This window comes from Nothobranchius furzeri, chromosome 2 (assembly GCF_043380555.1).
Source record: "Nothobranchius furzeri strain GRZ-AD chromosome 2, NfurGRZ-RIMD1, whole genome shotgun sequence".
Taxonomy (NCBI): domain Eukaryota; kingdom Metazoa; phylum Chordata; class Actinopteri; order Cyprinodontiformes; family Nothobranchiidae; genus Nothobranchius; species Nothobranchius furzeri.
This window is the reverse complement of record NC_091742.1, coordinates 82378321-82480926: the sequence shown is the minus strand read 5'-3', so window position 1 is coordinate 82480926 and position 102606 is coordinate 82378321. Positions and strand designations below refer to the sequence as shown.

General features: G+C 43.4%; 2 protein-coding genes across 3 annotated transcripts; one reads left to right on the top strand and one right to left on the bottom strand.

Moving 5' to 3' along the window:
- The first annotated feature begins 22590 nt into the window (after positions 1-22590).
- On the top strand, positions 22591-43863 carry si:dkey-183c6.8 (protein O-GlcNAcase). Of its 2 annotated transcripts, none has more exons than XM_015946287.3 (17): positions 22591-22776; positions 25938-25989; positions 30271-30368; positions 31863-31993; positions 32094-32265; positions 32345-32443; positions 34944-35213; positions 36059-36145; positions 37093-37571; positions 37644-37818; positions 38218-38274; positions 38481-38566; positions 38809-38913; positions 39545-39636; positions 39716-39905; positions 43228-43387; positions 43588-43863. In XM_015946287.3, exons 1-17 carry the CDS (start codon positions 22737-22739, stop codon positions 43722-43724), a joined length of 2430 nt encoding a protein of 809 aa, XP_015801773.1. In that variant the 5' UTR covers positions 22591-22736; the 3' UTR covers positions 43725-43863. The 2 variants fall into 2 exon arrangements, with proteins under 2 accessions (XP_015801773.1, XP_015801772.1); XM_015946286.3 differs by having other exon boundaries at positions 43225-43387.
- Positions 43864-47493: 3630 nt separating this feature from the next.
- si:dkey-183c6.7 (urea transporter 1) lies at positions 47494-77738 on the bottom strand. The gene is made up of 8 exons (XM_015946288.3): positions 77375-77738; positions 76807-76996; positions 69234-69362; positions 68749-68935; positions 57807-57954; positions 49649-49783; positions 48201-48250; positions 47494-47888 (listed from the first exon to the last, which is right to left on the bottom strand). The coding sequence occupies exons 1-8, from the start codon at positions 77490-77492 to the stop codon at positions 47706-47708; spliced, it is 1140 nt and encodes a 379-aa protein (XP_015801774.3). The 5' UTR covers positions 77493-77738; the 3' UTR covers positions 47494-47705.
- Positions 77739-102606: the final 24868 nt, after the last annotated feature.

Here is a 102606-nt window from a genome sequence, read left to right as displayed (position 1 = left end):
CCTCGATATCCTCCCCCGGAGGAACCCACACTCATTCAGCCCGGTCAAACTCCACTACCCAGCATTCCCAGCGCCAGCCTTCCGGCTCACGTCACCCGCCACGTCTACATAAGGAAGTGCAGTGCAACACCAGATCACTCAGTCATTGATCCTAACCAGACTATGTTCCGAGTCCTTACCGAATCCTATCGGATTACTTTAACCAGTTCTGACCAGACCAGCCCAAGCTACTCACCCTGCCGACTCATAGTAAGTCAGCTTGTTTCCTTTCGGAGCCGCCGTGCTCATTAGCCTTGTACCGTTTGGCTCCTGAGCAAATGCATGTCTATCTGCCCGGCGTCAGTCACTCCGTGCTTGGGTCATAAATACACGCTACAATCCAAACTCTCGCTCCGGTCCCGGTCAGCTCGAGTCAGGCCTAACAGGATGACTGAGTCCAACATTGACCCAGCGGAGTTTGAGGCCCTGCGATCGCAGGTGGCCCAGATGGGAGCTACTCTGGGACGCCTAGCTGATAAAGTGGAGTCCATCGCCACAGTGGTTCTCCAGCTTTCCGCTGTGCAGCAGCGAACCTCCAGTGAACTGGAGAAACCGATGCTTAGCCTCCCGGAGAAGTGGGACGGATCGCACGGCTCCCCTGAAGGCATGTTAGCCACACTCGCCATGATCTTTGAGTGCCAGCCCCACTGCTATGCCACAGCCCGCTCCCACGTAGCGCTGCTCACCTCCCTCCTCACCGGCCGAGCTCAGGAGTGGGCCGCAGCCCTGTATAATAAGAAGTCGGAGGCCTGCAACGAATATGAAGTTTTTGTGGCCGAACTAAGGAAGGCTTTTGTTCCCCCCAGCGGCGAGTTGTCAGCGGAGGCCCAGCTCCTTCAGCTTCAACAAGGAAATCAGACTGTGGCCCAGTACACGTCTCGGTTCCGTACCACGGCTGCCAAACTGAGATGGGGTAAGGATGCGTTGAAGGCGGTCTACCTGGAGGGGCTCTCTCCGCGGATTCAAGACGGCATGATTGGAAGAGAGACCCCGGAGACCCTAGAAGAGGCGGCCGACCTCACTCTTCAGATGGACCTGCGTCTCTTTACCCGTCGATCCGTTGAACCGCCAGTGGCAACGACTTTAACGCCAGCTCGTCCTCGCCCAACCAGTGTGTCCACTGATAAACCCATGCAGCTGGGACACATGAACCCAGAGGAGTGAGAGAGACGCTACAGAGAGGGGTTGTGCGCCTATTGCGGTCCTCCTGGCCATCGACGTGCTACCTGTCCTCTGCGGCCGGGAAACGCAGACCCCAAGTAGGCTGTAGCAGAGGGGTCCTACTTGGAGTCACCGGCGCCCCCTCAACCCGCACCCTGCTCCCAGTCACCCTTCATCTTTCCCAGGGACCCGTCCAGCTGAAGGCGCTCCTGGATTCCGGAGCAGCAGACTGCTTCATGGACAAAGACCTCGCCTCTCGACTTCGGGTTCCCCTGTCATCCCTCCGCCAGACCATTCCCGTTACCTCCGTGGATGGAACCCCTATCAGACCCTATCCAATCCGTCAGGAGACGGTTGGTCTCCGCATGGACATTAACTCCCACTACGAGACCCTCCAGTTCCTGATCGTGACGGCTCCTTTGTCCCCCCTGATTCTGGGTCACTCCTGGTTCCTGCGCCATAATCCCCAGATCTCCTGGTTGTCTGGCCAAGTGCTTATATGGGGTGCTGTCTGCCAGTCTCATCGACCTCCTCAGCCCGATTCAGAGCCTGGCCACCCAGTTCCTGAGGATGTCGACAAGTCACAGTTCCCCTCCTGTTATCATGACCTGGCTCAGGTTTTCTCAAAGAACCCCACCACTGTCTTGCCTCCTCGCCGCCCTTACGACCTGGAGATAAAACTCCTGCCCGGTTTTGTTCCACCTCGGGGCAGCTTGTACTCCCTGTCCCCAGCAGAAACCCAGGCCATGGACGCCTATATTACTGACGCCCTTCAACATGTGTTCATCTGCCCTTCCACCTCGCCAGGTGACGCGGGTTTCTTCTTTGTAAAAAAGAAGGAGGGGGTCTTCGCCCATGCATCGACTTCCAGGGTTTAAACAAGATCACGGTCCGCGATCGCCACCCCTTGCCTCTAATGACAACCGCCCTGGATGTAGTGTCCCAGTCCACCATTTTCACCAAGTTGGACCTACGCAGTGCGTACAATCTGGTCAGGATAAAGCAAGGTGACGAGTGGAAGACCGCCTTTATCACCCCGACAGGCCACTGGGAGTAGCTTGTGATGCCTTTTGGCTTGTGCAACAGCCCCGGCGTTTTCCAACGCCTCATCACGGACGTCCTGAGAGACATGTTGGGCAGATGGGTTTTCGTTTACCTCGATGACATCTTGATTTATTCCCGAACCCTGGAGGAACATGTCACACACGTCCGAGCAGTTCTCTCCTGGCTGTTGGAGAACCGGCTCTACTGCAAGCTGGAGAAGTGTGCTTTTCACCAGGAAACCATTTCCTTCCTGGGGTTCATCGTCTCATCCCAGGGTTTCTCAATGGACCCCCAGAAAGTCCAGGCTGTGGCCCAATGGCCGATACCCACTTCCCTGAAGCAGCTGCAGAGCTTCCTGGGCTTTTCGAATTTCTAACGACGCTTCATACGCGGTTTCAGCTCCATCACAGCCCCTCTCACTGCCCTAACCAAAACATCCAACCAGACCCGCCCATTCCATCTAACTCCTGAGGCCACACAGGCTTTCCACACCCTGGTCCATCACTTCACCACTGCCCCCATCCTCGTGCACCCGGACCCAACAAAGACTTTTGTGGTGGAAGTGGACGCTTCTGAAGTGGGAGCAGGGGCGGTCCTGTCCCAACACGGTCCAGATTCCAAACTGCATCCCTGTGCTTACTTCTCCCGTAAGTTCACATCAACCCAGAGCAATTACGGGGTAGGTGACAGGGAACTCCTGGCTATTAAATGGGCCTTGGGGGAATGGCGGCAGTGGTTGCTGGGCACAACGGACCCTTTTACCATCTGGACGGACCACCAAAACCTCATCCACATCCAGAATGCCTGGCAATTTAACCCCCGTCAGGCCCGCTGGGCGCTTTTCTTTGAGCCATATCACTTCCACCTGGCCTATCGTCCTGGTTCAAAGAATCTCAAGGCTGATGCCCTCTCCCGCCACTACACCCAGTCTGCACCCACCAGGGAACCACCTCCTATTCTCCCAGCCCAGAAGATCATTGCTGCTCTCCACTGGCCGGTAAAGGACGCCATCCGAGCCGCCTTGCCCTCCAAACCCGCACCTGCCGATACGCCTTCCGACAGGCTTTATGTGCCTTCCTCCTGCCGCTCTGAAGCCCTGATCTGGGGGCATGCATCCCGTCTGGCTGGGCACCAAGGGGAGACCCGAACCCTCCAGTTCCTGCAATGTGCGCTATGGTGGCCCTCCATGGCCAAGGACGTAAAGGAATACATGGCCGCCTTTCCCACTTGCGCCCGTTCCAAGACACCAAACCAACCCCCGACCGGAGATCTACAACCTCTCCCAATACCGCACTGACCATGGTCCCACATCGGCCTGGACTTTGTGACCGGGCTACCTCCTGTCAACCAGCTCGAGACCATCCTAACCATTGTGGACAGGTTCTCGAAGGCGGTCCACCTGATGGTGCTTCCTGGTCTGCCCACAGTCAAGCAAACGGCTGAGATCCTCCTGGAGCAGGTGGTGCGCCTCCATGGTTTCCCCCAGGACATTGTTTCAGATCGGGACCCCACACAACCCCACCTCAACAATCACAATGAACACTGGTGTACCACAAGGCTGTGTGATGAGCCCTTTCCTCTACTCCCTTTTCACCCACGACTGCAGACCTGCTGATGGTTCCAACACCATCATTAAGTTTGCAGATGACACTACGGAGATTGGCCTCATCAGTGACAACGATGAGACCATCTACAGGGAGGAGGTGGACCGTCTGACTCAGTGGTGCAACACAAACAACCTGCTGCTCAACACTGAGAAGACTAAGGAGCTCATCGTGGACTACAGGAGGAATGCTGACCCACATCCACCCATCCACATTAAGGGGACGGCAGTGGAGCGTGTGAGCAGCTTCATGTTCCTGGGAGTCCACATCTCCGAGGATCTCACCTGGACTACCAACTGTTCCAAGCTGGTCAAGAAGGCTCACCAGCGCCTCTTCTTCTTGAGGACTCTGAGGAAGGACAAATTGTCCTCAGACATCCTAGTGAACTTCTATCGCTGCACCATCGAGAGCATCCTGACAACTGTATAACAGTCTGGTATGGGAACTGCTCCGCCTCGGACCGGAAGGCGTTGCAGAGGGTCGGGAAAACTGCCCAGCGCATCGCCGGAGCACCACTTCCTGCCATAAAGGACATCTACAGGAAGCGGTGTCTGAAAAGGGCAGGGAAAATCATCAGAGACCACAGTCACCCATCACATGCACTGATCACCCTGCTGCCCTCTGGGAGGCGCTACAGGAGCCTCCGGGTTTAAGACCACCAGGTACCGGAACAGTTTCTTCCCCACAACTGTCAGACTCCTGAACTCTGCCTCCTGACATATGACCCACGTTAAACTCATGGACTGCTTGTATTAACTACAGCCTGTACATACTTATAGTCATAGAATATTCATAACATACATCATACCGTGTACATTATAGCATATGTAACGGATCCATTTCTGTAATATACTTACACATCTATATTATTGCTAATATATATTGTAATACATCTATTTCACGGCTAAAGCACTTCTGGATGGATGCAAACAGCATTTCGTTGCCCTGTACCTGTACATGTGCAATGACAATAAAGTTGAATTCTATTCTATTCTATTCTATTCTAGTTCATGTCCAGATTCTGCAAAGCCTTCTGTCGGCTGGTTGGTGCCAGTAGCATTCTCTCCTCTGGTTACCACCCACAAACCAATGGGCAGACCGAACGTACCAATCAGCAACTTGGTCGGTACCTCCGCTGCTTTGCCTCGTCTCAGCCAACCACTTGGCCCAAATACCTCCTGTGGGCGGAGATGTCCCACAATCTCCACGTTTCCTCGGCCACTGGTCTTTCCTCGTTCGAGCTCTGCTACGGGTACCAGACTCCTCTCTTCCACCACCAGGAACCAGAGACTGAGGTCCCCGCTGCCCAGACCCTGGTCCGGCGTTGCCGCCTCGCCTGGATCCATGCTCGGGCAGCCATCAAGCGAGCCAACACGGAGAACGCTCATCAGCACAGACGCCGCCACTGGACGGGGCTGGTATTCCAACCTGGCGACAGGGTCTGGGTGTCTACCCGGAACATGCGCCTGCTCGCTGGCTCCCAGAAACTCGCGGCATGGTTTGTGGGACCCTACCCGGTGGAGAGGGTCATTAACCCGGTGGCTTACCGCATCCGCCTGCCCAGACCTCTCAGAGTCCATCCCGTCTTCCATGTGTCCCAGTTGAGGCCTGTACGGACTTCTCCCCTCGCTCCTCCTCCGGATCCCGAGCCTCTGCCTCAAGGGGTTGGCGAGGATGGGATTTTCGTCTTGCGGCGCCTGCTGGACGCCCGTTGCCGTGGCAGAGGCTGGCAATACCTGGTGGATTGGGCGGGTTACAGTCCTGAGGAATTCTCCTGGGAGCCGACAAGAGCGATCATGGACCCCTCGCTCATCTCTGATTTCTGGGCCAGTCACCCTGGGACTTCTGGGGCCGTCCTTTGGGTGGGGGGTCCTGTCACTCTGCCTTCCTCTCAGCCCTCGACATCCTCCCCCGGAGGAACCCACACTCATTCAGCCCGGTCAAACTCCACTACCCAGCATTCCCAGCACCAGCCTTCCGGCTCACGTCACCCACCACGTCTACATAAGGAAGTGCAGCGCAACACCAGATCACTCCGTCATCGATCCTAACCAGACTATGTTCCGAGTCCTTACCGAATCCTACCGGATTACTCTAACCAGTTCTGGCCAGACCAGCCCAAGCTACTCACCCTGCCGACTCATAGTAAGTCAGCTTGTTTCCTTTCGGAGCCGCCGTGCTCACTAGCCTTGTACAGTTTGGCTCCTAGAGCAAACGCGTGTCTATCTGCCCGGCGTCAGTCACTCCGTGCTTGGGTCATAAATACATGCTACAATCCAAACTCTCGCTCCGGTCCGGCTCAGCTCGAGTCAGGCCTAACACCTCCCTACATTACTTGTGCTAGGCGTGATTCTTAGTGGTGAGAACGTCCTTGTCCTGACCCTGGTTCCAATCCCTGTTACTTTAATTTTCTTACAAAAAAATGTCTAGGCAACTTCTCATATAAATACACGATTATCTATTATAAAATGTAACTTTTATGAGCAAAGAAAAAAAACATGAAAATGGTTCCAGGAATCAGGAAGAAATGCTGTTTCTGTTTTTACATTTTTCACTTCAGTTTAACCTATTTAGAAAATTTTGTTTGCATTGCATTTTATTTAAATTTTTTTTAGTTTTAGTCATTTTATGAGAATGTTTGTCTTGCATTGTTTGGAAAAATAAGCATAATGTAATGTCCAGAAATGGTCAATTTTCACCTACATATTGAACTAGATGCCACTGGTCATCTGCAGACCTAATTCTATCCCCTAAAGTGGATTTTACACACAATCTCCCTACAAGCCAGGAGGATACTGCAACCTTGTTGACATTTCAAGGGGGGGGGGGGGGGGGGGGGGGATGTTGTCAGCCTGTGTTCCCAAACAAAGCCTTCTTTGATGACACAGCAGGAGTGCCAACTCTCCATAATAGGAGGACTGCTTCAGCTTATATGAGTTGATCATTCATGAAATGAAATCAACAAATATTATATGGATAATAATAATGTTTCAGTAATCTGTGCTTGAATTATTGAAATAAAATGAAGTATTACATTGATTTATATATATATATATATATATATATATATATATATATATATATATATATGTATATGTGGTAATCAGTACAGTTTGATATGACAAGGCAATTGTCACCCGCACCCAGACGCAAGGACAAATTAAAGTTAAGTTAAACTCATGACACATAGATATTTCTGTACCCCAGATCAGAGCATCCGGTATTTCAAGAAGGCGTGTTTTCTGAGGTCTTCTTGGTAATATCCCTTAACATGGCACGCTCCGATTGGCCAAGTAAATCATAATATGAGAATATTAAAACAGAATCACTTACGGTGATTCAGCAGTCATAGTCGGAGTCGCATTCCAGCTTTCCATCATTCAGCTTTTAAGTTCTAGAGAGCTCTTCGGAACTGCCGTCCGGAGCGACACCTCTTTCACCCTGAGCATTTTTGGCAAGCTGCCAAAACCCTGCTAAAAGCTTCCTACCGCTGACACAGCAAATGGTTCCTGCAGAACAAAGCTGATAATGTTCCAACTCCTTAAGAGTCCTCCGAGACGGAAACAGTTCCATCCATCTGTTGTGACCCGGGACATCTCTGGACTGGAGAGTCGGTGCTATGGGTATTCTACGGCCTTCGGTGCCAGAGGTCATCCGACCTCTCTGACCTTCGGATCCACGACGAGGGTCTCCAAGAAAGGGTGAAGTAGAGACACACAGATAGCATCTGATGATTTTTGATAAGAATCAACTTCATAGCTTAACACAAACCAAATTCTTTCCCTTTTACACCCAGAACTCAGTTCTTCTAGATACGAAAATTCTGATAACATCACATTCACACATAGGCACCATACATCACATTCCATCCACCTAGATCCATCCATCACAGTAAATATTAGTTAAATTGTCATGTTTTAATTGTTTGGAAAATAAATTCTTACTTTTATAAACCTGACTCTTTTCTTGAATCAAGACAAAGTGGTCTACAATCACTGTATAAACAAAGAATCCTAGAATCTCCTACAAGAACATAGACATTATTTGAAAGGTTTAGAAGGTTACACACCTGCTTAGACTCTATCAAAACCTGGATGGCTGGGAGCTTTCTTCAGCTGAATGAAGGTAAGACTGAGATCCTCATCTGTGCCCCAGATAAGCTGGTTCCCAAAGTCAGAGACTCTCTTGGTCAGCTTGCTTCCCACACCAAACCCTCTGTCAGGAATCTTGGCATGACCTTTGACCCAGCTCTCACCCTGGATTCTCATGTCAGTTCTCTTGTTTGCTCTTCCTTCTTCCATCTCAGGAACATTGCTAAGCTGAGTCCCATTCTGTCTCGCTCTGAACTTGAGACAATTCTCCACACCTTCATCTCCTCACGCTTAGACTACTGTAACTCTCTTTTCACGTGTCTGAGCAGAACCTCTCTGAACCGTCTACAGGTGGTTCAGAATGCCTGTGCTCGACTTCTGACCAAGTCCTCCAAACACACCCACATCACCCCGCTTCTCCTCCAGCTTCACTGGCTGCCAGTCAGCCTCAGGGTTCATTTCAAGATCCTGGTTCTGGTCTATGGGGCCTTACATGGACAAGCACCATCTTACATTGGTGATCTTCTTAGTCCCTACACCCCCAGCAGGTCCCTGAGGTCCAGTGATCAAAGCCTACTGGTTGTGCAGCGCACCAGGCTAAAGACCAAAGGTGACAGATCATTTGCTGCTGTGGCCCCCAGACTCTGGAACTCTCTCCCCCTGAGCCTGAGATCAGTGGACTCAGTGGTCTCCTTTAAAAAGCAGCTGAAGACTCACTTGTTCAAGCTGGCTTTTGTATGACCTTCTTCAACCCCTCTCTCTTTGTTCTGCTCTCCCCACCTATTCCACCTTCCTCAGGATCCACTGATTTCCCTCGTTCCTATTCACTCTCTCTTTCTTAACATTTTTTCTTTTAAATCGCAATTGCCTATTTTAGCTCATTTTTAACATATTTTTAAACATTTTCTGAATGCTTTTTTTATTTTTATTATTTTTTTATTTTTTTGTTTTTATATTTTTATATTTTTTGTTTTTGGTTTTTGTGAAGCGCCTCGTGATTTTTATCTTGAGAGGCGCTATAGAAATGATATTTTCTTCTTCTTCTTCTTCTTCTTCTTCTCCTTCTTTTTCTTCTTCTTCTAAATGCAATTTAAAGAACATTAAACCTTCTTTTAATTCCATTCTGTACTATTTAGAAGTCTTTTATGACTAAACTGCTTAGCACTATGAAAAACTGACAAGCCCCCCCATTGCTCTTAAGGCAGCACAAGATGATGCAAAAAGTCAGATGTGCATATGCCCACTTCAAGGGAACATCAGGGACTTTGAATGGAAAACAACACAATCACAAATGACAGCTTTAATAGTTAATACTGGTCATTTATTCATGAAAACTAAATGAGAAGACACCTTTGTTTGTCATCACTTTGACAGAAGTTTTAAAACATTTTTGAAAAGCCTTGACACAAATCTTCATGGGATTCCACAGAATTAAAAACATTTTATATTAGTGAGATTGTTTCTCTTAGAAAAAACATTTCAATTATTGAAAAATGGAACGCTGACTAAAATGCACACAGGAGAATTCCTAATTGTTCCAGTGGATTGGTTTACCTATTTAGAGGGAAAACCACTTAAATCAGATGAGCTGCAGCTGCGAAGCCTGCAGTTTTAGCTATATAAACCTCAGGTGTGGCAGCTGAGCTAAGTTGGAGGCAAGAATCATGGGAGACGTTTGGATTTTGCTTGTTTGTTTGGTGACGTTGTGGCTCAACAAAGGTTTGTTTAAAAGTTTCTCAAAAGTGTTAGTTGACTGAAAAGTAATGGGATGGGGACAATTAAATGCATGGCTATGGTTTGCGCTATCTTCAAGTTTCTTGTTTATTAAAGTTTAAGGTTTAGAAACACTTGAGACAAAATGTTTTCTTTGTAGGATTTTGTCTACCTGTTGATGAGCCAGATGTCAGAGCTGACCAACAGAATAAGCAGAATGGTGAGAATTAAATGAAAGTTTTACAAACTTCCGACAGCTATTACTAACAGTGTCTCCTTTGTTAAGCTGTGTCGCCAAATGACCTTGCGGTCAAGGATGTTGTTGCATTTCTCCAGTCAGTGGATTCCTCTTTGGCTCTACTTTCAGTGAAAGGTAAGACTTGAAACTCATGACATTTTGGAGGAATGCTGTTTCTTAAATGAAATATGAGTCAAACCTGACTGAATATTATCTGAAATCTTAAAATTTCATTTCATTTAAGAACACATGGGAACCAATGAAGTGGAGCTTGTGCACGACGGCAACAGCAGCCTGGGCTCCGGCCACGACGGCAACAGCAGCCTGGGCTCCGGCCACGACGGCAACAGCAGCCTGGGCTCCGGCCACGACGGCAACAGCAGCCTGGGCTCCGGCCACGACGGCAACAGCAGCCTGGGCTCCGGCCACGACGGCAACAGCAGCCTGGGCTCCGGCCACGACGGCAACAGCAGCCTGGGCTCCGGCCACGACGGCAACAGCAGCCTGGGCTCCGGCCACGACGGCAACAGCAGCCTGGGCTCCGGCCACGACGGCAACAGCAGCCTGGGCTCCGGCCACGACGGCAACAGCAGCCTGGGCTCCGGCCACGACGGCAACAGCAGCCTGGGCTCCGGCCACGACGGCAACAGCAGCCTGGGCTCCGGCCACGACGGCAACAGCAGCCTGGGCTCCGGCCACGACGGCAACAGCAGCCTGGGCTCCGGCCACGACGGCAACAGCAGCCTGGGCTCCGGCCACGACGGCAACAGCAGCCTGGGCTCCGGCCACGACGGCAACAGCAGCCTGGGCTCCGGCCACGACGGCAACAGCAGCCTGGGCTCCGGCCACGACGGCAACAGCAGCCTGGGCTCCGGCCACGACGGCAACAGCAGCCTGGGCTCCGGCCACGACGGCAACAGCAGCCTGGGCTCCGGCCACGACGGCAACAGCAGCCTGGGCTCCGGCCACGACGGCAACAGCAGCCTGGGCTCCGGCCACGACGGCAACAGCAGCCTGGGCTCCGGCCACGACGGCAACAGCAGCCTGGGCTCCGGCCACGACGGCAACAGCAGCCTGGGCTCCGGCCACGACGGCAACAGCAGCCTGGGCTCCGGCCACGACGGCAACAGCAGCCTGGGCTCCGGCCACGACGGCAACAGCAGCCTGGGCTCCGGCCACGACGGCAACAGCAGCCTGGGCTCCGGCCACGACGGCAACAGCAGCCTGGGCTCCGGCCACGACGGCAACAGCAGCCTGGGCTCCGGCCACGACGGCAACAGCAGCCTGGGCTCCGGCCACGACGGCAACAGCAGCCTGGGCTCCGGCCACGACGGCAACAGCAGCCTGGGCTCCGGCCACGACGGCAACAGCAGCCTGGGCTCCGGCCACGACGGCAACAGCAGCCTGGGCTCCGGCCACGACGGCAACAGCAGCCTGGGCTCCGGCCACGACGGCAACAGCAGCCTGGGCTCCGGCCACGACGGCAACAGCAGCCTGGGCTCCGGCCACGACGGCAACAGCAGCCTGGGCTCCGGCCACGACGGCAACAGCAGCCTGGGCTCCGGCCACGACGGCAACAGCAGCCTGGGCTCCGGCCACGACGGCAACAGCAGCCTGGGCTCCGGCCACGACGGCAACAGCAGCCTGGGCTCCGGCCACGACGGCAACAGCAGCCTGGGCTCCGGCCACGACGGCAACAGCAGCCTGGGCTCCGGCCACGACGGCAACAGCAGCCTGGGCTCCGGCCACGACGGCAACAGCAGCCTGGGCTCCGGCCACGACGGCAACAGCAGCCTGGGCTCCGGCCACGACGGCAACAGCAGCCTGGGCTCCGGCCACGACGGCAACAGCAGCCTGGGCTCCGGCCACGACGGCAACAGCAGCCTGGGCTCCGGCCACGACGGCAACAGCAGCCTGGGCTCCGGCCACGACGGCAACAGCAGCCTGGGCTCCGGCCACGACGGCAACAGCAGCCTGGGCTCCGGCCACGACGGCAACAGCAGCCTGGGCTCCGGCCACGACGGCAACAGCAGCCTGGGCTCCGGCCACGACGGCAACAGCAGCCTGGGCTCCGGCCACGACGGCAACAGCAGCCTGGGCTCCGGCCACGACGGCAACAGCAGCCTGGGCTCCGGCCACGACGGCAACAGCAGCCTGGGCTCCGGCCACGACGGCAACAGCAGCCTGGGCTCCGGCCACGACGGCAACAGCAGCCTGGGCTCCGGCCACGACGGCAACAGCAGCCTGGGCTCCGGCCACGACGGCAACAGCAGCCTGGGCTCCGGCCACGACGGCAACAGCAGCCTGGGCTCCGGCCACGACGGCAACAGCAGCCTGGGCTCCGGCCACGACGGCAACAGCAGCCTGGGCTCCGGCCACGACGGCAACAGCAGCCTGGGCTCCGGCCACGACGGCAACAGCAGCCTGGGCTCCGGCCACGACGGCAACAGCAGCCTGGGCTCCGGCCACGACGGCAACAGCAGCCTGGGCTCCGGCCACGACGGCAACAGCAGCCTGGGCTCCGGCCACGACGGCAACAGCAGCCTGGGCTCCGGCCACGACGGCAAATAAACATGGTCATTTTTAACATGATACTGTAGTGCGTCGTTTGGTGTGTAGTTCAAAAGTGCCTGATTTTTTTTTTAACTAGGTAGGTTATGTATGCCAGGGAGTTGCCAGAGTTTCCACTTGAAGGAGGCAAAAACCTAGCTTACAAAAATCACACTATTACGATGCAGAACAAACATATTTGATCATAGATATGTTTAAAACTATCCTGATGCCAGGTGTGTACGTATCTGAGGCTTCTCAGTGATCCTGTTTTAGCCTCAAAGTCTCAGCATGTGAGCAGTTTACTTCTAGATGTCAAAGGCCATATTCTTAATCTGAATCAGCTGGTCAGATCCTCAAGGTCTGCTGGTCAGACATTTCATGTCTGAAAAGAAACTGAGGATTTGCAACTTCGAAAAGGATCAGACCCTAAAGGGATCGTTAATATGCTTAAATACCAAGTTTGGCCAAACTTAAGCTTCCTAGAACTAAATTTTAAGAGTAAGTGTTCAACTGTTAAATCCAATTTTAACAAGTGTTAAATGGGCGTTTACCTAGGGACCTCAGACAACACTCAAATATTTAAAGGCCTTTTCTACTTAATGTGAAGTAATGAACCCAGCTTCACAGCTGGGTGCAGTCATCACCAGGTTATTTCAGCTTCTTTTGAACTTTAGTCAGAAGGAATCCTGCACCATTCCAGTTCCTAAAATGGCAAATCCAAAGGACCCTAATGTAGCGACATGGATGTTCTGTTTTTGACCAAAGGCTCTACTGCGTCTATTCGAGTGGAGACATGTCTCTGACAAAAGCTTCATTCATTCCAACTTTATTTCAGACAAGGGATATGTCCATAACAAGAATGAAATAAAAGTAAAAACACATTCTAATTACAAACCATATAGGCAGTTGTTCCAATGTTTAAAAAGGATTGAGGAGTACCTCGTGTCACTAAGTTAAAGATGACAGTGCTCTAACAGTGTTAGCTGACAAACTCAGTCGGCAGATGAATTTACACATGAAGAGCCTCAGAAGCGCATGAAAAGTAGGGATGTTACTCACAACAAACATGACATGCAGAGGTCCATCTAGGGCAGAGGTGTCAAACTCATTTTAGCTCAGGGGCTACATTGAGGGAAATTAAGTCCCACGTGGGCCGGACCGGTAAATTAAAAACAAATTCAGATTGTTTTCTTTGTTTTAATACGATCAATATCAAACAAAGCTGGAGCCTGAGGACAGCGTATCCAAAATAGTAAAACACCTGAAGTGTACTTGAAAATTTGAAAAAAAATCACAAAATCAATAAATAATAAAAACATTCCTTAGTGATTCAGAGCTTACAGATCACATGGCTAGATCAGTTTCATGCAGCACTTAAAGTATATTTGACTCATTTTACTTTACATCTTTTAGCTTCACCAGAACATCAATATCAGAAGTTACATCCTCAGTGGCGGCCAACTTCAGGAAGTGATTCAAGTTCTTGTGTGAGCCTTGAGTGCAGCTTTGTTTTATTTATACTCATTACAGAGAAAACTTGCTCGCAATGATACGTTTATTTTCACTCTACATTGTAAAGTATGAAAATAAAGTTTACACAACCATCTCGCGGGCCGGATTTAACCTGCTTGCGGGCCGGATCCGGCCCGCGGGCCGCATGTTTGACACCCCTGATCTAGGGAGTTTCATGAGGATTCTAAAAGCATCCTGATAAGCCACTTGAAGCATCTTCATTACTACCTTACCATAGTTGCACCACAAGTCGTCTGTATAGAGGCGAGTACAAAAGGAACGAAAGAGGGACACTTTAACAGGATCTGAGCGCATGCCAAAGTTACGTTCCAGAGTGTTAGACTGCATGTACAACTTACCGCATTGCCTCTTAATATCCTCGTCATCACAGAGGTCACTTCTTAAACTGTGCCCCAAATATTTTACTTTGCTTACCACTTCGAGGACCTGATTTGTTAAGTTAAAAGATGGAAAATTAAGCTCCAGGTCCCCTTTAGTAGCAGCAATCATAACCACACTCTTTTTAGGGTTAAACAGGATGTCAAATTGCTCCCCATACTTAGCACATGCCCTGAGCAGCTGCTGCAGGCCTGTGCTATAGGGAGACGTGAGGACTAGGTCATCTGCATATATTAAATGATTTACAAGGCGGTCACCCACCAAGCATCCAGTCTTACTCTAATTCAGAGTAACAGACAACTCGTCAAGGTACAGGTTAAAAAGGACAGGAGACAGAATCCCGCCTTGTCTGACTCCATTCGATACAGAGAAAGGTTCAGACACTTCTGTCCCCCACTTTACCTGCATCAATTGATGAGAGTACCAGAAGTGCAAAATCCTAACTAGGTATGAAGGGACCCCTCTGTTTTGTAGCTTGATGAATAATTTCTGATGATTGACTCTGTCAAAGGCCTTAGAGGCATCTAAAAACACATAAAAACAGAATTATTATAACTCATGTATTTGCTTACAGTTTCTTTTAAAGCATAGATACACAAGTCAGTACTAAGTTTACCTTTAAAACCAAACTGATTCTCTGTTGTAGTTATAAAATGTTGCAGTCTTTCCCGCAAAATATGCTCAAGCACTTTGGACAACACACTTGCCATAGCAATAGGCCTGTATTTATCAATGCAGGCAATTTCCCCAGTTTTCTCTTTGACTATAGGGACTAAGAGAACAGATAACATATGGTCAGGCAAGATTCCATGCTTCATAAAACCGGTAAAGCACAATGAACGTAACACCTGAGCTCTACAGCTAGCGTACTTCATGTGCCCTGCTGATAGTTGATCAGGGCCGCAGGCTTTGTTTAATGACCTTTTCTCTATAGCAAGACGGACTTCATCAGCTCTGACAATCATACCATGATTGTAGTCAATGTTGCCAAGATTGAAACCTGGATTTTTTGGAGCTGAATGATAAAGCAGGAAGTAGAACAGTATAATATTTAATTATCCTGTGGAAAATGTTATGTTATTAAACTGTTTGAGCTGCGGTCAAGAGCGATGAACAAGTGGACAAACGGTGGCTTAGGGGTTGAGAGGTCACCCTGTACATGGTGGGCTGCTCGTTCACAACCAGGCTCTTTCCATGTCAGTCGTTGTGTCCTTGGACTACTGGTGGTAGTTAGAGGGATTGGTGTGCACTAGGGCAGCTGTAGCTAAAATGCAGCTCATCATCATCAGTGTGTAAATGTATGACTGACTTAAAGAGCAGAACAAAACAAAGCTTCTAAAGTTTGTATTGGATAAGATTTACGTCCTGAGGCGGTTTCCACCAAAAACAAAAACACTCGTCACCTTCCATTCCTGTCAACATTGTTAAAATGTCTTAACCAGTTTCAGTTGTAAGTTCCACTCCAGAGCTTCTGATGTTCTCAAACACAGAGAACAGAGTGAAAGTGTATTTAGGTCCAGCAGTATATCTTATATCTACACAAAAATGTTTTTACTGCTATCTTCCACATCACCATTCTCTGTACATAAGCAACACATTCCTACCCCCTACTCCTATGATTGCATCATACCTCGGTCCACAGCTATTTAAGACCGTCAGGATGCAGCTATGAGCTATTAGATCATGCTTGCTCTAGCACAATGTTATTATGTCATGAGGTCGTAGCCTAGCCACGAGGCTTGCATGACCCCTGAAAGATTGACTGAAGTGTAAAGTGCTTCAGAGACTTCTGACTCAGAAAGGTGTATTACAAGTGAAGGTCATTAATCATTTAGAAATGGACAGACTGAGTGGGTGTTGGGTGAATTCCTCCAACCCCCTTTTAAAGGCGGGAGATGAAAACAGGATCAGATGAAATGAACAGACATGGCAACTGAGCCAATTATGAAAGACATTGCTGATAGAAACTTTTAATGTAATTCTTGTTTCTTCTTTTGTTCTGGACAGTTCTGGATGGTGTGGTGGCCTGCCCTCACTGTGTGTGGTTGTAACAGCTATGCAGAAAGATAAACTCTTTGATAACTGGCACGTCGATGTCTACTTTATTGACGTTGCCTCCAATTACCAAGAGTGAAACTACAAAAAATGTAAATATATATTCTCTACATTTAGATTGCAAAATATATCCACTCATTAAATTATACACATATAAAAGATAAAGGTGCTTGGCATCATGAAAAAAATCAAGTATCATTAGCACTGTAAATTGTTTTCTTCACAAAAAAAGAGTAATATTTTCTTTTAACTACTTCTTTAAATCTTCACAAACAACACGCTTAGTGAACAAGAGTGGAAGGATGAAGATTAAACTGTCACAGATGAACTTCTGCTTTTGTCAGCCATTACTCAACACATGCTGACTGACTTCAGCCCAATCCCAATACCCTCACTTGCACCCTTATGCCCTTCAATTGCACATTCCCGGTCAGGGGTGCGAGTGCGTAGGGTATCCCGATTCTCAAGTGTGGAAGTTGACCACGCCCTCATTGCACCATTATTCTACACCTCACCCAAGTCTGCAGCGATGTGGACCTCGGGCAAGGGTATTACCCATAAGTCATTGCTGTGGGGGAAAAGGCTCAAGTTCTTTTTCTGAAAATATGTATTTTCTAATGGAATTAGTGTATTTTAGGATGATTAGTTGATGCTCTTAAATGTTCAAACAAAGCAGCAATAAATGTAAATTTATTTCAAATAACTGTTTGGCTGTTTGTTTAAAAATTGTTAATAAAGGTTTTTGAAAAAAAGTACCACAGCGGCCAGCATCCTGGCATGTATTGCGATCGATGACAATGCTCCCTGTCTCAATCCTGCAATTATTTGCACACTTGTGTACTACACACCTGAAGCCTTACGGCGCATTTTCTCCAAGTGCACTTTGCTCAAGTCCACAGGGCGCTGTGTGAGTATTTAGATTGGGCCTACCTTTACACCTTAAGAATAAACTTAAAGTAACAGCACAACACCCTCTGCTGGAGGGAGGGAAGATCAAATCCAACCCATGTCATGTGATTCTAAGCTTCTCTTTATGAATTAACTTCTATATCTCACAGCTTTATTAAATGTTTTATATTGGATGAAGTTTAACACCGACTCTTTCTCCCCAAAAAATGAAACACTTGGCACATTTCATTAGTGTAGAAGTGATAAAATGATCTCACCAGTAGCAGCTGTAAACACAGAGAACAGAGTAAATGTGTATTTAGATCCTGCAGTCAGAGATGAGACTGTCTGAGTTACTGGTCCATCTCCATCTGGTGCACTGATGTTGTTCTCTGTTCCATTAAACTGGAGAACAAAACTGACACTGTAGTTTATTTTATTCCACTGCAGAGTGATGCTGGTCTCATTTTGGGCTGATGGTTTCAAGCCATTTGGATTTTGTGGTGCTGGGAAAGTAAATCAAAGCCATGAATAACTTTATAAACTTGAAATTTAAAGTAGTTTGAACACTATTTCCTCTTTATCTCTTACCAATTTTTAATCTCTTGAGCTGAGCACATGAACGTCTTATTTCTAGTTTTGCCTGCAATCAGTGTGAATGGGGACCACATACAGACTGTCAGGTTAAACACGGGACTGAATCGAGTGAACGGTAGTTGAGCTGTAGCATGTAGTAGAAGCGCTGGGAGAAATAAACAAGCAGATTTGATTTAGGAAGGCCTGGACGTATCCCGAACGGAAACAGGATCATATAGACATTCCAGAAAACTGATTTACTGGTCAGGTGAGTGTTGGAAGGATCCATGTCTCGGAACTCAAGGCGTAGATCGATGACTGAGTAGACGGTTGGAATTGGTGTCCTGTTATATTAGTATAATGACATGGAGGTCTTAAGGTTGGAGGAATTCTGGGAAGTGGAGTCCTGAGTGTCAAGTCTTGGTGTGGAAGGGCGATGAGATGTGGAAACCGTGACAGGACCCCTCAGGTCCTGTGTAAGAGGGTTGGTTGGACTGACACAAAACAGCAGAGATAGTGACCCCGCTGTTTATTTGCTCTTTCTTCACCTACAACACCAGTAGCTCTCACCTCCAGAAGGCCACTGTCGGCTCTATGTCTGAGGGGTATGACCAGGAGTACAGGTCAATCTTATGGCCAATGTGGACTGGTGTGAGGGTAACCGCCTTCGTTTGAACACCAGTAAAAAAAAGAAAGGATGATTGACTTCCAGAGAAACACTCAGCAGTAAACATCCAGGGGGCATACAGTGAGGTGGTGGATATGTACCTGGGTGTTCACCTCAACAGCAAACTGAACTGGTCCAACAATACAGATGCTCTGTATAATAAGGGCCAAAGCCACCTCCACCTCCAGAGGAGACTGAGGTCCTTCTGAGTTAATTTGCGTTTGCTAAAATTCTTTTATCACTCTGTTGTTGGCTCTGTCATTCACTCTGCTGTGGTCTGTTGGGGTGCAGGCAGCTCTGACCAAGACAAGAAGAGACTGAACAAGATAGTTGACAAAGCTAGCTCGGTTCTGGGCTGCCCACTGGATTCAGTTGAGGAGACGTGTGAAAGCAGGATGTTGAGGAAGATGTCCTCCATCTAAAATCCCCTCCCACTCACTGCATTCTACTGTGGAGACCATGGACAGCTCCTTCAGAGGTAGACACACATGCCAGATGTAAAACAGAACCCTTCCGTAGATCTTTCATCCCCTCTGCAGTAAGAGTGTATTACTCCTCAGTTTAACTGGTACTGGCATTATCCTGGTACACAATAACATCAATGCAATACTCAGTAAGTGTTCAGTACTTGTGCAATTCTAGTATGTCTATGTCTCTCGCAGTATGCAGCATAATTCTGGAACCCAAGTTTAATTTTTATTCGTGGTTTAGTGGTTGAAGGTGTTATTATTTTTCTTCTAATTATTCTCTTAAGTGTTGGTGCTGCTGTAACAAGCGAATTTCTCCACTTGGAATCAATAAAGTCTTTAAAGTCTATTTTTGGTAAACATCCATCCATCCATCTGTAGCATCATCAAGGTTCTCTAATTTGCCTGTGTGCTTGCCGCTGATATCTCCCGGGACTCTGCCGGCTGCTGGTTGTGGCCCCCCGGGGCGATCCTCTGTGCCTCTCGAGGGGGGCAGTGGCCTTTCTGGTTGCAGTCTCCTTGGGGTTCCTGTGTTCTGGGGCAACGCCTGGATCTCTAGGACTTGGAGCTCCCCCCGTCTCCTACACATCTTTGGGGATAGAGAAACCTTACATAAACAAGTGCGTGTACACACACAGGTGCTCACATGGTGCTCTCAAATGTATGGGCTTGGGCACATTCAACACATGTCTTAAGGCTATGGTTGGCACTAAATGCACTATGATTTATTATCGTGTAATTGTTCAGTTAAACAATGTTGATTTTATCTTTCATCATCAGGTTGACGCAGTGGTAGCTTGCACTTGATGTATTGTTGTGTGTCCCATTTTTTTCTGTTCTTTCTCTTTCTGCAGATCTAGAAGCAGACTCTTGTTCATTATTGTTTATTTTTGTGGAACCCCCCACCCCCTTCCCCCCTCTCTCCCCACCTTTTGTCTTTTCCTTTCTCTTTCACCTCCGACTCCGTGTGTGGTCGGAATTACAAAGCATTCAAAAACAATAACAATAAAGTTTTAAGTATCAGGCGTGACATTAAAAGCAGACGCTTTGATGCTCCACCTGAGAGTAAATCTGTAAGGCTTGTCACCAGCATTCAGACATCAATTCTGTTTGCTTCACAGCCAGACAGGACACGGTAAAAAAAAAAAAAAAAAAGGTTCTCCAATTTGTGGCAAAGGTCACATTTACCCAGCTGGGTCAAGCTGGGTCAGACAGTTACTTTTAAGTCCACAGATTAACCAAGGAGTCATGATGTCGGAAGAATATATCTGATTATCTGCTGCTGTTCCATCCCACAAGAAGGACACTTCAAGTTCACAATAATAATTAAATAATAATATTAACAAACTCTTTGACTTTATTACCGTTTATTATAATCATCATAAATAATCATTTGGTTAAGTATAAATGTATTTTAATTGCATGAAATTAATTATTATGCTTTGGGTATAATAATGATTACTATGGTTGATGACAGGAATGTGTGTTCAGCAAATCAGAAGGCCAGCTTCCACCTTATCCATCTAACACAGAGTTTATCCAGAGTAAACAATAACTGCCAACACATGTTTTTGACGCATGACCAAAGCTTTCTGGCTGAGAGGGGGTGTGTTCTGAGGTCTTTGTAAACTAACCTCCATCAGCTTCACGTCAGTTCTTGAACCAACACCGTCCTGAGGAGACGGGTCGGCCGCCCGGATCCTCTGCCAAGCTGTTCTGTCACACCGATAAGAATAGCTAATAAATGTAAACTGTAACCAGCTGACGAAAAACTCTTTCCAGAGTTATTGATTTCTTAGTTAAGTTGAGATGCAAAAACTCCTTCAGAGTTACAGACTTTGAGATGCCGATAGTTCATCAGCCGTGTGACCCACGGAGACAATCCAGGACTGATTTGGTCGCATCGAGGTCCTTCTACCATAGGTAAGGGTAGGAACGTAGATCGACCGGTAAATCGAGAGCTTCGCCTTCTGACTCAGCTCTCTCTTCACCACGACAGACCAGTACATGCCCGCATCACTGCAGATGCAGCACCAATCCGCCTATTGATCTCACGCTGCAGTTTTCCCTCACTTGTGAACAAGACCCAGAGATACTTACTTACTTCCTGCTCTTGCTCACCAGACAAACCTCCACCTTCATCTCTGACTGGCTGCATTTTGGAACCCCTATCCTCTGGAACTTCAACCTGCCTGTCTCTCAGCCTCTCCCTGGCCAGAACCACCTCCAGCTGCCCACCTAAGCTCCATGGATCTCCACAAACTCAGCTCCCTCCACATCTCACCTTCTGGATCTCAGTCCCAGGAAAATTCCTCTCAGCCCAGCTCAGCCCAGACCAGACCACTCCGCTATTTCCCCCCTCTCCAGACTGTAAGTCCTCCGCACAATTCAGATTCCCTGTTCCCTCCTCGAGTTGGATCTAACTCCCATCTGTCCACAGATTTCCTGCACCGGCTCCCGTTGTGAAGAACTTGGCTACGTTTATGCTGCTTCCTTGGTTTCCCTTTTAATAAATTCTTATTTAAACACTTTACCCTTGTCTCTAAGCTGATTCTGTATGTTGTGGGTCAGATATCTACACCACAACATGACACTGTTCTGGTGACGTGTAGCTGAGAAACACGTAGGATCAGTTATCAGGATTATCATTTCACAGATTTTAAGCAGCTACGTTAGGGGAGAGGAGATTATGTGGTGATGTCACATGCGGCGTGCCGATTTCTAGTTTGTAGTCATGCTAATTACGAACTTTAACAAGCTGATGAATCTGAAAGTACGTGACTGGCGTGGTCGAAACACCCATCATTACATTTCATTTGAATTGCAGTTCCACATGTGTGTGATCCAAGGCCTAAGGCAAAGCGGATTAGAAAATAGCATTTTTAGCCCTGTTGACTTGCATTCATTTTTTCGTTCTTACGGGGACCCAGGAGCAGACCAGAAAGGGAGGAGACTCAGGAGGCCCCCATTAGGAGACCTAATCCTGTCACAATTAAAGTCACGTATCCGGTCCATGGTAGGAGGCTCCCTATCATGGACCGGATACGTGACTGTAATGGTGACAGGATACTTCAGAATAGTGCTCCACCCTCTGTTGTTCTGGTGGGGAACTGTTTTCAATCACTCCCCAGGAAAGCAAAATGTCTCCTGTCACTGCGTGTGTGTCTCTCCCTCGCGGAGCTCACGAAGAAGTATAAATTAGGCTTTAAGCTCAATGCATGTGAGTTAGCAGCCCAGCAGTGTGACGTAGATCTGTCAGGCTTTTCTAACCCTACATTTTCACCATCTATTTTCTATCAGAAGCTAATGCAGCAGATAGGTGGAGACTATTCATGCTCAGACTGCATGAAAAACTCATCTAATTATTAATTTTATTTTCAGTGAACCACACCTTTAAACTGTACCTGTTTTAATGTCGTAAGTGGGCCATAACGACTTTTTACAACAGCGGAAACTTTACTTGTATTTAGATTTTGTTGTCTGATTGCATACCAGCAACAAGCCGCTTTTTCCGGAGAGCGCGTGAACGCAGCACAAGAGAATCAGCGATGTAGTGACCGGTGGTGAGGAGGAGGTGGATGAGAGGGAGACGAGGAAGCATGTCAATGAGAAGAATGAAGAACATGAAAATCCCCGGACACTGAGCTGGCGGACGGAGAAAGCGTGTTCCGTAGCTCGTTAGTGGCTGACCGGGAGCGGAGGGAGGCAGCGGAGCCGAGCAGGAGCAGAATGGAGGAGGAGAGGCAGTTCCTTTGTGGGGTGGTGGAAGGTGAGAGCGGCCGACTTCATTTATGAATGACCTCCCTTCCTCATCATATGTTTTTATTTTTCATTTTTTTATTGTTCTCAGTTATTTTAATTTATCATGCATTTGAAGACAAACGCTGTGTGAACGCTGTAAATGGGCGTGGAGGTGTTGATGAATATATTTATGAAGGCAGGAGAAGGATGGAGGTCTGTGGGAAAGGATGTAGGAATCAGCCAAGCCTGAAGTGGAGATGAGATGGGCTGCTGTCTGTAGCATGGTGCTCGGGTTTATTATGTTTATGTATTTAGCAGACGCTTTTGTCCAAAGCGACTTACAAGAGTTATGTGTTAGAAATAAGCAAGGTGAGGATGATGCTGGAGCACTACAATAGGAAAAGTGATGCTGACGGAGATCTGGGAACACTGACAGCCTGCTTATAATGATGAGGATGACAAAAGAAAGCCAGCATTCTCAAGCTGAGAAAAACAGATGTGAATAAAGAGAGCCACGACAATGCCTTTACAGGTCACATTTATTACTGGAATAATGAGGTTTTGATAATAGATTGTTGTCTAGATACAAATTCATTTTCTACCATATCTTATTGCTTTTATATACAACATGAAACATATCTACCAATACTGGAAAAATAACAAATAAGATTAATTGAAAGTTATTTTAAATCAGATGTTTCATCTAGGATTGTTTTAATATTTGTTAAGTTGACAGAATGATAGTAAAACACACCGGCAGCAAATAACACACATCTAAAATACAAATCTTGTTCATAGTTTTGACCCTGTGATGTTCCACAGTTACATATTTTAATATGTTTTTCTGTAGGTTTAATTTGCAATTGTTGATGCATCAGGGAAGAACAAAATGAAAGACAAACACATTTTATCAACATTAAAACCCATGCTGAGATGTCTTCTTCAAATGGTTAACAGATTGTTTATGCATGTTATAAACTAAGAGTTGCAGACATATTTATTTTATCGGTCTGTCTGAAGAAGCCTAAGCAGAAGTAAAGTCATGTTTTTAGTCATTTTGTGCAGATTTGCAACTGTATAGCTTCTTTATTTTCATTGGACTTTCTCGTTCTATTAAATCTCACTAAAATAGATCTCATTCTTTACTGGCAATTCTTTTTTTCTCCTGTCTCAGCCTCACACATGCACCCTAAAGCAATAAAAAAACAACCCCATGGGCATGCAGACAAAAGTGCTTAGATTGTATTTTATTTACTTCTCAGTCTGACCCATTTACACACACACACACACACACACACACACACACACACACACACACACACACACACACACACACACACACACACACACACACACACACACTTTTGCTCTCTAGACTTATTCAAAACACAAAGGGACACTGGAGATGTTCTCATTTCTAAAAATAGAAAACATGGCGGAGACTCTGTCTGCAGATAAATGAGGACACATGCAGCGAGAGGTGGCCGAGTAGGAGCTGAAAGATCTCAGCTCATTTTGTGTGGTTTGCAAACACCACACTGGAACTTCTACCCAGGCTATCTGTGATCCAAAACTAATTGTTCCTTTATGACCAAAAACAGCATTCTCTTTTTTATTTCTAAAAATGGTGAAGTAACCATCTTCTTATCGTTCTATTACAAAATAAAAAAACTTTTCTTTACCCTTTGTTTGATGTGGTAAAAAAAAGGCTGTATCCGGGGGAATCCTAAGGTGTTCCCTGGCCAGCTGAGAGACTTATGGGCCATTCCCATCTGTACCGGGTCGGCCCGGGTAGCGTAGGTTGTTTACATATCTGGGTGGCCTGGTATTTTTCCGGGCCAACCAAGGCTCATTCTTAGCCCTCTTCTCGAGGGGGTCTGCTTCAGGCCGACCAGGGCCAACACACCCACTGCTGACAGCAAATTCACACCTTCCATTAGAGCAAGCCTCTGACTGGTGGGTAGAATCAGCCCACATGGGCTTCAGACAAGGATGTGTGGAATCAACCGGGCCAGGCTGGGGCCGACTGGGGCTACCCGGCCCGGGCCGACCCGGTACAGATGGGAATGGTCCAGTAGTCCCTCCAACGTGTCCTGAATCTTCCCTGGGTCTCCTCCCAGTTGGATGTGCCCAAAAACCTCACCAGGGAGGCGTCCAGGAGACATCCTGACCAGAAGCTCGAGCCACCTCAACTGGCTCCTTTCAATGTGGCGGAGCAGCGGGTCTACTCTGAGTCCCTCCTGGATGACCGAGCTTCTCACCCTATCAAGGGAGAGCCCAGCCACCCTGTGGAGAAAACATTTTTGCCGCTTGTATCCGCGATCTCGTTCTTTCGGTCACTACCCATGGTGGGCGACGGTGGCACTGGAACTAAGTGCTCACCCCGTTATCGGAAGGTTGCAGGTTCGAGCCCCGCTCAGTCTGTCGCTGTCGTTGTGTCCTTGGGCAAGACACTTAATCCCCCTTGCCTGCTGGTGGTGGTTGGAGGGACCATTAGCGCCAGTGCTCGGGAGCCTCACCTCTGTCAATACGCCCCAGGGCAGCTGTGGCTACATCGTAGCTCATCCCCACCAGTGTGTGAATGTGTGTGTGAATGGGTGAATGACTGATTGTGATGTAAAGCGCCTTGGGGGGTTCCAGGACTCTAGAAGGCGCTATATCAAATACAGGCCATTTACCATTTACCATTTACCCAAAGCTCATGACCATAGGTGAGGGTAGGAACGTAGATCTACTGGTAAATTGGAAGCTTTGCCTTCCAGCTTAGCTTTCTCTTCACCACGACAGATCAGTACAACGCCCGCATCATTGCAGACACGGCAGCTCCAATCCGCCTATTGATCTCACGCTTCATCTTTCCCTCACTCGTGAACAAGACCCGAAGATATTTAAACTCCTCCACTTGAGGCAGAACCTCATCCCTGACCTGGAGAAGGCATTCTACCCAATCATGGACCCAATCATGTTTTCATTATATGAGTAACCATTAGGCTCCATCTCTTGCCACTCTTTATCCTATAAAATGTAAGCTTATCAGCACACATCTTGATATAAATAAGACTGAGTCATATTGTGCTGACTGGATGTTGATCAAGAGCACAAGTCAACAGGAATATTTTAAATGTGACATTCCAAAGCTGTTAGTAGTCCGGTCTTGTTTTTTCTCATTTAATATTTGTTTCCCTCCAGGTTTCTACGGTCGCCCCTGGTCTATGGATCAGAGGAAAGTTCTTTTTCAATGGTAAGCCTCCTGTCAATCATTTTCTTGCTGAATAATAATAATAATAATTTGTTTTCTGGCAACATTTAACCATCAATCTCTGCTCGTAGATCTTGTTTCAGCACATTTTTTAAATTTGCTTAAACGTTCAGTGATTTTTAATAGAACGTATCAGAAAATAATAGCTAATGAAATCACACGAGGTCAATGAGGTATTAGGTTAGGGAAGCTTCCATTCTAGAGAAAACAAAAAAAGTACTGCACAAGGTGAAGTCAGCTGCTAAAACAGTAAAATTTCGTTCAATTCCTCCTGTGTGATGTACGCTGCTCAACTCTGATTGGCTCGGTTAGAATTATCAGGGGGTGGGGTTATCTGAATAGGAGAGTTCCCAGCCGCATGGGGCTGGCTGATCAGGCTAGGCCTCCGGGGGCTGGAAAACCGGACCAAATCAGAATTGCAGCAGTAGTGAAAACCTTTCATTTTACAACATAGTTAGCAGTCTCACACCCCCTGACGGAGCTCTCCTTCACTACTGGTTAGCCAGAGGTTGCACACTTCCATGTCCATGTGGTCCCCACCCTCACACACACTTTCCTCTCTTGTTTAAACACTGTCAATGCCCAGTAATGAAGAGCATGCACAATTGTGCTAAGGGTAACAATTGTTTTTAGGTGTCTTTATTAGTTTTCACTTAACTAAATATGTAAAGTGAGCTGCCTGAACCCTTCTATAGGCTGCCAGGATGTTCATCCTCACAAAAACACCACTAGAACAACGAACGCTGATTATTGCCAAAGCAGCATCATGAAAACAATAAATTAACCAGATGCACCACTCCTTGCGTTCGGTTAGGGTCTAATACTCCACTGCTCTCCTGCCCCTGTTGCCACTGTAACCTTTAAAACCAGGAGAGACCCTGGATGTGTACACACCAAGCAAAGACTTTTCAGACGGTCACATTTACCGGCCGCTTGTTCTAACAGCGGCTGGATCTAGATTCTGATTGGTTGTTTTCTCGTCTAGTCCAGTTGGTTCTATTTTTCTGTTTGCTTATGTTTTCCATTTTCTGATTGGATTTTTGTTAATGCCAGTTACCATTGTCGCCTTTTATTCATTGACAGAAAGAATCTGTGAAACAGCAAAGCTGCGAAGGGTAAACCATGTTATAGCGAGGGACTGTTGTACTTTCTCTCTGAACAGGCAGCAGGCTGAATTTTTGTTCACATACTTGCTGCTGCACGGCATGTAGTAGTGGAGGATTCTGCTAGGGTCACAGTAAACTACTCAAACTGGAAAACGAGACGGGTTTGGGGGCTAAAACAAACATAGCATCGATGGAAGAGGTCAGTAACTGGGTAATTTTTAGATCACAGCAGAAAAAAAAAAGACAGCGGTCGTACACCTCTAAACCAGAGATGGAGTTACCACGGTGAGTTTGTCTCGCTCGTTTCATCAACTCCACCTATTAGTTACTCGGATATTGCAGCGTTCGGGTACATTGCATTAATTTCGGGGGGGGGGGGGGGGGGCACGCACAAATGATGCTTCGTTAAACAGCAAGAATATCAGAAATGCGCCACTGCACATCATAGCTTCACGTCTACATTTCATCCAAAACAGACAAAGCATCTGAAGGAGGGACTAAATGATCAACAATCCGAGTCACAGCTAAAAGTAACTCCATACTCAAAAAAAAGACATTAACGTTTCCTCAAAAAGACAAGCTCTTAATGTATGACTCAGCTCCCATCAACATCAACAGCAAAGTGACATCCAAACAAAGCGTCCCTTTTTCTTTTTATTTCAACAAAAAACGTGAATCAGCGAGGGGGTAAGTGTCACGAACATGCTGTTAATGCCTTCACCGTCGAAGAATGCAGCATTCTGTTTTCATGCTTACTCATTCTGCTCATGTGTTTTTGCAGCTGAAAGGAAACCAATTAATTTTTAATGTCGCACGAAGTGTATCTACAAAAATAAAACCCTTAAACCCCTTTTCAAAGCTGGAACACAGGTTTATAGTTTAGTAATTAATAATAAATGAGAGTCTGCTTTCTTTCCATAATAAAATCAGTGTAAATATAGGCTCTGGTCAAAGGTTTTAAATTATGCTAAACAGAGCGTCGCTGTGACGTGTGAATTAGCACACTGGGCACCGGTGTATGAAGACAAGATCTGATCTGCGTCAGAACCTCGTCAGCAGATGAGTGTGTGGGCTCCAGATTTATTCATAGAAAGGTTTTTGGGGAGTCTAGTGGAGCTGGAAGCGTAATTTACTTACTGCTGCTCAGGTTTGACAGAGTATTGCTGTAGATCTGAATACAGGATCCAAGTTTGTGTGTGTGTGACTGTGGGTTTTAGGCGTGTAGGTAAACTTGGCATTTTGTGGAGACAGCTCACATACCATCTGTCCAGGAAGTGACACGCAGAGTGAGAACAGCGCCGTCCTGCTGAAGACAAGAAAAGGGCCCAAAGACAGGAACATTAATGCTTGTTGGTGTGTGTGAATGGCCTTTCAGGTGCAGGTATTGTTTTGCTCTGAGCATGGACGTAATTTTTGGGGGGGACAGGGGGGACATGTCCCCCCCACTTTTTCCAAAGTCAAGTTTTGACCCCTGCACTTTTTACCATCCAAAAACAATATTAAGCTATATTAAATTGACACTGGTTGAGCTCTAGGACCAAGTGGAAAACAACCGTTTGTGTTGAAGCCTGTTTCCCATTAGAGCATACTGTAAAGATACCCCCCCCCCCCATGCCCCCCCCCCCCACTTCTAAAGTAAAAATTACGTCCATGGCTCTGAGTACTAGTTTGTATTTATAGTTCAGAAGCTTGTTTCCTGTAACTGATGCAGCCTTGAAGCCTCAACATCAATATGCAGTGAATCTGTTTTCTTCTGGTTTGTTTGTGCTGTCCTCCCGTTCTCGGACGGAGCCTTAACATTCCAACACAGATGCACTTCCTTAAGTGTCTCATTCACTTATTTTATCAATAAATGTGCAGCGGCCTCGGCTATGACTGAATGCCTTGTGAGTAGTTTTCTGTGGAATGAAAGCACACGCCCTCTTGTTTCAGGAGGTGAAGAAGTTTGTCTGAGAGATGGTGGTGGGAGAAACGGCAGGATTAGGAGTCTTACACATTAATATTTATGATATTCAAACATCTAATAGCACCACAACTCTTCCGCTGTCTCTGTTTGCTCTGTAACGTTTATGATCACTCAGGCCCAAGCATGTTCTGCCATGTTGTGAAGTTGCTAACGCTAATGGTTAGCTTCTACAAGGTGAGGCGTGCTTTATCTCCCCTGGAACGTTAAATCAATATAACATTCTGCAGTTGCATGTCAAGGTGGGCAAGGCCATGAATCCCTGTAACATGGAAGCGACTTACTTTTTCTGATCCAGTCGATTTTCTGTCTGTGGCTAATGCAGGCGACGGGGGTGGAAGAAAATGTTCAGGAGCTCATATTGACCAATGGCATTTCAAAAGAAGCAAGTTTTACAAAGTTTATTGATAAACAAGACCTTTGAAGAAACCACGAAAATAAATCTGGATTTTTTTCATTTGTAATACAAGCTTCGTATAAAAGTACGTTTTGATGAGTGACCTTAATTGTAACGAGAACCAAGATCAAAATAAATGTGGGTGCTTTTTCAAAGGTGCTTATTAAGGTCACCATGGTAACCACATGCCAGCATCTTTATCACCCTGATGGGGTGCTTCAGAAGACAAATCAGCAGAGAGGACAACCACTGTGTGATCTTTTGGAACAGTGTGGTTGTCAGTCTAGTAAATTTTTAAGTATCTGAAGTAAACGGCTTGTATTTGAAGTGTTTTATTTTAGAGAGATGAGAAAGTAAAAATAAAAACCATTAATTTCCATTTATCTAATTGTTTTTTATTTTTTATTTTATTATGATTGCCATCTTGGGTGGTTTGTCCATCGATATTTTCCCGTAGATTTTCATGAATTTAGAATCTCATTGCTTATAATCCAAAGCTACAAAGTGTGCAATTGAAGGTTTTTAATGTAAATATTCTCATAAATAAGGATGGGAAACAAGTAAAGTACATTTTACACATGATACTGCATCAAGAAGTCCCATTAAACATGTTCTCTTTTGAGCACAGTTCTGTTACATGGTTCTCTGTGTGGTTTCTGCCTTACTGAGGGTGGATCCTTATGCACTGAAGCACTGTGTATGGAAAGAACAGTTGAGAAGTAGATATTCTGATTATGTAGTCCTTTAGCTTCTTTTTCATAAGTTAAAACTCTCTAAAATGTTGCCACACCTTTTAGGATGCAGCTCTGGGGGCTGAACACCTACCTGTATGGTCCAAAAGACGACCTGAAGCACAGACTGTTATGGAGGGAAGTGTATTCTCCAGAGGAGGAAGGTAAAAGCCTCCTATTTATCCGTCCACCATGCTCTTTACTCATCCGTGCATCTTGACTTACTTTGGTGAAGCGGAGCAGCAGTTGGATAAAAGTCTAACTGACAAGCTGCCATAAAATGAATCAACTCTGAGAAAGTGCTTGGTGACTTTAAAAGCAATGAGTGAAATGGCTTTTTTGATGTTGTAGTGCACTACTATTTTATTACAACCATAGAAGAATCTGCAATTTTTACGCAGTCCAGTCTCTCATGTTTATATCATAATCGTAAGGAAGAGGAATTATGTTAGTTCATGCAAGTTTATGCTATGTGGATTAGATGCTTAAAACCTGCTGAAACTGAAGAAATACAAAGATGTCGTACAATTGTTTTCTAAAAAAGTCAATGGAAATAAAAAAGGCAGAATGAAGGCAAAACAGACAGGCAGCATATGACACATGACAACACATATATTTAGAATATCATATTTATGCTCTGTGACAGATGTTATATCTGACAGATGTTTTGTCATACTCTCAGGTTTTGTCATATTTTCCAGACTGTGATACTTCTGAAACTCAAATTTTGTTCCTACTTACTCCATTTGAACATTTTTGGCAGCTCTTTTCTGCTTTTATGGCAGTTCTATCTATTTTTGTGGCTGATTGGTCAAGAAAAACCTTCGACTTAATTAGTTGGTGTATGTTTAAAGCTAACATTTGTAACATTATGTTGATTTTAGCATGCTAACCATAATATATAACCATGAAACAGCACAACTATGCCCCCTGCTGACCAGAATCTGTATTTGAAGTCTTCTTAAAGTGTGAGCTGTGGTTTGTGTTTCCCAACTCGGTGTATAACTGGTAATGACAGTTTCAGTATTGTCCATAATTACGGTGCCCGTCTGGTGACATTGAGGAAAAAAATAACTTGTGGCCACGTATTAATATCTCGTGGGAATGCATTAATAGGTCGTGGCCACAAGTTACTTTTTTTCCCCTCATTGTCACCAGATGGGCGCCGAACATAATAATTACAGTTTTGATTTGTTTATTCTGTAATCAAATATGACCGAACAAAATAAATTATCTTTGGCAAAAACATTTGAATTACTACATAAATTTTAGCAAATTTTGAATATTTAACAGGATCAGATTTAGGATTAACAGAAGGTTTCCTGGCTGATCTTGCTCTGAGCCAGCACATAGAAAAGAAACTCTTGACTTCTAGCAGCTATAAAACCAAAGATAATCGTGATGCAGACCATCTTCAAATCCCCAGCAAGCTTTAAAAGACAGCTCGCTGAATGATTATTTAAAAAACAACAGGCAGTAAGACCACACCACTCTTCTGGCTGACCAATGATGCATCTAGTCAGAGGAGCTGTCATGCTGTTGCCATCCAAACTAAAATCCTCTTCTGTGCTTTATTCACCAGTTTGGTCAGTATGTGTGGTGTAGTCTCTCTTCTTCTTTATGATTCATTTCCTTCTCTACCTCCGTTTCTCTCTCAGCTCAGTTGCGTACTCTTATAGCAGAGGCTCAGTCCAGAGGGCTGAGATTTGTTTACGCTCTCTCTCCTGGTCAGGATATTGTCTTCTCTTCCTCCTGTGACCTCACGCTGCTCAAACGCAAGCTGAAACAGGTTTCTCATAACAGCAATACAACAGATTTCACAACCAAGCATGTTTATTCAGTCTCTTATAATAAAACCTCCTCTCTCTCTCTCTCCCTCCCTCCGTCAGGTCTCAGACTTGGGCTGCCAGGCATTTGCCATTCTCTTTGATGATATCGATCACTCCATGTGTCAGGCCGACAGCGAGGCCTTCACTTCATTTGCTCACGCTCAGGTCACAGTAACCAATGAGATTTATCGGTTCTTGGGGGAACCAGACGTCTTCCTTTTCTGCCCTACAGGTAGAACTCAAATCATGCAGACGTGACCAGATGGAGTCTACAGCATAAAACGTGTTTCTACCCCGTCTCTTTCCTGTAGAGTACTGTGGGTCTCTGTGCTCTCCGAGTGCCTCCAAGTCTCCCTACCTACAGACTGTTGGAGAGGACCTGCTGCCTGATATAACAGTCATATGGACAGGTGAAAATGACCCATTTGGTGTATCATTTCTAGTTAATTATTAGACTCACCATGCACACATGCAAAGACACGAGTGTGCAAATTTGTCACAACCTCCTCCACAACAAGTAGATGATGTAGGTGCACAATCACCCACATGCAAAAACACACCCGCTCGGGATCGCCCACACACTCTTTCAGTTTGTTTTATCAGTTCCATTTGCTTTTTTCTCTATTTCTACATCTGAAGCGACAGTTGGAGCTATTTGACCGTCTTAATGTTGTACAGTTGTTTTAAACAATCCAGAAACAGACACCAAAGAGTTGTCAAAAGAAAAAATGGGAATTGCTTTTAATAGTAAATGTGACATTCTGACAGGAAATCATGACAAAACACAAGGACCAATCAAGCTGGAGTTGAAGGACTGTGCAGACCATAAACCTAGGGAGTGGATGTACAGGAAATAAATGATTACTGAGTGGCGACAGCTGGCAAAGACACAAAGTGTAACACTAATGGGCTCGACACACGGGAGGCGACATCGCCTCTCCATTCATTTTCAATGAGACATGCGCGACAAAGCGATAATCGCGGGTCCCCCTCCTACTAAGCGAAACGCGAAAAACGTGCGTGTGAAATTTTGCACTCGTGCACGTGTCGTGCACGGATGACCCAGCGACGCGATCCCAGAAAGTTGAAACATTTTTAACTTTTCATCGCTGTCGCTCAGACGAGGACCAATCAACGGAGGGTTCATTCACTGACCAATGAGCGGACAGGATGCTCCGCACATCTCCGAGTAAACATGGAGGAGAAGTTGATTATTATTATGTTTTATAGTAAAATCAGAAGTAAGATTTCACATAACTCTAGCAGCACCTTGTGAAACATCATATCTACCACTTTATTAACTCTGAACCGCTTAAATAACCTTAATTCCCTCCAACCTGACACAGCCAAACAAAACAGCGGAAGTTTCGATTTCACCATGGAACAGAACGCGTAGACGGCTTTGCCGCTGGCCGCTGCCGCGGATCGCCTCCCGTGTGACAGGTAATAAAAGCGACAGCGACAAATTTCGCTGATCGCCGTCGTTTGTCGCCTCCCGTGTGTCGAGCCCATAACACTACTAGTCAGAAATTCGGATTCAGATAGGACGTCATTATTCCCTTGGGAAGGTTCCTCTGGGAAGTTCGTGTGTGGTGCCATTCTTCTGTGACAGAAAAGAGAATCAGTTTCAACATGAAACAAACACAGAAAAGGAAAACACAACATTAAAACGAGTAAAAATCAATTTGATGAGAAATATGAAAAATAGTGAACAGTCAGTCAGTCACTTATTCACACACATTCACACGCTAATGGTGATGAGCTGAAACGTTGAGTTATGACCAATCAGCAGGAGTTAAGCACAAGTCCCGCCCAGCGACCCTATCGGGCCGATACCGAGTACATTCATGAAACCCTAACCCTGGACAGTGGTCCTTTCAGAAGGCCTGGTCAAATGTAGACACACACACACATACTATGAAGTGCGGTAAAGTTATCCTGACAGTCCAAGTGTCCCAAGTGTTGACATCAACTGTTCAAGTCAACACAGTCTGTCAATTAGGAAAGTATCTTATGAACCACTGGATAGCTCAAGAGGTTGAGCGAGTTGTCCAGTAATGTTAGAAGGTTGCAGGTTCAACTCTGGCTCTGGACAGAGAATTCAGGTGTTATGTCCTTGGGCAAGACACTGAACCCCCCCTTGCTTGGTGGTGGTGGTCGGTGGTGCCTGTGTTTGCCTCGCCTCTGTCAGTGCGCTCCAGGGCAGCTGCGGCTACATTGTAGCTCATCACTACCAGTGTGTGAATGGATCAATGATACAAAGTAGTGTAAAGCACTTTGGAGTCCTCTGACTCTGAAAGGCGCTATACAAGTGTGGGTGATTAATCATTTATCATAAACTATCAGACAGTAAATTTAGGACTTATATCTATAACCTTTGGAGTCAAAATGGCCGCCACGGCCAACTGACCCTAGAAAGCAGAAAAGTGGCTAGAACTCAGTTTTACGTGCACTGAGCAGCATTTGTTCCTCTGTATCTTTGACCAGCTGAACACTAACTTTCCACAAGTGCACAGTGGTGGATTGTCGAATGCCCCTGTGTTGTAAAAGAGGAGGTCCTCCTGAGCAAAGGCGCCCAGCTGACAACTCCAACTTATGCAGCAGAACTACAGGAAGTATGCAAGGTTGCTGTCCTGTAAACAGTCGTCCTGTTTTTTCTGCCTCGTCAGAAAAAACCCTCCACTACCTCAACACATCAGTTTACTAATGTTTCACTGACGCAGCGCCTCAAACTCTCAAAGTATGACTTAATATTTAAATGATTGGTTTCTGTGGGAAAAAAACTTGATTTTTCAGATACTCGACTGTTTTGAAAGAGCATCATTAACTGGCAGGGATGTTAGGTGGACAGATTCCCTCGTCAGACCTTCAGCATTCTTGTCAATCTGTCCATCCTTCACTGTCTCACAGGCAGCAAGGTCATCTCCAGGAAACTGTCTTTAGACAGCCTTGCGGAGGTGGAGTCTGTCCTTCAACGACCTCCGCTAATCTGGGACAACCTGCACGCCAACGACTACGATTCCAGGCGTCTCTTCCTGGGGCCTTTTAAGGGCCGAGACCCTCAGATTAGGAGCCACCTGAGGGGCCTGCTACTCAATCCCAACTGCGAGTTTGAAGCTAATTACATCCCACTGCACACACTGGGAGACTGGCATCGAACTGGAAAGGAGGATGTGAACGGTGAGGGGACGGAAGGAGGAACAGGCTGGAGATGTCCTCCGTTTATAAGCTAATAATACCTCCACCAGACCACCTCATGGCGCCGCTACTCCATTTGCTTGTTGGAGAAATGTCTAATGAGCTCATGTTGCTTAGCAACTAGCACCATTCTTAGCCATTGGGCAGTAATTAAGACCCAAATTACTTCATAACAATCTTACAGTAATTGATCAAAGCTCCGTCTGTTAGCCTCAACAACACACTCATCATGCTGATGGCTAATAACCAGAAAAGCACCAGTACTTCATGTTTTTAGCCACTTGCAATTCAAAGGCGTGTTTTAGACATTAAATGTACACGTTTCCAAAGAGTATAAAAGACTTTACAGCATTGTTGTAAACATGTTACAGCTGTGTGTTACCATTTTTACTGCATTCCATGTGCTTTAACAGTTAAATGAATGGAACAGAGGTGTGTGTGTGTGTGTGTGTGGGGGGGGGGGGGTTGAACAGAAAAGCGCTGTGGCGTGTGATTTCCTAATGAATGGGATGCAGTAGAGGTGGTGATGGGGAAGTAATTGTGTGGTGGGATGAGGAAATGAAATATAGGAGAGGAAAGTCATTTTGTTAGGACGAAATAGGATGGAGGACAGGAATGATTATAAAATAAATGAGTGCTCTTTTTAGCCTGAAGTGTGAATGGTGATGAGGAAGTTTTTCTTAATACATGAAAGTTTGACTCCAAGCTTCATATTTACCCTGAACTGCATCAGAGTCTAATTATTCAGACTGCCTGAAATGATTTTCTCACATGAAGACAGATGATCCTGGGTGGTGGTGAATGAAACTGTGTTTTCTGTGTTCTAGATGAAGTGTGTGAGTATTGTCCTGAGAGAGCTCTGACTGCTGCACTCACCGACTGGATGGAGGAACTCAACCAGCCTCTACAAGCAGGTAAATATTAATTATGATGTTTTTCTGTCCTTCTTTAACCACAGCTTGTCCAACTTAGACATTTAGGCCAAGCTCTTGGTAGAGCACCTTAACGACTGTTAAAAGTAACATCCATTCTGCTAGCCTAATCTAATGTTGCATAGGTGATTCAGACATCAATCCATCCATCCAACCATTTTCTTCCGTTTATCCGGAGTCGGGTCATGGGGGCAGCAGCCTAAGCGAGGCCCAGACTTCCTTCTCCCCAGCCACTTGGGCCAGCTCCTCCAGGGAATCCTAAGATGTTCCCTAGCCAGCAGACATATATCTCTCCAGTATGTCCTGGGTCTTACGTTGGGTCTCCTCCTGGTTGGATGTGCCTGGAAAACCTTACCAGGGAGGCGTCCAGGAGGCATCCTGACCAGATGCCCGAGCCACCTCAACTGGCTCCTCTTGATGTGGAGGAGCAGCGGGTCTACTTTGAGCCCTTTCCCAGATGACGGAGCTTCTCGTCCTATCTCTAAATGAGAGCCCAGCCACCCTGCAGAGAAAACTCATGGGAAGATGTGCCGATGGGATTGAGGCTCCACCCACCCATCCTAGTCACCACTAGGCGATCACCTCTGTGATCAGTGTTGGTAGCCCACTGCTTTCCCCTCCTGAGATTTAGGTCTTAGTGTTTAATAAAACAACATATTTCCTGAGGGCAAGAATAACTGCTGGTTTCATGTTTACTTTGAACTTTGGAATCAGCTGAATCAGTTACCATGGCAACCACAGAACATTAAAACTAATGCTTAGCATTCCAAAGCCTTCTCTAGGCTCCATTAGTGGAACATTTTCCCTTTTCTGTTGTAGATTTGTTTGTATTTGATGAGACTAGATTGATTTAAATAAATATGAACTTTGAAGGTTTTTTAGCTGAACTTCTTGTTTACGCCAAAATTATGTTCGATGCATTTTTGTAGGTCGGCAGACTGCGAGAACAGATCATCGTGCCTCTCTTGCATCATCGCGCTCCAAAGCTCCTGACAGATCCGACTGTGTCTCTACCTTCAGAGCCAACGCTGCTGTGGCCAAACTCCCAGTCTTCCCACTGAACTCCAGCTCCCCTCCATCCTCTCCCCCCCTGGGAAAAGTGGAGAGGGAGGCACGAGAGGGGGAGAAAATGAGGTCACACCAGCAGCCCCATCAGCCCGGTCAGCCGCTTCCTGGATCCAGGTCTGGAGCACTTACAGGTGGAGGTCGGACACAGAAGCTCCCGGGTCGGGGTGTATGTGGTGGGAAGGGCATGCTGAGTGAGGCCCAGGTGCGGCTGCTGGTTGGTCTTCATTATCTCCCCCATGAGCACGGTCCATCAGCCCAGAAGCTGCTGCAGGATCTGACGTGGCTGAAAACAAACTGCCACCTGGTCGGCGCTAACGGCAAGAAGACACAACCCCAGAAGGTCAGTCAGGAGGTCACTTAGGTTCCTGTGATGAAACACGGATAGATTCAGACAAGTCCATTATGTCCTCAGGTTGATGAGTGGCGTGGACGAGCGTCCAGGTTCCTGTCTCTGTGTGAAGACATAGCACAGCTCCACTGCAGCGTGGTGGGCGGAGCCAACAGGGCAGTGCTGTATGACCTTTATCCTTATGTGTGGGACCTGAGGAACACCGCTCTGGTGGCAAAGGCCTTCATATGCTGGTTGGGTAAGGACACATGTAGGGTATTCACCAGCCTTGTTCAGATGAATGGGCTTGATGGTGGTTATGGTAGTACACGTGTCTCACACAGTACACAAGTAATGCCTAGTAATTCTAATAAAACTACTAATACTGCCCATTGAGTATTCTATACTAGTATGTTTGATCTGAACTCTAAACCTAATAAAGTCAATGAAACGTTGGAATTGGCAGTATACTTGGATACTCTATAGTACTTGTGTGCACCTCACCAGTGTGCTGCTTTCCTTTTATTGTATTTTTAAGAATCCAAGTAATGTCATTCACCATTAAGGAAATGTGTGTGATTGAAGGGTCTGAACAGGTTCTATTATCAGAGCGGAGTCGTGATCATATCTGAGTGACTCGTGTCTTTATGTCCATCAGATGGGCGGGTGATGAGTGACAGCTCCAGCCTCGGCTCCTGGAGGGACTGCTTTCACTGTGAGTCAGCCGGAGCTTTCCTCTATCTCTCCTTCTCTAAAAGTCAGAGTAAATCAGTTTTCTATACCTCTTCTATGGAGAAGGGAATATTATGGGGTGAACCAGGCATGAAACTGAAAAATGTTAACTTCAACCAAAATCGCACATATTGTTGTTGGTATATTTCAGTTGTGTTGCTCCTGGGTCCATTCTGCTCTTGTGATTAGGGTGTGGGAAGGCTACAGGAGAGGACCTGTCAGGTGTGGACTCAGAGCCATGGGCGTTCAAAGGGGGCGTGTCTGGGGAAGTGCAGGTAGAGTCTGAGAAATGCTGGTTGTGGCATATTTACGCACTCATATTTTAGATTTCCTCATTTCTGAGTAAACTTTGTCAAACCCAGCCCTAAAACCTGTCTGGTGTGTGTGTGTGTGTGTGTGTGTGTGTGTGTGCGTGCGTGCGTGCGTGCGTGCGTGCGTGTGTGTGTGTGTGTGTGTGTGTGTGTGTGTGTGTGCGTGCGTGCGTGCGTGTGTGTGTGTGTGGTTATGTTTTGCATAGATGCTCCTCCCAATAGGCAGCAGCAGTGAACTCTTCACCCATCCTCCTCCTCTCTTCCCTACCTCTCGCCTCTACAACATCAGGCCCTACCACAGCAAAGACAAGGTAGATGAAACCATGACAATCCCATCTCTACAGGGAGAAAGGTGTGTGATGGTGTATTGTCCCGAGAGTGAAACGTGTAATAGCTGAAGCCAGTCCAGTTCCAGATGGCTGTGACATAATTGGACCCATGAGGCCGTTTCTCCTTTGGGGACAGACGAGCTTTTCCACCAGGGGTTGGGGGTGTCAGCAGTGCGTGATCAGTCATTGGCTATGCAATCGGGAGAAGGGTGGTCCTCGTCAGAGAATGTGAAACGGAAAATATTGCTGTCAGTTTTTCACTCTCACTAACATTGTGTTTCTGACTTGGTTTAAAGCTTGTCATCCTCCTGAGGGTCCCTAGTGGCCTGGGGTCCCCGAGCAATTACCTGCAGTACGTTGGAGCCTCTGAGCATAATGTGTTTCCTGAAGGAAATTTTATTTTATTGTTTCTAAATATCAAGTATCATAAAAGTAAGAACTTAAGTTAGAGAATAGTTTAAGTTCTGTAAATCTCCTGGCTGCTGCCATAAAACAAATTAGCAAACAGGACCATGTAGGGCTCAGGCTAGCACCCTCCACAATAAAAGAGTCAGAGCAACCCGGTTAGTCAAAAGTCAGTAATAGGTAGTGTGTGCTGCTGCTGTGTTTGTAGGTGGAGCTGTATCGGATGGTTCGCCAGCTTCACCTGAGGACTCAGGGTGGTCAGGAGTCCAGCACGGCTCACCCAGATGTCATTGGAGACAGGTTAGTCAGCACAAAAGAACAACTTTCTGGTGTTTTCTCACTGAACTTGTTAATGTTGGCACCTCCTTTTATCCTCTAGGTGTCTGGGCCCATGTCTGGCGCTGAGCCCCGAGTACAGCTTCATCCTGGAGGATGAGCTGGGTGTTTGTGGCTGTGTGCTAGGTATCTCGGACGTCCGCTCCTTCGCCAAACGGTGCCAGGCCAGCTGGATTCCTGCCATGAGAGACAAATACCCACCAAAAGGCACCAACACACACACCTACACACAGGTGAGGCACAGAGCATGGTGCGGCACAATGAACTCATTAAATGAATTACATGCACGTGCGTACCGGTACCGATGTTTGAAGCAGAACTGCTGCGTCATTTTTAAAGGAGCAGAACGAGGCATCAGGAAGATTCGTGCTCACAAATGCTTAGACATATCTGCACCAGCTGGGCTTCTCTGTCATCATTAATTAGTCAGCGGGCAGATGGTCCACATAAGAACTCAAAACAAGCATCTTAGATGGTTTAAAGCTATTACCGGAAATCCTCTAATACAGGCCCGGGCCTGTATTTGACTCAAGCTCCAGGTCTTTATTGGAAGGAGGGCCAGAATTAGAGGCATGCCTCTATTTCTATTTGAGCAAAATGAACTAATGGTTCGCTGGAGTTTTTGACAATTAAAATTGCGCCCACATTTTCAAAGTTAAACACATTTCTTTTAACAACGGTAGTTTCTGCTTCAGCCCTCTCCCCCCTCCCCCTGCGCAGCGGCCACAAACTCACTGATGCGCCTGCAGCCTCTCAGTGTTCCTGCTGCTCTAAACATTAAAATAATTATTTCATTTTCTGTTCCTCACTTTGGTTAAATAAATCACACACACACACACACACACACACTCCTCTGTTTGGTCTCCTATCTTATTACAGCCCACCACTTCCAGTCTGGGTTGTAACAATCTGCAGACAGATTTCTGAGTATCTCCTCCTTTACACAGATCCTCACTGAGCCATGTACTGTGAACAAATAGTTTCTCCATGATATTATCCAGCAAGGTCCCGTTTTTGTCAAAACAAGGGTGAGGTAATGAAAAAATAGAAATATTTCATTAAATTAACATTTAAATTATTTATATGCATCATTAAAATAAAAAACATGTTTTGAAATATATAAAGTGCACCAAACTTGACTCAGTCCATTCAACAATTCTAAATGGACAATTATGTAACTCATCAATTAATTATTTGAAAGGATAATTTGTCAATTAAATGCTGAAAAAAAATAAACAATACATTAATGAGGCAAGAACGTTTTAAACTTGAACATACCTACACCCACAAGTCTATTTTTACCTGGAGTCTCCTCTCAAGAGTGGCTGAAGTAATATTACAACTTTGACAGAATACAAATTCTCTCTCTCTCTCTCTCTCTCTCTCTCTCTCTCTGGAAGCCCCACTCTAAGGGCCTTTGCAGTGTAATAGTGACTCATATATTGTACAACCACAGTCATAAAGTTTTCAATCAGTAGTTTTATTTCATTATGTATTTTTCTAGTATCACAAAAAATATAATTTTATATGGTTAAAACCATCTAGCTCATGTGCACTTTTTAAAACACTGCCCAGCCAACATTCGGACGTTTAATTACATTTGAACGGTCACAACTGTAAAATAATATCACAGGAATTAGGAAAAAATAATATGACATCTACTCTAATGTCCTTGCCTGGACTCGAACCTGGATCCTCCAGGGGGAGAGTCACCCGCTCTCCCAGCTGAGCTATGACAACAACTACTGAATATCAGATTTTTTATATAAATATAGCTCCCATCATTTTGGTCCGACAGGAAGTCAATGGGCCAATGAGGTAGAGGGTAAAGTGCGGGGTAAACTAACAAATCAGAGGACAGAGAAGATCTGCCACAGGCCACGCCTGCAGAGTCCCAAAACCCCTTCACAGCCGAGCGAGCGGAGTCAGAAATCGAGCGGAGAGAGGCTGCCGCGCGCGCACGTTTTCCTCTGCCGTGTGCTCGTTGGCAACGCGCGCACACAGGTTTGTCACTTGTGCACATCCTTGTGCGCTCACAGACACAGTTTGCTCCCTCTCAGTGCACAAATGACCTCTCGCCATGTATATTTTCACTCGCGAGTCCCGTTCACATGCGCAATGTGGACCCAATCCGCGTGCACGGGTTGTGGCACTGGTCTGACGCCATAGACCTTCCACTAGTGTACCTACCGTAACCACAAAATGGTTGATTGCAGTTTCTGGTCAGCAGAGGGCGTCAGAGTTTCTGCCTCAAGAACCACTGAAATCAGTTTGAAAGCAATAGATTAAAGTGTAAGCAAACTCTTCAGTACTGCTGGATGCTGCTGGACGGATCGTAGTAAATGTTTCTGAAAAAAATCTATGGATGTTCATCCACTGATTTCCTTCTGGAGTTATTCCAATTTAAGATGGCCACCACAGCCAATCAAATTTAGTAAACTGACTAAAAGGGAAACTTGCTGAAGCAGAAGCTAAGAGCAACTCATAACACACAATATAAAAGCTAACAGTAGGTGTGTTTCCATTGTTGGAACCTCAGGGTAACTCTGGGAGGGGGAAATAGATCGGGCGATACGATGAATTCCGCCCGTTCAGGAATTTACATCAGCCTATTGCATCATCTTTGGCAGTGAGGGATGTCATCGATCAGCACCAAACATAATCCACAGCAGTAACATAACATTAAAAGGTTTTTTCCATCGAAATCCAGCATAATTTAATCCATTTGAAGGATGAGAGCAGTTGTCTGATGTGAAATGTGGTATTCAATGACTGATAGAAGCTCAGTTGTTTTATGGCGCTCGGTGACAACAAAGCCTTGCTGTTGTGGGGGAATCGGCTGCGTTTTTCTGTGTTGGGAGTTCAGTGACGGCCATTTTAAAGCAGCGCAGTTCTTCATGAGCAACTCTTCTACTGTAGCTTTACAAATGCCAATTGTTTTGGACGACGTCTGCTGATGCCCGTTCCTGCTGAGTTACATCCAATCGGTGTGAGTTAACCAAAAGTTCTGCCAAGCTACTCCACCAAACATCTCCTCTTGTTCAGTTACTCCAAAAGTTCTTGAAAAACAGCTGTTAGATGGCCCGGTGAAGTGGAGACACGTACATGCTGGGAAGTTCCTGTAGTGGAAACACGCCAGTGTGTGAGGCCATTTGAGGTCTCAAGAAGGCAGCAGCAGCTGTGAGCAATGTGCTGTATATGTGTAAACACACTTGTGCTGCTGACTTTAAAGTCCCATTAGTTGTCACACACACAGGTGTGTGTGCGAAATTTGTTCTCCGCATTTGACCCATCCCCTGGGGGAGCGGTGAGCTGCAGACACAGCCGCGCTCAGGAACCATTTGGTGGTTTAACCCCCTAATCCAACCCCTTAATGCTGAGTGTCAAGCAGGGAGGCATTGGGTCCCATTTTTTCAAAGTCTTTGGTATGACCCGACCAGGAATCGAACCCTGATCTCCCAGTCTCAGGGCGGACACTCTACCACTAGGCCACTTAATAAGGTATCTCTTCTGTCATCACATTCTCAGAATACCTGTCTGCTTCTTTTTAAGCAGGACCTGATCCGGCTAATGGAGGAGGATCAGGGGGAATACCCGGACTCGCTCCTCTATCACTTCCCCTCCCAGCTCAGATTGGACGCCCTGCCTGAACTTGTGGACGTCAGTGTCAGCCGAACCCTTCTCACCGCCCTCCTCACTGCTCTCAAGGCCAACGGTATGCTCAGCACTTTTTCATGTTTGACAAACGAGGAAATAAAATCCTGTCTGGGCTGGTGAGAAAATCATTACAGGGTTTAAAATCTGCATTGGTGCAACTATGTGTCACACCGATGTAACAGGTCAGAGCTAAAAATACGTTCAACAATGATCAGAGGACGAACGGCTCACATATGTGTTATATGTTTCTATGTGCAGGTTCTCAGGGTGTGTTCTGCGAGGTACAGCCTACGGACCATCAGAGGCTGGAGTTCTTAACCAAGCTGGGCTTCCTGGAGATCCTCAGGGGAGAAGCGAGGAGCAGGGAGGGGGTGGTGCTGGGGAGGCTGCTCTGAACATATTTAAGATAAAAAAAAAATACATCATATCTTCACAATGTGGTCACAGACTGGAGCTCCTTCCAGACATGAGACGCTTTATCCAACAATCTGATTAAACATTCAGCCATTGAAGACCTGATGTTTCAGTAGAAATGTTGAAGTGATGATTTTCAACTAAGAACTTCTTCTGTCGTTAGAAAGTGAAGCCATGATATTCTGATACCACTAGCGTGGAGGAGGTGGTCTAGAACATAATGGGGTTGGATTCTAATGCATGCGGTTAACTATGGTCTGCATTTACATAGACATCATGTTTTAGTCCTTAAACATTATTTAGTGAATAACGGTTTTTGAAATGCGTCGTGTTCTCACGTAGACAACCGTAACACCACACTAACAGTGATGGCTGCTAACAGTTTTTACTTGGCAAGCAAACTCCACGTGCACGTTTCACTAGCCAGCTCCTGTTTATGGCATATCTGGTTATAGTGCTACAGTGCCACCTACAGGCCTGGCATAGACGCTACAACATTTGTTCATAATGTCATAAAATTTACATTCTATTATCACAGGCTTTGGGCAGTCTCTCTCTGTTGCTTCTTCATGAGATGTTGACTAATCACAATAATAGCCGTCAGTTAAAAATTTGTTTTCACTCAACCTGATTGAAGAAATGAGCCTAGATGATTTACTAAACAACTAAGGGGGTAAAACGCTGAAACTTTGGTAACGTCATGTGGTACAAACTATTTTCCAACGTAAAACCTGCTGTTGTTAAACAGATTAAACGGGAAGTGAAGCACGTCTGAAAGGAGCTACAAACACTAACATTTTACACAACTGTTGCACTCAGATATAAATACCTAAATATCACCCAAACACACAGAACGATGCTCTGGACACCGTGTGGAGTGTGACAGAGACCACTGAGCTTTAAATAAGACTCATGAGACCTTTTTTATTTTCTGAGGGACAAATTCAGATTCCTTAGAGTGAAAAATCAAGATGAACCCTAGGATTTCTGAGCAGTTTACAACATGAACTGATGTTTTATTCTTTTCAAAGAGCCAACTTCAGCTCTGTTTATTTCTCATGTTTTAGATGGGTTACGGTTAGGGTTGACTGAAGTTTTAGACGGGAGCAGAGCACTTGATCCCAGGAGAAAAACCATGTCTGAAGATTGTCAACCATTTGTGTTTTAAAGTGAGCACATGCTAATTTTAAGAGTTTGCAGACATTATTTAGGCTCTGAGAGCACAAAAAGCAGAAAGAGACTGTTTAAACAGGACCTGACTCCTGAGGTGAATTAAAATGTAACAACTCTGTATGACAGATTCAGACACCGTGAGTTTACTAAATCCCGTTTTTGCCAGTTCACATGTGAAACAGGTTGTGTTGCACATTTGTAATACCCACTTGTAAAATGTGCTATGCTAATCTGCTTGTAGCACAATTTCCCCATCTTTGTATCAAAATACAGTTTCTAACTGGTCTAATCAGTTCTCTGATGGATCTTGTGCTCCAATTCCTCAGATTTGATCGTAAAAACTCACTTTTTTATTTTGTTAAAGCAGAAATCTGGAGTTTTTTCTCAGAGAGCACCATCTAGAGGTGGTAGAACGCACTGCACCCCAAGCCACTCCCGTACTTTTGTGATTACAGCTGAAAGCATGGCCACTCATTCCTGAATAGCTGACCAACTATTATTCTCGTATTATGTTGTTTGACTTTTCCATAACACATGTCACTGGGTCTGCATCAGTCCTGGTGTGACTGCAAGCGCTCGCACCTGTTCTGTGGCCAACGCCTGCACGTTAGTGAATGTCCGACGCTATTGGCTAATGCTGAGCAGCGCTCAGTTACAACTGCATGTGGCTCTACCGGACGGGGGGCAGGCTTAGTCCAAATAAAATTGTCTAAAATTGCATCACTCTTCAGGGTCAGACTATCACTTTTACTATTTGTAAAAAGGGGAGAAACTCCAGATCACTGCTTTAATATAGAGATCTGTTGGTTAGATGATCCTAAAACACCAAACCCAGCTTTGACCATTTACTATTGTGTTAAATGAATGTTTACATGCATGGACATCACACAGCTTTATTTCGGAGCAGGGTTACGTGTAAATAAACATGAGCAAATCGAATTTTAATTGCATGCACTCATCTGGAAGCTGTTTATTTTTAGATGTAAAACGCGTAGGGACAGGTGAGAAAGTCACAAAACTTATGCATGGAGAAAAAAAAAAGATGAACACCAGTATCCCACTGGGATGAGACTGTTAGCAATAAACTGATGCTTGATTTAAAAAAAAATCTTAAATTATGTTCTTATTTTATTTCTGAGGGTTCTTAATTTGTTTAATTGAGTAGTGTCTTGCTTTCATGTCGCTGGAATTTTGAACATGACTTCTACTGTTGCGTCAACATGGATCCATTTCAGTTTAGTTTTCAGGAGTTAGTACGTATAAAAACATAACCTTATGGCAAATGGAGACTCTCTGTGACTAAAATTGCCACAAGAAGTGTATTTTTTGCAAAACACAATTTGCCCTCACTTGACCCTGCTGCATATAAAACCTGTTGCAAATATGTTTCATTTAGTTTGGCTAAATTGTATTATTCACTAACTAGTCACAGCCCAGTGAGATACTGACTTATGCAACCCAAAAATGTAACACACACATACACACACACACTTCCTGTAACAATGTTTACACCTGGTTAAGCTGGTTTTAGTGGGGACCGCTGCCTTGTTTCACAAAAATGACACAGCTGTCTGACGCTCACTGCGAGTGTGATAAAAACACAAACAGTTGCGTCATTCTGCCTTTATTAAAGCTTAACACACACACACACACACACACACACACACAGAAGCACAACAGCACTCACCATCAAACCTTTTAACTGAAAGTATATAGGACCATGAATGTTTCATTTTGGTCTAAAGACAGTTTGTGCATCTGTTTGTATTCAAACTGTTTTTGCTTTTTATTACAAATATCCTCAACCATTGGAGTGAAAAGCACTTTTTATAATTAAGTATCATTAACATTTTCTTTGAGGTTCTTTTTAATAACAATGTAGAAAAATAAAAACAATAACAAACAGAAATGCATGATGTAGAACAAAACGATGATGAAATGTGTTGTCACTGCATCTTTTAAGGAAAATGGTTTGAAAGTTGTTTTTCTTCATTGTGATAAATGACAAATGTGTGTACATTTATGTGTGTCAATCGTGGCACGATTATTAATAATAGTATTAATAATTTTAACTGGAGACCCATGCAGCTGCTTAATGGTTTCAGCTTCCACCTGCACGGAGCTTCTCTTCTACTTTGGGTTTACAACGGTGCAAAGCAGCACGTCTATGCAGGGTGATGAAAACAATAAAACAGGAGGTGATGCTGAAGACTTTTGGTTTTATTGATGCTATCAGTAAAAAATAATTTTAAAACAATGTTTTTAGATCAACTTGTTGATTTTAATGCTTAATAAAATAACTTCTTTTCCTCTTTAAGTCTGAATCTTTGTCTCTAGTGAACGAGTCGGTGTGTTTAAAACGGGACTTAAACATGTACGTACAAAGGTTTTACTTCTCTATAAATACCAGAAATCTGAGGTTACACTGCATTCCTTTTTTTAATTTTTATTGAAAGAGAAACAACATTACCTGCAGTTACCAAAATACAATTAACCTTTCTTCATTTTTCTAGATAAATAACAACAAGACAGCTAGACACAAAAATATACCAACCAACCCCCCCCCCCCCCCCCAGATCAACACACCCAACAAACATTACTACTTGAATATAACAATAACAGAGTACATTTACTACTACTACACTGCATTCCTGTGGACAAACTATGAAAGGACAGTTTTTCATAGTTTTTTTTATTTATTTTACTTTTTTTCACTTTTTGTGGTTTACAATAAAAATACATTGAAAATGGTTCATGACACAAAACATGATGTAAGAACCATCTTGTCTCTACACGTCAGTGCTCTTCCTCTCTTCCGTTTTTCCGGCTTGCCATTGGCTGCGAGTACGCAGGTTGAGTTCAGGAGCCTTGACTTGACCAGTGGGGATGCGGTATGTCTCCAAACTGCCACTGAGCAGCAGCATGAGCGTGCTTACTGAAGTAGCCCCCCAACTGCATGCTGGGAGACCCACCTAAACAGGGTGAGAGGACATTAAACAATGAATAGGGGTTGGACCCATGATTCTTAAAGGCACATCACCAAATAAAGCATTCTTTAAACAAGTATGACTTCATTTGGGGCTTTTTAAAAGATGTGTCTCAATCCGCAAAGCAGTACATGGTTAGCTGGAGGACTGGTTGTGTGATCCCAAGTGTAATGACCATAAATGAGTGAGCCTGGATCCTTTTACACTGTAACACCATCACTGCCATTTTACAAAGCACTGAAAAAGAAACTAAATATGTTTAAAAAAAGGAGTAAAGAAATAAAAGTTTGCTCTTACGGTTCCCAGCCAGTTTTTCAGGGCGATGTCAGCGTACGCAGAGAGGAAAGCTGCAATTAGATGAGAAAAAAACAACTCTAATTACAGAAAATCCTCCATAAACTCAGCAACTGGCTGTTTTTTTTCCCTGACAGCATTTGAAGCACCAATTAGGGTCAATTTCCATAATGGGAGCAAATTAGCATCATGTCAAACTGGTCGGTGCTAATGTCCATGACGCTCCGGCTCTAATTTGGCCCCGTCTAAGCAGAAAAAGAGCAGGGGTGGAATGATAAGCATGGAGAACATTCCCAGATTAATAATCTCCTAAAGGCCTTGGATTAAATAACTGGCAAATGTGTTATATTGTTTAATAAATTAGATAAAAGAGGAAACAGAAAACAAAATAAGAAAGTTGTTTGGGATTAAATAAATTAAATTAATTGAAGGAATAGACTCTGAGTTTTTACGTCTATGCATAAATATTTGAACCAAAGCAGCTTCCTTCTGTGACCATAAATGTCTACATCCCCACACTGGTTAATAAGAGGCCATTTGTCACTTTAAGCGGTTTTGATTCAGCGGACGAAGAAGTTCATGATTCACCGAGGTGAGGCGGGACGAGGCAAGTGACATTTTAATAACCCAGACAAACAGGAAGCCTTTCATATAAAGCAGGAGGACAGCGGGCTTGTAAACTGTCTGGTCTCCTGCTTTTAAAAGAGGAACATTTTGTTGTTAGACCCCGGAGCAACTCCGACATTAACAACCTCGTAGTGGAGGAGCTCTGTCCCTATACAGAGAGTGAAAAAGAAAGTAAAACCGACTGAAATCTAATTTGTACTCTGGATTTTATTTCTAATAAAGCCACAAGTTACAAATTGAGAGGAGTCGAGCAAAACTGCAGGAAAAGAAATGAGTTTGAACAACTTTCCAAACTGATGATAGAATCAGCACCATGGACAGTGGCAGGGATAATACTGTTTGTTTTTTTGTTTTTGTTTTTTCAACTGCTTGACATTTTTAGCTACACTTAAAGTCACACTTGGCAGTTTTGGCTTGCTTTTACCACCTCCTAGTGTCTATTTAGTAGAACCAAATCTCATCACTGTGCAATTGTCTTTTTAACACCTTTACCTAACAGCTGAAATGTCTTCTTTAGTGTCTACAGGAATGATTCGTCACAAAATTAAACAAATCAGCTATATTCGTGATCTAAAACATGCAGGACACATGCTGACACTCTGAAGTTGCAAGTGCAACATTCTGGCCACAGTGGGGGTCTGATGGACATTTCATTAACCCTGTAATGGGTCATTTTAGCACATCCTGGCTCAAGAAAATTATTTAAAAGTATGAAAGAGTTCCATAGCATGGCTTTAAATTTGATTGTGCCTGTCTTGTTTTACGTCACGGTACACCTCAGAAAAAAAACAGCAAATCTAAAAATTTTTGTGTATTTTGGTTACCGCTAGCAATAGCAAAGAGAAGAGTCCTCCAGCTGAAGGTGAAGAAGAGTCCTCCAACCAGCATGCAGCCCAGAGCTCCGTTAAACCCCGACAGACCCGAGTACAGTGACTCATGATGCACCGCCACTGATAACCCTGCAACACATAACCAACAGGAGGTGGAAAACAGAAACAGAGTTCCTGTTAAAAACGCAGTGCTACATTTGACCACATGGTGGTGATAGATCCTAAGTTTGATGAACTGCTCTGAGTGCAACACTTAATATGTGTGTAACCTAATAAGGACATGTTTGAGTTTCACGTCACAGACAGAACAGGGACAAATGGTTCAGCTACTGGGTGAAAACCTTCATCTGGCCCTCATCAGGGAGGATTCACATCATAGCAAACATGAAGATGGAAGTAGAAAGATGCTCCCTAAAGGTGACTTAAACAAATATAATTGAACCAAACATACCAGTAAACATACAGAACAGCAAAGGTGTACTCAGACCTGAAGTCAGGTCTTCAGTACAATTTAAAACTGGCATGTCCAAAGTGTGGCTTGTGGGCCATTTGTGGCCCTCTGAGTGATTTAGTGGGACTCGCTATTGCTTTTCTTGGGATGACGGTGGCACAGGAGTTAGGTGCTCACCTCATAATCGGAAGATTGCAGGTTCAAACCCCACTCAGTCTGTCACTACCATTGTGTCCCTGGGCAAGACACTTAACCCACCTTACCTACTGGTGGTGTTCGGAGGGACCGGTGGTGCCAGTACTCGGCAGCCTCATCGTAGTCAGTGCGCCCCAGGGCAGCTGTAGCTACATCGTAGCTCAACCCCACCAGCGTGTGAATGTGTGAATGGCTGATTGTGTTGTAAAGCACCTTGGGGGATTCCAGGACTCTAGAAGGCGCTATATCAAATACAGACCATTTTTCTACAAAAAGGCAACTTTAGTCGTCCAGCAGGCCTTTAATGTAGATCCACACGTATCCTTTTATGATCCGATTCTACTAATTGCAGGCCTATTTCTGAGAAGTACAAATACAATATATAAAGTAAAAGTTTGTATAAAGTATGTAATTAATAAGTTTTAATAGGAACATATGCTAACCTCACCTTTTGTTGCCACGTGAGTCTCTGCTGCTTCTATAAACACCCAGAACATGAAAAAAAATGTCCATCTGTTCTCTGTCAGTGTTTGGTTTCATGAATTATCTGCCTAAAAAGCATAATTAACATGGAGCCACCTCTCACATGCAAGAGAGAGCTGCTGATGGAGGAGCAGCAGTTCTACTCCTAGCCCCACCCAACATCAGAGCTTCTCAGCTTATAGCAGCCTGAGTAGGGTTGACGTGGGTTTGGCCAGCTCTAGCTTGTTTCCTTAAAGCGACAGAACCCTAAAAACACTCATTCTCGAGGGTACTGAAAATGTCAAGAATAAAACATCTGAAATCGTTTTATATGAGAAGGATTTTGTGCCAAGAACTTTTTAAACATGTTTGGTATCAATCGTAAAACTAATGTAACAGGAAAAAAGTGTAAATATGTCTCTTTTAATGTGTGTATGTGCTTAGAAGTTGGGGTTAGGGGTTCTGGCTTGTGTTGGAACCAGACAAGGGTTGGAAATAATTGTTTTAAACAATGCTAGCACATGAAAATTACCTCATGTTGCACATTTGTGTTGATTAAACAACTGCATAGAAACTTGAGTTTCTGAACATGAAACATACATTTTATATTATACGTCATATCGTTAAAAACAGCAGTAAACGATGTTGACTGTAATATTGCACGAGCTGGTGAGATTTGATCTTCACCAGCACATGTATTACTTATTGCTGCTGGGAAAGAGAAACACTCCAAAAACAATTTATTTATTAAAGATTTAACATTTTCTGTGGCAACAAAATCATTAAGGATGTTATGCATTTATAAGGAAGCAACTGTTAACTAGATAAACTATCTGTATTTAGCTAAATAACAAAACTAAAAACTAATTTATGGAAAAAAATGTGGAAAAGCCTCGGTAAACATTACATGTCAGCATCGTTTAACCTCTCTGTGGTGCTCCTGCGGATTGTTGACGATGCAGATAAACATCATGACAGTTCTCTAGCTCTGACTCACAGCCCGTAGCAGAAAAACACCATAAACAGAAAACACGAGGGTCATTCAGACCCAGGTAGATCTCGGCTCGGTCAGGTGAGCTGACATTTTCTCTCATGGCCTCCAGCGTGTCTCTCAACCCACACACGACGGAGGAAAACAATAAAAATCACTAAGCTGTCGGAAGGAGTCCGCCAGAGTAGTTCAAGCCTGCAAAGGCCAATGCTTTTCAACACATTTCACATGGAAATTAGGCATCATGGTGATTCATTGCTGCACCGCTTGCTCGGAATTCTAAATCCCGGCTCATGAGCATTTGCTCATTAATTAGAATTTTGCATGAACGAAAATGTTCAGGCTGCAAACTAATCAGACACAGAGAGGGTTATTTATGTTGGTGCAACGCAATTCTCGTCTGATGTATGTGAAAAAGTTCCAATTACTGGCGATCTCTGCCATTACCATCCATTCCTGTTAGCATCCACAAGCAAATAATAAGCCAGGCCATGAGTCACTGGCAGATGTTAGAAAAAGCTTGGACTGTCTGGAGTAAACAGCATATTTTTAACCTCTGAGCAACATCAGCATCGTTAAAAATGAATGCTGTTTCTGAGAGGGACAGCTACCTACGTGCTCTTTCTGGGTTTATTTTACACATCTATGCATCATCAGCTGTTTTAGTGTTGATGGGAAAGAGCTTTAGAACGTCTGATGATGCACTCTGATCAAATCCAAAAAAACCCACCCAGGACTCCTCGACATCCTTACGGTGTGAAAACCACAGAGATGTCAGAGAGGTTCAGTAGCTCTAGCCTGCAGGCAGTGCAGTGATGGATTTACTCATTACCGGGTAATAGGAGCTGCAGATTGGCCGGCTGACTCTGGAGTGACCGCGCCCCGGTGCTCCCTCCTCCTGGCATGAATCTCTGCCCTCCACTGTCCTCATCTGAACTGCCTCTCCTCTTTTAAAGCTGCACCTTCTCTGGAAACATCCTGTGCATCACACAGTGGCTCCCACCCGTTTTCCTACAGCGTTCACACAAACAGGGAACAACTAATGGCACGGTGGGAGGAAATTTCCACAGGATGCTAACGTCTTCATTAAGTTTTCTTTAGGTGCTTTATATTTTGCGGATGTGTTTGCGTAGAGATGTTTGTTCTCTAATAGAATGCGTCAGAAAGCTTTAATCAGATAAAACAAAAAGTTTTCTGTTCTCTCCTCTTCTCTATCCTTCCATCCACTCCTCAGACAGAAGTAAATTTCTGTTTCACCTCCACATATGTCCTCATTATGCAGAGTTGGTGAAGGGAGCCTTGGTTCTACATCCTATACAGCGACATTCATCAGACGTAACTAAATTTAACGTGGAAACAATATAAAACTCTGCAAATGGGAATTTAATCAATGCTTGGTTTAATAATCGAGGTAAACCCGGGTCTATTGTCAGCAACGTTTGTCTATTTAGAGAAATTTGAAATTATAGTTTAAATAAATGAACTAAATTTGCATCATCACCTGTGCAGCAAATTCAACGGAAATAAAAGAATCTCATTAAAAAATGAAAAAGTGAAAAATAAATGAGTAAAGATCTAACTAGTGTCTGTTACATGGATTCAAGATGAAGAATCTATAAATGTATGTTTCTGCCAGATGAAGGAAGCAGGTGGTGGAGAGGCTTTGGCCTACATTCAGCCCCTGATCGTCTCCTCTGGAAACCCCTGATGGGGATGAGTGACAGCTCTAAAATTGGCCTCCTGCTCTGCTGGTTCCTGCTGAGCTTCACGTGTCTCTGCTGTTGCAGCTGGACCGAGACTAGCTCTTCTTTCCCTTTTTGGACTCTTTATGCATTTTATTCATAGATAATAATACCCGATTAATGGTGACAGAAAACCTTCCCACTTTGTTCTCACACCTCATTTCTTACCTGTTAATGCTAAAACAAGACAAAATGACCAACCATGGTCGTTTAATTGTCAGTTCATGCCATGAATATTTAGATTTCAGTTTTTATTAGTTGATAAATAATCTTTGTCACTGGTCAGTGGCTTTTAAAGCTCTTAACCCTCCCACTGTCCTAATGGGTGACCCTGCGAGGAAAGTTGACCATTGAGCAGGATTGATGGTTTATCCCTTGACGGGTGGCAGGGGTGAGGTGGTGCTCACTCCTCACCCCTGCCACATGGACCCAAGGGATAAACCATCAACCCTGCTCAATGGTCAACTTTCCTCACAGGGTAACCCATAAGACAGTGGGAGGGTTGATGGTTTGGCTCCAGCATATTAGGCTGACATGCTGCTGTTGTTGGACGTTCCCTCTCGGGTACTTCTTCAGTGGCGGCTCCAAAACTCTGGAATGAGCTTCCATTACAAATTCAGCACTCCTCTTCTGTAGCAGTTTGTCCTAAATCTAAACTGAAGACCCATTTTTACGAAATGGTTTTGAAGTCTGTGGGGTGATAAATAGTGCTGCTATTTTATTTTCATTTTATGGCTTTACTTGCTTTTGTAGTTCTATTGTACATTCTGTGTGTGTTTGCCTGTGTATGTGAAGCACTTTGGTGGCATGTTTTTGTCTGTAAAGCACTAAATAAATAAAGTTTGAGTCGGGTCGAGTCATCGCTCCCTAAAACATGCCCAGTTGCTCCTTTTCTCTCCAAATAAAAGGTACCAGATCAATAAAGGAACCTGCTGCTGTTTCACCAGCACGTTGCCCAGAAGACCTCCGTGTTATTTTAGGATTTTCACAAAAGAAAGTATTGTTTCTTGCTCTTCAGAGCAAAAGCATCAGAGGCAGGACCCAGAATTAGGTCTTCAAGGCTCAGACTGAAAAACTGACAAAGCCGTCAAGCTCAACTTTGAGGCTGCTCAGTTTGAAATCAAGCGTTATAACTAAGACCAAACAAAATGATATCAAAATAGAATGCTATTTTTGTTCAAGCCTGTGCTGTGGAACTAAAATTAAAGAAAAGAGGATGCATGTGACTTCTCCGTGCCAGTCTTGGTGCTTTTGTTAAGATTTAACAAAAGCACAGATCTAAGTGTGAACTTCAGCCGGCCAGGCAGTCAATGGTGGGTGTGTTGGGTTGATTTAGTACAAGACAGACTTGCGGGAGAGCAGGGCCAATAAAAAGGTTGGTTCCGCGTAGCATGCCGGCACGGCGATGCTTAAATGTTGCGGCTTTCGTTCCGTCTTGGGTATTTGCGCAACAGAGGAAGTGTCATGATCATGTGGGGAGTTACTGCCAAGCCTGGTTGGCAACTACATTGAAAATGAAAAGAAAAACGGGATGTAAGTTTCACTTTTGTTAACAGAACCAGCTGAGATGACAAACTGGAGCAATGCAACGCTCCAGGAGATTCTCTCCATTAGAGCTGGAGCTCAGACCACCAGAGACTGCTAGGGGGCTGTGGAGGACGGAAACCTTTAGGAGCAGCCTGTGAAAAACACCTAATGAGCGTGGCTTTGATCACAATAAAATACAAGTTATGTCCAAGATAAGTCCATGCACAGAGAACGCCCCATACCCCTTTTATATTCTTTAGTTAACAAAAGACACAATTGCGCCAAATTACTGCCACGAACTAACCACTTACAAATGACCTAAGACTCTCTGATGCCGCTTCAGTGTTGCAGCAAATGACCCTAATAGGACTAGAACATGCTGACCAAGTCCTCTGTACCACAACTCTGTAGGAACATGTTAGCGTGCAGCTAAATGCTAAAAGGCCGTGCAATGTAAGCTCAAAAATGCTGGAGTCATAACCCAGGGTGGTGGCCAGCAGTGTCTTTCCTGCCCTTAAGTCTTGACAATCAGACCACAGTAGCACTTATGACGCGACAGTGCTCATACAAAAAAATAATGACCACACGTTGACCTAGCTTGTTTTACCACATATAAAGGGGACTCCCCTGCATTCATGATGTACCTGAAGACTAGTCAAGATTGCAAAGACCATCAATGTTCAGGCAAATTTATTTTTGTTGTAGTGGAGTTATTACACTATATTGATGTGATGAGATTATTGGGAAACAAACACCTTCAGATATACAGCACTGCACCGGTATTTGCTAATGTTCTAGCAAAATGAGCATCTGCTCAGCATTTAATCATTTTTCATGACTAATCCTGTTCCCTTCTAAAACATTCTAAGAAACAAACATCCTTGAGACAGAAAACAGGAAGGTAACGTTTTACATTTAGTGAGAAACGGTAGCCATAAAGAGAAAAAAAGGCTGACTTTTTGCACATCAGTGAAGGATAATTACATAATTACTTGTTTTTAAACATAAGCCAGAGAAATTGGCTCTAGGTGGGGAAAAACAAGACTAGATGGGAAAACTGGAAGGAAGTCAGAAGTGATGAAGCACAGACAAAAGACTGTAGCAACAGAGACTGTGACATTTAGCGCTCATGCATTTAGCCGCCATGCTCTGGCAGGCTGCTTCGTCTTTGTTCAATCTCATTAGAGTCACATTGCTTTGATCAGAGCCGTGTCCAGGACTTTTAAAATGGGGTGGCCCATATGGGGCACTTGTTTATGCATGGGTGGCACCAATTGTTATGCTTATTTATGTATTTACATAAATCGTTTATTTATTTATTTTACTTTCTTTTAAATTTTTGAGTTTCACATTGCACAATCACCATTTTTTCTCTTCATCTTCTAGTTTTGTGGTGGTTAGCAAGTCACTTCTTGTTGCATTACTGCCACCATCTGGAGTTGAGTGGGACTCTAAATACCATTTTTGTGAATATGAAAAATAAATAATAATACTACAGAAATGTTCTGTAGGCCTGGGCCAGAAAACAATGTGAAAGGAGCATGCAACCACACACCATTTTGGAGTTTATAACCCAAGCCTTTTGTCGACAATGTAAGGCCACCCCAGGTGCCACCCCACTAAGTTCCAGTTCAAATTGACCCAATCAAATTCTAAGGGTGGTGTGTGCTACCCCAGGCCACTCCCTGGACACGCCCCTGGCTTTGATTACTTTCATGTCGTACTGTTTCTCATTTCAGCACAGCAGGCTCATATACACCTAACACTATTAGCACTTTCCAGGTTACTGTACAAGCTAACTCCCACTCATTAGCTTTTTATGGCATGACTCATCTTAGCACACGGAGTCATTTACAAGTGTTTTAGGACCCTAGAGTAACATTTTTCATGTATGTTTTCTAAATATTCAAGGTGAAACAGATGTAGGAGACACAGATAAACAGACACCTGTCTTTGTGAATAACAGGTTTAGTAACCCTAATGCTAACACTGTTAGATTCATGATTCTGTTGCTGATTTGACCACAAGTTTAATGATGTGTTTGTTGTTAAAATTGGATTTAATGGCTTAAAGTTTTCATTAATTTGTTGACATTTGCCTTCCAGACAACTGAGAAAACAATCGGAGGCTTTAAGTCAGCTGAAACTAAAGTTTGTGATGATTCATAAGTTGATTGTACTGATGAGAATCTACAATGGTAACAGTTTTTTTTCTTTTGTTATCAAATGCTACATTTTCATTCTGGTAATGCTGTGAAGACAATTGCAATGAATTTTTGGTGCAAATAACAAAATGCAGCTGAGAATTATCGTTTTGCAAATGTTCTCATTCATTCCACAGTCATAGACTTACGGGCTGCTTAAAAAAGGACTTCCTGCACCACCTATTAAATAGCTTATATTTACGAGGAAATTTACTTAAGAACATGTGTATTTTTTTTCTTTTGATTATAAAATTAAGCAAAAATAATGACAAAAATTAGATCTGGAATGTACATGGCGATTCCTCCTGACTTTGTTCTTCATCCTTTAAGGCCTGCAGATCCCACTGAGAAAACATTTTCTATTTATCCTCTTTCTCGTGAGTTTGTGTGGTTCAGTCAGATGCTAAATGAGTGCTAACTGCTCCAACCTGCTGCTTGTCATGATCATGCTTGCACAAACATATAATTAGGTTTTTTGCACCATGAATTTGATGCTCAGAAGAAGCAGATAGCAGGAGTAATAAAGGCACAACTAGCACCTGTGCAGTGTTAGGGAATTCACCTGAAAGTTTGAGACTGACCAGCTAATATTCCGATTGCCGATCCCAGCAGAGCGTGGACAGCCAGCAGTGGGGAGTAAAGAACCACGGCCCCCAGGATGAGTAGTGATGGGCCAAGATCTCCACATGCATAAATCTGACCCACACCAAGAGGGATGCCTTGGATCACCTGGAAAAATGCAGGGAATAGAGAAACATTTAAATGCAATGATTAAATTCCAAAAGAATGGGGGAAAAGCAGCAGCTTTCATTTCTCATCCTACTTTAACTCAAATAGACAAAAGCCACCGTCTTTCTGACAGTCAGTCATGGGAGCGTTTCCATGGTGACATGATGGGTGCACCTGCTTGATGCTGGCATTTACAAGTCATAGCTGCTTTTTAATTACACGGCCGCCTGACTACTCTTTACACCCCAGTGTGCACGTGCTTGTGCACGTCTGTGAGAGATTGAATATGAAGTTCAGAACAGCTCGAGCTCCATCCAGAGCCGAGAGAATGAAGCCGAGGACATTAAATATAAATAGGGCACACGTCACCCCTGTTTCAGGAGAAAACCAGAGGAGTGATGGAAGGGAGAAGCATAGATGTGGGGGAAAGAGGGTGAATACGTTTTCTGATCCTCTTATTAACAAAAAAAAAGGTATTAAAGAGATGGAAGTGGCATCTTTTAAAAACTAAATATGAGACAGAATTGACCAATAGTCATGAACAATGGAGCAACTTACAGAAAGTGATTTAGAGCGAGGAACAGTGTGTGCCACAGGGAAAGACACTTGTTAGTGAGATCACACGTAAATCCTGACTCCGTATTCAGGACACCTAATGGCCCTCAGAGGGTTCGTATGTGTAGCTCTTCTAACGTCATGATCAATTAATCCATTCATAGACCTGTCTTTAAAGATTAATTTATCCATCATTTCACTCATTCTTTTGAGAATTTTAAGGCCTTTATGAATTATGATTCATGATTAATGTCTTCTCTGTAATACATTAACAACAGGGGTATCTTTAGACAGACGCTAGACTGACCAGAAATACATAATGTTACCTATACATTAGTGATTTGTCACCTGGGTAAAAACAAAGCTAATACAAAAAGAAAATTGATTATTGATGTAATAAAACAGAAAAATGTCCACAGATGTTCATTTACATTTACACTTTTTTTTAACATTAAATTTTAAAATTGTAAGAACAAATCAAAAATTTTGCGGAGTCCCAGTGTTACGGATCCTGGGCTCCCGCACCTTGAATGGCCCAGTCTTGCTCCCTCCCTGCTGTTCAGGACCTTGGACAGGTCCGTTGTCAGGCTGGCCTCCACCTCTGCCCGCCTTCACTGTCCCGGCTGCATACCATCAACTAATGAGGACAGATGGTTTAAAAGACTGCAGCTTCAGTTTCTCAGAGGGAGATTCACAGCTTAACACCCTGTCTTTCTCTCCTCGGTTTTGATCTTAGTGACAAACGACTTAGATTTGGTGAAATTCGATAAAGAACTTGAATGAGTGTGATAATTAAGATAGATTGTTCCTTTTGTGTCACCATCGAGTAATTATTAGTCGTTTTCGTTTAGTGATCCCGTTTTGTCTGCCCTAGCGCTTGCATTTAAGTTTGTTTTCCACTTTAGAGCTCGCTTTAAGTTTTGTTTGTAAGAATATTTAGAATAGAGATAGCCGTCGAGATTTGTTTTAGTTAGTTAGTTCTGGCATTTTTCTTTTGTTTGTTAGTACCGATATTCTCGTGTTTTCTTCCCTGAGACCATTTGTCTCAGGTGTTTTGAGTTTTTCTCCGTCGCCTTCGTTAGTTATATCCGTTTTGTATTTTCCAGTCAAGGACTGAGTGATTGTGTTTGCCTTTTATTAATAAAATACTTTTTATTTACACTCCCCTCTTTTTCCGCACCAGTTTTTATGTTACCCCTCTACCACAACGCCTAAACAGCTTCAGGGTTTGTAACACCCAGACTGCACAGGAAGTGCTACAGCTACTGGTAACCTTTCGTTTTTGAAAATAACATAAAGCCAAGGGATTGGTGACAAAAAGGTAATTTGTTTGCACAAACCAACATGAACTCATTAAGTCCATCCTCGCCTTCTCAATAACCGTGTGGTATGGTGGAGCCACCACCAAGGACAAGAAGAAGCTGCAACATGTTGTGCGCTCTGCTGAGAAGGTCATTGGCTGCAAACTTCCCTCCATACAGGACCTGAACACCTCCAGGACATTGAGGATTACAGCTGACCTGTCTCACCCTGAACACAGTCTTTCTGTTTCACTCCCATCTGGCAGGAGGCTCAGATTCATTCAAACCAGAACCTCTCACCATATGAACAGTTTCTTCTCCTCTGCGGTCAGACTCATGAATGACAATCCTAGGACTACCCACCCCAGTCGCTTGGTCCCAGTCACATGACCCTGTGTTGTGTAAATTGCACTTGAACTGATCCTCTCTGATCAGCACCTACACTGCCTTCTATATAGTAGCTGTTCCTCTATTGCCACTTATTATTTATCATGATTATATTCTTAATTCCTATATTTGTGATCGCGCAGCATTGTTCTCCATCTCTGGAATATCTTTTCACAAACTTTAAACCATTTTACTCTCTGCGGGAGTTCGCCTCATTCATTCTAGGCACTGTTTACATCCCACCTGATGCGGACGTGCACGAGGCTCAGCGTGCGCTCGCGGAAGAGATACTGTGCATGGAGCGGACGTACGCGGACTCCCTCCTCATTGTACTTGGAGACTTTAACATACAGGAGTTAAGTGCTCGCCCCGTAATCGGAAGGTTGCAGGTTCGAGCCCCGCTCAGTCTGTCGCTGTCGTTGTGTCCTTGGGCAAGACACTTAACCCACGCTGCCTGCTGGTGGTGGTCGGAGGGACCGGTGGCGCCAGTGCTCGGCAGCCTCGCCTCTGTCAGTGTGCCCCAGGGCAGCTGTGGCTACATCGTAGCTCATCCCCACCAGTGTGTGAATGTGTGTGTGAATGGGTGAATGACTGATTTTGTTGTAAAGCGCCTTGGGGGGTTTCAAGAACTCTAGAAGGCGCTATATCAAATACAGGCCATTTACCATTCAAAGCAAATCTGAGCCAGGAGCTTCCCAAATATAAACAGTATATCAAATGTCCAACCAGAGAGGAGAAAACCCTGGACCACTGTTACAATTGTTGGTCCTAAAAAACGACCAAGACAGGTTCGGAGCGATTGGAGGAAAAGATGTTTGCTTCTGAGTTGATGTTGGAGTCAAAAAACCAGTCAAGACAAGATTCACCGCTGCTGAGGGAGAACACGACAGCTCTCATGCAAGGTCAACCGACTTGCTTCAGCTGCTGTCTGGGGTGTTCTAATTCTCGGCTTTATCACGGCTGTATTTATTCGTTCAAGCAGGGATGGGTCACAAGTCGGTACATTTTCGATTTGAGCAATCTTATTTGAATATGTGCTTTTCTATCAGATTTGAACAAGAAGCGGCTACTGGTTCGGCACAAAACAGGAACTTTGCGCAGGAAAACATTGCCCAAAGGGAGGGGTGAGTATCAGCAACGGGAACTTCAGGTTTCATCAGGTCATGGCAAAACTTCAGGTCAGGACAGGTCATTGTAGACATTTGTATTATTGTTAACACAGCACAGTAACAGGAGCCTATCATGCAGTGGCGCGCGCTGCGCTTGGACTCTCTGACCACGTGACCATCCATCTGATCCCAACTTGCAAACAAAGGCTAAAACTCTCCAAGCCTGTTGTGAAGTCAACAAGACAGTGGAACACAGATGCCGCAGATGAGCTTTGCGCAGACAGTTTAGATGAGTTCACAGATACCGTCACCTCCTACATCCACTTCTGTCAGGACAGCATTGTACCATCACACATCAGGGTGAGTTATAACAATGACAAAGCCTGGTTTACCCCTAAACTCAAACAGCTGTGGTTAGAAAAGAGAGATGCATTTAAAAGGGGGGACAAGGACTCCTACAGAGACACTAAATACAGGTTCAGCAAAGAATTGGTCAAAGCAAAACACCAGCAGAATTGGTCAAAGCAAAACACCAGCATCATGACAAAATGCAGCAGCAAATCTCTGAAAATGACCCAACCTCTGTGTGGAAAAGTTTCAGGAACATCACCAACTACAAACCCAGAACCCCCGCCTCCACTGATAATCTGCTCTTGGCAAACAACCTAAATAATTTCTATTGTCGGTTTGATGAGCCATCAGGCAGGCCTCACTCCTCGTCCAGCCCCAACAATAGAGACATTGGTCAGCCACTCCCCACTACAGAGCCATCACCATCACTGTGGAATTTACCTTCATCACCCTCCCCCTCACTCCCCACTCATGAGGTGTTCACATCACACACCTCCACCACAAACCTACACATTCATGAAGCAGATGTAAAGAAGCAGTTCAGGTCTCTCAACACACTAAAAGCCCCGGGCCCTGATGGCGTGGCTCCTGCCACTCTAAAGCACTGTGCTGAAGAGCTGGCCCCAGTGTTTACGAGCATCTTCAACTCCTCACTGGAGGAATCTCATGTGCCTGCCTGCTTCAAGATCTCCACCATAGTCCCTGTCCCCAAGAAACCAAGAATCACTGGACTAAATGACTACAGACCTGTGGCTCTGACATCTGTGGTCATGAAGTCATTTGAGCACCTAGTTCTCCCTCACCTCAAGACCTTCACAGCCCCCCCCCCCCTCCTGGACCCCCTGCAGTTTGTCTACAGAGAAAACAGGTCGGTAGATGATGCAATCAACATGGCTCTACAATTCATCCTGCAGCATCTGGACTCCCCAGGTACCTATGCCAGGTTATTGTTTGTGGACTTCAGCTCTGCATTCAACACAATCCTGCCAGACCTCCTCCAAGACAAAATGTCCCAGATGAACGTGCCTGACCCCATCTGCAGGTGAATCACTGACTTCCTGAGAGACAGGAAACAACAAGTCAGGCTGGGGAAGAATGTCTTGGACCAATGGACCATCAGCACCGGCTCACCACAGGGCTGTGTTCTTTCCCCTCTGCTCTTCTCCCTGTACACCAACAGCTGCACCTCCAAGCATAAGTCTGTCAAACTAATTAAGTTTGCTGATGACACCACCATCATCGGACTCATCTCTAATGGGGATGAGTCCGCTTACAGAATGGAGGCTGAACGGCTGGTGTCCTGGTGCAGCCACAACAACCTGGTGCTAAACACCCAGAAGACAGCGGAGGTTGTTGTGGACTTTAGGCAACCCCCCACCCCCCAACCTGTCTGACACTCCCATCACGATGATGGACTCATGTCGCTTCCTGGGCACCACCATCACCCAGGACCTCAAATGGGAGCCCACCATCACCACCATCAGAAAAAAGGCCCAGCAGAGGATGTACTTCCTGAGGCAGTTGAAGAAATTCAACCTTTCACCACAGTCAGTGAAGCATTTCTACCCCGCTATCATCGAGTCCATCCTCACCTCATCCATCACCGTGTGGTATGCTGGAGCTACCACCAGGGACAAGAGGAGGCTGCAGCGTGTCGTACGCTCTGCAGAGAAGGTCATTGGCTGCAAACTCCCCTCCATTCTAGATCTGTACACCTCTAGGACATTGAGGCATGCAGGTCGGATAATAGCTGACTCATCTCACCCTGGACACAGTGTCTTCGGCTCGCTCCCATCTGGCAGAAGGCTCAGATCCATTCGGACCAGAACCTCTCGCCACAAAAACAGTTTCTTCCCCTCTGCAGTTGGACTTTGGAATGAAAATCCTAGGGCAGCCCACTCAAGTTGATTGGTCCCAGTCACGTGACCCGATGCTGTGCTTGAAACATTCAGCAAACACTCAGATTAATACCTACACGGGGTAGATAGCTGCTTCTCTAATTCCTGCCACTTTTTACATTAATAATTTTATCATGAGTGTTTTATTAGTTCTTATATTTGCTTATCTCTTAATTATTTTTTTTCTATCTTACCTTCTGCACCAAAATACCGCAGCAATTTCCTAATGTGACTTGGCACACATATGGCAATGAAAACTTCTGATACTGATTCTGATTTGCTTATCTCTTGTTTTTGTCTTTCTTTTGCACCAAGCACTGCAGCAATTTCCTAATGTTGGGATTTCTTGCACATGTGGCAAATAAATGCCTTCTGGTTATAAACCCTTCCGATTGTGATTTTTTCTAATTCTCTGAACATGAAGAGTTCTGATCTGTTTCATGTTTGCAGAAAATCAAACTCAGATTAGCTGTTAGCTCATCAGTCCAAACCGAACAAACACAAACTTAGGGGTCTTATTCATTTATTTGATCTAAAGCAGGTGAGAAATTATGTGATGGCTTGACATGAAACATTGCTTCAACATTTATTCCCTCCTGAAACATCCAAGCAACAGCTGGTTTGTGAGTTTAATACCCGAGGACAGCAGATGGTGAGAACCTGAGCTGCCTTCTGAGAGCAGCAGCTCAGGTTAATCAGTGTTAGTAGAAATATGTTTATTTGATAAAACAACATGAGTGTTTTTATGTGTTCATTACACTTTTCAGGATCTGTCTCTATATTTTATAAATGGTGTGTGTGTGTGTGTGTGTGTGTGTGTGTGTGTGTGTGTGTGTGTGTGTGTGTGTGTGTGTGTGTGTGTGTGTGTGTGTGTGTGTGTGTGTGTGTGTGTGGTTATGTTTTGCATAGATGCTCCTCCCAATAGGCAGCAGCAGTGAACTCTTCACCCATCCTCCTCCTCTCTTCCCTACCTCTCGCCTCTACAACATCAGGCCCTACCACAGCAAAGACAAGGTAGATGAAGCCATGACAATCCCATCTCTACAGGGAGAAAGGTGTGTGATGGTGTATTGTCCCGAGTGGGAAACGTGTAATAGCTGAAGCCAGTCCAGTTCCAGATGGCTGTGACAGCTAGTCACCATAAGGAAACGGTGAGAGCTGAGTCAGTTTTACTGATGTTCAGATCAAGATTAGGGTGATAGTAGTCAAAGTATATGTAGAGCTTTGTTTCAGACTTCAGTTTAGCCCCTCCATTAGGTAAATACCTAACACACCACTAGCTAGATTTTAATGACACTCCTATAACATTTTTATTGGATAAACATCTACAACTAAATAACATTTGGAGCCAACCCAATTAAAGATGGCTACCAAAGCCAACTGACGTTTGAAAGCAAAGAACACTTTAAAGTCATTTTTACAAAAATCAAGCTATATGTTTGCTTTATTGGTTTAGAGTCTTTCATAACATGCACAGTTCCACAGGATTGCACATAATTGGACCCATGAGGCCGTTTCTCCTTTGGGGACAGACGAGCTTTTCCACCAGGGGTTGGGGATGTCAGCAGTGTGTGATCAGTCATTGGCTGAGCAATCGGGAGAAGGGTGGTCCTCGTCAGAGAATGTGAGACGGCAAATATTGCGGTCAGTTTTTCACTCTCACTAACATTGTGTTTCTGACTTGGTTTAAAGCTTGTCATCCTCCTGAGGGTCCCTAGTGGCCTGGGGTCCCCGAGCAATTACCTGCAGTACGTTGGAGCCTCTGAGCATAATGTGTTTCCTGAAGGAAATTTTATTTTATTGTTTCTAAATATCAAGTATCATAAAAGTAAGAACTTAAGTTAGAGAATAGTTTAAGTTCTGTAAAACTCTGGGCTGCTGCCATAAAACAAATTAGCAAACAGGATCATGTAGAGCTCAGGCTAGCACCCGCCACAATAAAAGAGTCAGAGCAACCCGGTTAGTTTTTTAGTCATTACGTTTTTCAGGATCTGTCTCTCAATATTATAAATGTTGTGTGTGTGTGTGTGTGTGTGTATGTGTGTGTGTGTGTGTGTGTGTGTGTGTGTGTGTGTGTGTGTGTGTGTGTGTGTGTGTGTGTGTGTGTGTGAAGTTTTAGTTACGGGAGAGGAATGTTCAATTTGGGAAGTTACTGGAGTTGACTTCGTGTGATTTTGTCCTGTACGAATAAACTGGATTGAAAATTGAGGAAAGCCTCAATAAAAAGCACAAATATCTTTGTTCATTCAACAAGTTGTAATTTCTACCATTTCTGAAAAAAGCAATTCAAACAAGAACTCCATCTGAGACTGTTGCTTAGCAACACGTGAGTCAAATGTGACAGCATTACATTTTAAAGTGAGTTCTTTGTTAGTTTTTTAATTATTTTTAATGATTCTTGAGTTTTATCTTTTTTGGGTTTATTTATGTTTCCTTTCCTCTCTGGTGAGTTTTATTCGGAGTTCATGGATTTTCTTATCATATCTTTTTCAAAATTTCTTATTTGGTTCAAGTCATTATTGTTATTTTATCGACTTGTCAGACCTTTGTCCTTCTTGCACCATTCTTTAATCTGCCAACAATTTCTAGTCTTTTTTCATTTTTGGATTCTTTATTCTCACTTTGTTGAACTTCCTGCCTCCACATTAAAGCTGATTTATAGGTTATTCTAACCTGAATATTTAAATGTTCCCATGCATGCTTTTGTATTTGCATTAAAAGCAATAGAAGCTCATACACATAGTGGTGTTAAAATACCAGTACAGCAACATTACGTTGCTTATGTAAAAGCACATTAAGGGTTAATCTAGATCCTGTAAAGTCAGGTAATAAGATCAGTCTCACACCAGTGGGCTCCAGGATTGAGTTAAAATGGCTCAAAATGTATTTATTTCCTGGTATATGTCGTCTTATAGCAGGAAATTAGATTCTACTTTATGGATTTTTTAGAAAAATGACACCAAAGAATGAATGGAGTGATGGATAGCAAGTGTGCAAAAGAATGAGACTTTATAATTCTTCTGCATATTATTCACTCCTCTGGCTTTTCCTGGAGGAGGGTTAAAACTCTGAAGATTTTTACACATTTAAATAGGAGAGGAGATGCTGATGAGGTATATTTATTAGCCCCGATGTGCAGAAATACGGCCTCCCAATAACTTATTTCAGTATGTGACAGAAGAATGTCCCTATTTAAACATTAAACACAACCAGATGAAGATTTGATATCATAAGTTTCACTCAGGATTCAAACTGCAGACACATTCGTTGATAAATTTTTATCAGAACTGGGTAACCTACAGTACTGATGTAGGATGAAACGTATTCATAGTAAGGACCTCCACAGATCAATATTTGCAATAAAACTTCTCTGAATAACGTGCAGAAAGGCTCTTTTTTTTCACGTTATGATTTGGGGCATTTCTGAAAAATTCTGTAAAAATATGTAATTTCTGTGTAATTTATTGGTTTATTTGTATATTTTTTCTCAAGGTGATACATGTTCTTCTTGGAAACATTCTCCTTTTTCCTGAAAGGTCAGACTCATTCTAGCAGTAACCTTCTCAGCTGGCAGGAGCTTTCAACCTGAAACAACAAGACTAATTACCTTCTGCTGGTTTTTGTTCAACACGTCAAAGCTCCAGCAGTGGAGACGTTTCTGCATTTACCCTGAAGAAAGACTTGAGAACAACTCCTGAGAAAACCTTGTCTGTTTATGATCATCTGCAACTGACGTGACACTAAAATCTGCAGGATGGATGAGCTTTAAACGGAGCCAATGGGTTTCAGTACTAACTTTTTTAAATAAAGAAAAAAATATTCTTTACTTTCCAAAAAAATCTTATTGGTGTATATTAAACTATCAACAAACTACATGCATTCATATGAAAAAAATGTCTCATAATTTCCTTTTTTAGCAACAAACACCAACTTGTCATCCTTCACAGAAGGTTTGACGATCAACTTCATGATAAAAATTGGTGTTTAGAGGTCAGATGGGACCAGGATTACCTTACAACCCTAAAGTTTTACTTTGGATTTGATTTTATGTCAGTGTTGTTTTCATTGACAAAATATTTTCGGGTGGGGGGGGGGGGGGGGTGTGTGCCCAATTAATTTTCGTGGACTAAAACGAAACACAAGCGAAAACACACACACACCAATAAATATTAAATTATGATGAATCTTGACCGACATTGTCGTTGACGAAAAAGAGACGACAATGAAAATTGTCAAAAACAAAAGTCCAATCAGAAAACACGAAAGATGGGAGACCGGGTAAAAGAATCAATCAGCAAATGGAAAAGGCGGGACTCCACTCGAAAAGAACCAATCAGAGTTCAGAGCCGGACGCTGTTTGAACTAGCTGGCGCTAACCAGACATGTTTAGGCTGGTAAAGGTTATGTCCGGGGCTGGGAGTTAAAGCAGTAGATGTGACAATCTGAAAAGTATTTACTTAGTGAGTACACATCCAGGGTTACCCTGGGTACAAAAGTGTTACGGTGTAGTTAGCGGGGGTGGGAGAGTGGTGCTGGATCTCAGAGAACCGAACTACGAAGCGATGCTCATCTTGTTGTCTTGTCGTTTTTATTTTCGTAATAGGTGCTTTTCCTCTAAAAGAGTTCCAGGACATTGTTGTTAGGGGCAGGGTGATAGAGAACATAAACTAGCTTGATGCTCTCAGCTGTTGCAAAATTGCCTGTTTAAGGACTTGTTTGGCTTTTTTGACATTTGGAGTTTAGAAAAAGTTCTTTCAAAGCAGCTTCAGTGAAGCCGGTTTTCTTTTACTTTAATTCTTCGTTGACAGCAACTCTTCCAGTTTTACAAATGGCAGTTATTTGTGATGGCAGCTGATAACACACTGATTTACAACCAATCAGCATGAGTTATCTACAAGTCCCTCCACCGGGCCTTTCTGAGAACACACCTTAAGGCCTTAAGGTACTCTGTGGTTCCTGAAATGGCCAAGAAAGTGATCTTTACTGGCCCGCCCACTGAAACGGAGACGCACACATACCTAGTTTAGTAAAACTAGTCACAAAAGTGGAAATGGTCCTTCCAAAGGAACAAAGAGTTTTCAGAAGACACGAGAAATAAAAATTCAGTTCAGTAGAAATCACAGGAAGTCAGAAACACTCCCAGAGAGTTTTTAGATGATCCCAGGTTTCTCGTTTGGTTTTGGTGGTCCTCACCTGTAGAGCAACAAGCTCTGTGTTGTTGAGGCCTGTTGCTCCTGGTACAGCTGGGTGGTGGGGGAAGTAGGGGTTATTTGATCCAGTACACAGCAGGTAGAGGAGGATGACGGTGTTAAAGGGAAACACAGATGCAGGCAGGTCCCAGCGGTCCAGGAAGGAGGAGAGTCCACTGGACAGGAAGACACTGGGGAAGGAGACGGGCTATCTAAGTATATAAACCTGATTCTGGTTCTACTGGAGGTTCTATCTACACACTGTCACCAGTGCTAGCTCAGGATGCAGTAAAAAGTAGAGGAAATCTGCTGTTTCCCAACATAACCAACGTTTTAATAATTAGGTTTAATAATCTAGTAAATCTTAGAGTAAAAATTATGTTATTTAGACCAACCCTGAGCTGCAAAATGAGTAGTCTGTACAAGTGTGTGTGTGTGTGTGTGTGTGTGTGTGTGTGTGTGTGTGTGTGTGTGTGTGTGGAGGCTCACCATGTGGCTGACCCCAGACAGACGGGCAGCAGCAGCCACCAGTACCAGTCTCCAGCTGAGCTGAACACACCCATCAGCAGAGACACCAACATGCCATTGAAACCATGAAGTCCTCCTGAGACATCGGACCTGCACACAAAGTTAGTGATCTCTATGTGTTTCTTTTATCTGTTACAACAACATAAAGGCACCAGACCGTACCTGGACTACCTGAAATCACATCCAGATCAAAATGCTCATTAGTCTAGCTCTTTATGAGTCTTCAGTAAACAAAACGTTTCCTCTTCATGACCCGTAACTCCAAATCTGAGTTCCTGATAAGCTGCGGGCATTTTTAAACCCTCAGAAGGTTACACATTAGCATACGCCTCAGTGGGTGGAATACATATTCTAAAAGAAGAATTGCAAATTTGGTTTCAGTATTATCAGTGATGAAGCAGCGTTGATGTTAGGTAGGTCATGGACTTGTTTGGAGCTTGTGAGGGATCAAGCCAAATGAGTGGAGGAACACAGGCAATTTGCAAAAATAGAGACTCTTTAATTTCCTTTTTGTTTTAAAATATCCTCACAAAAACAGCTCGAGCTCATAAAAGAGGTCAAACAAACAAACTCAGGCCCTGTCCACACGTAGCCGGGGATCTGCCAAAACGTAGATATTTTTCTACGTTTTGGCCTGTCATCCACACGAAAATGGAGTTTTTTCACACGTAAAGAGATCTTTTTAAAAACTCCGGCCAAAGTGAAGATCTGCGTTTTCTCCGTTTTGGGTGTCTGCGTGTGGACAGACAAAACCAGAGTTTAAAGGTCCGCATCGTCACTTTCCGCGACAAAAAAATGCTGACATCACGTGTGCGACCTGTGTTTACACTAGCCGACAGCATGGATGCCCTCAGAGCTGCACTCGCTTTATCAATTGTCCAAGCGCTTTTTGCTTGTTTGTTTTTGCAAGCGGAATTACTGCTCCTTGCGGAAGACCGCAGACGAAGGACGAGGTTAAGAACGGGGGAAGTACTGCCGCCTACAGGTCTGGCATGTCCTTAACAACGTATTTATCTGGGTACGTGTGGACAGAGTTTGTTTTTAAAACGAGGTGGTGTGGATGCAAGTTTTTGGAGGGGCGGATATTCGGGTTTTTTTTTAAAATCTCGGCTACGTGTGGCCTGAAACTCAATAAACGTCTAACTTAACATACTGACTGACTGAAACCATAACCGACCTCCCAAACAAAGACACACAAGGGTATATATACACACTGGCTGATCAGACCATATGAACAATAGGGATTACTAGACAAACATTTACTAACTAAAACTAAAACCACAAATCAGTACAGTCAGATTGTTAACAAACCTAAACACCCTAACCCATGAACCTAACTATTTAACTTGAAACTTAAATTAATTAACAAATGACAAAATAATAAACTAAAGGAAATTCTTCAGTCCCCTCTTCAGGGAGCTATTGGTTTGGCCCCATCAGCTCCTCCTGTATTTAGCTGACAGAACCCCTTCGACCCTGTTTGCCTGTCCCATCTCAGGAAGCAGGAAGTGGAGAACCTCTCAGCACCGGTAAGAGAAAACTAATCAACTTAAATTGAACAAATGAAAGGCATAAAATACAGCAGTTAACTAAATATGCGTGCTTACAATTAGAACTAATGTATTTAAGCCATCTAAACAATAAATCCCAAGAAATATATACAAACTGCAATCATAAAAGTGCAAGAGTGTACTAACGTTCACCGTTGTGTGGACATGGATGTGGCCATCACAGAGCTTAATAATACCTCAAAAGGTTTTTGTAATTGAGAAAGAACTTTTGTACAGTATACAAGTATTATTGTTGTATTGTGTTATTCATATTAAAAATTAACTGTGGACATGACAAAAGAGGATGAAAATAGGTCAAAGGTGAGGTTAGAGTTAAGTTTGTTCAATTTTCATGGATTTTGCAGAAAAACAAATTAATTTGTTCACATTGTCTGTTGAAAAGACCGATTTGCTGTCAGTTACGATGTCTCTGGCTGTAGAAACTATCCTCTCACTGGGAACAAACGAAGCTTGAGTTTAAATGTTACATAGCAACAAGACCTGCGGTAAGATCGTCCAGTTTTGAGTCGTTAACTCCTAGTTTTCCCAGTCAACAAAGGACCTGGTGGTCTGGTACGACACGTTAACCGCGTAGGCTGAGTCGAAGGATTGCAGGTGCTAAATTAGCACACAGCTGCTTTTGTTGCTAAGTAATGGATAATTAGATTAGATTACATATTCTTGTGGGACTCGGTAAGCGTCTGTGCTGTTTCGATAAAACCCAAATAAAGAATGCATCAGGAGCAATCCCCCTGAACAACATAATCAACGGTTTAACAAAATCATTCACAAGGGCTTTTAATTTCTGGCATTGTGAAAAGGTAAGAAGTGTGTTTGGCAACCAAGCTGCAAATAAAATAAGTGTAAACTGCACCAAGCAGGATTTTAGGAGGTTATTAACTCCCTAATGATGATTTTAGGTAAGTTTGATAACGTTTAGAATGGCCTGCATGATGCCTTTATGCCTCTGTATCTCTTTGATGTTTTGGATGGCATACATTTATTAATTTGTTTGACCTCCAAGGGCCCAGTGTGCACATATGTGGATACTGGGCCTGTTAACATTTTATTCTTTTTATTTTATTTCACCCCCCATATGTAATGGTGTGAAATATTAATTTAAGATGCTTAAATTAATAGCAAAGGTTATTTATTAAACAGAAGATTCAGTAAGATTCTTTTCATTCGATAAACTGGAAATGCAACCCTTTTCTGTGTTTCGTTTCAATAATGAGGCAAGTTTAAAAATGAAGAAATTTATTTACTAACAATTTTAAACTGAAAGATTTGAAACGACAATCATAAAATGACAATTCATAAATGGCTATTTTAATGACAATCCTTAACAGCTTTGATATTACTTGTTTAAAAGCAAACCTGTGTTGGATGGAGCCAATTTGAGAATGATGAGTTTTGAATGCGTGAATGCAGTTCTCAGAAGGTTTCTTTCAGAGGGAATGGAAGGTGTTCCGGATTAAATAATGTTTTGCGGATAACTGAGTTATTTTTAGAGAAAACAGCATCAAACGTCATCTGTCGTGTTCTACCTCACCCAAAACAGGACCCCTTTGTGGATCCGGACGTCAGGAGGATGGGTTCATCCAAGGTGGCACGTCGGCTGGCAGAGTAGACGCAAGTGTCCGATCGTCCGGTCCAGAGATGTCCTGGGTACACGGCTGTACGAAGCGTTTGGCAGATGCACGTTATCACCTTAACTTAACTTCAGAAATCAAATGACTCTGGGAGAGTCTTTTGTTAGCTCGTTAGTTTCGTTTGTTCTTTAGCCATTCTTGTCGGCATGACAGAACAGCTTGCAGAGGGTCAAGGAGACGCCGTTCTCCATTCCTCGTGGTGTTGGTTGAAGAACTGGATGTGAAATCTGTGATGGTTAGTTGTTACCAAACTCTCTCAGAACACTCCCCCTCTCTCTCCGGAAGAAAGCTTGGTCATGCGTCAAAACATGTGCTGCATATTGTTTATCTGAACTCTGTGTTAGCTGACAGGGTGAAGGTCTTCTTTGCTGAACACATCTTTAATGTGTGTGTCATGCTTACACACACACAAACAACCTAAGACTTACAAAAATGCACTCCAGACACCCACTCATGCTCCCCATACACACCCTATTCACTCTGGTCCCGGTACTGCTGCACATGGGGTACAACCATCACCGGTTACCAGAGTTCAACCCTTTCTGCTGGGGTGCTGATGAGCAGGCTCCCCCACCCAACGCTGATCAAAGCAACCCACCAGCCCAGACCCCAGCCAGATGGTCAGATCCCTCTCCCAGCCTCCAACCCCACAAAGCCAAGCGACAACAGAGGTGTGCTAAGACCCCTAGTCTCCCTCCGCCTGCTCCACTACTGTGTTGGTGTGTTTTGATGAGGTGTATTAGGGGCTGTGGTGAGCGGGCAGTGCAGGCATAGTCTGGCCGACGCCAGCTGATGCCACCACACTACCCCTCTTCTCCCCACAGCCCTCTGTGTCTAAGTGCAGTTTAAAATTGGAAGTGGGCACCGGCACTTGGGATGAGGCTGGAAGATTCCCTTGTGTGTGTTTGTGTGGAATGTCGTCGGTGGAAGTGTTTAATGTGCAAGTAAAATTGGGGGCTGTCTGGCACAGGAATGCGGAAATGGGGTCCATAACCACACCCGCTGACATTTCTACCCCCCAAGGTCCTATGTGCATGTTTGTGTGATGATGTGTGGTAGCAGGAGGAGAAAAATGTGTGGGGATGGGGAGGAATGGCTGGTTGGCCTAAGCCCTTCAGGGAGCCAGCTCCCCCACTGGCCCCAATAGGCACCTCCGTTGCCAAAATGCCACCCAGGGCATGGAGACCCCAGCCCATCTCGCCAGGGCCCAAAGCAGCAGCATCGCAGAGCTCCACGGAGTCCGAAGGAACCAATACAGCCCCACCCCAGCAGAATATCTACTCCCATCCCTGCATTTGCACAGCTTCCAGAATATTATATTATATATAATACATAGAACATCCAGGTAAGGTTGGGTCCTCTCCCTCCTGGACATCCCCCTCCCCGTGATGGACAGCAGAGGAGCCAAGGTCTACCCGAGGCCCCTGAGCCTGGGTAAGGCACTGCCACATGTTCCCGCCTTCTTTCTGGCAGCATACATGTCAGGACCTGACCCCCCCCCCCCCCCCCCCCCCCAACCCACACACACACACACACCCCGAGCCCCCAGGTCCCCACCCATACCTACTCGGGGGGCAATGCAGTCACTAGGCAAAAACCCATGGCACCACCAAGACCCCCAAGGGGCACCACGCACAGCCGCCAGCAGTCCACCCCCCGAGGCAACCCAAGCACCTCCAGAGGGGGGCAGCAGCCCCCCGGCCCCAGACACACCCAGTGAACCTACCCTCAGGGAACGTCCGGATACTCCAAACTCAGACCCTCCACCCCATCACCCACATCATCACGCAGGACAATATCAATGACCCCCATCATCGCTATCTGATGGAACCGATCAAAGGAGCCCAAAGAGATTGACTTGAAGTGGAAGCAGAGGCTGTATCAAGTGCAATATGATCTAACAAAATATTTCTATACTGGTTAATGCAAAGAGTATCTCTATTTTTCCAATTCATGAGGATAGTTTCTTAGCGATGCATATGGCAGTCAGAACCACATGAACCAAAGATGTTTCAATCGGGACATCGTCCAGGTTTCCCAGTAAACAAAGAGAGGGGGAAGATGGGATATGACATTTCAGACACTGACAGGTCTTCATATTCTCTACCCCAAAATTCCTGGACAGGTGGACAGGACCACAGTGCGTGGGTGTAATTGTCAGGAATGTTGTTTGTGCAGTGTGTACAGGTGTCAGACGACACAAACCCCATCTTGAACATCCGATGACCTGTATAGTGTACTCTGTGTAGAATTTTGTACTGAATTAATTGTAAATTGGGGTAACATTTTATTCTCTTCTACTTAGACCTTTTTATTATTTATAGATACTTGATATTGACTTTACTTTAAAACTTTAATTTTTGTCTTTCCTTTTTTAGGGTACATGTGTAGCGTTAGACTTCATAGTGTAACGACTGCATATTTAATTATGACCAATAAGATGTGACGATTCCATATAAATATGAAATATCAACCTGATTGATCTTTGAATGTTTAACCAGAAGAATTTAGGATTCTTCACTTATTCAGTGACCATAAACACACTTCTTATTAATTCAGACAGAGTAAAGCATATAATTAAAAATAAACTTTATTTTCTAGACTAATTATAATACATGACAAGCTATGAATAATCATATGTGATGGAGTGTATGTGTGGTGATGTGATGTGTGAGGTGATGTATATCAGAAACTTTGTATCTGGAAGATTCTGTGAGTTCTGGGTGTAAAATAATTTGTTGCATACTTTAATATAGAGAGTTGATTATTAATAAAACAACATCAGACACAATCTGATGTGTCTACGAACCCTGATCGGAGACCCCATCAGATCCAGAATGTCAGGAAGTCATGCAGACTTCAAGGCACTGAAGATCGTAGATTAACCGCGTTGCGACGAGTCCAGTCCAGGGATGTCTCCGGGTCACAACAGGCATGAAGGTTGTTGCGTCTAAGACGGATGGACTCTTAAGGAGTTGTGAGGCTGTGTCAGCTTGAAGCGTGCAAACTGGTTTTGACTGGATGTCAAAGAGATGTTTCAAAAGAGGCTGGTTCCGAATGGGCCACTTTGGTGTTTCAGCTGGAAACTGAATAACTCGTGAAGTAATCCTAGTTTTATTAATCTTGACTTTATCATTTCTGCAAATCAGAATTTGACATTTTGTAGGCTTTTACCAAACATCCCTACTTTCCAGATACAAGATGTTCTAATTCTGCGGATAAAGAATCTTTAAACTTTTGTGAGGTTACCTTAACCGTAATTTGCATCTAATGAACATTGTGTGTGAGTTAAGATAATGATTAACTTGTGAAATCACAGTACTAATCATAATAAATAAATGTATCATTGTAATAACAACATTCATTTCAACTTCACTGAATCAGGCACAGATTATTCAAACATTATTATTATTATTCATGTAACATCTGGTTCATTCAACCATATGATTATTTAACTTATGAGTTATAAAAGTTCACTTTTTATTCAGAGTGGAATCCAGCAGAATCCTGAGATAAGAAGAAAGCATTGTTCGGAGACCAAGGTTGACAATCTTGTTACCTTGTGTAACAGGCACAGCAGTAACTTCTGGGTTGTAGAAGATAGGATAGAAAATCCACCTAGATGATGGAATTAGTTCTGTAGATGGCCGGTCGCTATGCAGGTCAACATATAGGTGAAAAGTGACCCTTAACCCTTTAACATAATTAGAAATTTAAATTTTATTGTATTTCAATGATTGTAATATTGTTTCTGTTAATCACAGTTGACTTATCAGCAACAGCTTGATACGTTTTTTTCTTCTTCTTTTAAATCACACCAAATACAAGTTTGGGTCCCAGGGGGCTACATCTGGATAATGAAGACACCTTTTGACTAATCTGCAACAATAAAAAGCGTTATGGTCGTACGATTGTGTCATTTTATTTGCAATTAATCCATTTGTCTCATGCCAGCTATATAAAAACATCATACAGAACTTTTCTCAGTATAGTGCGATTGCCACTAAACATTTCCCCTTTGTTAACCCCCAGAAACCCAAATTTAGAAAACAACTGCAAAATCTTTTTTTAACCTTTCACGTGTTGTTCTAGGAGGCCAGATAAACGGGCCTATTTACACATTTTAACAGCCAATAGTGTTGCAGAACTGAACAATAGGACCTATTAGCAATGTAAACGTGGTTTTAAAAAGAAAAAAAACGGGGAAGGTTTATTTTTGTAGACTTAAATCTGATGTTGTGTCTCCAGTCAGACACAGCATGAGTCAGGGGAAAAGCAAAATAAGAAAGGGCACAATGTTCATGGTCCACGGCTGGACTGACATTTCCTCACCTGTCCTGTCCCATGATGACAGCTGTAAGAGTTGAGGCCAGTACACCCAGAGTTCCCAGCAGGCCCTGCCAGGGGGAAGCCCAGTACAGAGCAGCCAGGATGACAGCCCCGCTCAGCGGGTTGTTGGCCAGAATCACCCTGCTCACCCCCCTCAGCACCCACACAGGCAGCCGCAGCACAAACCCCCTGTCTGGGATGAAGAAGAGACAACGAAAAGCCGCATTTTTAAAAAGTTTCTAGAAACAACACCCTCTCTTGGATATTTTTTCTGCAAATGTGAGGTTTTGCCAAAGGATGAAAATGAGATTTTAATGATGGTTGTGTTTTCTGTTGTGGGGGGGGGGGGGGGGGGGGGTGCAGCGCTGTGGGAGTTGTGTTATGATTACATCTCCATGTTTTAACAGTAAGCTAAGCATTTATGGGTTATTTATTGATGGCAATGCTAATATGGCACAGGTTTTATCATTAATCATAACAAGAAAACACCTAAAATGTGCTTTCAGGAACACTTTTCCTACTTTCACCCGAATATTGTTGTTTTCATGAATGAATTCCACATTTTTCCTACCCTGCATGAACTTATCCAAGCGCTCCATGTCTCCAGTGATCAGACCGTCCAACACACGCCGACTGGATCCGACATGACTCCCGCTGACTTCCACTTCCAGTTTGGTTTCCATCCACATACCAGCAGCTGCTGGGTGTCTCCAATATAGTTATCTTGTTCTAATCCAGGAAAGTTTGTTTCCTTCCTCACTGGGTTTGTTCCGTTGCCGATTCCCCCTTGTGCATCATCCCTTCTCCTCGTCTTCCCTCTCTGCTGAAGTGTAAACCGGTGGGTAATGTATTCACTCCTCCTGTGCCAGAGAAGAACAAAGTTCAACAACATCAGCTGTGGTTGGAGGGAGCAAGATCAGTCTTGTTGTTTTCTCTATGTGCACATTTCACAACTACCTCCTGTCCTCCGTCAGCCACCCTGACTTAACCCTCTGGGGTCCAGGGTATGATTTGCCGTTTTTGACTATAGAGTTTTCCTTTGTATTTCCAAAATAAAAATCATAACCACTGCCATATGTGGTATCAGTCTTTTCAGCACAACCTGGACGTTATGAATTTATACTTATTTATTATATTTGGACATAAAGGGGTTGCATATTAGACCTTAAATCACTCAAAAACATAAAATCCGAATTGAAAAAAAGTTGTATTTTACTGTGAAACCAACAAACATTTATGACGGATGTTTTTTATAACTTAGAATGGTAATCTAGACTGTACATTTATAAAAAATATGACGAAATATAGCAAATAACAAATTTTTAAAAATAATTATTAGCCCTCTCACCGTTTTTGACTCATTTTGGTTTTTCTTTTGTATTTTCTAATAAAATATTGCCTTATGGGGTATCATTTTTTTTTTCAGGACAACCTGGACTGTATGAATTTATACTTATTTTTTTAATTTGGCAATAATGTACATGCATTTGGAGTGCGGCTGGCTTGACCGCGGCTCACAAATGACGGCTCACTTGACCGCGGTCTCTTGTTGGATCTCCGAGGAGCTGCATATCTGCCTTCATCCTCTACCTCATCATGACCCAACTCTTCTATGAGGAAGGATGGATCTGCCACATCGTCATCAACATCCTCGCTATTTGCCTCAGACTCCAGCTGTGAGTTTCTGCCCACTTCCTCTGCTTCCAGTTCAAATAACAGCCGTACTGTAGAGAAAGAAAGAAAGAAAGAAAGAAAGAAAACAATCTTTTCTCTATCGCCTCTCAAGATAAAAATCACAAGGCGCTTCACAAAAACAAAAAATTTAAAATACAAAAAAGATTAAAAAAATTATTAAAAGAAACCTAGCATCTAATATGGCGTTACCCAGAGACTTAGACCTGCTCGCATGTATTTTAGACTCAATTGTTATGGTTGTATGTTACAAAAGCGCAAGCATTTTTCCACAACTGGGCATTGTTTAATTAATTTTCAACAACCTTTCAAAGGATATTTCCGGAGATCAACAGTAAAAACCACACATTGTCTTGTTAAAGCTCAAATCTAGTTTTTGTTTCTTCAACCTAGAGGTAGAAAATGTTATTGTTACTGAAGCCCCATCTCCCTACTTCCATAATTACAACTGGAAGCAACACCTCTCATTAGGGAACACGGACCTTTAGCCAAAACACATTATTTTACAGTAAATATTCTCATGTTATGCTGTTAAGCCATATCTATTTTAAAGACTTGCTTGTCCCTAAGGTATGACACCAACTCTGCATCAGTCTAGGTACATCCGCCCTGTGACTGACATTATTGGCTAATGCTGAGCAAACTTCAATTCAAATTGCATGGGTGTTATAGAAATTTTATGTTTTATTAACTAAACTTTCAGAAAGTACTGATTGTGCCTTTTTACCTGATCATATGTTGAAAGAACTGGTTCGCTCCCTAGAGCAGATTCTTAAACATTATCCATTACAGGTTTCTAGGTACCATGTCAGTATCATTGTCCAAAGGGAGTCTACATCATCAGATACTGACACAAATAAATTAGATGTATGTTCTGGGTGTGATAAACCTCACTTCACTCTTGTTGAGTAAATCAGATCTCACTTTCTTATCTCCTTCTTTCTTCAACAAAAAGAACGACCCTCACTCTTGACTCATTGTTGTGTTTTTATTTGCATGACGAGCATTGTAAGAAGGCAAATGTTCTACCTTAGATGTGTTCAGTAGCATGCATTTTACATTATGGTCTAGCAGATATCCTTTAATGGTCACATGGAGGGATTTTCAGATCTTTAAGCATTTCTGCTTGTGCCATCTTGACAAGCTAGGCTTGGCTGAGTGAGGCTGAGAGCAAACTATGTATCTGGTATCTAAAAACGTCCTCAGTCATTGTGATTTTCAGCACAATGAAAGTGTTAGACGTACTTGAGTTTAACTTTCAACATTAAATCATTAAAAAATAAAATAGCTGTGATGCTTCTGTTCTGAGATGCAGAAGTTAGCTGGTGCAGAGGTGGGTTAAACACAGCAGGATTGCTCATTATTATTAATGATATGCAAACACCTCACAAACACCTGATTGGCTAAAGCCGGGCGTACACTGTGCGACTTTTTCACTTTTTTGAGCCGATTTTCCAGTCGTGCGCGAATCCATGACATCGGCGCGAGTTTTGCGCTGAGCGTCGTGTAGTGTACAGGCAGAGCCGGATTAAATAAATGGACTACACTAGGCAGGCTGCATTTTTAGGGCCCCCCACGTCTAAAGAAATGTTCCTTGGTTAAGCTTCAGTCTATGTCTCCAGATTTCCTCTGTGATGCAGAAGAATATAAAATATTTTGAGAGGGATGGTTTAGTGCAAAGTACTCATCAGTTTGGTACCACTTTGCAGGATCAGATGGGTAGCTAGTTGTTAACACCCTTTCTGGGTCTAGAGGCTCCTGTAAGACTAGATTGGGCTCACTTCTGGCTGGCTGCTGTTCTTCCAGTTTGTCCTTCTGTGAAGGCGCTGATGTTGACGGCGTTGGCGCTACAGCATCTTCCGCCACATCTTCCACCGCGTCTTCGGGTTGTGTCTCCTCCGGGTCTGACTTGGGCCCGGCCTCTGGCTCTGCTGACTCGAGCAGGTTCACAGCTGTCGGACGGCTGCCCGAGCAGCCCGACAGAAACTTCTGTAAAGCCCCCCCCACTGTCTCTTCTTTAGTTCCTCTTCATTTAAATATTTTTCTTTTTTACGTTTTGCCGCACCCGAAAGCATCGTGAAAGTTAGCCTACTCAAAAACACCTGCTAGCTTTGTTGCGTCCCGCTCTGACTCTGACCGCTTCTCTTTTTTTTTTTTTAACATTATGTTTATTGAAGTTTATAATACAGAACACTCAAGAATAATAGTACACTTAACATGGGATTTATATTAAAGAACATAGTCCTCAAAATAAACAACTATATATAAAAAAAAAAAAAAACAAACAAAAAAAAAAACCAACAGTAATAAACAACAAAAAAAAGAAAAGGGGAAAAGAAATATATATATATATATATATATATATATATATATATATAATCAGCACCAAGTATCACTTTCCAGATTAATTCACTTCATAATGTCTCAGAAACTCGATTAGAGGTAACCATATTTCTTCAAAATATGCCCCCTTTCCCCTGACAATATAAGTAAGTCGTTCCAATGTAATACATGATGCCATCTCCTTGACCCACATATGGCTTGAGGGTACATCCATTTTCTTCCAATACAAAGATATTAAGCGCCTCGCTTGCAGGAGTCCAAAATCAATTAACTTTATCTGTCTGATGCTAAAGTCACAGCTCTTTGGATATATACCCAACACACACAATTTTGCTTCAACAGGTATACTTGCTCCAACAATCTTCGATAAAGTTTGCGTGATTGATACCCAGTACTGTTGTAATTTTGGACAGCTCCATACACAGTGAAGCAGAGTGCCCTTCCCATCTAAACATTTACTGCAGCTATCTGGAATGACAGGTGACCAGCGATTCAGTTTGACTGGGGTTATGTAAGTTCTCATCAACCACTTATATTGTAGAAGTTTCATCCTCGTATTAATTGATTGTCTTTGGGCTTTTAAACATGCAGTTTCCCAGTCCACCTCCTGTATCTCCTCTTGGATGTCAGCTCTCCATGCGTCCAACTTGTCAATGGCAGATTCCTTATCATGTGTTAATAGAGCTGTATAAACTGAGGAGATATGACCTCTACCCGCTGGCATTTGAAGTATAACATTCTCCAAGTGTGATAATGGTGGCTCAGAAACAATCTGTTTATATTTTGACATAATGAAATGTTTAACTTGTAAATATTTAAAAAAATGTTTTTTGGGGATGCCGTATATTCGGCATAGCTGATCAAATGTAAGAAAACTGCCATCCTTATAAAGATCTGCCACCTTCTGTACACCTTTATCTGCCCAGATTTTGAAACCCCCATCCGCTCTTCCTGCTTTAAAACATATGTTACCCCAAATAGGTGTGAAACGAGAGATAGAAGACTTATCTCCCATATACTGATGGGCCTTATACCAAATATCTATTGTGTTTTTTAAAAAGGGGTTATTTGTCATTTTTTTTAAATTGTTTAAGCTTGCAGAATATAAATACAAATTCAACTGAAGATTTGTTACTGATGTTTGCTCAATTTGTAACCAGGCCGGGGGTGTCTCAGTGGAAAAGTAAAACATGGCTGACCGCAGTTGTGCAGCCCAGTAATACAGTCTAAGATTAGGGAGTTGTAATCCCCCTCTGTCATACGGCAGGTACAACAAGCGAAGTCTTAGTCTAGGTTTTTTGTTATTCCAAATAAATCTATTAAAGATACCATTTAGCTTATCAAAGAATTCTTTTGGAAGAGGCAGAGGAAGTGACTGGAAGAGATATAAAAATTTTGGCAATATATTCATTTTAATCATGTTAATACGGCCAATCACTGATATGGGCATTGTCATCCATTTATTTAAAGATTCCTCTACTTCACTTATCAGTGGATCATAGTTTGTTGCTACAATGGCATCAATGTTTGGGGTGATTTTAACTCCAAGATACACAAATCCTTCTTTTGCATTAATAAACGGGGTCTGCATAATAGGATTTAGCCTTTCGTCCTTATTCAGAAATAGAATTGAGGATTTTGAATCATTTATGTTATAGCCAGAGAATTGTCCGAATACCTCCATTTGTTGAATTAATTTGGGTATACTAATGGACAGCCTAGTCATAAACACTATCAAGTCATCAGCATACAGAGCCAATCTATGCTCCTGATCTCCTAACTGGACACCAAATATATCAGTTCTCATTCTAATTGTCATCGCCAGGGGTTCTATAGCTAAGATAAATAGCATTGGAGATAATGGGCACCCCTGGCGAGTGGAACGCTCCAGTGTGATGGGGTTAGAAACTATGTTATTTGTTAAAACATTAGCTTTAGGATTTGTATACAAAAGTTTAACCCATTTGAGAAAATTGTTTCCTAATCCATATCTTGGGAGAACAGTAAATAAATATGACCACTCTATTCTATCAAAAGCTTGACGAGCGTCAAGTGATAATAATGCTGTATCTTTAGCATCAAATTTCTCGTGAATTATATTTAGAACCCTTCTTATATTGTGAAACCCTTGACGTTTTGGCACAAAGCCATTTTGATCGTTATGAACCAAATATGATATATAGGGGTCTAATCTTCTTGCTAAAACTTTACAAAGTATTTTAGTATCAACACTCATCAAACTTATTGGTCTATATGATGAACGCTCTGCAGGGGGTTTACCAGGTTTCAGTATCAAAGTAATCATTGCCTGCCTCAGAGTGGGTGGGAGAGTCCCATTTTGATACGCTTCTTCATACATGTTAAAAAGTGGAATTAATAATTTGTCTTGGAAAGTTTTATAAAATTCAATCGGGAAGCCATCTGGCCCAGGCGTTTTACCACTGTTAATGCTTTTGATAGCTTGAGATATTTCCTCAATAGTTAGACGTCTGTCTAATTCCTGCTTTGTGTTTTCTGTTAGCGTCTGAAACTGAAGTTGATCTAAGAATATGTCCTGTTCTTCTGAGGTTTGAGCGCATTCTGATTTATACAATTTTTCATAAAATTCTCTAAAGCTGTCATTAATTTCCAATGGATCTACCGTTACATTCCCTGAGGAGGTCTTTATACTATTAATTGCTCTTTCACTCTGCATTTTCTTAATTCTCCATGCCAAAAGTCTACCTGCTTTCTCTCCTTGGTCATAGTAAGATTGCTTCAGCCACATTAGACTTTTTGCTGCTGCATCAGATGATAATTTATTATATTCAGTTCTCAAACTTAACAACTCACTTTGTTTTGTTGAGTCATCGCTAACGTTTAATTCTAATTCCAAAGATTTAATCCGTTTATCCAGGGTTTCCATTCGCTTTCTTTGCTGTTTATTCTTTGTACTCGTAAAGCTAAGAATTTCACCTCTAATATATGCTTTGAATCCTTCCCATCTCACCGAGGCAGAGGTTTGATCTGTGTTTAACTCAAAGTAGTTTTCTATATTCACCTCTATAAATTTAACAAATTCCGGATTTTGCAGCCATTTTGTCTGAAGACGCCAGTGGGGGGGGGTTATGAATAAACTTTCCTAGATGGATACTCAATGAGACAGCCGCATGATCACTGATCACTATGCTATCATACTGACACTGTTTGATCCTTGATAAAAGTTCCCTTGAGACAAGAAAGTAATCTATACGCGAGCGGGATTTATGTATACTTGAATGACAGGAGAATTCTATTTTATCAGGATTTAATTCCCTCCACACTTCTACCAAATTGATATCTAATATAAATTGATTTATTAGTCGTCTGGTTTGCGCTTTATATGCATCTGACCCTGTTGAGCGATCTATACTCGGATTAAGAGTACAGTTAAAGTCTCCACCAATTATATACAGTCCTTGCAAAGCAGATATAGTAAGAAACAGATCTTCAAAAAATTTGGGCTTATTTTCATTTGGGCCATAGAGACTCACCAAGTTTAAAGTAATAGAAAGGATGGTACCCTGAGTGATTATATATCTACCAGCAGGGTCTTTTATTATTTTCATCAGTTGGAATGGTATGCTTCTATGAATCAAAATAATTACACCTCTCGCATAATTATTATATGATGCATGGATCACCTGACCAGGCCATCTGTTCCTCACAGACTTTAATTCACAGTCTGTCAAATGTGTTTCTTGAAGAAAAACTATTTTTGATTTCAATTGCTTGATCCTGCTTAGAGTCTGCTTCAGTTTGATTAATTTCCTGAGACCCCTGACATTCCAACTAGTAACTTTTATATCAGAGAGATTACAGGTATATGGTTGGTCCATACTTGGAAGTTTTGTTCTGTAATATTAAGATAACACGTGATGCTGGTGTCGAGTAAACGAAAATAACAAGTGAACTTTGAACAAAATAAAATAGAGAAGAGAAAATAAAAAAAAATAAAAAATAAATAAATAAATAAATAAAAAAAAAAAACTCTGACCGCTTCTCTGACGTCCGGTGGCGCCTTAACCCTCTGGGGTCCAGGGTGTAATTTGCAGTGAGTTTTCCTTTGTATTTCCAAAATAAAAACCATAACCACTGCCTTATGTGGTATCAATCTTTTCAGCACAACCTGGACTTTATGAATCTATACTTATTTTGTATATTTGGACATAAAGGGGTTGCGTATTAGACCTTAAATCACTCAAAAACATAAAATCTGAATAGGAAAAAAGTTGTTCATTTTACTGTGAAACCAACAAACATTTATGACGAATGTTTTTTATCATTTAGACTGGTAATCTAGACTGTACATTTATAAAAAATATGACTAAATATAGCAAATAACTAATTTAAAAAAGTTATTAGCTCTCTGGGATCCAGAGTGTAAATCACCGTTTTTGACTCATTTTGGTTTTTCTTTTGTATTTTCTAATAAAAACAATAAATATTGCCTTATGGGGTATCATTAATTTCAGGACAACCTGGACTATCTGAATTTATACTTATTTTATTAATTTGGCAATAATATACATGGATTTTGGAGAGAGAAGAGTGGCTCCGTCTCACGCCGAGATCTGACAGCTGCGCGGCGCCGCCCACTCCTCTTGTTGGATCTCCGAGGAGCTACATTTCTGCCTTCATCCTCTACCTCATCATGACCCAACTCTTCTATGAGGAAGGATGGATCTGCCACATCGTCATCAACACCCCCGGACTTTCGCATGGGCTCACCTGGGCTACAGCCCTGGGCCCCTGCGTGCTGGAGGGCCCCGCCCTCGGTCCAAAACGCATTTTTATTTTTGTATGTAATTCGCTAACAAGATGTTACCATTTAGCTAAGAAGCACTGGGATTTGTTTTGGCAAACATCTATCATGAGTCATGACTGCTTATAATTGGTCCAAGTTTTTTCACTCTTTACGTCATGGTGGGTGTTTGCAGCCTGACACACCCCAGTGTGCGGCGGCGTGAACAGTGAGTGCTTCGTAATGGCGGACAAACCCAGAAAATACAACAGTGGAGCGCTGAAAAGAAAGAAGAAGAAGGAAAAGGGGGAACGCGACAAAGAGGTGCTTCAGAAAATACCAAAGCTAACAGGTTTTTTTAAACCACTGAGCGAAGATGGAGCTGCAGGATCTTCCTTGCGTTCTGTAAACATTAGCTTTGCTAGCAGCATCGCAGTTCGGCCAGCTGATGTTCTAGCAGTTGCAGAGGAAACAAAGACGCCAGACTTGGGGGAACCTGCTGAGACCATGTCCACCATGGATTATCTTTTCCCGCTGGAGAATGATTGTGGAAGATTGGCGGCAGAATCCGAGGCTGCAGAGAAGGCTAAGACGACGAACCCGGGGGGACCTACTGAGGCCACGTCCACCATGGATTATCTTTTCCCGCCGGAGAGAGAATATGGAAGTTTGGCGGTTGAATCTGCGGCGGCAGAGGAAAAAAAGACGCCGGACCCGACGGCACCTGCTGAGACCACCAACAACACGAATGATCTTTTCCTGTCAGTGAGTGATTGTGGAAAGTTGGCGGCTGAATCCGCGGCTGATGTTCCGGCAGCAGAGACGCTCGACCTGGAGGCATCGGAGACCACCACGTCCTCCATGGATTATCTTTTCCCATCGGAGAGTGATTGTGGAAAATTGACGACCGCAAGTGCGTCTGGGCCACGGATTGAAACTTTGGATGAACCTTACAGTACGGATCCAGCTTGCTGGGGAAAATGTGATGCATCTGTGCGTGCCTACTGGGCTGAGCGAGGACCGCAGAGCTGCCAACACATGGACGTAAATTTTAAAGCGTCCGAACGTGTGTACAAACAGCAGAAGCGGTTCTTCTCCAGACTGCACTTTAAACGCAGACTCGCCAATGGTGAGTATGTCCAAAGACAGTGGCTGCTTTACTCTCCATCTACCGGAGCTGTGTTTTGTTTTGCATGCTGCATTTTCAGTGATGCTAAAAGCAAATCGTGCTTTGAAACTGGTTTCAGTGACTGGAAACATGCCACAAACAGGATGAAAGAGCATGAAAACAGTGAACATCACAGAAAATCTATGCTGACTTATATCACACTTGGGTCAGCTGCTGGGAGGATAGATTCAGAGCTGGAAAAACAATTTGAATCTGAGAGTGCATATTGGACTGAAGTTTTGAGAAGAATTGTGTCTGTTGTGAAGTTTTTGGCAGAGAGGACTTGCTCTTAGAGGATCTAGTCATGTTTTTGGCAGGACTGATAATGGTAATTACCTGGGCCTTCTGGAGTTAATCAGCGAGTTTGATCCCTTTTTGAAGTCTCACATAGAGAAATATGGAAATGCAGGTGCAGGGACACCTTCATATCTGTCTTCTAAAATATGTGAAGAGTTTATTCAACTGATGGGTGATCGTGTTCTGTCTGAAATAGTCGGTGAAGTAAACATGGCCAAATACTACTCGATCTCTGTTGACTCCACACCAGATGTTTCCCACCTTGATCAGTTAACATTTATTCTGAGATATGTGTCACCTGAAGGGCACTCCCAGGAACGCTTTCTTAAATTTCTTCCCATAGAGAGCCATACTGGGGAAGCTTTATGTGAGCTTGTACTCAAGGTTTTGGGAGAAATGAACATTGACATTGCAAACTGCAGGGGACAGTGCTATGATAATGCTGCCAACATGTCAGGAGTGTATAAAGGACTACAGGCACGTATAAAAGAAGTAAATGCCCTTGTTGAATGGGTTCCATGTGCAGCACACACCCTGAATTTGGTTGGGGTCAACAGTGTTAACTGTTGTTTTGAGACAGCTGATTTTTTCCAGTTTGTGCAAAACCTTTTTAACTTCTGCTCCAAGTCAACAGCAAGGTGGAACATAGTGACAGCTGGACTCAAGCCCAATGCTAATAAGCGCATTGAAACATTGAAGTCACTTTCTAACACAAGATGGGCTGCACATGCAGATGCCACACAGGCCATATGCATAAACTATGCAAACATTCAGAAATCTTTAAGGACTATTGTACATGACACTAACCACAATGCAGCAACTAGAAATGAAGCCAGGTCACTTGATAAAAAAATGGACAAACTTGAAACTGCCTTCATGTGTACTGTGTGGCATTTCATCCTCCAGCGCTTTGAAAAGGCAAGTGTAGCGTTGCAGGCTGTGGAGCTAGACTTGTGCAAAGCTGTGGATTTGGTACGATCCTTGAGGGACTACATTGGAGGTTTGAGAGACCAGTGACAGGTTTGAGTCGCAAGCAAAGGAGTTGTCTCCAACAGTTTCACATGTTTACAAAGGAAGCACTCAGAGACAAAAGAAAGCAAATACAAAAGGAGAAAGTGCCACCACTTCAGAGGTGGAGCAGTCAGCGAGACACAAATTCTCCACAAGTGTATTTTTGGTGGTGGTTGATAGACTACTTGCTGAAATGGATCGCAGGTATGCTGCATATGATAACCTCAACAACACTTTTGGCTTCCTGAACAACCTTTCTAATGTCACTGCCCAAGAACTACGAAACAAAGCCTCTAATCTCCAAAGAAAATTTTCAGCCGATCTGGAGATGGACTTTGTAGAGGAGATTGTCCAGTTCAAAGATTTTATTCAGAGTAGAAGCTTCACTTCTGCTCCATTACTTTTACAGTTAATCAGAGAAAAAAACCTACAGAGCATCTTTCCGAATGTGGATATTGCATTTAGGCTTTACCTGACATTCCCTGTCACAAATGCAAGTGGTGAGAGATCATTCTCTAAGCTTAAAATAGTGAAGAACAGACTCAGATCAACAACGGGACAAGAAAGACTGAACAGTTTGACTCTCATGTCCATTGAGAGTGATATAGTGAGAAGGCTGGACTTCAGTGATCTTGTCAAGGACTTTGCTGCCAAAAAATCCAGAAAAGTAAGCATGTTCTCAAAATGCTGATGGGTTTTAAAAACTTTGACAAATGAGTAAAAGAGCTTGGCTGCCTGATCCATCTTTTGCTTTGAGCACAGTCTTCTGTCTTAGTGGCAGATGAGTGCGCTTTTGCCTTTTGTTTATTTTTGTTTAAGTAATTTGACAGCAAAAGCAGAATTTGAATTGTATTAAAATGCTCAATGTGTAAATGACTACCTAATGTTAGGTTGTTGATTCACAGAGCTTTTAGAAGCCAAAGTTTAAATAACATTTTCTTTCTATAAAATGCAAATCTATTCATTCAAGGATTATTGTATTGTGTGTGAATTGGTTTATTAAAGATGTGTGATCTAAACAAAAGTTTCAATTTGTAGTCCTTAAAATAATATAGTAAAATTATGTGTGTGTGTGTGTGTGCGCGCGCGCGTGTGCGTCTATGCAACAATTTTGAAACAGGGGGCCACCTAAATTGACTGAAGCCCATGGGCCCACAACCTCCTAAATCCGACCCTGGTCATCAACATCCTCGCTATTTGCCTCAGACTCCGGCTGCGAGTCTCCGTCCACTTCCTCTGCTTCCAGTTCAAAAAACAGCCGTATCTGAACTGCCTGGTGGACATTTATCCTTCTCATCATCCTTTATTAAAGCCTAATAAAAGCCTACTAAACTGCAGAGACAATATATCTGTCCGGATCGCTCCAAAATACAAAGTTTACCGTCAATATCTGTCTAACTGTTTGTTGTTACTCCGTTCGCGCCACTCCTTTCCCCGCGAAGCGGCTCCTTTTTGCACACATCTCGTTACTCGTGCGATACTTTTTATCAGCTGAATATGTGAGACTTCCACCAACAGCAGAAGGATCTCATGTTTTTGTGGGTTTTTTATGTTCACAAGCACATTCCCGCTCACAGATTACTAAACCGCTGTTTTGACAAGTTATCAGATTGTCTAAAAATAGGTCATTTTTTAGTTTAGTATAACTCCGCTTTTACGTTGCCTATTAACAAAATTTAAAAACTGGGGTGTAGTTTATAATCTGCTTTTTAAAGCTGAATTGAAACCGAAACTCAGGGAGGCGGAGTCTTGCTGCTGCAGCGTCCCAAATCAGACCTGTTCAAAAGACGCGTATACTCGTCCGTGGACCCCAGAGGTTTAATGTGACGTAGCCAATGAAACGGTCTATGGTTATGATAAACATTGTCACTATTTTTAGTTAATTAATAAATATTGAAACAAATTGTAGATAGGAGTCCTAGCTACAAATTCTATCATGGGACATTTGTACATTTAATTTTTAATTTATTTATTTATAATTTTGTTCCTCTGTCTGGGCCCCATCCAGCCAATCAGGCCCTAGGCACGTGCCTACTTTGCCTTTGCATTAATCCGGCTCTGTGTACAGGGGGTTACGAGAGGCGATTAACACCACGTGACCAGCCGCCGATCAGCAGTCGTGAGGTTGCACGGACTTCTGGCGTGTTTAATATTTCGCTCGTCCCTCGTGAGGGTATCGCACTGTTGAAAGCGGCGCTGCGAGCAGCTGCGACCCGATAAGTATCAGAACCGCTTACGGCGCATGCGCAATCCTGCATCAACGCCGCTCGCTATTTCCCTAATAACACACGTTGTTCGTTTTTGTTTCTACACGTTTTTTTACTCACAGATTGTCAATAAAGCGTGTTTGTCGTGTTCATGTCAAATTAAACTGATCACAAAACACAGATTTACTTTCTTTATTTCGGTGTACTCATCCAACCCCCATACATCCCTGTGTGTCCTGCAGCATGACTCGTGACATCTGCTCTGCGAGGAAGTCGTACAGTTTGAGCTGAAGCTGAACGCTGCGAGTGAAAAAGTCGCACAGTGTCCGCCCGGCTTAACAGAACATGTTCAGTCATGTTGCAAGGTCACTACCACACTCCAGTCTCTCTCCTTGCTGCAGATTTTTTTTAAAAGCCTTCCTGTGGGTGGGTACGAGCCAAGATGGGTGGGGTCATGAATGCTAATTTACATTTCTTTCAGAAGCTAACGCAGCAGATAGGTGTAGGAGACAGTTTTCATGTTCAGCCTGCATGAAAAACTCAAGAGTGACTGATTTTTATCAGAAATAATAATCACAATAGGTTTTTTCAGTCAACCACACCTTCATGATGACTCTGTAAATAACAACACTGTAAATTCTATTTTACCAACGCTTGCTGCAGTATTTGATCAGTGGGGTGTAGCTCAGTTGCAGAGCAATTGGGTGCAGATCAAGAGATGTCTAGTTCAACTCTGAATGTCCTTTGAATTATTTCTGTAATGAAAGATAGCGTGTAATAATATGTGTCACATTTATATGCAGTTGTTTTCAGTAAGTTTTATTCTGTTTGGTTTTGTTTTTCTGATCACAGCAATCCAGAATGAAGTGGACTCTACTAGGGTTGAAATGGCGTTAGAGTCAGAAAACTTACCAGCACAAGTTTAAGCTGCCTGCTCTTTCTGCTGCTAGTTTTGTTTCTTTGTTTTCTGTTTTTATTCCACAAAAGGTCATCCACTACAATATATTGAATTGTTGATTTAAATGAGCATACTGATGCAATTTTAGGCACTATGACGCTCATAATGACATTTTCTTTCAAGGAATCAAGATATTGTCAAGACAAATATTGCGATATTAGATTTTCCTCACATTGCCTAGTCTGCATCAAGTCTTGGGCCACCACAACAAGACAACAGCTCATTTGTAGCAGCAAAGCCAAACAGACAGGGGAGGACAAACCTTATCCTACAGAGATAAAATGACTTACTCATTCTGTAGCAAAGAACTTATTAAAATGTCTTCTTCTCGACTATAAGAGTAGTGAAGAAGCATCTGCTGTGATGCACCACATACCCAACACCGCCAGACGACACACCAGTTACTCTATGGCATGAATAAATCATTAAGACACCAAAGTCCCAAGGGTGTTGAAGACGAAAGCAGGATTTGTAAATCATGTGGCCAGACTGCCTGAGTAAAGCTGCCTGAGAGGTGAGCAGAAATGCCAGGAAGGGTGGAAGGTGTGCAACACAGCAAGCAGAGACGGACTGACACATAAATAAACTGCTAAACTGAGCATCCTTGAATATTGTGCCCTGGCTGAGAAAAAGTCAACCAACACGAAAGACCGAACAGCTAAACTAAAGGTATGAATCATCTTGCTCCACAAGCCACTTGGAGTCTGAACACAGACGCAGAGGCGCTGCGTGCTGATAGGCAGGACAGACAATTGCTTGGGGCCTCCTGGAACCCTGGCACAGAGCGATCGGATGAACAACGTTAGAACCACAACAACAGTGACAGAGAAAACCTTGTCATGTCACAGCGCTGTTGGGCACTGCAGACAGAGATGGGCTTCATACGTTCTCATCCTCGTCTTCCATCCCCCTCCTTCCGCTAAGATGGAGTCTTTTCCGCACCCTCAGTTTGACAGACAATGAGCAGCAGGTCTTTTGCTTAAGGCCCCATGGCAACCTCACAATGCCACTATACAGAAAGGTACCATTTTCTGCTGGGAGAAGAACATCTGTACCAGGACTGGGCTGCTTGTGAGATCTTTGGGATGGGGAGGGGCCTGCTGCTTTTTGATGAGAGTAAGGATAAGATTTGCTTTCCTAACAGTAAACCATTTGGTCTTGTTTTTGCACTTCAGATCACCCAGCGCTACTGAAAAAATCTGCATAGAGCAGCATGTGTTGTGTTTTGGTGCCAGTACGCTGGTCCATGCTGGACAACATCCCATCCTGGACTAGCATTGTATGCTGGCCCACCAGCCAAACCAGCACCGAGACGCAACATATAATGGTAACGCCAATGCTAGTCTATGCTGGGTTTTTCAGCAGGGGAGGTTGGGCTAATTTTAATTCAATAGATAAAATTTTTATTGTCTTCAAAAGCGATGTGCTGGTAAGAAATGATGTTCCAAGGTGAAATACGTTGATTTTACTTCCACCAGAGAAGCTGAAACATGTCAGTTTTGAGGTTATGCATAATGCTCTGCTCTACAAAGTGGAGCAACTGAAAACAATGACAGCAAGTCGGATAACATCACATAAAATAATTATCTCACTTTGTCTGAATCTGCGTAACAAAGAGGTCATTTCTGTGCGATTCAAGAACTCCTGACAGTGTTTCCTTCTCCTGTTTTATGTGCTTTCCTTTAACTCTTTCCCCTTCATCCATGCTTTTCTGCTTCAGTGAATACATCCTCCACACCCTGTACGACCTTGCTCCTCAGCTTGTTCCATCAATCATACCCCGTGGAGCAAAGAAAAACATCTACGAATGGATGCACTCAAAGCACAAGGCTAAAATAGGAGCGAAGTGAAATGATGAAAGATTACACTTTGATCTGTGAACGTACCAGTTTCACTGAGACGACAGACACCATCACTGTTGCAGTTTAACCCACAATAGAGTACAATATCATTTATTACGTACCCATAATAGCTGCAGATCACTGACTGCACAAACATCTCTCAAAGGAAGAAGCAGTAATGTACTGGTGTGTTTTATAGTAACTGAACTCTGACCTCAGTGTGGCGGGTTGTTAAGTTAATGGTGTTTCTTTCTTTCTTTTGTGCCACAATGACTATAAAGCAATACTTTAAGTGCACCGTAATTGTAATGAAATATCCAACATGCATCTGAAACAAATTAGAATTACAACAGGACTTAATGACACAGTTAAGAAATGCATGCCATAATTACCCAGCATCCATCTTTTTGAGTAATTAGACATTTAACTAGTAAATGGTTTGACAATGTTCAATGCAAAAGCAAAAATGTCTGCAGGATAAAGCTAAAAAAGCTGAGACAGCTGTGTTGAGCATTACCAACAATGCCCTTTAGACAGCTTCGCAATCCTTTTGTGTTTCTTGTACTTTAAACATAAATGGGAAAAATCTTCAACCAGAGTTCATTTCTATACCTTTGGTTTCCAAAAAGACCTAATTTTCTGTCCTTTTTCATAATAAGTTAAAGAAATTCAAATAACTCATGGCACATTTTAGGACTGGGTAGTATGTATAGATTTTTTTTTTAATATTGATAAAATTTCTAAGAAGAAGAAACATGATGACCAAGTACCATTTATATGGATATAAAGACACAACCAGTCAATTTCTTGAGTTAGCAGGCGTTGCTACTGCCAACTAGCAACTGCTGTGGAATCACAACGAAACAGGTACTTAAAAGTTGGTGAGAACTGCCAAACTGTGCTGTTGCAAAAGGTTGTCAATCCAAACTGCACCCACCCAAATGACGCTGAGTAGTGCTACATCTATTCTCATGTGTACGCTCAATCCAAAGTTCTTTTCTAGATTAAAGTTAGAGTATAGGGCATTTTAATAAAAAGGGGCATTCAGAGGGGTGCAGAAGGTATGTAGAGTTTCTTCTTTTAAAACTATATTTAAAAATATAAATAATCAAATTTTTATTATGTCGGGCACAACACTTGGTGTTTCTCAATGTCAAGGTGCCTTGCCTTGCGAGGCGATGTCTTGCGAGGCCAGGCGCCTTGCTTGCAAGGACACTGTCCTTCCTTGGTCAAAGAAAATAGTTAAATGGAACAGACTTGCATCATTTGACTTCGGCTTCCGTGTTCCATATTCAACCTTTAATATACTTGACTGGGTCAACATTCTTCATTAGAATTGTGTATTTGGCTTTGTGCTTTTTATTTGTTGTGGATGCTCATTCGTGTTTCAAGGTGTCTTTCTTGCCATGGCTGCTACACCGCGTTTTGTTTTTTCTGTTTGTCTGGGGAGATGAGCCAAACCCATTTCCCTCATAACCAGGTAACAGGTAGGGTGACCTGCAGCAGCCAAATTACCTCAGAAATGTATATGTCTCAACTCAAGGGTGTGGCGTCATGAACGGCCTCTAATTTGTGACAAAGGTCACATTTTCCCAGCTGGGTCAGGCTGGGTCGACTGTAACTTTGCCCCACAGATTAACCACACCAGGAGCCATGATGTCTGCTGAAAATCATCTTTATCTGCTGCTGTTCCGTCCCAGGATGAAGGACACTTCAAGTTTCACAATAATAATTTTAAATAATAATTTTACTAAACTCTTGACTTTATTACAGCTATTACAACCATCATAAATAATCTCCTTATTCAGTATGAATGTATTTTAATTACTGAAATTACTTATTATGCTTTGGGTATAATAACAATTATGGTTGATAATCCTGATGTGTGCTCAGTAAACCTGAAGGTCTTCTTGTACGTTTCACCAGCCTCATTCAGAAGGGATCCAGGGTAAAGGGTAAAACCATCACGTCTTTACTTCATGACCAAGCTTTCTGATGCTGAGAGGGCGTGTTCTGAGGGTTTTGTTAAAACTACATCTCCCGCAGAAAAAGTTCAGTTCTTGGACCATACCAGGAGAAGAGGGACGGCCGCCCGAATCTCTACTAAGCATTCTGTCACGCCGATAGAATTGCTCTGAATAAATGCACTGTAACCAGCTGACGCAAAACTCCTTTAGAGTTATTGATTTTGAGACGCAAATAGTTCCACCAGTCGAGTGACCCACGGAGACATCTCAGGACCGATTTAGTCGCACTAAGGTCCTTCTATCAGCCTCGTGCCCGGAGAAAACCATCTCCACCTGACATCTCGGATCCAGAAGTGGGTCTCCTGATCTGGGTGAGATAGACACTCTTGACAGATTGTGTTTGACGCTGTTCTTCCTAAGAAATGACTCAGTTAGCTGCAAAACAACTTTCCACCCAGAAACGCTTCTCCCTCTGAAAGAAACCTTCTGAGATTCATTCACGCATCCAAAAACTCACATTTTCATTTTAGCTTCCATTCAGTCACAGGTTTGCTTTTAAAACAAGTTTTAATGTCAAATTGTCTGTTAAAAATTGTCATTTCAAACTGTCATTTTTAAAAAGTGTTAGTAATAAATTCTTAACTTTAAAAACTTGACTCTTCTTTGAAATTAAACACAGCATGGTGTGTATTCCTGGTTATTGAAAAAGCAAATATTCCTTTAAACTTCTGATTAAATAAATAAACTTTTGCTATTAAATTTAATTATCTTAAATTAAACATTAATCGTTGGATAAAAAATAGACCAAGCTCGTTGGCATATGAACTTCTATCGAATATATAATATCCTAGATATTTATATGTGATAGAAGTTTCATTGTTAACTTGTTTGGATCTTTTCTCAGAATCTAACAAAGCTGATAGCAAACAGTGTTGATTCTAGTATGTAGTTAACACGCTACAAGGGTGAAGGATTACCCTAACTCTAACCCTGACATTCCAGCCACGTTCTTCATAACTTTAATAACATAAAACATGGTGCACTTTTTCTGGCAAGAAAAATGTATTGGTTGATAATTTCCCCTTCTAATATTGTGAATTATAGAATATTGAGATATCACAATTGTGCCACAAGATAGAGTTATAAGCCTAGTCATGGTTTGTTTCTACTGGCACCTACTGAGGGCAGCTCGACTCGTCTCTGCAGGGTTTTGAGCTGTTTCCATTAGTAACGGGTCCATGGTTGCTGTCCCCTTTTCAATAGCTGATTTGATGTTGTTCCAAGCGTACTGAGCAAGGCCGAGAACATGACATTGGTCGGTCACTGAATGGCTAGGGGGTGAAGTCTATGATTTCTCCTGAGTTTTCCACCTGTTGCTGCTTCCTGCATCCTTTTCCGGTTCAGAGTCTGACAGAAAGCCAGCGACTGAGCAAAGAAGAAGAAGAAAATATCTTTTCTATAGCGGCTCCCAAGATAAAACTCACGAGGCGCTTCAAAATGTTTAACTTCACTGCCATTGTTTTGATGTGTTTTGTGTGACACACAGATTACTCAATGCTGCTTCTGTGTTGGGTTCCAATCACCTCACGCCCTCAGGTCTTGAGCTGGAGTCAAATGTTTTTTCCTGCAGTCAAGACCTTAATTTGTCTGTTTGTCCTCCAAACAATCTAACAGTTATTAATAAATAATACATCAAGATACATCATTTGAGACCTACGCTCACTCCCATCTTACATAGAGCCTTCCATCTTCTTCCTGTCCAGGATTCAGCTATAAACAAATGAGCTCACCTTGAAACACGCACTAAACAATATGTCATCACAGCATGCAGCATGACTCTAGTAAAAGCTAAAACTTTCAAAAGCAGAGAAAGAACAGCCCATAAACGTCTCAAATATAGCTCTAACCACCTTAGTTTTGTTTGCAGACCCAAAATGTGTTCCTCTGTACACGAGTTACATTGGCGAGGTTCCAATGCAATTGGTCCTTTGGAGTTTAACATGCATGCAGAACATCATACTGTAAATTAGCATTCATGGACTTACCCAGATTCATTTGTAGCCGCAGAAAACTGTAGAAAGCACTGCACATCAGCTAGTAGAAGCTAACCATTAGCACTGTTTACTCTACAACATGGAACACACTCAGGCTTGTGTTATTTTTGAAGATAAGCAAATCAGCATTGTAAAGTGAATGAAGGCAGTGGAAGAGTCCTGTTGCTGTTGTCCAATCAGAGGTGAGATGTTTGGATATCATTCAATACTAATGAGTGGGGCTCTAAATCCTGCTGTTTTCCGCCCTCTTACTCTTCCGACTAAACGCCAGAGTGTTATTCTACAGAGAACAAGTCACAAGGCATTCACTCATACTACTGATCACAGAAAATGTATAGAAATAACGTGTGTAGGCTCACTAAAAGAGAACACAAAACTCTTTTTTATTCCTCAGAACATAAAGGAAAAAGAATACTGCAACCATTAAACCATTTACCTCAGGCAGGTTAATAAAGATTAGCATAAAAACAAATGTGAAGGTGTACCAGTTTACATAAACTCCCCAAAGCCACTAAAATATCTAATTACTGCAACAGCTCAAAGAATCTAATTTTCAAAGCAGATGAAGCATGAGGCCCAGATATTATCACAAACCAGGAGCTGAAATCACAGCCCATCTGGACTTCGAGAAGCAATTTTCACACCGTTTATGGAAGCACATTCCCAGAGGCCATTGCTGAAATGTTCTCGTCTTCTAACATCTCGAGACTGTTTAACCTGTGAGTTACTTGGTTTCCACAAACAAGCACACATAAATCAAACTGATAAAAACAGAAATTTGTCTAAAAGACGGATGAAAACGGGGAAGAGATAAGAAAAATGAGCAGCTATTTCTGTCTGTTTCTATGGTGATCAACATCTTTCCCATTTGTACTTGTTTCTGTGTCTATGTGAAACACACACACACACACACACACACACACACACACACACACACACACACACACACACACACACACACACACACACACACTAGCACTTTAGTGTTGCATTATAGAGTATCCAACTTCCACATTAATTCTAAAAAAGTAAAGGCAAGGCTTTTAAATTTGAGCTTTTATGTTGTTTGAGATCTGCCTACGTCATTAAAGAAGTAGAACTATAACTGTAGCTGGAGCTATCAAACATACTTGTTAAAATATTTCTCCACTGAAAGTCACTGAGTCACCTGATTTCAGATAAAAAAATCATCAAAAGGCCCTGCAGGAAGTGAGGAGTAAAACAGAAACATTGCACATAGGATTTATAGTAATTAAGTTTTTAATCTCTTCTCTCAAGCCAGAACTCACCAGTGCATGAAGCACGTTTGGCAGGAGTTTGTACAGTGGAAAAAGAAAATTACTCATGTTTTTCAGTGGAATTTTGGCAGCCTCATAATGATTTTACAGTGCATGTTTGACTAGTTCCTTTAAAAGGAGTCATATCATGGAAAACCCACTTTTTGGAGCTTTTTACTGGGTGATACTGTTATGTCCCCATGAAAAATACCCCCAAACCTATTTTTAGCTATATAAATGCATTTTCCTACTTCAGCTTCAGTTTGGTCAATGTAAAGTTTTCTTTCCTGCATCCAGTAGAAAGTAGCCCACTTGCATCACTGGGCATTTCCCCTCCCCTTGAAGCTACTTTGTACTTGGTTCTGAAAACCTGGATATTCTGACAAATTACTACTGCATTGGGGACAAAACACTGCCATAAAAAGCATGCGTCCTGTCGACAAAAACACATATAACATCATAGGCGACCATTGTTTTGTAATTGACTCAATAGTCTGGAGGTTAGAGTGCCAGACTGGTGTGCAGCTTTGTACAGGTTTCACTTTTTTCTTCTTTTTAGCTGCACTTGCCAGTATTATGTTTTCAACTCTTTATTGGTAAACAGTTTAAAACATAAGGACTAATCAGTTTCTTTTTATTTTATTTTATTTTATTTTTTTTGCTTTCTTTGTTTATGTAGCCAGTGTGAGTTCATGTGAGGTGAGCAGAGTAAACCAACTAAGGCCCTGTCCACACGTAGCCGGGGATCTGCCAAAACGTAGATATTTTTCTACGTTTTGGCCTGTCATCCACACAAAAACGGAGTTTTTCACACGAAAACGGATCTTTTAAAAAACTCCGGCCAAAGTGAAGATCTGCGTTTTCTCCGTTTTGGGTGTCTGCGTGTGGACAGACAAAACCGGAGTTTTAAGGTCCGCAACGTCACTTTCCGCGACAAAAAAATGCTGACATCACGTGTGCGACCTGTGTTTACACTAGCCGACAGCATGGATGCCCTCAGAGCTGTGCTCGCTTTATCAATTGTCCAAGCGCTTTTTGCTTGTTTGTTTTTGCAAGCGGAATTACTGCTCCTTGCGGAAGACCACAGATGAAGGACGAGGTTAAGAACGGGGGAAGTACTGCCGCCTACAGGTCTGGCATGTCCTTAACAACGTATTTATCCATGTACGTGTGGACAGTTTTTTTTTAAAACGAGGTGGTGTGGATGCAAGTTTTTGGAGGGGTGGATATCCGTTTTTAAAAAAACCCGGCTACGTGTGGACTAGGCCTAAAAGGCTGCTTGAAAAGAAAAAAAAGAATAAAAATTATTCAAAGATCACACAAAAGACACAACGTACTCTGTGTAGAATAATCAACAAAACTAAAATATTAGAACATGAAATCTGCTTCAGCTAGCTACATAAATTACTGCTGACACTACTGGGAGTTGAACCCACACCAGAATATGGCCCACCAAGGTCAATACCCACCTAAGATGCTGTTGTAGGCACGTTGTGTTGGAGCGGGCACGGGCAGAGTTTCACTTAAACAAAGTGTTTTATTTCAGGTATCGATTCAAGCTGAGGAAAATAGGTTGTATTTAAGATAAATGACATTTTAATAGTGCCAAAGGTAATATTTCATCATATGTGTGCCTACCTTTGTTCTCAAAGGTTTAAAATATAATATGGAATCTTTAAAACCAAATGGTATGTCTTTATATTGGTGCTGTCTTCAAATTAATGTATTATAAATGCATTTAAAAGGAAAATTAATTCATGTAAGAGTAAAATCTCACCTAAGTTGTCATGACTTCCTATCCTTCACCCTCCTCTGACTCCTCATTTAGCCTTCAACCTTCATGCAGCACACCTGGTCCCCTTATTAAGCTCCAGCCAAGCCCTGTTTCCCTAGCAACCTCAGTCTTCACCTTATCTACTCCATTCATCTCACCTGTTCCTGTCATCAGCTTCATCCACTTCACCTGCTCCTGACTCCTCAGCTCATCACTCACACCTGCTCCCCCTGCTATATATTCACCAGTCAGCCACCAGCTCCCTGCCAGATTATTGAACGCATTTGCAAGTAAATCTTCCAGCCATCCACCCTGCCTGATTTCTTCCTCCGGGCCTCATTTTCGCTCCTGACCCCTGCCTTGTACTCTGCCTGCCACTACAACCTTCGCCTGTCTCCGACTCTGTCTCCAGCCTCACCCACCTCTGGTAACTCTGCATCAAATAAAGACTTTTAAAGGTGCTTTTCAGTGTTTGGTGTCCTCACGGGTCCTTCTCGTTCAGTTTTGTGACATAAGTAAAAGCTTTGAATTTCAAGGACATGAAACATTAGTGTGAAGTATATAAAGTAAAGGCATGGGTGGGGACTTATTTCCACCAGACTTCCTGTTAGAATAATACCCGAGGAAAGGCGCTGCCTGGAGGACTGAGAGAGTGGCACTGAGACTGTGATTGGCAGCACCTCCCCAACCCCCCTGCGCGCGCTCTCGGAGTTTCTCAGTCAAAAAAAAAGAGTTGATAACAAGTGCATGCACTTGTGTGTGCACACGAGCACACGCAGACCGCAGACTCACTGCTCAGGAGAAGAGCAGACACAGTAACTGACTGCAGGGAGGAGGATTTCCTGTTCGCCTCCATTAGAAAAAAGGGAAGGAGAACGTTTTTCTTAAGGAGGCAAGCAGCTCGAAGGGCCAACGTGTCACATCAGCAGGTGAATGGTTGAGCCAAGTGGAGGTGCGTAAAAGTCTTGTTTGCTTTGTAACTATCTGTCAGCAATCTACTGTTATATTTCTTAAGAATACAAAATTTTAGAAATATAAAATATTTAACCAGAAATGGCTTCACATCCAGGTGTCAACAAAACAGAAGTCAAATTGTTGCCCCTCCTGGTCTTCAGTGGTGTGTGAGTCCAACCACTCATGTGTAACAATCTGTGCCTCAGTCACAAACACAAATTGAGTTTATATTTATAGATTTCATGAAGTAAAAATAGAACAATGCAGAGATGCTCTAAAAATGCTGCTTATTAACCCCTGAAAGCAATTTATTGCTATCTATGTTTAGAACAGGGTGGGGAACCTTGGTTCTCCAGCATATTTTAGTTGTGTTTCTGCTCCAGTAAAACCAGCTCTGTGGCCTAGAGGTAGAGCAGGGCTATTCGATTTTAAGCCTCAAGGGGTCGGTGTCCAGCCCATTTTAGTGGTTTCTCTGCTCCAACACACTAGATTCAGTGGTTGAATCACCTGTGCAGCAGCTCATCAGGCTCTGGAGAACCCTGGTAATCACCTACTCTTTACAATCAGGTTGGTTGAAGCAGGGAAACAACTAAAACATGCAGGATAGGGGCCCTGGGAAATGTTTGAAATTGGGAACACACTGATTAATGTTTTTTTAATGTTTTTCCTCCCTTCTCATTTATATCATAAAGGTTTTAACCTTTGTAACATTTTCAAAGTGTCTCAATTAGTATTGCCTTCTCAAGCATGACTAGCATAGAAATAGCCTCTTTGCTCTTATGGCTCGTATGGTACATTAGCAAACCTGTCTGAGAGAAATGAGACAGAATGGGGGGGGGGGGGGGGGGGGGACCTTGGATCATTTATTCCGCTCTGTTAGAAAACCCCTGAGGTTGATGAGTGGAGCTCCATCTCAGTTAGCGCTCAAAAGTCTCCTGCAGTCTGTAACTGCTCGTGTTTCTTTCTAAATTCAGTAACGACCACAGAAGTACCACCAGGCTCTACTTAATCAACAAACCAATACATGATGATGCTCTACAGTCCAGTGAACAGAGAGTCGTTATATCTTTATTTAGACCACCAAAATAATGAGTCACCTTTTCCTTGTTTACGTTTTCCAATTTAACTTTGACATTAGTTTCTTGGTTCCTCTCTTTGGCTACAGTATATTTAATTATTTTTGTACTGATGCGTCGTAGACATCTCTCTTGTGCGTTGCAACAGCTTGTGGGTCAGACACCCTCACACCTATCGGAGTTCCTACAAAGGCATGCCAGCAGCTGTTAGATGTTCCCAGGACTCACCCTGGTGACCCGGGGAGACAGAGAATCTTTAGGCTGTTAGTCCCGAGCTGTGGAACAATTTCCTGTTAAGATGGCTGCAACCATTGGCGATTTCAAGCCTTTTAAAGACCTGCCACTTTAGCTTGGCTTTTAATACTGAATGAGCAGAAAATCTCAGGCTGTTTTTATTATTGGCATTTTTGTTTTTATTGTTA

What these genes read in the sequence shown, in the direction of transcription:
- si:dkey-183c6.8 (XM_015946286.3), top strand. Translation starts at nt 22,737, where the DNA reads ATGGAGGAGGAGAGGCAGTTCCTTTGTGGGGTGGTGGAAG. An exon ending in GGCCTTCATATGCTGGTTGG is followed by an intron (nt 37,819 to 38,217) that starts GTAAGGACACAT and finishes TATGTCCATCAG; the next exon opens with ATGGGCGGGTGATGAGTGAC. An exon ending in CACTGCTCTCAAGGCCAACG is followed by an intron (nt 43,388 to 43,587) that starts GTATGCTCAGCA and finishes TTCTATGTGCAG; the next exon opens with GTTCTCAGGGTGTGTTCTGC.
- si:dkey-183c6.7 (XM_015946288.3), bottom strand. Translation starts at nt 77,492, where the DNA reads ATGTGGATGGAAACCAAACTGGAAGTGGAAGTCAGCGGGAGTCATGTC. An exon ending in TGTCTGGGGTCAGCCACATG is followed by an intron (nt 68,936 to 69,233) that starts GTGAGCCTCCAC and finishes CTCCTTCCCCAG; the next exon opens with TGTCTTCCTGTCCAGTGGAC. An exon ending in TGAAAAACTGGCTGGGAACC is followed by an intron (nt 47,889 to 48,200) that starts GTAAGAGCAAAC and finishes CACCCTGTTTAG; the next exon opens with GTGGGTCTCCCAGCATGCAG.